General features: G+C 39.8%; 8 protein-coding genes, 1 long non-coding RNA gene and 1 pseudogene across 11 annotated transcripts; 1 reads left to right on the forward strand and 9 right to left on the reverse strand.

The window, feature by feature from the left end:
• Positions 1-3,780: 3,780 nt before the first annotated feature.
• SMARCE1 (SWI/SNF related BAF chromatin remodeling complex subunit E1) lies at positions 3,781-21,920 on the reverse strand. Its single transcript, XM_070395015.1, has 11 exons — positions 21,837-21,920; positions 19,608-19,659; positions 19,385-19,428; positions 16,330-16,434; positions 11,541-11,621; positions 10,526-10,657; positions 10,079-10,250; positions 8,245-8,417; positions 7,114-7,215; positions 6,250-6,460; positions 3,781-4,057 (listed from the first exon to the last, which is right to left on the reverse strand). Exons 2-11 carry the CDS (start codon positions 19,612-19,614, stop codon positions 3,849-3,851), a joined length of 1,236 nt encoding a protein of 411 aa, XP_070251116.1. The 5' UTR covers positions 19,615-19,659; positions 21,837-21,920; the 3' UTR covers positions 3,781-3,848.
• Positions 21,921-21,930: 10 nt separating this feature from the next.
• On the forward strand, positions 21,931-74,836 carry LOC138994825 (uncharacterized). The gene is made up of 8 exons (XR_011468481.1): positions 21,931-22,040; positions 32,958-33,052; positions 34,765-34,866; positions 68,547-68,640; positions 70,644-70,821; positions 70,944-71,131; positions 71,635-71,708; positions 74,252-74,836. It is a non-coding gene; the product is annotated as an uncharacterized lncRNA (long non-coding RNA).
• Positions 24,878-34,202, reverse strand: KRT222 (keratin 222). 2 transcript variants are annotated; one of them, XM_070395016.1, is made up of 6 exons: positions 34,068-34,202; positions 30,840-30,968; positions 29,812-30,032; positions 27,673-27,746; positions 27,357-27,492; positions 24,878-26,934 (listed from the first exon to the last, which is right to left on the reverse strand). In XM_070395016.1, exons 1-6 carry the CDS (start codon positions 34,161-34,163, stop codon positions 26,706-26,708), a joined length of 885 nt encoding a protein of 294 aa, XP_070251117.1. In that variant the 5' UTR covers positions 34,164-34,202; the 3' UTR covers positions 24,878-26,705. The 2 variants fall into 2 exon arrangements, with proteins under 2 accessions (XP_070251117.1, XP_070251118.1); XM_070395017.1 differs by having other exon boundaries at positions 33,986-34,160.
• LOC138993882 (high mobility group protein B1 pseudogene) lies at positions 40,544-41,309 on the reverse strand (annotated as a pseudogene).
• KRT24 (keratin 24) lies at positions 47,061-51,471 on the reverse strand. Its single transcript, XM_070395572.1, has 8 exons — positions 50,878-51,471; positions 50,059-50,141; positions 49,521-49,677; positions 49,104-49,265; positions 48,880-49,005; positions 48,341-48,558; positions 47,822-47,934; positions 47,061-47,164 (listed from the first exon to the last, which is right to left on the reverse strand). Exons 1-8 carry the CDS (start codon positions 51,469-51,471, stop codon positions 47,061-47,063), a joined length of 1,557 nt encoding a protein of 518 aa, XP_070251673.1.
• On the reverse strand, positions 60,324-67,179 carry KRT25 (keratin 25). Its single transcript, XM_070395525.1, has 8 exons — positions 66,751-67,179; positions 66,368-66,450; positions 65,844-66,000; positions 63,276-63,437; positions 63,068-63,193; positions 62,038-62,255; positions 61,631-61,698; positions 60,324-60,508 (listed from the first exon to the last, which is right to left on the reverse strand). The coding sequence occupies exons 1-8, from the start codon at positions 67,177-67,179 to the stop codon at positions 60,399-60,401; spliced, it is 1,353 nt and encodes a 450-aa protein (XP_070251626.1). The 3' UTR covers positions 60,324-60,398.
• On the reverse strand, positions 69,918-74,744 carry LOC138994822 (keratin, type I cytoskeletal 26-like). The gene is made up of 8 exons (XM_070395014.1): positions 74,304-74,744; positions 73,786-73,868; positions 72,959-73,115; positions 72,674-72,835; positions 72,453-72,578; positions 71,833-72,050; positions 70,626-70,693; positions 69,918-70,069 (listed from the first exon to the last, which is right to left on the reverse strand). The coding sequence occupies exons 1-8, from the start codon at positions 74,742-74,744 to the stop codon at positions 69,918-69,920; spliced, it is 1,407 nt and encodes a 468-aa protein (XP_070251115.1).
• Positions 74,837-79,684: 4,848 nt separating the features above from the next.
• LOC138995122 (keratin, type I cytoskeletal 27) lies at positions 79,685-84,197 on the reverse strand. Its single transcript, XM_070395523.1, has 8 exons — positions 83,754-84,197; positions 83,161-83,243; positions 82,637-82,793; positions 82,200-82,361; positions 81,998-82,123; positions 80,374-80,591; positions 80,106-80,155; positions 79,685-79,988 (listed from the first exon to the last, which is right to left on the reverse strand). Exons 1-8 carry the CDS (start codon positions 84,195-84,197, stop codon positions 79,846-79,848), a joined length of 1,383 nt encoding a protein of 460 aa, XP_070251624.1. The 3' UTR covers positions 79,685-79,845.
• A 2,819-nt stretch (positions 84,198-87,016) lies between these two features.
• Positions 87,017-96,800, reverse strand: KRT28 (keratin 28). The gene is made up of 8 exons (XM_070395547.1): positions 96,351-96,800; positions 95,797-95,879; positions 94,892-95,048; positions 91,628-91,789; positions 91,423-91,548; positions 88,335-88,552; positions 87,901-87,956; positions 87,017-87,159 (listed from the first exon to the last, which is right to left on the reverse strand). The coding sequence occupies exons 1-8, from the start codon at positions 96,798-96,800 to the stop codon at positions 87,017-87,019; spliced, it is 1,395 nt and encodes a 464-aa protein (XP_070251648.1).
• A 5,499-nt stretch (positions 96,801-102,299) lies between these two features.
• KRT10 (keratin 10) lies at positions 102,300-106,713 on the reverse strand. Of its 2 annotated transcripts, none has more exons than XM_070393767.1 (8): positions 106,027-106,703; positions 105,132-105,214; positions 104,605-104,761; positions 104,350-104,511; positions 104,135-104,260; positions 103,629-103,846; positions 102,969-103,255; positions 102,300-102,672 (listed from the first exon to the last, which is right to left on the reverse strand). In XM_070393767.1, the coding sequence occupies exons 1-8, from the start codon at positions 106,618-106,620 to the stop codon at positions 102,566-102,568; spliced, it is 1,734 nt and encodes a 577-aa protein (XP_070249868.1). In that variant the 5' UTR covers positions 106,621-106,703; the 3' UTR covers positions 102,300-102,565. The 2 variants fall into 2 exon arrangements, with proteins under 2 accessions (XP_070249868.1, XP_070249869.1); XM_070393768.1 differs by having other exon boundaries at positions 102,580-102,672; positions 102,989-103,255; positions 106,027-106,713.
• Between the last annotated feature and the right edge of the window lie 7,907 nt (positions 106,714-114,620).

The following is a 114,620-nucleotide window of genomic DNA, read 5'->3' on the forward strand; positions in this document are numbered from 1 at the left end:
TCCCTCTAAAAAAATCAATAAAACCTTTCTTAAAAAGCCATATCTTTAAAAAATTAATATAAATTTAAGCCCTCAAACGTTATGTGTTCATATTAAAAATAAATGCACTAAAAATCACGGCTATTTGAAGCAGTAAAGGGACTGAGACAGAAAGTAGTTCAATCCATTTTATAGTTGAAACAGGCTCAGAGTTTAAGTGACTTGCCCAATGGCTATGGGGGAAGGGAGAAACTAAAGATCTTGACTATATCCCACATTCTCAAAGAAACTAGGAAACAACTAAAACACAGGTAGTGTCTACATACATTGCTCTGACAAGAGGGAATTTTAATCACCACCCTCCAGCGCCTGTTACGAGCTGTCAAATCCCCATCTGATTTAAATTTGTCCTTCAGCCACTGCCACAGCATTATGAAAGGCAGATATGCTTGTTTTGAGTGCCAGCTCCAGCTTAGCAAAGGAGCCAGTTCCACCCACTTAGACTTCAATACCATAGATAACCTGACATCTTGCTCTGGCACTGTTTTCCATCCATATTATTTAAATACGAGGGGCCCAGTGCATGAATTCGTGCACTTTGAAAGGAACTGTGGGCCGTGAGGCTGCAGTGGGCACAGGGGCTGGTCTCAGCCCATCCTCCATGCCCCAGCCCGGCCCTTCCCACTGCAGCCCCAGTCCTGTCTGCTGGCAGCCCCGCTGCTGCCACTGCCACTCACACCCACTGACAGCGCAGAGCAATTGGGCCTGGCACCAGCTGCCCCAATCGCCCCTCAGGAGCAGGGGGAGGTGGAGAAGCCCTCAGGGGCGATCAGGGCCTGCAGCTGCCCCTCGCACCTGCTGATAGCACCAAGTGATCGGGACCGGTGCTGGACGCCGGCAGCGGGAGTGAGCGCCAGGCAGGACCATGGCGCGTGGGAGCAAAGAATTTTCAGTAACCACCAGAGGTTTGGCCCGATGACAGCAACTGGCGCCCCACCTTGGTCTGGCGCCCCCGCTCACCTGGTCCACCATCCCACCGCGGCCAACACCTGCCATGTTCCGCGCTCTGTCACCTGCTGCCTATGCCTGCCATTGTCTGCGTGTGCCCCCTGGTGGTCAGAGCACGTCATAGCGACTGGTTGTTTGGTTGTTCTGCTGTTCGGTCTATTTGCATATTAGGGTTTTATATATATATAGACTAGAGGTCCAGTGCACAAAATTCATGCACCTGGGGGGGGGGGCGGGTCCCTCAGCCCAGCCTGCGCCCTCTCGCAGTCTGGGAGCCCTTGGGGGATGTCTGACTGATGGCTTAGGCCCACTCCCCATGGAGAGTGGGCCTAAGCCGTCAGTCGGACATACTTAGCGTTGCTGCAGAAGCAGGAGAGGCTCCCACCACTGCTGCTGCGCTTGCCAGCCATGAGCCTGGCTTCTGGCTGAGCGGCACTCCTCCTGTGGGAGCGCACTGACTACCAGGGGGCAGTTCCTGCGTTGAGCATCTGTCTCCTGGTGGTCAGTGCGCATCATAGCGACCAGTCATTCCGCCATTCGGTCAATTTGCATATTAGCCTCTTATTATATAGGATATTTTTATTGATTTCAGAGAGGGAGAGGGAGAAATAGAAACATCAATGATGAATCATTGATTGGCTGCCTCCTGCATGTTTCCTACTGGGGATCAAGCTGGCAACCAGGGCATGTGCCCTGACTGGGAATTGAACCATGACCTCCTAGGTCAGTGGTCAGCAAACTGCAGCTCGCGAGCCACATGCGGCTCTTTGGCCTCTTGAGTGTGGCCACGAAGTTTCAATTGCACTGTACGTGCGCACCCCCATGTGGTATTTTGTGGTGGAAGAGCCACACTCAAGGGGCTGCAATTTGCCCACCACTGTCCTAGGTCAGTGGTTCTCAACCTTCTGGCCCTTTAAATACAGTTCCTCATGTTGTGACCCAACCATAAAATTATTTTCATTGCTACTTCATAACTGTAATGTTGCTACTGTTATGAATTGTAAATATCTGATACACAGGATGGTCTTAGGCAACCCCTGTGAAAGGATCATTCAACTGCCAAAGGGGTCGCGACCCACAGGTTGAGAACCGCTGTCCTAGGTCGACGCTCAACCACTGAGCCACGCCAGCTGGGCTCCATCCATATTTAACTTCTCTGCCTGGTCTATTAGGGAGTGAACCAAAGAGGACATCCAATCTGCAGGGAATGAGATGGCTTCAGTTCTTAGCCCCACAAAGCCCAATTTATCAGAGATTATCAAATACACCAGTTCTTGGATTCTAAAAGAAACAGGAGAAAGATTCCATGTACCATTTAGAAAGACAGGTTGTTCCCACCCAACAGCTAGTTTCCTCTCCTCCTCACTCAGGAGGCTGAACGTTGAATGGAATCCTACATGGTCAGTGAATTCACTATAAACGAAATCTTGCCTCTATAGAGAAGTTATCTCTATGTAAGCAGACGGCTTACATCTATTTATTGAGCCACATTTTCCACAGAGAGAACTAATTTGTCATAGATTTTTTCTTATTGCTCATATGTAAATGGAGAGACATTTACTTTTGGAGTAAAAGCCCATCCTCCCTATGTGACATGACTATAATGTAGGGAAACTAATTTTCAGTGTCTTGTACAAATGAACTGGCTAGTGCAGCAGCTGGGTGAGATAGGACTGTGAGTATGCACTTTTATAATGGCCGAGTGACCACTCCATACTGTCAGTGTGTTCCAGTAACAAAAATTATTTGCTTGCTTAGCATATAAACATTTAATGCATTAAAAACACTGAGACTGTTTTCTTTTTCCTTTTATTTATTACATTTGGACCTTTAAGAAACATATACCATCAGATATACCACTATTTAGTAAAAATCTATTCTAGTTTTTAGGAAGCATATGTGTCACAAACCATCTCGTTTCTACTCGCTAAAACTTAACTAAGTTTATCAAAAAGGTAGGCTCTGATCTATGGGATCCTGAGCCTTGAGGTTTTGAATGTTTTGATTATTGTAAAAACAATTTCAAGTGGTTGAACTTAATTCCTAGCTGTTTTCTTCTAGAACGGGCCATTTTGAAGTTATATACTCCCTTGCAAGAATATTCAATTCCTTAAGCTTTGTGATCTACTCTGTCTTTGGAAAACTTGATAAAAAAGTAATTTTTTTTTTTTGTACAATAAGGATGAATTGACCAGAACGTACCCAATATTAATTATAACAAAAAGCAGGACAGTATACATGTGCCATGTTTGCTTTAATGACTATTTCATAAGCTGGTGACTACTCTATGGAGACTATTTCTCGATCAATACGATCCAAGCATAGTTGCAGGTACACTCAACACTTTAACACAACTCTTGGTTATCTGACATTGATTACAAATGAAAAGGGCAAGTGAACAAACATATACTCATACATGATTACGTTTTCAAGAAGCTACCTTTGTGGAAGTACACAGGAAAGGGAACTTTCAGGAAGCTGTTGATGGGGACTGAGAAGATTTAAAGCTATGGCTTTGGTAAGCACCCCAGTGAGCTGTAGGAAGGCATTTGTAAGAGTAGATTCTGCAGCATCAAAGGAAAATTCTCCAAAAATGGGCATTTTCTCAATTAATTTAAATTCTGAGGCTTTCAGCAGTGAAGGGTAGAAACAAGATCTAAGGAAGAGAACCATCATCACAACCACTTAAGAAAGGTGACTATGCCATTTGGCTCATGATGTTATATGGTCCAAAAGCTTTGGGTGGCGTGATATGGACAAGAAATATATTAGTACACAAACCACATAACACCATTAAAACTCAAAAACATTTTTTTTTTTCATTTAAAAAAGGATTTAGAATACATAAAACAAGGCAACATTTATTCTTTTTTCTCATCTTCTGGTATGGGATCTGTTGGTGGCTCCTCCACTGTGGCGCTGTTGCTCTCTGAGCCAGTGTTACTGTCACTGGTCCCTTCCTCGGCCATACTGTCCACCCCCTCCTGTCCACTCTCCTTGTCCTCAGGAGTAGATGTGCCTTCTTCACCATTCTGCTGACTTTCTGTTGTTTCTTCAAGGCGTGTCTCCTCTGTAAGCACACATTTGTCATTGTTAGTTCTAAGACAAAAATTTACTCTTCTAATTAGGCTGACAGCCGAGAGCTCCACTGTCCAACATGTGGCTATTAAGCACCTAAAATGAGCTAGTGTGACTGAGAAAATTTCAGCATGTTTGAGATAATTTGGGGTTTAAGAATCTACTTTTTAACTGTAAATTTATGAAATCTAAATACAGGTCAAGAAGTACTAGTATTTAAAAATTTAGCTTCAAATTTAGATGTGCTATAAGTACAAAATACACATCAGATTCCAAAGACTTTATGAAAAAAGAATGTAAGAAATGAATACTTCAATACTTCAAAAAAAATGATTACATGTGCACAGGATGTAAAGTATAGCATGCAGAATACAGTCAATAGTAACTGTGTATGGTGTCAGGTGAGTACCAGACTTCTCAGGGGAAACATTTTATAAATTTTATGTCTATATACTGGAAGCTAATATAAAATAATATTGAATGCCAACTGTAATTGAAAAGAGAAGTTAATTACATGTTGAAATGATATTGTCTAGGATATACTGGGTTAATTAAATATACGTTTAAAATTAATGTCACTTGTTTTGCTTTACTTTGAAAAACTGTTAGTGAAAATGTAGTCACACAGTGACTTACATGTATTTCTACTGGACAATGCTGTCATGGAGTGCTTTGTATTTAAGGAGTAAGAAAGTGCGTGTGGAAATGATATAAGGTCAGTATTTTAGGTATCTCATTAATAGTCATGTTGGGCTGTTTTCTATAAGAAATCAAGAGCATGAGGTTTTTGCTCTAATAGGCTCGATTTTCTTCAGTTTTTTTCCGTTAGGCTAGAAGGATAAAAATCTGAGTGAAGACCTACAGGCATGTTCTATTCATAGATGACAAAACAGAGGCAAAGGACAGAGTGTTTCATTTAGTTGCAAAATGAGCAAAGAACCATATCACACTCTAGCTCTCAAACTCTTGCATTAACCACAAAAATATGCCCATGCTCAAATTTTGTTAAGATAAAAAACATGTTCACACAAAACAGAAGAAGGCTCAAATAATGAAACTTAAAAAAATATGACTATCTGAAATGTTAATCTGCTGAATTTTATTTTGTAGAAATATCTGGTAACAACGTTTACATTCCATTAAATGTTTTCCAGATGTCAAATCGGAAGTCGTCAGTTGAATACTAAGCATGATTACTACCCTTCCCACTTCTTATGATGGTCCCGGAGACTTTTGGCTGTGTTTCCCATAATACTTTTGCTTAGTCTTGTTTACACTGTACCAGAAGGTAAGGTAATCTCAAAATTTCAAATAATAACCAATTTAATCAGTATTATATAAGTTTTGCATGGCATTTTTTTTTTTTTGCCTTGAGGAATGCTTTCAGTCAGAAATTCTGAGTACACCTGGAAGTAGGAATTTTCCAGGGTGGGGTCAACAAACTTTTCTGTAAAGGCTACGTAGGAAATATTTTAGGTTATGTGGGCTACAGGTAGTCTTTGTTGCAACCATTCAACTATATGTTGTGGCCCAAAGTAGTTACAGACAGTATGTAAACAAATGGGTGTAACTGTGTTCCAACAAAACTTTGTTTAAAAGCAGGTGGCAGGCAGGATATGGCCCTGTCCTAGGGCACCAATAATGATTTATCTTAACAGCAATGACCACATCTTATTTAAATAATTTTAGCAACAAAGGTTCAAATACTGAGTGCCAATACCATGTCAAACCCAATACTGAATGATTTTATCCGTTAGAACTCACTGAGGCAGGTGCTAGAATACTTACAAATGAAGGAATGGCGATTAAGTAACTATCCAAAGGCATAGTGCTAGCACGTGGTGAAGCAGTGTTAGACCCTGATCTGACTCCAGGGCAGTCTCCTTAACCATCACACTTTATATTCTCAAGGTGGAAAACAACTTGACTCAGTCTGGGGAAATAACCAAGACCTCAAAGAGCAAGACTAAAGATAACATACCACTGCTGTTCTTCACTGATACAAACATGTTACATGAATTTACTTTTAGAAATTAAGATCTGGAAAGAAATGGGTAGGTCATATAAAGCATAACCAAAGAGGTAGCAGGGACACAGTGACCTCTGAAAAGTACTGAGAAAGAGAAATAAAGATTAAAGAGCTGTAAAACCCAACATTGACACTGGTGTCCCCTGGGGGCTTACCTGTCTCCATTGGAATGTTCTCTGCTTCTTTCTTTTCTTCGGTCTTATTAGAGGCTTGTTCTTCCTCAGGAACAATGCTGCTCTGACTGCGTTCAGCTTGCTCTGCTGCCTCCTTCTCCCTTTCCTCCTGCCTTTTGCGAGCCTGTTCCTCTGCCTGGGCAATTTCAGCTGCAATTTTTTCCATATCCACTTCTATTTTTAAACCACACAACTAGTCAGAAAAAAACCAACACAAAAAAATCTCTTAGTAATGTTCTTTTCTTACAATCTCTCAACCAGAAAAAATTACTTCAAAAATGGGTTTTATTGGCTATAAACTATATGTATATGGGAGGAATAATCATGGCTCTACGTCTTCTCTGAGACTCTTGTGTCTATAGGAAAAGAAAGTTGCAGCGCCATGTAACATCAAATATTACAAAATAGTTGGCGAGGCAATACTGAAAGTACTGGATTATATATAAAGTTTCCATTTTATATTTTAGGCTACCAAACACTAGATTTACCTGTTTTAATACAAAGTGCAAACTGTGAACTACATCTAATAAGGACATTTGATAAATAAATTTCAAAAAAAAAAGAAAATAATTCATGCTTGGGTGAGAGTTTAAATTAAAACATCAGAGGATTCTAGAGTCGATAGGCCTAGTATATGTATGCATACTATATATTTCAAACCTATTACAATTTTGCCAAAAAATGGGAATAATTTCATAAAGCAAAGATCTATTGGTTATAGTGAAGTTACCCTTGTTTCAAAGTAAACAATATTCAACAAAAACACTATTTTGGAAAAAAGAATGAGAAATGAAAGTGGTAAGAAGACACAGTGATAAAAGTATAGTTAACATATTAAATTGATACCCTTTTAAGTTCATTGTTAAATGAATCTGTGCTTTCCAGGAATTTCCTCTTCTTTTCCTGGTGTCGCTCCTCTATTTGAAGAAGTTCAGCTTCTAGTTTTCGCTGTAAGACATATGATCACGCTTTATAATTGTTTTATAATTACTGCATTACTTTCTTTAAAGCAAATGTCAAATAGAAAACATGTCTCATTTTTTCAATAATCCACATTTTCTTACAATGTAACAAATGTCCTGAATTGTTTTTTTAAAAATATATATATTTTTATTGATTTCAGAGAGGAAGGGAGAGGGAGAGAGAGATACGAGATAGAAACATCAATGATGAGAGAGAATCATTGACTGGCTGCCTCCTGTATGCCCCCCACAAGCCTGCAACCCGGGCATGTGCCCTTGACCAGAATTGAACCCGAGATCCTTCAGTCCACAGGCCGACGCTCTATATCCATTGAGCCAAACTATCTAGGGCCTGAATTCTTAAATCATTTATTACACAACTGTAATAAATGATTTTAAGCTAAATGTAGCAACTTATTTTAAGCTAAGGTTTTAAAATAAAAGTAAAATGTAGCATAGAGGAATCACTATGACTAGTAAGTATGTGATGTTAAATATTGTTTCAGGCCTGAGCAATTTCAGAATATTGAGTAAAGCAGTAAAAGGTTGGTAGGATGTCTCAAAATTCTCAATGGATAAACTTTCCATTACAGGACTCTATGTTACAGTTTTAAGGATGAATGTATTAAATCTGTGGGAAAGGTCCCCTCCCTCAAGCCTCTTTCCTGAGTCAGGAACAGGTTAGATCAGCGGTTCTCAACCTGTCGGTAGCGACCCCTTTGGCGGTCGAACGACCCTTTCACAGGGGTCGCCTAAGACCATCCTGCATATCAGATATTTACATTACGATTCATAACAGTAGCAACATTACAGTTATGAAGTAGCAACAAAAATAATTTTATGGTTGGGTCACAACATGAGGAACTGTATTTAAAGGGCCAGAAGGTTGAGAACCACTGGGTTAGATTGCACACAGACATATTTCACAGGCGCACTGATGCATTATATAGAACCAGGTCACCTGGGATCTGTGGCATAAGCCCATTTTATTATAACAAATGTTTTGTGACTCTACCTGATGAACCATTAAGGATTGGACCTGTCGTTTGAGGACCTGCATTCTAGCTGTTGTGACAACCGACCGAACGTCTGGCACCACACTTTCACTAAGGATTTCACTGATGAGGCGGTGGTTCCTCTGGAAACGGGCGGTGGCTGTATGCTTCATTGAAAAGCCATCATCATAATCTGGAATGAGATGTTCTGAAAATTAGGTCACCAGTAACCATAAACAGGGGAGTGTAACAATGTACACACTTAATTACCAAGGAGCATGGCTCTCACAAGTGGGTCTAAAGGCCACCATGGGAACCCTGGGGCAGTCACTTGATAAAAACCATACAGGACATGCTGTGCTCATTGGCGAAGGTATTGGTTTTTCTCACAAAATCTTTAAGAGATGATACATGTCAGAGAAAGATTTGGCTGAAACACAAGTGAGATATAAACACGTGTCTTTAGCCTGGAAATCAATGTGAAGTCTGCATGAGACAGCAAAACTAAAATTCTGCCAGTGTTTCACTTTCTTGGTAGTACCTGTCCTTTCTTACGAGCAGCTTTAAGACCCTATCTTAAACTTAAAAAACATAATGGGCAGAAGTTTGAGAAGCAGAGAAAAGGAACCTTTCTTAAAGACTGTTCCTGAGTAATCCCTTCAGTCTGTCTCAATATTCATGCTGTTACTTTCGCCCAGTGAAAACCATTTTCTATTTATGGCTTCTACATTGCTAGCCTTTATTTCCTCTTATACTGAGCCCCATCCTTCTGATTATTTGTAGACTGGATATTCTCCTACCTTTTTTAGGTCTGCATGCTTTTTTTGCATTAACCATTCACTCTGAGCAATTAAGGTCCATGTAAGCTAGTAGAGCTTTAGCACTCCTCATTCTGTTTAACACTTGATAGTTTCTATTCCATATGCTATTCATTATACTTATATCCTATTCTGTATTTATGAGAATATCTGCCAATATCCCAATCTATTCTTTTAAAATAGCATTTTTGCTTTTCTTTTAAGTGTATCAGTTTATTTGTCTTTAGGTGGTATTATTGCTTCCTCTCTCAATGGTGTATCTTCTTTAAAGTTCTTACAAGCATTGTTACCACTACTTTAAAATGGGGTCTTAAATTATTATTGTTTTCTATTGCTTGTAGTTAGAAATTCCAACCTTTTCCATATCACAGCAGCACACAGAGAAAATATTATTTGTACAAGATGCCTGCTATGTGGATGAATATGCCCACAGCTAGAGGTGGCTAGCTCTGGGGCTCCTTACAGCTGCAGACTCTGCCTGGCTGCACACGGCCAGGGGCGCAATCTGTAGACCTGCAAACTATTCATGAAATGGCAACGAGGAAGCTGGTGTGTGTGTGTGTGTGTTATCATGAGCTACATTTATAAATTCTAGTTGGATTTCTCACTTAACTGGGAAAGAAATTTCATAGTGCTTTTTTCCCACTCATTAACTTTCTCTCTTGGGAGTCCTTAACTCAGGACTTGGGGAACCAATAAGAAATCAGGATGTAACCAGAAGGCATTTTCTTTTTAAAAGCAGTTGAGGCAAAATTCTGATTATGGCTCAAAAACCTTTCGGGCATTCTGAGTACAAAGATTTGGATAAATGATAGTTTCTGCTATTTTCTGCACTAAAAAGGGCATTTCCTTTTCTTGTGGGAAATTCACATACAAATCTTACAAAAAACAGTTAATCAAAATAACGAAATGGTACTTAAATTATGCTTTGTTTTCCATTTAGGATGGGAAGTAAAAACTTAAAAGATTTGTCTTATTTTAATTCTCAGAGAAAGCATAAACAAAACCCCACTTTGTTTTTATTATTATTTTTTACCATCCGGATCTTCAGCAGGCTGGATGCTCATGTAAGGTTCTCCTTTCTCCATGCGAGACTGCCTCTGTCGACTTTCTTCCTCTAGAGCGGCTTCGGCGCGACTTTTTGCATTTATGTAAGCGAGGTATGCGGGGGAGTTATGGTAGGCCTTCATAGACTCATTGTACTCTATCTGAAATGCAAATGTTTTTCAGTTTTATAATGAACATTTTGCAGGTTATAATGAACACCTATATTATCTCACAGGAATATCCAAAGACACCATAATTATCTCCTTTTTACAGATACGAAATCTGAAGCCTAAGAAATTAAGGTGACTTGATCAAGGCAGACAAAGCCGCAGTGCAGCCTCAGCTGTCCAACTAGATCTTATGCTTCTTTTCTAAATAATAAGCAAGTGTTCATGCCCTTCCCACTGTATCCATCCCACTGCAGTCCCAACTCTACCTTTTCTGCTTCGTATTCGTTTAAATATTCTTGTTTTTCTTCATCAGTGAGATCTCGCCACATGCCACCAATAATCTTGCCAATCTCCCACAACTTTAGGTCAGGGTTGGAAGCCTTTACTTGGTCCCAGACCTTAAAAAGGAAACAGTTGAAATGTCAGTATTGATGCCTAGAAATGCAGACCTTTAAAAATACTTTTTAATATGAACATTTAAAAATATAAACAAGAGCAGATGGAATAGAATCAAGTCTACGTGTTCTCATTAACCTGCTGTAACAATTACCAACAGTAGGCCAATCTCATTTCCTCTACAGTCTGACGGATTGCTTTAATGCAGATCTCAGACATCAACAATCACTACAGATACTGAAGAGAAGCTAATGTAGTAACATAGTCTGTGTCTAAGAGTTCACAAAAATCCAGAAGTGGTTAATCTGCACAATGCAATGTATCATCAAATAAACATATAATTATGACCAAAAATAAAAAAAAATCTAAATAGTGATGGAAACAGCTAAATGCTTGTCTTTAATAAAGATATTATTGGCTGTATCTATTAAGAGTAATGTAGATTCATCACAAACAAAAAAAGAGGGAAAATTCAAGGTAGTATAAAGAAAATAAAAATGATCATAGCTTACTATTTAGAGATAACTATGTCTTTTGGCTTTTTTCTTCCTTCATATTAGCATGTAGTTGCTATTATTTTTATAAAAATAAGATACTAATACATACAGTAGTCTTATATCCCTTTTTTCATTCAAGATTTTTCTAATGTCATTATTCTCCAAAAGACTATATAACACTGGCTATATAACATGGTCTTAACGATTTCAACATGTTCTTCTTGTTGGATTTGAGCCCTGGAACTTTAAAATCAGAACTAATTTCTTTTAACAACTGCAATTTTTTATCCTTTCCTCTGACTGCACAGAAAAGCTGGCAAAGCCAATCCGAAATTTGATGGGAAGCCAAGACAGCAGTGCCCACTCCTTCTCACTCCTCAGCACCTACCTTTCTGCTGTACCTCATGTAGGGCATCAGCGGCTTATCTGGAGGCTTTGGGGGTTTTGGAATCGTAATACCAGAGGATGCCTACAAAAGAGTTAAAAACATTCATTATTCAATTGCAAGAAGTTCACCCGTAAAATGAAAAGAGAGTGCCTTAAAAAATTCTAATGCGCCTTTCTTCTACTCGTCCATGGATACAAGATTCTTATATTTTCTCCACTGAAAATAGCTATCACTGCAAATTCAGAAATGTTCACATCAAAAGAAAATGAAGAAAATGACTTTACGCACATAATTTTAAAATATTTTACATAGCAGTTCATTGCTACTGCTTTGACAACCTGGCTGTAAGAACAAATAAATTATTACATAACAATTCATACATCAAAAATATATGGTCAAATAGCAAATGTCCCACATTCAGGACTTTACCTGGCACCCTTTTATTTTGCTTAATTTACCATTACACATACAGTCAACACTTGATTATCTGCACCAGAATCTGAATGCTTCAGCACTTAGCCACACTCACACTGTCTACAGGGCACTTTGTATCTATCTGTATAATTTTAGAACGCATCCCTACATAAACAACACTGCCACCACAAAAACTTTCTAAATTCAAAAACAGGCAACAAAAAACTTCATCTCCTTTATTACAACTAGACATTTTAAGTTCTATATTTAGTGGTTTTCTATAAAGGGGATCAAGAAGTGTGAAATAAAGTCACGCCTTTTTTATCCTTAGTGTAGGGGCAAACAAGTTTACCGGGAACAGAAAAATGGCAGACATGGGCCATTATAGAATATCAAGAAACTCCACTTGATTAAAAAAGAAAGAGAAAGATAAAAGATTGGTTCTTTTTATGGGCTAATATCTATGCAGGAGATACCAGATAACTTCCAGTGGGCACCCCACATAACTCCAATCCAAGAATGCCCATTTCTGAACTAAGTCTCATCTTAATATATATGACTCTATTTGCTCAAGGACTCAGAATAAAACCATGGCTGAATTACTTTTATTTCCGCCCAATTTCTAGAAGACCCCCAATATTGATTCTTGCCAGGCAGGGGGGTAAGAAGTGCTGACTTATTCTAATTATCAAGACAGAGATTGGCACATCCTTCTAAGAAAACTAGTGACATTTGGTTCCTTTGCTTTTCTGTTGTTGCTGTGACAAAACCCTAGGGAAAACTCCATTCTGAGCTAGGACCTTAATCACAACCTTATTTTTCATCCATGGGCTCAGAGATTAGCATGTTTGCACCTTACTCCACTGTTTTCAATCAATGCTTCCTTTCACTATGGGGGTCTCCTTCACCCCTATACGCTTTTCAGTAATGGTTTCTTCATACACAAAATTATTAGAAGGCATTTCACCTTTGAAGCAGTATTTCTTCTCTTCTCACTCTTCATATACATTCTTACCACATCTCATGCTGGTGCCCATGCAGACAGACCTTGCTTTTAGCCACAGTGGGCAATGGAAGGAGGTGAGCCTTGGGGATGGAAACTGTCAACAGTGGTGGTATGAAAAGTAAGGGAAGATCTGTCTCAGGGTCTGTAGGAGTTCTTTCAAGGAGGGAAGGGAGTAGGGAGGAATTCCTACAAAGCTAATTTTATATCATAAAATCAGAGCAAGACATATAAAAGTCTGAGTATTCATGCATGAAGTTATTAAAAAGCATTTCCAACTCATAGCCAACACAAATCCTCAGAATTTCATGAAGTAGGTTACAAATAAAATTGAAATTGGGCCAATAATTGAATTTGGTAGGTCATTGTTAACAATTTTTTTTAAAAAAGAGGTAAAGAATTCTAAAATGTCTATGCTTAAATATGTTGAATTAAAACACTTAAAAGATAAGTTACAGTAATATTTGCTCGTGGATATTTTTCAAAGAACTGCATTTATAACATTAATGGGTTTGCCTATTTAGCTTCCTTTCTCCCAAAGGTACCCAAATCGCTCACATACTGAGTCCCTATTTTTATTACATTGACCAATTTACAAATGCAAACGAAACAAAATCGAAAACATTAACAAAGTTAAATTCTAGCTGATTTTGAAGATACTGAAGATTTGTATCATTAAACACCCTGTCATTCGCCAGCTCAGACAGACATTGTTCTACAATGTCCCAATGCCCAGTGGTTATGTTTTTTTTAAAGCTTTTCTTTCCTTGCTGTTACCATGAAATCCATCTCTAGCAGCAACTCTACCTCTTTCCAGTTTTCTGCTTCTAACTGGCAATGCATTGGGGGAAAACAAGTAACTATGCTTGTTAAAATGTGCTTACATAAGAGTAAGGTCCTGGGATCTCCTACACAAAAAGTCCATGATCCTGTGAAATTTATTTTGGCTACTCAAGAGTTTGTTGTTTCTTCCCAATTCTCGGCTGTTTCTCTGGTAGAATCTTATTTAAGGGTTTTCTCCTGGGATAGAATTTCCACTGAAGTACAGAAATAAGTTGTTTTTAACATTTTATCGCAACCTGTTTTCCACACTGTACTTAAGAGAAATTAATCATTACCCGAATGAAGACCTGACTAGGAGTGATTTCCATCTCATAGCTATTACAAGCACTCCAAAAGGTTTCAACATGCTATATAGTTAGTGTCTGAAAACTATTCAAGTGTACAGGAGCCTACAGGGAGCTGCTCAATAGGGATTCACAGAATCATTCCTTCAAATCACTGACTTAAGGCGATTTGCAGGCAATAAAGCCAAATAAGACACCCCCCAAATTCGGCCAAAGTAATACATAGTTGGGTCAACTTAAAATAAAACACTTTAATAATGGACAACATCAGATTTACTGAGCCCTAACATGGCTTAAATTAGATATGTAAAAAAGGTGGTGTAAAACTTTAGGCATAACTAATTTTCTTGAGGATGATTCAATGACCTAAGACAGAGGTCACTAAAAGTTGAAGGGGCTGGAACGAACACAGGCTAAAAGCCTTCATATTTTCTAGGCCGTTAGGTTGAGTCTGAACAGCAGTTTAATTATAATTTAATTTGATATTGAGAGAACAATACAAAGAAAACAAAGAATCTACAAAGAAACTACAAAGAATCCAAACACCAAATTTTCCATGCCCAACAACCCTTTTATCCAAATCTACCCTGAAGCTAATGCCCACTTTAATGTTGTGGTCCCAACACACCCAAGGAGGAATGGAGAGAAATAGGTAATTTATCCAGGTTCCAAGACAGAGAGCACCCTTGCCTTTTCCTAGTAAGTCTCCATTAAAGGATCTCATTTTATTAAGAGAATTCTCACAGATAGGTCCCAGTCAAGAACAAAATGTTTACACAAACCAAAATACAAATGATTCTAATATTACAGTTACCACCATTTCTATTTCTATTCCATTAACATAGATAATCAAGAGCTGACTGTATAGAGCAATTAAAATGTAATCATTCTTGTTTACTTGCTCATGAGTAATTTTCTGCATTAACATGAATGGTCCAAAATTGATTCTGTTCCTTGTTTAATTTAAAATGTTCTTTTATCATTTGATAACCTTGCCACCCATTACACTGATGAAACAACACATTTCGGCCAGAAAAAAACACGTATTGATGCACATAAAATTTGTATGCATTGTGAAATGCATACACACACACACACTTTGTCAGAATTCTTTTCAGATACCACGAAATATGCATGGCACATAAAACTTAATATGCTTATGAAGTACGAATTATGCAGAAACAATGAAAATTTTAGACAAACAAAACCTATCAAGCTAAGCAATATGCTTACCAAGATAGTCTGATAGTAACAAGCTTTTTTTGCTCTAGCTTGACTACAGGGTGAGAGGGCTTTTTGAATTCACAGAATTGAATTATTTATGAATACAGCAAACAAAAACCAGGTAGAGAAGTTTACAGCCATTCTCGGTGGTATAAATTCTCACCAATACCATAATCCAATGTTTGCAGATATTTGGCTTTTGGATTCAATTTATTTTTGATAAATCCTTTTTACAGCTATTTTTTTTCTTTGGTACCTAAACTTCCTTGAATGGAGTTTAAGATGATTCTAAAATAAAAAGTCACCTAATTTTGATTATTTTAGATTTATAATTTACTTGACTTTTACATTTATTTTTTCTTGGATTGATCAGTTAAATGAAACATCTTCAGTTTCAGAAATCATATCCCTTATCCTAAGGATTATAAGCACACTTCTAGTTGTAGATATCTAGTCTGTAGGTACTTCAACTTAATTTCATTCAACTTTTATTCTGCAATTCTTTGATGTGACACAAAAGTCTTTTTCTCTTTTTAACTGAAGACAAATGAATCTCCGAAGGTCAACTATTAAATCCAAAAGACAAATAATTATGTGTAGCAATTCAAACTAGTAGGCCAGCCAAAAAAAGCCAGGTCTGTAAGCCCAGCATTTACTAAGAAACTTGAGTTCTTGAGCCTAATGCCAGTTACCTTAAATGAAAAATAACGCTTCAGCTCAACTAGAGTATCTTAACCATAAGAACTTCTAGGTTTGTCTACACATAGTACAAGCAGTAAGTGCCCAAGGTTTTATCTCTACCAACCACAAAAAAGAATGAAGTTTTTTCTTCTTCATATCCAGATCTCACTACATATATATTTTTTCAGTGTAAGATCATACAACAAATGTTCAAAATAGTCGAAAAGCCAGGTTCAAAAAATTTAATGGCTGTGCTGATGATTCACAAGGACCTAACTCTGAAGGCATTTCTGGTCAATTCCAGTTGTTTGCCGGATGCTGTAATAGTTGATTCTCCTACCGTGACCCGGCTGTTGGTGCCCGGGTTCCCTCCCAGCCTGTAGTTGTTGTAGGCGAGATGACTGTATGGATTGTATCCCACAAACCCTGGTGTGCTGGGCATTTGCTGATGGAAACAAATGAGACAAAAACACGAATGAGAAATGAGCTCAAACGAGGAAAACACAGAAATGAAAAATGATCTGCATATGACATGCAAAAGCAACCTGGATTTAAACAAGCAATGATGTGTTGTAGTTGTTTTTTCTTTCATTGAGAAACCAGTCTGCAAGTGTGTGTTTTTTCCTCTTTCTCTCTCTTTGCAGGGGCCAGCAGTGTTTGTGTGAATTTGAATGTGTGCTTGCATTTTTGGGATAAGCAATACAGTGAAGTGTCTCAAACATTCAGGATTACTTTATGGTCAATAGTATGATATAACAACTTAGCAATATATGTCTGAGAGGAAAGCTTGAAATGTGGTAAACTACAAGTGTGAGAACACTTTACATGCAAAACAAAACATGATTTATTTGACAGTTATGTGGATGCTGCCAATGTATTTGTCTACTAAAAACAAAAACAAGAAATGGACTGCTTTCAAAGACAGTTTTAAATCATTTTATATATGTGAGAAATGAGAAGAGACTCAAATCAGGAAGTCAGAAGTTGTCAATAGAAAAGAACATATGTGAGATTCAATGGATGTCACATACATGATTTCAAAACAAAGACTTGTAAGAAATGCATGGATTTCATTCTGGGGTATTGTCTGATCTTTTTAACCCAGCCATTGTTTTATAGGCTTTCTTTTCCATCTCTTCTTTGATCCATCTTCCGTAAGTCAATCATGGATAATTTCTGCATTTAGTTAATGTGAACTATTTTTCTAGTTGACAGACTTGAACTCTCTCTTTTTAAAAATATAGTTTCCTGATAGCTCTAGTCCTTTCAAAAACACAATTACTCGCTGCAGCAACAGAATTCTTGGCTTTTGTGAATTATGTGTTGATGAGATTACAAATGGGCTCTTATATAGCAGTCCCCTTGTGGTTAATATAATGACATCCAATGTTAATGAGATCAAGATATAATACATAAAAAGAATATAGCAAAGAGACCAAAAGTAGAGTATTTTCCCTAATGAAATTCAATAAAAACAAGTGACAGTAATTTCATTTTAACATGCAATTAACAGTCTTGAATTGTATGATGTAAAATACACTTAACACATTCCAACTAAACTCTAACTGTTATAAAATAAACACAATTTTCTAAAACATGCCGCTGCACATATCCTTAGTCTCTGAAAGATATTCAAGCATTTGATACTCTTTAAAAGAGAACTGATCAATTTCTAATCTATGAAGTTATAGAAGACGCAAATTAAGCTTATTAAAGTAGGCAAAACAGATGAAGTATCAAAGGCACAAAAGAAGTGTATATTACTTAGAGTGGTACATCTGGGTGGTGGAGGTGGTGATGATGATTGTGATGGTGGTGGTTGAAATAATGGGAAAAAAAAGGAAGGAGGATAACTCATTTAATATCCTTTCTGTTGGATGTCCTAATCCCTAGTCTTCTGTATTTATGTGTCAATGTGAAGCTATAATGGTACAGAAATATGACTAAAGAAAGGCAAAAATAAAAAATCCCTTTCTATATTTGAGAAGTCATAAGTGAACACTTGGTTTTGGACTATTTTTATTATCTCAAAAAATCAAGTGTGTGTTCCATTTACTATACACTGCAGAGGCAGTATTTATATAAAAATGACACCTTCAAAAGTTGCATAAAAAATGAGACACTTCAAAATTGAGGCAATAATGTAAGAAAATTAAGTAGGGGAGATAAAAAAAATTGAACCTAAAACATGACAATTATACCAATTCCAAAAATGAAGTACATGGTTAGTTCTTTGAGGTCAGGAATCTCAATTGTTCAACTCCACCTGTATAGCCACGAGCAGAGTGCCAAGGAGATGGTCATAAGATATGTTCTTTGATTTAAGAAAGAAAATAAAGCAAACACAGGACTTTAAGATCTACTGGAAGTAACTTGAGACTATATGTTATAAAAACTGAACTGATTACATGTGGTATAGCATCTCTTTTTAAAAACATCTTACTGAAGAAAACCAAATTGCTGATAAACGTAACTAAAACATTTATCTAAGGGATTAGTAATTAAGAATAGTTATCTAGTGAAGAAAACAAAATTATACAAAGAGGACCTAATTAGTAAACTAGCTTGCAATTTAGGGGGTAGGGGGCTTGAAAGGAGGGCTAACAGCTGTTAAAGAATTGCTTTTGTAGGATATGGTCAAGGTTAATAGTGTTTTGTTTTGTTTTTAAATAAAAAACAACCAGGAATCTATTTCAGCAAGGTCTGAAGAGTTACTGTTAAATTTGTTATATGGATTGGACAATTATTTGACATGCTGACCAAGCTGGATCAGAACTTGCTGGGTGAAAAAATCAGTTCTCAACTATTATTTAGACGCTTTGAAACACATCAAATTCCAAACCAATGATATATGGAGTGGAATAAAATTCAATAGCAGGATCTGACCCACAGATAATAAAATCCTTACTTGAACAGCTTGAAAATAATGATTTACAATGAGTGTTATTATAGAACTGGAAGCTTTATTGTTTGATTTAATATGAAAATTATATATAGACGAGAGAAAAAAATGTAACCAATTTAAGGTTAGGTTTGAAAATAAGAAATGCCAGAATGAGCATTCACTCAATATCAACTTTAAAGACTTTTAATAAGAGATTAACAAGAAAGAAGTGTTAAACTGGTCAGTTATTTCTCATTAAAAAAAAAAAAAAAGGAAAAAAGAACCGAGCATAGGAGGTTGGCTTTTCAGCAGTATGTTTCTTTAAATGTTGGGGTTGGTTCAAAGTAAGATGCAAAGAGTTATTTTATTTAGTAGGAAGTGCTGGTTTTTTTTTTAGCTGAATTTTTCATCCTATTGCTGTGATGATTGAGTGACCCTTCCTGGAAGACATCTGGGTTTTTGTATCAAGGCCAGACTTGGCTATTACATTAACAAGAAAATTAAAACTTACTGTTGCAGGAGCTGGGGTGGGAGGTGGGGCATAAGATGGTCTTTCTGTTTGAAAGAAAATAAATAACTTCTTGTAAACAACTGAGATATAATACTATGCAACAAAACTACCAATGGTCCTGTTTGAAGAAAAAAAAAAATGAGAGTATTTTGGAATTCCCATTTGCTAGGGCATTAGTCTCTTATTTATATAGATTGATAAATATAAAAAAAATGAAACTTACTTGACATTTTGGAAGATTAAGTTCTCAGTTCCTTAAGAATGAATCTGAGACACTAAAATAAAAAAAGGAAAAAAAAGAAAAAAAAAGAGAATCAAAACTCAGCAAGCATGAGAGAATGTTTTCCTAAAGAATAGGGTAGTTTAATTGGTATTTCTTAGTAAAATGACATTATCTTCTAGTAACCAAGCCTTTTGCATATTTAGCTAGTTCTTTAGGTCACTGTGTTGATCAGAATTAAAACGACTAAAACAAAAAATTTTCTTATGCTACTGAGCCACCTCTTGGATGGAAAACGTTGTACTGATGCCACGTACACATTTAATCAGACCGATAAAAATATAATGACAATAGGATGTGATACATTATCAGGGCCCACGCTAAGGAGGCCTGCAGATACTGACAGCTCCCACATCAGCAGCAGCTCTCCCTCCCCGTTAGCCTAGCAACGTCTATTAAAATGGAGCAGCATTTTATTCCTGGAGGCAGTGCAAGAGGTAATTGGCATGCGAATGAGCTTTATATTCCCCCTTAGTGGTAAATAGCTTTATAACTGTTGGGAATAAATTTTTTGAAAGAATCTATCAGAAAAAACCCCACCTCTTATTAACCCTTCACAGCCTGTTGCAAAATTACCCTCTTAGTGGAGCTTTCTTGATAAAGGACCTGGTCAGAATTGCTTCCTCATCTGTATTCCTACCCAATTTACCTAGATCTCTGATACTGTATATCATATCATATACCTGTTAATGTGGCTAGATTGTGTGCTGCCTGGACACAGGGACCGTCTAATTCATTATTATAGTCCCAGGACCTAGCTCAATTCTTAATAGACTCTGCCCTAGTATTTACCAGCTCATGCCTTGGCCGTGCACACAAGCTTGTTCCTGACATCAATATACATCACACGCAGTGCAAACAAAGCCATGTTCACTGTTAGAAAAAAGGCAGATAACTTCTATGGCTACTGGAGTACTTTCCCTCCAACGCTCTGTGCAACAAACATGACTTATTTATTTATTGGCTCCTATTTTGCATTTTAGGGGAGATTCCCTGGAGCCCGAGGCATAAGAGACCTGGTGTGGAAGGAAACACTGTAGTTTATTTTCTCAATGGCCTCAACTGGGTCTCTCACTCTTTCCTTCAGGAACAGGCAGAAACCCCTGCCTCTGTGTATTATTTCCTTCCCGCTCAGGCTCAGGGAGCTGTCAACATTCGGTGGGGGAGCCCTGACAAAGGCTGCCACGAGCTCCCGGGTATGCAGCCCCCATGGCTGATTCTTTTAGTGGTTCTCAACCTTCTGGCCCTTTAAATACAGTTCCTCATGTGGTGACCCAACCATAAAATTATTTTCGTTGCTACTTCATAACTGTCATGTTGCTACTGTTATGAATCGTAATGTAAATATCTGATGTGCAGGATGGTCTCAGGCGACCCCTGTGAAAGGGTCGTGCGACCGCCAAAGGGGTCGCGACCCACAGGTTGAGAACCGCGGTATAATAAGCGATTGCTCTCCCGGGCTCCACCAGACATCCTCAGGGCGGGCTGTCCCCCTGCCCGCCGCCGCCGGACACAAGATACTAGACTAGAGAGGTGTTTGCTGAACACCGTCTGGGGGACAGGCTAATTCATTATCCACATTTCATTTTATTGTCACCAACTACCAACAAGACGGGGACTGCTAGTTCCATGTCACCCATGGAACAGTGGGTCTAGGGAACAGGCCTGAAAACACACCGCCAGGAAGTGCCGGGGATGGGTCCCCGACCCAGGCCAGTCTGCCCTTCACCCTGAGCCACAGCGCGAGCCCTCAGGCCGATGCCCGAACCCAAGGGAAACCACCTTCCCGGGGGCGGGGGGCGGGGAGCGATGCCCACGGGCCCGGCTCCCCCGAGGGCTTGCTCTGCGGTCGTTCCCGGGGGCTGGTTGTGGAGGATGCACGCCCCCCGCAGCCCCACGAACGCGGGGCCGGCACGGCTGCTTGGACCCATTTCGCGGGGTCGGCGGCAGGGGCGAGTCTGGCCGCCCAGGAGGGAAGCCGAATGGGAAACCCGAAAGGGACTCCCCGCCTCCCCCCTCGCTAGGCCGCAGGGAGGCCGCTACCAGCCCCCGGCTCCGCCCCGCGGCCAGGCCTGAACCCCAGCAACCCCCGGGCCCCCGCCGTCCAGCCGCGCCGGGCCCCCGCCGCCGGCCTCCCTCCCGACCCGCCGGGGCCCCGTCGGAAACACTCACCCGCGGGCAGGAAAGGCGCCCGCAGCTCCGGCCTCGCTTCCCTTTGTCCCGCGCACGCCCCGCCCCTCGCGCGCGCAGCGTCCGCGCTCGCACTTTCCACACGCGCCTCGATGCCTCTGCGGGCGCCGCCGACCGTCTTTGGAAAAAGGGAAACCTCCTCGCGAGGACGCCCGAGGCTTCGGGGAGTCACGGATTTTTTTTCAGGTCCGATGTGTGCCGCCGAACTCGCCGAGTTCGGGTGCCGTTCCGGGCGGGCGCCGATTCGTCACGGCGGGAGGCGGAGGGGCGGCCCGCCCGAGAGGCCTGCGTCCCGCGGCCGTGAAGGGGGCGGCGGCGGCGGCGGCGGAGGGGGCGGGACGTGCGAGGCTGCGCCGAGGGCGGTGGGAGCCGCGGCCTCGACTCCACGCGCGGGGCCGGAAGACGCCGGGGGTCGCCGGGCAGGAGGCCCCGGAACCACTGCGGCCGCGCGGGCCAGGCTCGGGTCGCGCCGGCTCGGCGACCCCCACCCCGCGTTACCCCCGCCGGGTGCTTCTCTCCTCTTGCCGAGGATGGAGGCGCGGCGTGTCCGTCCCCACGGGCGCCTCTCGGGCGAGCTTCCTGCCTTCGCGACATGGGCTTTTCCCGTTTTTCCGAGGTCGAATCTGGTGCGGTTGCCACCGGCTTCCGAGCCGAGGCCCAGCCATGTGGATGCCCTGGCCTCGGTGGGGCGCCCTTGCGGAGTGGAGGCGCCGCTGGTCTCGGCCTAACGGGGTCCGGGCTCGTTGGGCTCCCATCGACGGGAATGCCTGCCCCGCGCTTTCAGGTTAAACTCATCTGTCCTTTCGGATCCGGCTCACACATCTCTTTCGGATGCCCTCCTGGCCCCCCACCCCCCAATAATCCTTCCTCTCGCCGCCATGGCTCTTTGACATCTTGGTTGTCGTCTGTGCCTGACCCAAGGCACCCGAGCGCGTTTGTCACCTTGAATGCAGGGCGAGGGGCTTGCAAACAAAGCCCAGTCATCTCACCGGTCACCTGCACGTTGCCAGTGTCTGCCACGGCTCGGCCGGTGGTTAGCTGCTCAGGAAATGTGTGTGGAGGTGCGGCCCCAAGTTCGCTGACGGTGGTCTAGGGTCTAAGTGTGTGAGGGAAACTGGAAAAGGCTTGTAGTGATTTGCACATGTACCTTCTTTCAAAATGTTTATTTGTAACATGTCCATGAGTACTGGCAATCTGTGTGTACACGCTGGCCATACCTTGTAAACACAGAACGAAATTCTGCCTTTGGCACAAACTTTTTTTTTATGTTGATCATTTGAGTAACGTGTCTGCATATTATTTATTGATATTTGTTTTTTTTTAAATATTTTTTTTTGATTTTTAGGAAGGGAGAGGGAGAGAGAAAAATCCAATGTGAGAGCAGAGAGGTAGCCTCCTTCACCCCCCACAATGGGGATCAGCTCGCACCCCCAGGGTGTGCCCTGACCGGAAATGAACAGGCAACCTTTCCGTGTACTGGATGACACCCAACCCACTGAGCCACACCAGTGAGGGCTATGCATATTATTTAATTACAGTATAATTTTGGCTCATGTACCATAATGATTCCATTTGACACTTTTAAATAATTTATGCATTTTTGACTCTGGGGAACATTTTTGTACTTTAAAAACTATTATGGTAGAGCACTGGTTAATTTGGCTTAGTGGATAGAGTGTCTCTCTCTCTCTCTCCCCCTCCTTTCCACTCTCTAAAAACCAATGGAAAAATATCCATGGGTGAGCAGTCCAAATTGAGTAACTCATTGGGAAAAAATAACTCTCCTGGAAGCAAACAAAGAATTTAAAAAATGCTCATTACCTGTTGTGTTTTAAATTATTACTTAATTAGAGGCTCAGTGCAAGAAATTCATGCATGGGTAGGGTTCCTAGGCCTGGCTGGCGATCAGGGCCAGTCGGGGCTTTCCGGCTGCCGGCTGGGGCCTCCCTTCGTTCTGTGCCGCCCCCTGGTAGTCAGCGCACATCATAGCGAGCAGTCGTCTTCAGGTCAAACGCCCACAGGGATAATTTGCATATTAGGCTCATATATATATCATTGTCACCAATAATTGTTCTCAGAAATTCTCTCCCAATGACAAGTTCATCCAAATATTTGAGTAGGACTTTGTCAAATATTTTCACATATATGTTATTTCAAGCAACTGTGAGGTGGGCATTGTTCCCAAGTAACACCTTTCCCTTTGTTTTCAAGAGTGAAAATTGAGGCTGGGAAATGTAAGTAATTCCTTCCTGGTTACATGGATAATTAGTGACAGTGCCAGGGCAGGGACGCTACAATTGTTAGTAATTGGAATTACTCTGTATTTTTTGTATTTTGTTCTAGAAGCATACATTTTATTTATGCCAAAATAATGGAAGAATATTAAATTCTTTTATCTACAAAATGAGGATAACATTATACATCTTGTAGGATCATTGTAAGGATTAGTGATTATGTACAAGCACACTGAGTGCAGTGTGAGGAGCAGAGTAAGCATTTTGTAAATTCTGGCTAATTTATACTTGTGGGATTATGGGATTATTTCGTGTTTTTTTTTTTTAATTAGAATATACCATTCTTACTTTTCCTTTTGTTAAAAAACTATAGCCTGGCTGGCATAGCTCAGTGGTTGAGCGTTGACCTATGAACCAGGAGGTCACGGTTAGATTCCCAGTCAGGGTATATGCCCGGATTGCAGGCTCAATCCCCAGTGTGGGGCGTGCAGGGGGCAGCCGATCAATGATTCTCTCTTATCATTGATGTTGCTATCTCTCTCTCTCTCTCCCTCCCTCTCTCTCTCTCTCTCTCTCTCTCCCCCTTCCTCTCTGAAATCAATAAAAAATATAAATATATTTAAAAAAACTATATAAGAAATTCTCTCTCCGCCATGGTTACAGTTCGTCATTCCCCAAGTGAACTAACCATATTAGAACAATTAAACTCAACACACTGTCTCAAACTCAAACACAATGCAGATTTGGAGTTCATGTTTCAGTTTTATAATTTTTATTATAGTGGTATCATTTACTTTGGTAAATTCATATCCCAATTTAAAATGCCCCAGAGCAAATAAAACTTTGTTATAAATTCAAATGCTGTATTTTGAAATATACGTTACACACAATAGCTGCATAGTGGAATTACTATTACAGGCAGTTACATTTATGATGCCCACTATTAAGCTTTACACTGCATATCAATTACACTAGATAAATTCCATTACGATTACTGTTGCTTAGTACAGTAACTTTAGTACAATAGCTTATATGACTGAGTTTTCAAAGCTTTATGAAGTTAGTAGCTTTTAACATTAAATTAAACACTTTTACATATAGGATGTATTTTAGGTTAGATGCTTATGCAAGAATAAGCACTTAACATGCTGTTGTATCCTTGACAACAAAATTATTCCTTTCACTAAATAGAATAAGCAAGACTTAAAGAAATCTGAAGTAATTGAAAGAAAAATTTAGCTATATCCCTGTATTATGTTAAAGATTACTTAACATAGCTTTCTTCTGGTTAAAATATACCTTTTTGTTGTTGAAATAAAGGAGAGAGAGGAAGAGAGAGAGACATACACAGAGAGAGAGGGAGAGACAGAGAGAGAGAGAGGTTTCGGTTGAAAAAGCTGTACTAAAATGCTAACAGATATAGCCCTTGGATAATTCTTTAGTTGGGATAACAGTATGGTGAGTGATACTCAACATATTTTCTGTTTAGAAAAAAATTAATAGCCTATAAATTTCTAATGTTTAAAACAGGTTTTTTTTTAAATTTAAGGTCTTAAAAGAAATATACTTGTATTAAACAAATTAGGTTGTTTAAAAACCTCTGCAACACTACTTACTCATAAATATATTTTCTATCCATATTTATTACACTTGGAACAATTTAAAAACATAAATCCTGCAAATACTCATAGCTTTGATAACAATACTATTGTCTTAATTCACATAAATGATTGCAGGAAATACTTATAAGACTTTATATAATATTTTACCTAATGCTCACACCAAATACTCCAATTAATCACATTTAACTTTACAGATGGAAAAATTGGGATAGGGAGAGGTTGGATAACTGTTCTAGAAACTGTAGTAATCAGCTTTTCATATTTTGTGCAACTGGCCTCTTTTTTTGTTGTTGTTGATAAAGGACAATTTTTAAAGTTCTTTGAATAAAGTAACTCTTCTGGAAATCACATGACTACAAAACACTTTCAGATGAAGGTTAATTTTATTTAATCAAATTAGAATTGGGCTATGTTCTATACTTTGCTCAAAACTGCTCATGGAAAGTAACTGTTATTTTTCTAAGTGTGCAAATGATTGTCTCAAAAGGAACATTTTTGGTTAAGGGAATAGGGAGTCCTCTTTAAAAGTTGTATAATTGTTTTCTTTTTCAATTAGAAAAATCTTTGTAGATATAACCAGTCATAGAAGAGTGATGAATTACTCAGTGTGATTCTTAACATAGTACAACCATATTTAGATAAACCATTCCCTTTTCCTTAGAGTATTCAGGCATTAAGTCACAGATTTTACTAAGCTGCTAATGCTTACCATCTCTGATAAAATTTCAAGGGAACAAAAACGATTATTTGGAGGATAAATAAAATAGAAATCATACTGATTTTCTGATTTTATTTGCACTTCCCTTTCCAAAAAATATATCCATAGTTAAATGCAGAAAAATTTTGCCCCTTGCCATCCCCCCGCCCACGAACAGAATCACACATCAATCATAACATTCATACTTCAACTTACATTTGGGACAGAAGGTAGTCAGCATCGCCACCTTGGTCCATCCTAATGTCATTTTCAAGTCAAGTCAAATACTGTCTTTGGGTTAATGAGCTGCTGATGGAGGTTTGATAGAGGGAATACTGCATGATCTCCTCATGATGAGCCTGACTTCTATATCTGGTAGATTATCCTGTTTAGTCTGTAAACACCCTTCATCAGTGGCTGCTAAATGAAGGTCAAAGCGAAGAGAAACAGATTTCTTCCTTAACCGAGGGTTATCTTTAAAGAAGGAACCTTCCCATTCTTTAATAACTTCATCCACTTTCTCGGTCCTGAAATGATAAAATAAACCTTTCTATATGAAGAAGTACGGATGTATTAAGAAATATGTAATATATATTCCATATGAAAAAGAAATCAAGAAGTTTGAATAATTTATAATTTACATTTTAAGTTTTACAATGTACATCATGATATTTAAAATTTATATACTTTAAAAAATCATATAACTATAATTTCAAGGGATTCTATAGAACTCTCATGTGTTGCTATATTTTTTTAAAAAATGGTGAATTGAGTGAGCATTCCTTTATCTGAGTATTCGTTTATATATACTTACTCATGTCAGATTAAAAATCACAGCAAATTAAAATTATGTTTGGAAACATTCAAACAAAGATTACTGAGATTATTTGATTGAAGTTAATTTCTTTACACATTTATTTTATTTCTTAGTCAGAATTACTTTACTTACTGAATAGTGCCATGAGCTTCAGTGCTCTCCTTCACCATATTTCCATTTAATATTGCCTGTTTGGTCACTGTTTCCACCTTTTCATTCTCACACTTTTGTGGGACTTTTGTTGAAAAAGAGATTTCATTTATAATGGCTGTGAAAAATTTTATTTATGAAATATTAAATTACAATGTTGAAGTATTAATCACAGTCAATTCACATGTTAAAATTTATGTAAACATTGCTTATTTTTGCTACGTTAGAGTGCTCTATTTATAATCCCTACTAATGGCACTTTGCTTTCCCAGTTAAATTACTAATATCAGAAACTCACCTGAAGGTAAAACAAAACCAACTCTAGTTGTAGGTTTTTTTTCTTTTTTTCCTCCTTGGATACAACCATAATATCTGAAATTGGAAAGAATTATATTGTAGGAGCAACAAAATATTAGCAGGTAATGGAAACAAATGCTCACTAATCAGAGAATGGATAACTGTAGTATATTCATACAATGGAAATACTATTTAGCAGTGAAAATAAATGAACTCAGGGTACACTGGATCCTTATGGATGAATCTCCCAAGTATAACATTGAGTGAAAAAAAGAGTAAGTTTATAAAGGTTAAAATAATATGCAAAACAATTTCATATTTTGTTTAGGGATACATACATACATATTCGTATAATTAGCATCAAATTTGGGAGCCAGGTTAGATTGAGGGAGGAGGATGAGATTTGGGGGAAGTGCTTTAGGTGTGGGGATGGGGAGTGGAACAGACTTCAACAACATTGTATATGTCTCACTGAGCTGGGGGACGTGCGTACACGGGAGTTCGTTACATCTTTCTTGATACTTTCTTGTATATATTAAATACAGCATAATAAAAATTGTATTACAGGAATATTAAAGACCAAGTTGCCAATATTTTGAAGGATTAGGAATTAAATAAAATTCACAACCTTTAATTTTATTTAATAATAAATTGTATGTATATTTACATAATACTATTTTAAGCACTTTACAAACATTAATTTGTTTAATCTTCACAGCAATGCTATGAGGTAGGTAATAACGTTCCCATTTTAGAGATGAGAAAACTGATGCACAGAGAGGTTTAGTAACCTGCCTGGCTTCACTGTGCTAGTAAGTGGTATATTTGAATTTAATTTATGGTTTTCAAAGTTTTAGTAAGTGTCAAGACATTATAGGTCAAAGCAGTTTCATCTAGTTTTATAGAAGACTCAGAATTCTGAAGCAAGCAAGAATAAAGGTTTATTTTTAAAGAAGAAGTGGTACTTATACTCAACCATTAAAGTAAAAAAGAATGAAATCTTGCCATCTGCAACATGGATGGATCTAGAGGGTGTTGTGCTGAGTGAAGTAAGTCAGACAGAGAAAGACAAATGCCATATGATTTCTTATATATGGAATCTAAAAAGCAAAACAAATGATCACACAGACCGGAAACAGATAATAGATTCAGAGAACATTTTGATAGATGCCCATGGGAGGGGATTGGAGGCATGGGATGAAGAAGTACAAATTGGTAGTTCTAGAATAGTCTTGGGGATGTAAAGCACAGTATAGGAAATATAGTCAGTAGTATTGTAATTACTATGCATGATGTCAGATGGTTACTAGATTTATTAGATGATTTAAAAAATTATATACATGTCTAATCACTGGGTTGTATGTCTGAAACTAATATATTGTATGTTGACTGTACTTGAAAATTTTAAAAAGTATATTTAACCAGTTAACTGCCACACATCCAAAATGGAAACCATCCCCACATGCCATTGATATTTATGGCGTACAACGGGTTAAAAAAAGACTAGTTTTGTTCTTATGGGAACATGGAAAATTGGAGGTTGTGTTGTGTTCAAAGCCATATGACCCTATAAGTGATTGCAGATTCTGAAATTGTGTGAATCAATAAGAATTCCTCTTTGGTACCTTTTGTTATTGGGACATCTGGAAGTCTTCTAAATCATATACTCCAAACACCATTGCTTCCCATGGTTGTAATATTTTGGTGTTTGATGTGTGGTGGGAGTGGGCCTTAGTGTGTGTGGGGATGTGGTAGTAAGAGTTTTCCAAACTTTCTTTGTGGGTGGTCCGTATAAGGCAATGACTAATTCTAGAAGTTTTGTGTGGCAAGGAGAATGAGAAAGTTTAGAAAGGTCATTTTTGTATTGATTGGTAATTATTTACATTTACATGTTCTAGTCTTGCTTTGCTCCTTGTTGTAGCTTATGTCCTGGACATTGGTTATTTTGTCCATGATCTGTGGAGGCTGGAAATACTTCTCATATTCTTTGCAGTGCGTACTACTACTATTAATTGTAGAGACTCAGTGGTCCTGCCATGGGGGTGATTTCTTTAGATTCAATTTCTCTGATTACGTCAACAATGGCGTAAGTGGCTCTGCATTTCTGCCCACTTGTCATGAACCACATGGGATTAGGTACCTGATTTCTTCCTTTTCTAGGAGGCGGCGGTACGTGGCTATTTCTTGTTCTAGCCTCATCTTCGTGTTGAGAAGCATCTCATGCTCTTGGAGCTGCTTCTCGATGCCTTGCCTTACTTCCTGTAGCTCTTTTTCCAGTCCTTCAATCACAGCCTCCAGGTCTTGCAGCTGCATCTGGTAATGCTGCTCACTGGCCTGCAGGGAGTTTTCGAGGCCCCGTTCCTGTTTTAGATAGATCTTCATCAATGAGTCAGTGAAACACAGTGAGTTTCTGAATTCTTATTTGCAATGTCTTCATTCTATTGTGTTTTTTCTCTTTTTTCAAAAGGTTGTAACAATACAACATTACTTAGATGAGAGGTAATGGTTTGGCTTAGTAGATTAAGCGGACTGAAGGGTCCTGGGTTCAATTCTGGTCAAGGGCACATGCCTAAGTTGTGGGAACGATCCCCAGTAGAGGGTGTGCAGGAGGCAGCCCATCAATGATTCTCTCTCATCATTGATGTTTCTCTCTCTCTCCTTCTCCCTCCCTCTCTGAAATCAATAAAAAAGAAAAAATTAAAGAAAGAATAACAATTCCGCAGTGTGATTAACGTATCATTCTTTTTTAAGTATTAAAAATATAGGCTATTAAATAACAAAGCCAAAGCAGACAGCATATAAAAAGCATTTTAGGAAAGTGTTTAAATATTTTCTTATTAGACATCTCAAAAGTATGGACTCTCCACTGTGGTGACTTTGGATAATGACAAGAGCTCTATTCCCCCACTCCAACAAGTAGAGAACCACAGGGCAATAAGCAAGGATCACTTAATTTGTATCGGGGCGAACTACACCTTGAGTGAAGGAGGGAAAGGGGTAGTTAAACTAGGACCTGGGGTAGAATTCAGTGGCCTTGATTTCTTGCTCACAGTGAGTTTGTCACTGTAAGGTAATGGGTTTATATCCCCCCCGTCCCCCTTCCCCTTCCCCCCCAATCATGTAGCATCTGGGGACTCCATGGGCCAGTTGCTCTGGAGACAGGCTCACCACAGCGTGGAGAGATTCAATTTCCACTTGCAGGTGGTGCCACTGGCGCCGGGCTTCCTTGAGTTCTGCTTGAGCTGCCCTTAAAGCCTCTTCATCTTTGTCCATTTTTTTGCTCAGATCTTCTTCCAGCTAGAAGAGAGCCAACAACAACAATAACAAGGAAACAAAGAGCACTCTTGAAAGTGAGGCACTTAAGAGCAATGGTAGAAAAATAGCATGGGAATCGAATCATTATTTTCTTTAAGTTGTTAGATTACAAATGTATGTTTTAGTGCTTCGTTACTAATCATTTAAATGTCTGAGCAAGTCCATTGCACTCTCAGCGTCAGTTTTCTCAGATGTAAAATGAACCTCAAAAGTCTCTTCCTACTATGGCAGTCTGTGAAATGCAGGAAAAAAATACACCTATTTTAACAAAAAGTAACAGTTCACAGGACCTGAGTTGAAGACCTCTGATTCTTAACTTTCCAGTATTTATGGCATTAATAAGGAAGAAGGATTGAAATTAGCTACTATTCCCCCCCCCCCCCCCCCCGTATTTTCTTGCTGGTTGCTTTATAAAAGCAGATAAACTGTTATATACCCTATATTAATCCATTATTGGACTGGGTACATAGACAGGGAGTAAATATTGCTGGAAAGTGTATTATGAATAATTTAGAGAATTAAGTTATCACAGGCATTAGAAACTCTAAAATAGATTTCGGTATTAAGCTAACCCACTATTGATTTATCTTTTTCAGTATGATCTTTTTAGAAGGCATGCTAATTTTGTTTATCTGAGGTAGAAGCAAAAAATGACTTCCTTCAAAATTGTTTTCTTAATGTCCTCATATTAAATAACAAATGGATTATTGTATGGTTAGCTTTAAATGTTCTTATACTGATGTTGAAATTCAATGAAAGTATCTTTTGACAGAATTCTGAACATTTGGCCCCACGAGCAGTAGGAGCAGTGTATGAAGTTGGTTGTAATATTTTGAAACAAAAGTTACAACCTTTTTATGTTTTTATAAAAATGCATTTTAAAATTTAAAAAATGTAATATGATGATACAACAGATGTTTTAAAGGAGGAAACACTGCAGTACATGAAAGTCTATAATGAAGTTTAGGGCAAAGTATTAGATAACATTTATATGTTTCTTTTGATTTGTTGTTCTCAGCATTGTTGGCAAAAGCAAGCAGCATCACATATCAGAGCAACTACAAAAGGAAGTGTTGAGAATTTAGGAGATAGGAGTACATGAAAACGATGGTATTCACTGGTCTTTTGCATTTTGGAATGGGCAGCGAAGCTTGGATAGTAGCTAGATTCTGAAGATGGCCTGCAATGAACCACCCGTCCCAAAATGGATGTCTTTGTGTGGTGGCCTTCCACATTGAATCTGGGCTGACCTATGTCTTGCTTTAGCCCGTAGAATGCGGCAGAAGTGTCAGTTTTAGGCCTAAGCCTTTAAGAAATCCTGACAACTTGCACTTCTGTGCTTTTGGACCAGCATGTAAGAAGTCTGCATGCTCTGTTGGAGGGATCCTATAGAGAGGCCAGATGGAGAGAGATCCCGAGGCTACATGGAGAGAGAGAAACATTTGTCTCTGCTGAGCCAGCCTTTCAAAAATCCCAAGGTGCCAGGCCCATGAATGAGCCACCTTGGATGACCCAGCCCAGTTGTGCCCCAAGATGATTGCAGTCCCAGCCAATGTCACGTCCAGCTGAAGTCACCCCCAGTGAACCTAGTCAAGCCACCGAATCGTGAGAGGGAATACAATGACTTCTTTACTCTAAGTTTTGGGGTAGTTGTTATATAGTAATAACTAACTGAAATAGCTCCCTATTGTGTAATAATTGTGTAAAAACAGGCTTTCTTGAATTTATTTCAGCTGACTCTGAATTCTTTGAAAACAATCCTCTAAGGTAGATAAGTTAAAAGGACTAGACAAAATGTACTATATGTAGTCTTGCTTTTGGCTTTAGCTGATGCATTTTAGCATTGTGACTTGTAAACTAAATAACTTGTATTTTTACTAATGCAAAAAAGTGTTTATTAGGTTTATAATTTTCAGAAATTGTCATTAAAAATTAATGGTCATTCCCCCTCCCCCCCTTTCTTTGTAAAAGGTGAATGAACTATTCCAACAGTTAAATATTCCAGTGACTCTGCTTAATCCAGGATACTGGTCATTCTCTATGAAGACTGACAGTGTTATCCAGAGGTAAAATTTATAATGTTACTAAAAATGAATTGCTAATGGAGTAAAGTCCCATGATTTCCCAGCAATACTTTCCCCCCTTTTTGTGATGTTCTTAAGTAAACTCCTTGCAGTATTTGGGTGCTCAGAATAGGACTTGAACTCAGATATGGTAAGTAAACTAAAAAAACAAAAAAAATCCCTGAATTTCTATATCTTTGTTTCTAAAATATTTGTTTGTACCTTTGTTTAAAGATTTGAGATCCTAATTAATTGCTGAAGGTGATTGTCACTTTAAAACAAAGTAAGTCTATAAAACTAGGATTTAACCCTTATTTAACTTGGCTCTCTCTTGTCTTTAAAACTTAAATATAGCATGCCTAAATATTGGAAATAAACATTCTCATCTTATAGCACAAAAGCAAAAATCTATAATGTAAGTGGAGAGTCTATCAATCGGTGGTGGTGGTGGGGGGGGGGGGTTGATTGTCCTGATTTATATCAGAATTGTTCTGAATGCCCTGTTCTTATGCCCAGATGATTTCTATTTATAACGATCTGGAATACAACTGAACTCATTAAAAATATTTTAGTTAGTTTTCCTCTATAAAGTGTGCAAGCTAATAAATCTTACTATAAAGCTTGCCATTTTTAAGATGTCATTTAAATTATCTCTATAAGTAACTCTGTATTATCTTTGAAGGATATTTGAAATGCTTCCTCCTTGGAAGATGTAAAAAGAGGTTCAAGTGCACCATTTTATTGTATGTTGACCCCATGGTTTATTAATGACCGTTACCTCATAATTTACATAAAAATTAAATGCATCAATCAACACTTATTTCATGGTCGCTTAACAGTATAATCATAGCATTTCCCCCGGTAGTCCCCGTCACATTGCAGTAAAACCTAAATTCCTTCCCCAGTATACGCTGCATTGAAAAGGAAATACTGTACCTCAGAGAGGCCGGGACAGGAATTGGATAGACATGGATTGTCTCCTTATCCTGGAGGGTGTCTGTCTGTATGAAATCATTACCTGGATCCTTGTTGAGAGCACGGTCTCTATCTGATTTCTGGTGAGGAGCTTTTCATAGTTTGCCCTGATCTCATTGAGTAGCTGGGACAGCTCCATTCTTTTCCCATCCTCCACCTTGGCTAACTGAACCTTATCGATAGGATGAGTCGCTGCTGCAGCAGCGCTGGTCTGTCTGCCTCCCAGCCCAGAGCCCCGTGGAGCCTTAAAGACACAGAGCTCCTTTTTCACAAGCCATGGAAATTCCTGTGTTTCTATTTAATGATGCAAATATTTGGTAAACCCTCTTCTCCTGTTGTTGGTATAATAGAAGTGCCAGACCCTCCATAAAGGAACAACAACAAAAATGAAAACATCCTCAGTATTTCTGGATTGGTTCTCTGTAAAACAGTACTTTTTTGGGGAAGGAAAAAAGAAAAGGTAATTTATCTCATGGGAATGAAATCGGGCATCATATAAGGACAATTATATTTTGTTTTCCCAAGATATTGCATGGAAATAAGTCTGGGCCCAAAACATGAGAGCTGAATTTTCTTTTACAGCTTTGCTCACCATTTGAATTCTCTAAACAAATGCTGTGGTAGGGCATTAGGATAGGGTGTAAGTCTTGGATATTCTGACAGCTATTGGAGAAAGCCACCATCAGATTCAGTTGACAGTTGTCATTCGCCGCAGGTCTGATTGATTGTATTTCTCTCAGATGCATACGGTGTGGCTCATGTCGGGCTGCTGGCTTGACAGCGGGTTTGATGTACTGGCGTGAATTCCTGAAGGCACATTACAGATGAAACCACAGCGAGAGGTAAGTGCTAACAGAGAACAAGAGCCGAGAGCTAACACTTGCCACGTTTTAACAAGGCTGAGAAAAGTACCACCAGATGGTCCCCAGACAGGGTGTATTCACCGAGGTCAGATTTATTGTGCGGTTGCTCCTTCAATAGTCAACGTAGAGTTAATGACAGCTCACGCTTGAAATATAACATTTGTGCAGCTCTTCGAACTTTAAAAAGCACCTTTCCATCTATCATTGCATCCAATGCTCATCTCCCTGTCATTTTGTACCAGTGAAGACGGAGGCAGGAGGGGTTAAAGTGTCTTGCCCGAAGTCACATGGTGATGTGATGGCACGGTTGGGACTGGGACTTTGATTGGTTGGTTGTGTTCCCTATATTGCTTCCTCTGTCTCTGCATTCTCCCTCTCCCTGCCTAAAGTTCTTGTTTAAGCTGGCCAGCTAGTTGCTAGTTGTGACTGAAATGTTTTTGCGACTAGATCTGTTATTATTGTTATTTGTAGAATGGCTTGGCTGAAATTGTATCCGGAGCATCGTTCAGGAAATAGTCCTCGGCTCTCGCACTCACAGGACCTTTGAATGTGCATGCATCATGCTCTCTCAATTTTTGAATTAACTCCCTGCTGGCCAGCCCAGTCTGTGCCGCCGGGCATTCCCACAGTCCCCTCCAAACAAAGCTGGTCATTTATAGCCCCTGCTCAGAGGAGGTTCCAGATCATTTCTGTACTCTGTTTAACCTGACCCACGCCTCCTTCACCCCCTCTCCCCCCAGCCAATCACAAGGATTGGTCTAGGGATGAACACCTGACTCAAGGACAGCCAGTCCATAGGCCGGGGACCTGTGATGTACCCAATACAAAAGCTGACTTGAGAGGGCCACTTATGATTATCTAGGCCAAACTGATCCTCTTCCTAGGTAACTGCAAAGGAGACATATAGAGAATCAGGCACTTGGTAATGCGAGGAGAAGGAAGGAAGTAAAGAATTATACTCTGGTTACTCTATGTAGTTCCTGCTAATCTCTGTCTAAAATACAGAGTGGAACTGGACTCCTCAGAGGGCTGACAGTTCCAGTATTTCTTATGCACCCTAAAGCAGTGTTTTCCGATAGAAATATAACGCAAGCCACAAAGGCAATCCCACATGTGACTTTAAACTATCTAGTAGCTGTATCAAGAGATAAAAACAGAAATAAGTGACGTCAATTTTAATGGATTTTACTTAACCTGATATATCCAAGATATAATTATTCAACATATAGTCCATATAAAACATTCATGAGATATTTTATATTCTTCCCTTTTGATCCTGTCATTGAAATCCAGTGTGCATTTTTATAGCCCATCTCAATTTGGACAAGCCACATTTAAAGTGTTCAATAGCCACTTGGCTAGTGGCTGCTGTGTGAACAGTGCAGCTCTAATGCTTTATCTGTCCTATATCTAAAGTTGTGATCAATTTTTATCCTAAAAAGCATACCAGATAGAACTGATGGCAACACAAGTTTATATGAAATGGATTTCTCTTCCAGGCAGATGCAACTCTGAATCTTTTGTCTTTGCATAGATATATCAACCAGTCCAGCTGATCTTTTATTTTGGGGATAATCCCGTAGAGCTTGGGTATTCTTTTATTTATTAAGTAATTTCTTTATCAGCTTAAGATACTGTGAGTTTCTTTTTAAGTCAATCATGCATTTCAATAGGCTTATAGTTGCATAATTGTACTTTTAAATATTGTTTTAAGTGATAGGCCTTTACTGGTTTGTCCCCTTTTTGTTATATTGTTGATTTTTCTACTCACAGGAGCATGCCTCTACATGGTATAGTTTCATGTATCAGCTAGGAATATAATTAGACACAGAGATTTGTGTTGGAACGTGTTGTCAGCATTTCTCAGCATGTTCGAGGTGCATGAGCAATGCTTACATGCATTTCCATATGGCCCACACATAACGTTTCATACAGAGCGATTAAGCAGAGTTTAGTACATATGCAGGCATGTTCTTGACAGATACCAAATTCATTCTTTGTGGCTTCAATTCAATTAAAAAGTATGGCTATTTCCCTGATCAAGGACTTTGCCTAGGGTTCTATTTTCTCTGGCATCTTCCCTAGTGCTTCCCCTTCTTACCTTGTTCTCTGCAGCCCAACACACACAGAGACTGTTTCATGCTTAAAAATGAATGTTACTAGAGGGCGAGGCCAGTTTAGGATCAAATGTATACAGTTTCGGTGTGTTACAATTCAGATTATGCCCCGGCTGGTGTTCTTAAGTGGTTAGAATGTCAGCCGGAGTACCCAAGGGTTTCGGGTTTGATTATCAGTGTCTCTCTCACATTGATGTCTCTCTCTCTCTCTCTCTCTCTCTTTCTCTCTCTCTCTCTCTCTCTCCCCCCCCAACCCCCCACTCTCCCCTCCTTGGGTGAAGATTAACAACAACCAACCAAACAACCAAACAAAAAAACAAATACAGCCTGGCCGGTGTTGCTCAGTGGTTAAGATCGACCCATGAACTAAGAGGTCTCCGGTTCGATTCGCAGTTAGGGCACATTCTCCAGTTGTGGGATGCAGCTGATTGATGTTTCTATCTCATTAATGTTTCTATCTCTCTATTCCTTTCTTCCTCTCTCTATAAAATCAATAAAAACATTTCAAAAACAACAACAAATATAGTTCAGGTTACATTGTTAGTTTTGCAGACTATAAGCACTAAACAAAACTATTCAGGAATTCAGCCCCCTTTTCCTCCGGGCCTCTTTTCATCTCGAGGTGACTTAATGAAGTGCCAACCTTTCATGTCACAGTTCTTAGCCTAAAACTGTGCATCCATCACTGGTCCCCCTTGAGCTACATATTTGGCTTTTCTAATCAGATCCCTGGAAGAGAGGTCTTTTGGGGTCCTAAGTACATCTCCCTCACCAACCCCCACCAATTTGACAGGTATTCCCTTAGCTTACTCTATCTTTAAAATCCTGATTGTTTCTAAACCTCCTTTTTCTCCCTGATGACATTGGCCCGACTGTCTTCTGCTGAGTGTATCTGCGGGAACATTGTAGCACACGTAGGAAGACATTATATGTTAGATTTGAATCCTTATCAGAGGTGGTGTGGTCATCACGTGGAGCGTTTTCTGCTAAAGAGAAGCAGTAAAGTGGAAGAGGCGGTGAGTAGAAAAATCGGAGGCTGACCGGTGATGGAGGAAGCAAAGTTCAGAAATTCCTCTGCGTGGCTTTCAGCGTCCATCCTACCCAAGCCAGCGTGTGTCTTGGAATGGACCTTCTCTGACAATAGAGCTGCTCACTTCCTGGTCCTGGATGATGCCCTGCACAACCACTGTGGCAGCGATAGCCGAGGCAGCTCTCAGAACTGAGCGTTTATGTGTTTCGAATGCCTTGAGTGCAGGACCCAGCTTAGGTGTTCCTCTGTTGTCCTCTCCAGTAGCTTCCCCAGGGACAGATTGTGTAGAAAGCATGAGGAGACCTGTGTGGATCACATAGGACATAGTTCTCTGTAACAAACGTTCATATAGCTTTGGATATTATTTTTGCTTCTTGGTCTTCACATAATGGCTTGAATTACTGACTTGTATATTATTCAGGCTTAAAAGCCATCTGACTGTCCTAGCCAGTTTGGCTCAGTGGATAGAGCATTGGCCTGTGGACTGAAGGGTCCCGGGTTCGATTCTGGTCAAGGGCATGAGCCTGCAGCTCAATCCCTGGCCCTGATCAGGATGCGTGTGAAAGACAACCAATCCATGTGTCTCTCTCACATTGATGTTTCTCTCTCTCTGTCTTTCCCCCTTCCTTCTACTCTCTCTAAAAATCAATGGATATCCTCAGGTGAGGATTAACAACAACAACAAAAAGCCATCCAATTGACCACACTACAGGATGAACGAGCCTCTTCCAGAAGCGAACTCTCCATATCCCATGCCCGCTTCTGCCTTCTGACGTCTCCACAATGCTCGTTGCCTCCTTAGTTTCTGCCACCAGGGAGGAGCCCTCCGGCTTTCTCTGGGCTGGACTCCGCTCCCTGGCAGCTGCTATGGGCGCATCTGGGTCTGTCTCCCCATCCTCCTCTCCCTTTCCTGCTTTCAACTTCTCCGTCAGTCTCCAAGTGTCGGAGCACCTTCCAGCTGCTCAGCACTGCTGTATAGCTTTGAGGACACAGGCGCATAGCTCATAGCACACTTGCACTTGCATATCCACGTGGATCCCTTTCTAAGTAAGCCTGGTGGATAAACATTGGCGTCCCAGAAGTGGCACATTTAGGCTTTTTACAAAGACACATTCTACAGAACTTTTAGCTGTACATATTTTTTGTTTTTAATTCTATTTCCTCTCAGGCTTGGAAGAGGCGGTAATCCAACTTTGGCAGTTAAATGGATGGCATTTAAAATACATAGATTAACAAAAGTTTGATTTCTCCACAGCCTTTAAGTGAGGTTCAAAATGCTGGGTAATTGTTTTTCCTTAACTAGACTGTGAACGTCTCAAGGGCAAAGAGTGCATGTCTTATGTTTCTTTGGAACCTGCTCCAACTCCCACTAATTTACTGGGTTTTCCCAGTAATCCCTTAGACTTAACGCTTATTTAATGCCTTTGAACAAATAAATGAATATCAGAGTAGGTTATCTTTTCTTAACTTTATATCTTGTCTTGAAAATGGAATGATTACTGTTAAACTTCTCTTAAAATTATGTTTTGAGTTCTGGAATGTTCATTGCAAGGTTGGGTTTGTTTTGGCTTTCTCATGGTATAACCAGGAGAGGAGTTGCTCACTTAGGGATTACTGGTGTGTATTAGGTCAGCATGGTAATCTGTCCTCTCGGGCGTGGAGCTGTGTTCAGATTAGAGACACTAATACAGCATTCCGGCAATTATTCAGTTGTAATACAACGTAATTACGTAGCTCAGCGATTTTCAACCCTTTTCATCTCATGGCACACATAAAGTAATTACTAAAATTATGTGGCACACCAAAAAAGTATATTTTTTGCTGATTTGACAGAAAAATAGGTATAATTTTGATTCATTCACACTGGACAGCTATTGCGTTGGCTGTTGTCATTTTTTTATTTGACAATCTAAGGAAAAGAACTCAGTTCCCTTGACTAAATGGTCAGGTATTGCATGCTTTGAAAATTCTTGCAGCACACAGGTTAAAAATAATGGGCGTAGATCATAACATTTTTCATGAATATAATACTACTTCCATTAAAGTGAATAGTTTTGAGCATTTGGAGAAAGCTGGAGTCCAATCAATATGTTTTGAGCTATGTATGAAAAATAATCTGGTATTAAGATAAAAGCGTGCATGATTCATTTTCTGACTTAGTGCTGAACACAGTTGCTGATTTCTTTTTTTTAAATAAAAAATTGTATTTACTTAGAAGCATTCAGAATGTCAACAAAACAGCTGCAGCTTTTTTTTTTTTTTTGCAATTACAGAGTGGTATTCAGTTAACAGTACAACAATTATTTCGTATAAGCTGCATCAGAGACAACTGAAGGTGAAAAACTACCATCCCCATATATAACTAACTTGTGCTGTGCACCAACAAGAACCTGCTTTAAATTTCCATTCCAATTTACAACCCCCATACTGTACCAGGCAAGGTTAGTGGCTATTGAAAATATTGCCAGGACAGGGCTATCTAAAGACACATCTGGTAGTGTGTTAACTATACAAAGAAAGACACTGTACAGTTTAAAAACAAATCTTACACAGCCTTACATTTCAATTTTTTTCTTTAAAAGGAGTGAGTTGTGTACAGGGGGGTTAAATGCTTTATAGACAAGAAAAAAAACTGCGCTAGAACCAACTTATTCATCATCATCATCTTCTTCATCTTCTTCATCTTCCTCCTCCTCATCTTCCTCATCTTCTTCCTCTTCCTTCTTTTTCTTGCTTTTTTCAGCCTTGACAACTCCCTTTTTGGCAGCATCAGGCTTTCCTTTAGCTCGGTATGCAGCAATATCCTTTTCATATTTCTCCTTCAGCTTAGCAGACTTCTTTTCATAAGGCTGCTTGTCGTCTGCAGCAGTGTTATTCCACATCTCCCCCAGCTTCTTTGCAACGTCACCAATGGATAGGCCAGGATGCTCTCCTTTGATTTTTGGGTGATACTCAGAACAAAACAAGAAAAAAGCCGAAGGAGGCCTCTTGGGTGCATTGGGATCCTTGAATTTCTTTTTTGTTTCCCCTTTGGGAGGAATATAAGTTTTCATTTCTCTCTCGTAACGAGCCTTGTCCGCCTTTGCCATGTCTTCAAATTTTCCTTCCTCCTTAGCAGACATGGTCTTCCACCTCTCTGAGCACTTCTTAGAAAACTCTGAGAAGTTGACTGAAGCATCTGGGTGCTTCTTCTTGTGTTCCTCCCGGCAAGTTTTCACAAAGAAGGCATACGATGACATTTTGCCTCTCGGCTTCTTAGGATCTCCTTTGCCCATGTTTAATTACTTTCCTCAGCGAGCACACAGTCACCCAGTGCCTGGCTGGCTCGCACTTGCCCCGGTGCTGTCTATGGAGCTCAGTGTACTGCAATGGCTGTCCAGTTGCTGATTTCTTGAAGACTGTAGTCTGCAATGATATACTCAGTCTGTGGTACAAAGTGTTCTGAAATTTGCGAACATTTTTTATTTTCTTTTAATTTTTTTGGCACCCTCAATTTGACTTTTGCTTCTCTTTGGCTTCTTACACCACAGGTCCATTCAGTAAACATTTTTTAAAAGTTTAATACATTGAAAGTTGTCTTTTGGCTTAAATTATAAACAATTACATTTGGAAATTAATGCATTTTCTGAAATTTAGTTCAGTCTCTATAAAAAAAACAAAACTGTTGGTAGGGCAAGTATAGTTGTCCTTCCCTGATTCCACAGTCTGTCATACATTTTACAAGGTATTTTCACACTGTTGCCTTCAGAAAAATTCATTCTACTAATTCTTCAATTCCTTCTTACCCACTTTTTTCAAATGTCTCATCTCATCAGTGGCTTAGTCCATTGATCATTGCTCACTCCAGAAATAAAATTTGGTGATATGTTGATGTACAGGTACCACCAGTTCAGTTACTCTCAAAAATCGTTATCTTTGAAACTTCTCTAAGTAGCCACAAAACAGTGATTCATACCTTGAAAGAAATGGTCATTGAAATCAGCATTGTTTGAGAATTAGGGAAACATTTTCAGTTTTCTTTGAGAAATCTTAAGTGTTAATCTTTTAGGATTAACTTTGATCTTTTTTCAAGTGTATGATTCTATATCCTCCTTTGATAGTTTAGCTCTATTACCTTACCACTGTACTTGCATATTATAAGCAACCAATAACTCTTTTTTTTTTGAGTTGAGTTAAAACCTATTAGAGAGACTTCGCTTGGTTCCTTTCTGAATATGGCATGCGCGTTTTTGTCTGTGACTCACTCTGGAAAGGATTCCTTTCTCTGTTGTTAGTATCAGATAGTTCCTATTCACTTTGCAAGAAAGAATATCTACTTACAGGCATTTTCTCTCTTCTAACTTATCTTTCAAGTAAAACAGATCATCTATTCCACTTTTAAAAGGGGGTAAGGTTTTGAGATTTCATGGAAGGAGGAGGGTACCTTACCCCTCACCTTATGGGCCACGCTGAGCATTTTGTACTATGTTGACATTTGCAGTGTCTTAGCTAATTCGGGGGCTATAGTATTTGCAGAATAGGGGCTGATATCTGCAGTTAATCATTTTGCTTCCAGGTGTTTTTCATTACATGAAATGGAAACTTACTTGTCTGAGTCATTAATTGAAGTAGCCTAAGATTTTGGATTATTTTTCCTAAAGAGCTTTTAAAAATAAACTTCATCAGGGAATATGACATTTTGGAAACATATTGCTGAGGTGAAATCATGAAATTATCTCTGTGTACAAATTGGTTTTTGGTGGATTCACCCAGGGGGAGCTTTTTCATTCCAGGGCTCCTGGAAAGGATTCCTTTCTCTGTTGTTAGTATCAGATAGTTCCTATTCACTTTGCAAGAAAGAATATCTACTTACAGGCATTTTCTCTCTTCTAACTTCTCTTTCAAGTAAAACAGATCATCTATTCCACTTTTAAAAGGGGGTAAGTTCTCTCTCTAGGACCTGAAAAGTCCACTACGGTTCATTCATCTCAGTTGTAGCAGAATTGGATGCATCAGCAGCGGCGGCAGTCTGCTGGTGTAGCACTCCCCGCTGAAATACCATTTCAAACCAGTCAGTCACTGAGATAATTCCTCTCCCCAGGATGGCGATGGATATTTATTAGCTTTCCAAAGGGACCTTGTTCTCTTAACTTGTTAGACTATTCCTTATTATAACTCTGTATCATAACATATTATAACATTATCTTTGGCTGTTGCAAAGCACTTAGAACAAGTCTTGTGATGGGTAGGTTGAAAGATAGTACCTGCCTGGAAAGTCAGTTGTCCATCCCAGCTGACAGCCAACCAGGATTTCCAGACTGAACTTGATTGAGGTCTTCCCTGCTCTCCCACCTCTGGGTAGCTCCTGAATCCATTCTGAGAAAGACGATGAAATTGTCCTCAAAATTTTAAATCATTTCCTGGGAAGTTTATGCAGAAAATGTAATTTATAGATATGCATTTGCACAGCATTATAACAATTCCTTTTTTGGGTGATCTTTTCTTTGTCCTTTTAAAACATACCTATGACCCTAACTGGTTTGGCTCAGTGGATAGACCATCGGCCTGCAGACTGAAGGGTCCCGGGTTCGATTCTGGTCAAGGGCACATGCCCGGGTTGTGGGCTCAATCTCCAGCAGGGGGTGTGCAGGAGGCAGCCAATCAATGATTCTCTCTCACCATTGATGTTTCTATATCTCTCTCTCCTCCCTTCTATGAAATCAATAAAAGTATATTAAAAAAAATAAAACGTAGCTATGGCAATGCAGCTTTCACACCTGTAATTTGCCCTGCTATTCCGTAGATCTTTTAAACAATACCCAAGTCTATGGTGTCCTTAAGAAGCAAGTTGGGGCCAAGCAATGCACGTCTTATTGCAATTTTGTAATGAGCTCTCATATGCTTTCATATTTGTTGTGGTTCATCAACAAAATAAACACTGCATCTCTCTCTCTCTCTCTCTCTCTCTCTCTCTCTCTAGCAGTTTATGTATTTTACATACAATAGATCTGTGATACACTCTGGGCTTGTCCTTTAGGTGCCATTTAAATAGTAACAAAATAGTGTTTGCTTCTTTCCACCTTATCATTTCATATTGACATTGATATATTACACATGAATAAATTGTTTTTTTAACAGAACTTGATCAATATTTCCTGTTTGTCAAGTGTCATATTTAAACCGCTGATAAATTTTTGAGTGATTTATTACTCGCAGCATTTTATTATTTAAGGAGATTGTTCAGAAAACATGACTTGAGCTTCATCCTGGGTGATTTATATTCATCACTTTGTCTCCACTTGTTGAACAGTCTCTAATTCCATGACATCATTAAGCAAGTTTGGGCTACTTTCTATAGAGTCTCAAATCCTTTGGCTGTCTCCTCTTCTCTGCCTTCTATAAACTTTTTTTCATGTGTCTAATCTCTGTGAGAATGGATGCCACTTCCAGCATTCTCACCATTCTTGTCCGTTGTCCCTTGAGGTCAGAAAGACATGAACAACCATATGAATCTGGATCAAAAGTCAGCAGTTAAAATTCATATGCAAGTAGGCACTGGCTCTTCCTTCTTATGGAGAAGTCTAACTCTTAGAAGAAAGAAACACATTTCTCTCATTTAAAAGTTGACTGGAGAGCTGAACTTTAGTTTCAAAATAGAACATATGCCTGTTGTGTGGTTTTAAAATAATTTTAGGGCAGGTTAATAATGTGTGAACATCCTGTCCTTAATATTTTATTCAGCACTCTAAATATATTTCATGATCCAAAATGGTTCAATAGTATCCATTTTAAAAATTGAACGTGCTTTTAACATATTACAGTGCAACTCAATATGTTCTAGCCTTTTCTAAAACAATTAGAAATAGTCATTTAGTACAAATGCAGCATCTTAACTCACGCCAAGGAAACACTGCATGAGGATTTTCACCTCAACATGGTTTTCAGAGTAGCCGCATATTGTTGCGTTGACTTGAGGATAATACTGGCCAGGCCATCAATGTAGGTCCCGGGTGATACAGGACCAGAAGACTAGTTCTGGGCAGATTCACAGAGAGAGGCTTCTTGATGTGGTTGTGATGGCCCAAGACTCCGGAGGCTGCACTCATCTGGTTTCCATTTCTGTCCTTCTGCCCTTAATCCAGGCTGGATCAGCTGGTTCATATTTCTTAATTTTTTCGTACTGGAGAATCCAAGATTTAATTTTTAAATTATTATTTTATTTTTTGATTACAGTTTGCATTCCACACGATTTTGTATTAGTTTCAGGTGTACAGCACAGCAGATAGACATTCATATACTTCACAACGTGTTCCCTCCGATAATTCAAGTGTTCACCTGCAATATTTAATTTATTGTAATGGTTTGATGGGAAACATGTTGGATTTGAGACAACTTAACATTGCTCTTTTTCTCGGAGTAGTGGTTTCATGCTTGGCTATTTATCCTGTGGTTAGCTATTTAAGTAGAAGTCTTGTTGTGACTATAGATTAATTTTGATATTTTCTTCAATGTGCCTAGAATATGAAAAACTACATTTTTAGGTTGTCTTGATTATTAAGGCTTGATACTCCATACAGTTGTTGGTTTTATATTTGAAGGTACAATTTACATGAACTCTATTCAGGCTTATCTTTTTGTAATTTTAAATTTGGTTTTTTTTTTCTGCCAAATCCCATGTTCTTTTCTTGAGGATTGGTTTGTGGGGTTGATTTTCTAACTTGTGATCTGCTCATATTAAATTCCTCAAGTGGGGATGTTCTTACCCAGCCTGGCTTTGTCCTATATCTGTTTCTTCCTGGGACTGACCTTATACTGCCTCCTACCCTACTTTAACTCGCTTCGTTATTCCAAGCAAGACAAGAGAGCCCTGTGGACCACCCATGGCGTAAAAGACCTCAGCAGTGGAGAGTGGGGAAAGGAAATACCACCTTGGCTAAGAGACAGTTTTTGGCTAGAGGTGTGGCTAGATTTGGCACAGGAACAAGTAACTGAGCATCTCTTCTCTTTGGGGCTTTCCAGGTTTTCAGAAATCTGGCACCATAGCACCTATCCCACCTACTTCCCAAGACTTCTGTTTTGACCAGTCTCCTAAATGTCCCGCAGCCACACAATGTCAGATTCCTGTGGCACTTGTGATGAATACTGTGGAATGAAGCCCTTCACTGTGAACACCCTTTAGTGTTTGCTGTCTTCTTTGTGTTTTAGCTTTCCTCTCCATCTGAAGTGTATCCTTCTTGATGAAGGTAGAGGTCATATTTCTTTTTATCAGTGATGGACCTTAAGAAACTAGACATTAACTAATTATAGATTGATAATGCTAGTAATGACATCCTTCTTTGTGGGCTCAGCTATTGGCTATAGATTTAGGGATACTGAGGTTTAATTTCAGTTTTCACTGAGTTCTAAGGTGATGGTATTTAAAAGGCCCACATAGGAAATAGCTATAATCTTGATTTTTATGAAGAAGTGCTGGTAAATAATGAATTAAGCCTTAGCTGGTTTGGTTCAGTGGATAGAGCATCAGCCTGTGGACTGAGGGGTCCGGGTTCAATTCCGGTCAAGGGCACATGCCGGGGTTGTGGGCTTGGTCCCCAGTGTGGGGCTTGTAGGAGGCAGCCCATCAATGATTCTCTCTCATTGGTGTTTCTATCTTCCTCTCCCTCTCCATTCCTCTCTTAAATCAATAAATAATATAAAAATATTAAAATAATATCAGTAACATAATACTGCAGCTAGATCATAACCGGCAGCTTCATTTCTAGGTAAAATATTAAATTTCTTAAAAAATTCAGCAATAATTTAATTAACTTGCAAAAGTAAGTTTATTGAAGCACAGAAGCAATTAGAGCAAAGTTGTCATTTCAACTTTTTCAAGAGCATTCTAATTAGAAAAGAAGAGGCTGCAGGAAAATTGGTTAGTCATCTATTTCTGTACAGAAACTTCTCCCTGAAGTTATCCAGAAAGGTGGGTAGGTTGATGCGATGTCTTCCTTTGTGTCCTTTAGATTTTTTTCTCTGAAAGACACTCTTAAAGATCTGGAAATTTCTCATTTGACTTTCACCTCAGAAATATTGCTGACGTGAGATGAGACGACCTTGCCATCCACCACCTCCTCTATGATGGTCTTAGTCACTCTAGTCTTGTTTGGATCTGAAAATCACAGAATCACAGTGTCAGTCTGGAAATGATCTGGAGAAATACAAGTGCATTCATAAATTATGTTCCCTCTGGGTAAGGTTATGTAAACAACAGTATATACTTTATCCTTTTTAATTTTTTTTAAAGATATGTTTTTATTGATTTCAGAGAGAGGAAGGGAGAGGGAGAGAGAGATAGAAACATCAATGATGAGAGAGAATCATGGACTGGCTGACTCCTGCATGCCCCCTACTGGGAGTGAGCCTGAGACCCGGGCATGTGTCCCGGCTGGAAATCCAACCTTGACCTCCTGGTTCATGGGTCAATGCTCAACCACTGAGCCTTACCAGCCAGGCAACAGTATACATACTTTTAATATCACAAGCAAACATGTCTGCTTTTTTTAAAAAATATATTTTATTGATTTTTTACAGAGAGGAAGGGAGAGGGATAGAGAGTTAGAAACATCGATGAGAGAGAAACATCGATCAGCTGCCTCCTACACATTTCCTACTGGGTATGTGCCCGCAACCAAGGTACATGCCCTTGACCAGAATCTAACCTGAGACCCTTGAGTTCGCAGGCCAATGCTCTATCCACGGAGCCAAACCAGTTAGGGCTGTCTTTGCTTTTAAATTATAAAATTATGGACATTAAAAAAATACTTACCTCTTCCCTGGCTAGAATGGCTTCCAGACTTTGAGTCACCAGATGTGGAATCCCTGGACCCCATGTTTCTGGATCCTGAGTTTCTAAAGTCAGATCCTCCAAAACTGGAACCACTGGAGACAAAAAAGAATTGTTTTCCTTTGCATGTTGCAAAGGCAGGAAAACTCCTCCATACAGAGGGCTCTCTGTGATGAAGGTAGATGCCATTTGATTGGGCTGTCACTGTGACTTCATAAATCAGTGGTTCTCAACCTTCCTAACGCCGCGACCCTTTAATACAGTTCCTCATGTTGTGGTGACCCCCAATTTCATTGTTACAAATTGAACATAATGAAAGCATAGTGATTAATCACAAAAACAATATGTAATTATAGATGTGTTTTCCGATGGTCTTAGGCGACCCCCATGAAAGGGTCGTTTGACCCCCAAAGGGGTTGCAACTCCCAAGCCCCTTTTTGGTTTCATGACATAAATGCACTGAGGTGTATGCCTTTTAGTGCAATCATGACTTTCATTTACCCTCCCTCTCCATCGAGCAGGCGGCGGTAGGTCTCGATCTCCATCTCCAGGCGGGTCTTGATGTCCAGCAGTTGCTCATACTCGGCGTTCTGGCATTCGGTCTCGCCCCGGATCTGACAGATCTGCTCCTCCAGGCTGCTGATCCGCATCTGAATTTCCGACAGCTGAGCCATGTAATTAGCTTCCGTGTCGGCCAGGGTCCCTTCCAGGGAGTTTTTCTAAGAGAAAAATAAATAAATAAAATAAGAAATTCATGATGAAAAGAAAATCACAAAATTTTTTAATGTACCGGGAGACATTCACCCTCACCAAATTGCAAGCTATATTTCTTAATTTTTGTTGGTATTACTTTTTAAAAATGAAATCTATGGAAATAGCATATATTATCTTTACTTGGAATGTTTTATGCATTCTATGACCACGATACTGTCCTCCTTAAAGCTGCTTCTACTATGTGCCAAGTGGAATGTCTTGGCACAGAGGGCAAACCAAATCCCTTAGGTCCCTGTGGGAGAATTTGGAGAGCGCTTTGCACACACCATGGCCAGTTGGGACTGAAGCTCAATTTCCAGGGCCTGCAGGGTCCGTTTCAGCTCTGTGATCTCATTCTTGGCGGAACTGGCTGCCCCGGCATCGGTGGAGATCTGTGCTTGCAGGGATGCACTCTAAATAAAAATGAAATGCAGTCACTGTGGGCTGACGGAATGAGCGGACATGGCTTCTGTGTGGCCACAGGCTTAGCCGCTCAGCGGTGATAACCTACCTGCTTGTTGAACTGCTCCTCGGCCTCCCTGCGGTTTTGCTCAGCCAGCTCCTCATACTGCGCCCTCATGTCATTCAGTAACTTGGTCAGGTCGGTGCCTGGGGCGGCATTCATTTCTACCGTCACACCCCCTCCGGAGCTTCCCTGCATATTCTTCATTTCCTAACATAAAGGGAAAAAAAAGATCAGAGTGATAAAGACAGAGAAGCAATGGACTTCCTAAAATGCATAGGTGAAACTAAGACACTGAAGGGGAAAGATACCCCCCAAATTCAGCTATAATTTGCTCATAATTACTTTTTTTTCTTGGTCACGGGAGTTGGAAGTCCATTCAGCTGATACTATTTTATTTTACAGAATGGCTATGGGGGAAACAGGCAGGCCAGAGTGGTATAATAGTGTGGCCGGTGTTCCTACCTCCTCGTGGTTCTTCTTCAGGTAGGCCAGCTCCTCGGTGAGGCTCTCAATCTGCATCTCCAGGTCGGAACGAGTCATGGTCAGCTCGTCCAGGACCTTCCGAAGGCCGTTGATGTCGGCCTCCACGGCCTGCCGGAGGTGCAGCTCATTCTCATACCTGGAAGGGGCAGCCGTAAGACAGAGCAGTACACGTCAAGGAGTACACCCAATCTTACATACTCAACAAGGAGTGTTCTCCTCTGAGCTATTTAACCAACGAAGGCTACTAATCTTAGGGTTTTTTCCCTTGTAAAGAAAAATAAGAGCCTGATGTTAATTCTATTGCTGGCTAATAGTTTTTATGCCAGAAACGTCAGTCTTCATTTCTCTCTTTTCCTTGTTGGTGGGATGATGGTTTTTTTAAATTTACATTTGGGATGTTTGTGAATTTAGGTCTTGATCCCCTAAAAGGTTTTTTAAAAAATTAGAATGACTTAAGCAAACAGATTGAATTTCACTTTTCCCACAGCACTTGTTTTCAAGTCTTCAATTTCCTTACTTCAGTCTGAAGTCATCCGCAGCCAATCTGGCATTGTCAACCTGCAACACCATCCCGGCGTTTTCAACAGAGGCAGTAATGATCTAGAAAAGGCAAAAACGGAATGAATTGTGGATGCTTTTTACCTGCGTCCGCATGCCTGCCTGTGAGGGTAGAAGCTGCTGAGTTAGTTTTGAGAACTTGCTTAGTGATGGCACTTGTACTGATGATCAGGGTGTATTTGGACTACATCTTTCTGCGGAAAGGTAACAGTTTGTAGTTACTGGACTAGGCATAGAACACAGCCCTCTGCATACTTCCCCTGCTTTGGAAAATCAGTTATTCCATGAGCTCTTCCAGAAAATAGTGTGAAAAATGAGCTCCACTTCTCGAAAAAGTCTTGAAAAATATATATTTCCATGCAACGGTGGCAAGATACTTTAGAGTCTACCACATCTAGAAAGAAAAATGGTTGTAAAGACCATTTAGAGTCTAGCAAGACTCTAAAGTATGTCAACCTGTCAGAATCAATCATGAAATAGATTAAGCTAGTTTTGACTCATTGTCATCACTCATAATACATGGTAACCAGCTGCCTGTCATTGTATAAGTTTTACTCTTATGTAGAAATACTCACATTTGAGATGCAAACAGAAAATTAATGTGGTTAGATGCAATCTGCAGTACTGTCATAGTTAAAGCACACCAACTCCCATTTTAAATATCCAAGAAGCAACTATGTTTTCAAATAGTTCCTTGGCTTAAAATCTTTATTACTGTACATGTTCTGAATAAAAGCAAAAGAGACCAATAGAAGCTCAGTGGTGGATAGGGTCTTACCTGATTCCTGAGATCTTCAATGATTGGGTAGTACTTGCTGTAATCTCTTCCGGATCCACCATCTCCAGACCCGGGCCCATACTTCTCATACCACTCCTTGATTTTGTTCTCCAGATCAGCATTGGCCTCCTCCAGGGCTCTGACCTTGTCTAGGTAATTGGCCAGGCGGTCATTGAGGTTCTGCATGGTTTGCTTTTCACCTCCAGAGAAAAGCCCGCCATCACCAGTACCACCACCCAAACCACCGCCATAGTTGTAGAAGCCTCCACTAGCACCACCACCGAATCCAGACCCCCCGCCGAATCCAGAACCCCCGCCGAATCCAGAACCCCCGCCAAATCCAGAACCTCCACCAAAGCCAAGTCCAGAGCCTGAAGCTCCTCCAAAACCACCCCCGACTGAGCAGCTACCAAAACCCCCTCCAAAGCCACCGCTCAATCCCCCGCTCAGGCCACAGCTGCCGGCTCCTCCTCGGAAGCCCCGGGCAGAGCTGCCCCCCAGACCACATCTGCTGCTGCTGCTGCCACCAGCAGACACCCTGACCGAGCTGCTGCCTCCAGCCCGGGAGGAGGAGATCCGAGATGAGCAAGACATGATGCTCTTGCAAGGGTTGAGCGTGTCCAGGCGAATCGGAGAAGTGAAGAGCGTATTTGCAGGCTGCCTTCTTGGCCCTTATATGCACCCTTTTAGGGTGTTCCTTTTCTGTGTCACTTCTTAATCCCGATTACAGTTTCGCTAATCCGCAATTGGATAATGTCTTTTTCCTGGACCCACTCTGCTGGCTCTTTTTCTGAAGCTGGGTCAGAGCCTGGGGGCATTTACTATAATAAGGAAATACCAACAAGGTGGAGCACAGAGGAAAAAAATAAGTTATTCCCAGAGTGACAACTTGACTCTTTCAGAGGTTTTGACTGATAATTCTTTTCTGAAGGAGCAATTCTACTAAATTTGCTTCATGATTTCCCAATTGCAGTGCACAGATTCACAAATGTCATTAAAATGCGTAATATGGTGAGGGAAATTTCCCATCAGACTTGTCACTTTTTGTTTGTATTGTTCTCTTAAAGTTGAAATTAGCTGTGGCATCAGCATTGGTTTAGATTGACTTGCCTTTCTCTAGGATTATTTCAGTCAGCGTCTTTCTGAGGTTGTTGAAGTTTGTGATTTTCAGGTTATTGTCTTCTTTTTATTTTGAGATCAAATGAGATACTTTTACTGTCAGTAAGAAAAACGTAAATAAATAAGTCTTCCATGTACACATTATTATATCTCAGCAACACGTTTACTCAATCAGAGAATGTCTAAAAGCTTGTAGACAGATTGTTTTAGCATCAGATCAAAGAGTATGATTTTCTGATTGACTTTGAGTCTGATAGAATGATACCAGCTTCCCTCTTTAGAATCAAATCTTATGAAACTAGAAGATGATACTGATTTTATCTTTATTTTAAAGATATCTGGAGAAGGAGATCCGAATCCACTTCTAACCAATGTTATAGAGTCATTTGCAGATACTGAAATCTGGAGTTTCCCTAGTCTACCTCTGCTCATGGTTTTTTCTTTTCTTTTCTGTTTTGTTTAAAGACATTTAGAAAATAACCTGTACCCACTTCTGATAACTAATGTTATGAGTGGGGTCATTATATAGACACTGTAATAATTTGCTTCCTGTTTTTCTGTCCCTTTGTACTTTAGATTTTTCCATTCGCCTCTGCTAGTCATTAAAGGTGGTGTGTGTGTGTGTGTGTGTGTGTGTGTGTGTGTGTGTTTAAGGCAAATACTGTATGATTCTACTTATATGATGTAGCTGGTGTAGTCAAATTCAGAGACAGGAAACAGAGTGGTGGTGCAGGGGCTGGGGGAGAGGCAGTGGGGAGTTGTTTAATGGATACAGAGTTTTAGTTTTGCAAGAGAAAAAGAATTCTGGAGATCGGTTCCACAGCAACATGAATATATTTAACACCACTGCACTGTGCCCTTAAAAATGGTTACGATGGTCAATTTTGTGTTATATGTATTTTACCACAAATTTAAAAAGCATCTTTTAATAAAAGTATAGATGCTTTCAAATATATTTCTTGACCTTCTTAGCTTTATGCTCATGTAGCTCGCTGACATTCGTTTATTTAAAACTTTCTCCTTTATCTTGGCAGCGTCTGTTAAACCACGTGCATGCTTTAATCCTTACATTTGATCATTTTTTAAACAATGTTCTGCCTTCTTTTAATTTTTCCTTAGACTGCCTTTGATTGGAACAGACTATTAAGTCAGTGGTAATTCCCTTTGCTGTGGGGCTTTTTAGGGCAGTAGCTTTTATGTTCCACCTGTATTGTTTTCGTAGGAGTGGTGTGTTTTCAGCCTTATACTCAGGGTGCTGCCTCTCCAAGGAGTACAAGGTGTTTTATAAACTTTAAATCGTTAAGCTGGGCGTAATTCGCATTACACCCTTCTCAGGTAGGTAAAAAAATGCACCAACTAGCACCGTCTGTTGGTCATCTTGCCTCACCCCTCCCCAAAGCCATGAAACCAAAGAAGTCTAAACGCTAACGATTTAATGGAATGTGAATGCTGGAGACGGGAGGGACCATCATTGGGTTATTCCTTCCTCTAAAATTATGAATGGAATCTTTCTACCTGCACAAGGCTGGCATTTGGTTAAAAGAAGGTTTAAAGAAAGGAACGGCAGCTACGTGAAAGAATTCCGATAAAACAGAAGTTTCTGAGCACAGGGAGAAAGGGTTTCATGTGGAAAGATTGAGGAAAGACATTTAGCAGCACCGTTGGCCTCTGAATTTGGCCTGGGGTTTGTGGAGTTTTTAGTCAGTGATCATCTAAGGTGTAGCTTTCTCATTTCGGCAGCTTTATTTACCTTCTGATTTGGGATATCTGGACATCTGGGTCTCCATTGAGGAAGCTTATGATGACAGGTGTTCTATCTTGTTTCTCATTTTTTAGCTTTCTTGTTGATATGATTTTATTATGTACATAATAAAAACTTACATACTTTTTTTTGATCCTCACTCGAGGATATGTTTATTGATTTTTAGAGAAAGAGGAAGGTGGAGGGGAGAGAGAGAAATATCTTTTTTTTTGAGAGAGAGAAATATCAATGTGAGAGAGAAACAACAATGTGGGAAAGAAACATCACTCGGTTGCCTCCCGTACACATCCCGACCTGAGATTGAACCTGAAACCTGGGTATGTACCCTGACTGTGTGAATTGAACCTGCACCTTTTTGGTGTATGGGACAATGCTCCAACCAACTGAGCTACCCAGCCAGGGCAAAATTGATATAATTTTAATCCGACATATGTCTGTTCTTTGTTTTTTAAAATTCAGCTTCAAAATCAAGTTCATTTGAGATGCTTCTCTGATTCTCCATACTTCAGAGATGACTTCTGGGAAGGGCATTTACGTAATAAATAAAACAGCCATTATCACCTCAAATTGTTTGTCTAATGAGGCAGTGTATAAACAAATGTAGAGGTAAACCCACAGGATTTTCTTGTTTGTCACTATTTCCTTAAGTGCAGTTTCATGCTTTCTTTCTGTGTATCTGTGTGCCTTCTCTTTTCAGGGGTGAATCTATCAGACTAATCTCGATTCTGTGACTTAAAAACTGTCTACAACTTTGATGTCTAGTGGGTGAAAGGATTTTAATCACATATATAAATACAATTCTGTTCTTGCCTGAAGTATTAGAATTCTTAAATAAACTTTGGTCTCCATTGTTTTGAGACATCCCCAAATTTAATATTCACTCTCTTTTATTTGAAATAACGAGTTGCCCGAGTTCACAAGTTAGTTATTAGGATTTCTTTCATCTGTAAAATGAAAACTTCAAGAGTCTGGCTAGGTTCCAGTGGGCGTAAATGTTCAGCATCCATTAGTTATATGACAGTTTTAAAAAAATGGACTGAACCTCATGTATCTGGGCTCCCAGTTCAGTGCTGCCATCAGTTATACATTGTTTTGAAAAGTTTGTTATTAGCAGTTTATTTTTACCTGGAAAGAATCAAATATGACCTCTGTAGAATATGACCTCTGTAATAATTGCAGAATTATTTTCAAATAGTTAACCATTACCATTTTTGTGAGATAGATTACCAGTATTTTTAAAATTTCAGATTAATATATTGCATGCTTTTAGATTAGTAGGAAAGTCAATACTGAAAAGCGTGGCATTTTGTCCCTGATGAATCTTTAGCATTGATAATAGGATGAACTCGGGAAATTCTATCTTCTATTCACTCCAGAGAATATTCTGTTATGTTTTTCAAATAAAAGCATAAGACCAGAATAGTTAAGGGAAAGAACTGGGCATAGAGTATTTGTTGAGTGTTGGCAGATGGTATGGCAAAAGGAAAAGCTCCAATTTGATGTGTGCACAGCCTCTTTTAATACCTAACATGTTGTAGAGAGATAATAAAGAGCCCTGAATTAACAAAAAACAACACAGCTTGACTTGCTTCATGAACAGCTTGGGTCACTGATTGCTTCTGTCCTTTATTATGTGTTCTGTATTCTCCACCTCTGGGTTTGTGGTGTGTGTGTGTGTGTGTGTGTGTGTGTGTGTGTGTGTGTGTTGGAGGGGTTGTTAGTAAAAGGAGGTGTTGTTTGCAGAGGGGGCAGGGAAGGTCATGCCAGAATCATGCAGAGAATTATTATTTAGGTCAGTATCATGATGGTGGCCACTGTGAGCCTCACCAGGCTCAACTACCTGGAAGGGAAAAAAGATTTTGCAGAATATGTGTCCTGAGAAGCCAGTCCCAGTGGTTCTGGCACCATCCATAAATCGATGTCAGTCCTGTGCTATTGCCAGACACCAAAGGAGTTACAAAGTACCTACAAAAATAGAGCTGAGATGCACCAAATTCTGTGACTGTTTCTCTCCCTCCACTCTTTCCTATCTTCTTTCCCCATCATTCTTTTCCAGTCTTTCTCTTTTTAGTTTCAGTGAAGCCTATCTGTTTGAAGGCTTCCTTTTCTCCACCAACATCTGCTCGATCACGCCATTTTGCCAACTTTTATTCTGGGAGAAAATGACTTAGCTTTGTACTTGTCGAGTTTGAATGCTCAAGAACAGTGGTTCTCAACCTTCCTAATGCCGCGACCCTTTAATACAGTTCCTCATGTTGTGGTGACCCCCAACCAGAAAATTATTTTCGTTGCTACTTCACAACTGTAATTTTGCTACTGTTATGAATCGTAATGTAAATATCTGATATGCAGGATGTATTTTCATTGTTACAAATTGAACATAATTAAAGCATAGTGAATAATCACAAAAACAATATGTAATTATAGATGTGTTTTCCGATGGTCTTAGGCGACCCCTGTGAAAGGGTCGTTCGACCCCCAAAGGGTCGCGACCCACAGGTTGAGAACCGCTGCTCTGGAATCTCTTTAAACAGCTCTTTTTTATTTTTATTTTTTTTTACTTTTCCTGAAGATTGTTTAGTCGGTTTATGGAGAGTTAAGAGAATGGGCGTGTGTCTTTGTAGGGTAGAGGTACTTCTGTCCTTCAGAGTCCAGAGTCAGTGTAGATTGAAGTAAGCACAGAGTTTATTGATTATGTTTACTTGACAGGTCCTTGGGACCTTGCCTCATACCAAATAGACAATAGCTTCCTATTCACAGAACCCACAGACATATAAAACCCAGACATATAAAATGTGAGCTGTTAGCTCACAGTCTGTGTCCAGCCCCAGAGAAGGTGGGCTAAAGTGCATATCTTCTGGGGTGTCTAGGGGAGATATGGCAGGTGGACAGGCAGGGTTGGGAGGGGTGGTCTGGGAAGGGAAGTTTGGGAAATAGGAGGCTGAAGATGAGTCAGGCCAACTAAACAAGCTGCAGATTCCTGCAGCTGCGGCTTTCTTGGAAGTCGGCTCTTCCCAGAATCCTCTCTTGATTTTACACAGGGAAGACAGCGGCCAGCAGGTGGCGCCAAACTGCAGCTAGGACAGGTTGAAATTGTGCATCAGAAAACTGAAGTGACTTGGCTGGCTAGCTGCACAGATTTCCCCTCGGTGTTGGAATAGATTTTTAGCATATTTTATCAAGGTTTAAAAGGGTTTCTTTTAATTTTGTTTTGCTTTTTACTGTGTATTATTTTCTTCCTAGAGATACAGCTTTACCTTCATGCCTTCAGCTTTTGTTTGATTTTAAAAGGCTTCATCATTCCCTAAGTATATAAATTTTTTCTTCTTCTTTTTAAAAAAGTCTACAAAGGTTTGCTTTCTTATATTTCGGCAATCTCTGTGGAATATAAGAAACAATTATAGCAATAGTTGAAGCTCCGGATCCTCAGGCTTGTTAGATTGTTACACTTATTCAGACTCATCATTTCCTTATTGGGGCTAGAGCACAGGTGCCTACATCTTGCTTTCTTGTTTTTATTTGAATTTTAAGTCAGTAACATTGTTGACTTGAGATGAAATCACTTGGCCATTATCTGTCACTGTCCTTGTTCCTCTGCCTTTATTTCAAGGGAGAATTTTAGAGCCATAGTTTTCTAACCTGTAAAATTAAGGATAATAATTCCTGTCCTACTTAGTGCACAGGATTATAAGTGCTTTGTAAATTGTGATTTTATGTTCAAACACATGGCTTGATCATTTTTTTTTGCATTTTTACAGTGTTGTTTATTCCATAAGACCACCTGGTGCTGAATTGGAAGATCAGCCTAATTTCATCTGATTCAAGTGCTGTATAGTCTTCACCATTTAAAAAAATGTATATCTGATGTCCTTGGTATCTTTACTAAGGGATTTTATTTTTGAAAAATTTATATATAATTATTTATCAAAATATGTTGACCCTATCTATATCTATTTTTTAAATCCTCATCTGGGGATATGTTTTTCATTGATGAGAAAGAGAGAGAGAGAGAGAGAGAGAGAGAGAGAGAGAGAGAGAGAGAGAGAGATGAGAGATATGTTGCCTTCGGTACTTGCCCCGCTGGGGGTCAAACCTGCAACCTAGGTATATGCCCTGAACCCCCAACCTTTTTGGTGTATGGGACGAGTCTCCAACAAACTGAGCCACCTGGTAGGACACTATTTATATCTCTTGGATTTAAGTTTAAGACTATAATTAGTTGCTCTCACAAACCTTAGCAATTAAGGATTGTAGTTAAATGTCATGGTTGTGAAGACTGCATTTCAGTTTTGTGATCTCACCTCTGGCTTGGTCAACTGCTTCCGTGGAGAACTGAGCTGGCCATGACTCACTCTGGCCTGTAGCATCATGGTGGGACAGAGCTCTGAAATATGCTCCCATTTTATTTCCTAATGTATATTTCACTAGCCATGTTAATAATTGAACTGTTCTTTTGCGTCCTTATAGACTTACTTGACAATAATTTCATGTTATATTTATCAGCATTCAAATGCTAAGACAGGTCAGTAGGTGGGGCAGCATTCCTTCCAGTAATTATGCTAATACTAGAATCTTGTTCCATAGCTTTGCCTAATTTATAGGAACAGATAAAAATTAAACTAACTCTCACACATCAAGCCAATACTTCCCCTGCCTTGAATCATCCCAGGGCCAGGTACCAGACAACTAGAGACTGTCCTTCTAGCCCAAAGCCCAAGGAAATTATTCAAATTAGGTGAAGACTACTACACATCAGTTTCAACACTGTCTCCCTCCTTCCTCTTGGATTATTCCTATAACTGAATATGGATCCACCACTTGGGTAATCGTATTGCCTCTCCAGGTCTGTGTGAATATAACTTTAAGCCTAAGAAAGGACAGCTACATTCGATAAAATTTGGTTTCCTCCTAGAGTAAGACTGTATCTGGTAAGACAGCCACGTAAATACCTGAAAATTCTCATAGTTGCTGTGAGTAAACTCTTCAGTGAACCAAGAATGAGCACTGATGGCAGCAACAGTGGCAGAAGGAAGATGGCATTTCATTAGGGAGCAGTGTTGGCACACTGGTTACAGTGTATGAACTGGGAGCTCTGAAAATGTTCCCCCAGAGTTGTCTTCTTCTATAACACAATTATCATTCCATTTCAAAAATGCTTTCAAAATTAAGTAGTAAATAAAAGTAAGTAAATAGAGTCTTATTACTAGAAAATTCTTTTTTTTTTTTAAAAAAAATCTATCTTTATTGATTTCAGAGAGGAAGGGAGAGGGAAAGAGAGAGAGAAAAATCAATGACGAGAGAGAATCATTGATCGGCTGCCTCCTGCACACCCCCTACTGGGGATTGAGCTCACAACCGGGCACATGCCTTGACCTGGAATCGAACTCTGATCTCCTGGTTCATAGGTTGATGCTCAACCACTGAGCCACACTGGTTGGGCCTGAGAAAATTCTTGATTGTTATTAAATGAATGAGAACAGTGGCACAGAGCCCAAATGGCATGAAAGAAAAAAAGTATTTTCTATTTGTGAAGGAATGTCTATTATGCTCACATTTATCGAGAAAGCTGCATTTCTGAGAACTCATGAATTTTCTCTAAGATTGTAATGTTTTTGTTTCACATAATCTGATGGGGGACATATTAGATATTTTGACTCTAGTGGCCTCTGGCTAAGATTGCATTAGAAATAGACAATAAAAGTAATTCAAGAATAATTAGTGCCCTTAAAAAACTCCAGTTGTCTTTTCTGCTTAATATTTTCAGATGGAGCTTGAAATCAAATTTTCATGGATGGATTACAATATGGATAATCCATCCATAGAGGATTGAGAGGGCAACTAAGTCTCTAGCAGTAATATTTGATTTGAGGAAATTATGCGACTCCATTAATAGAGCTTGAATTCTAAACCAGAACTTTTGCTTTAATCTTTCTTATATTTGGAACATTATTTAAATATATATTAAAAAGGAAATGACATTTGAGAATTAACCCTTATAAATATCAAGTATTTAAAAGTAAATTAGCATTTACTGAGTGCTTATTCAATAAATACACTTTAGAATAATTTGTTTAATCTTTATAATAACCATTTGAGAGAAGTATTATTATCCCCGTTTTACATATGAACCTGAAATGTGTACATTTTAGCTATTATGAAAGGGAATAGACTTGTTATTATGTCAGAGTATGGCAAATTGGGGATTTAAGTGAAAGTATTTTTATTCATTCTGAATTTGTCTCATTTTGAATTGTTGGGAAAGCCTCATGAAAATATGTTAATTTTAAAAAAGTTTTTATATAAATGAAAAGCTGTTAAGTGTTCATAGATCTAGGCCACAGACACGGACATTTTAAATATAAGACAATACCATCAGTGATAACTTGCTGAAGGAAGGTTTATTGAACACAAAGAATTGGCAACATTTTCTACAAGGTATTCAAATGAGTCATCACATTTGTATGTGACGTTCTTGCAGAAGAATGGGAGATACAACTATTGATGGCTAGAGGTGATATTTCAGTAACAGAAAGACAAAGGGACAGACTTCTTTTAGACTTGCTGATTTTTCTTGGCAGATACATATAATGCCTCTTCTTCTCGGAAAGCATTTGGCATATGCTAGCTCTTGTGTCTCAAATTAATTGCTTTGAGATTTCTCTTCCAAGGAATGGAGCCTGGTGCTCAGTATTTTGCTGCGTTGGTCTACCTCCTCCAGAACTTTCTTAACCACTATGGCTTTGGCTGGATCTAGAAATTAAAATTTAAAAGGAGATTTTAGAGAGTGAGAAAAGATGAATAAGATCACAATAGCTAACATGTGGAAGCAACCCAAAAATTCATCAATGGGTGAATGGATAAAAAAGTATGGTAAAAACATACAAGGGAATATGACTCAGCACTAAAAAGGAAGGAAATTCGCCTGGTCAGCGTGGCACAGTCATTGAGCGTCGACCTATGAACCAGGAGGTCACGGTTCGATTCCCCAGTCAGGGAACATGCCTGGGTTGCAGGCTCGATCCCCAATTGGGGGTGTGCAGGAAGCAGCCAATCAGTGATTCTCTCTCATCATTGTAGTTTCTATTTCTCTCTCCCTATCTCTTCCTCTCTGAAATCAAGAAAAAATAAAAAATGAAAAAATAAAAATAAAAAGGAAGGAAATTCTGACATGTTACAACATGGACAAATCCTGAGGATATTTTGCTAAGTGAAATAACTCAGTCACAAAAAGGCAAGGGCTATATGATTCTGCTTATATGAGGTACCTAGAGTAGTGAAATTCATACAGAAAGTAGAATGGTGGTTGCCAGTGGCTGGGGAGGGGGACTGGAGAGTTATTGTTTAATGGGTATAGAGTTTCAGTGTTAGAAGATGAAAAGAGTTCTAGAGATAGATGGTGGTGATGGTTGCACAAGAATATGAATGTACATAATGCCACTGAACTGTACACACAAAAATGGTAAAGATACTAAATTTTATGTTTAGTATATTTTAATTCAATAAACTTAAAAAATGAGTAAGAAAGTATATCAATTAAGGAATAATAGGATTTTTATATAGGTGAACTATGCAAAAAGCACAAATACTTGGACTCATTTTTTGGTGAAATTTGATTAGCTAAATATATGGCGACATGTTACTTTGTTTAAAATTAATATAAAAAAGGAAAAAATTTAAAATATTAAAAAAATAAAATAAATAAAATTAGCATACATCTCTAAAGACAGACATCTAGCACTCACTGATGTCTACTACAAATCTTTATCTACTCTTACATATAATATATAATATATATTCTGGGAATATAAAAGCAATCAAGCTGTGCATTGAAAATGAAGTAGTATAGCATAAAAATAGAATTTACTCAATTACCTTTGACTTGACTTCCCATGTTTCCAGACCCATAATCTTTAGACTTGTAACCTCCAGATTTGCAAGCCCTGTAAACACATATTATTGAAAACATTACAAAAACATGATTTGGAGAGAGCCCCTTCAGTTCTAAATTCACTATTATGTTTTATTTAGCTGTCTGGTGAGCACATTTCAGTGGGTTACATCTGCTTTAGCATCAAGAGGTGAGTCTTACATTTTCGTACTGTAAGTACAGGGCTTATTGCATTTTGGTTTTGTAAGATGTGGCTAATTTGTACCTTGGCAGTAGAGTATCATGTTTAATATTTAGCGATGTGATAATAAATGTGGTCATATCAGTTCTCAGAGATCTAAGTTTCATGCAGATTTCAGTATATGACTTCTCTGTAAATTATTTTACCTACCCGTCATCTCCGCCTATGAGGAGGCAGTAGGTCTCAATCTCTTTTTCCAGGAGGACCTTGATGTCCAGCAGCTGCTCATACTCGAGCTTCTGGCCCTCGGTCTCGGTTCTGACTTGGTGCAGCTGCTCCTCCAGGGCCCCGATCTGAGCCTGGATCTGGGCCAGCTGCACACAGTAGTTGCTTTCGGTCTCCGTCAAAGAGCACTCCAGGGACTGTTTCTGTAAGGAAACAGTGAAGAAATTGAGACGGATACACACATAGACAAACTTGCTTTGACATATGACTTTCTCCTCTTGTTAGCCCTGCTCTTATTGTAGATTTCCTCTGGACACATGGTTAAGAAGACTCTGTGACACTCTTAAAATGAGCAAGTCTTTCTTTTTGGTAGAACAAGTCTAAAGACATTGATGTTGCTGTTTTAGCTGTTCTAGATACAATCCTATTATCTCCTATTCTCTCTTAATGTTTTAAGTTAATCACATAAAATAATATATGCATACTAGAGGCCCAGTGCATGAAATTTGTGCACGGGTAAGGTTCCTAGGGCTGGCTGGCGATTAGGACTGATCGGGACCTTCCGGCTGCCAGCCGGGGCTTCCCTTCTTTCTGCTCCAACCCCTGGTGGTCAGCACATATCATAGGGAATGATCGGTCTCCTGGTCAAACTCCCAAGGGGACAATTTGCATATTAGGCTTTTATATATATAGATATTCTCAACATGGTTAAGCGATTTTAAAAAATCTTATTTATTGATCTCAGAGAGGAAGGGAGAGGGAGAGAGAGATAGAAATATCAATGATGAGAGAAAAATCATTGATCGATTGCCTCCTGCATGCCCCACACTGGGTGTGGAGCGTGCAACCCAGGCATATGCCCTGACCGGGAATTGAACTGTGACCTCCTGGTTCATAGGTCAATGCTCAACCACTGATTCACACCGGTCAGGCAATATGGTTAAGAGCTTTAAAACCAACCGGCACATATTTAAAATGATAACCTAGGAGATGGTAAGACATTGTCCTTTCCTACCGTGGCTAAGAGAGACTGAAGTTCAATTTCCAGTGTTTGCAGATTGCGCTTCATCTCAGTCAGCTCATTCCGGGCGGAGGTTGTGGCGCCCACATCCTCAGAGATCTGCTGTTGCAGGGAAGCGCTCTGGAAGGTATAAGTGAGGGAGCAAATCTTAGGTGTGAGCATCACCAAAATGCAGCAGGCTTGTTTTCTCACAAAGACTCACCTTCTCATTGAACCAGGCCTCCGCATCCCGGCGGTTCTGCTCCGCAAGTGCTTCGTACTCAGACCGCATGTTGTTCAGCAGAACCGTGAGGTCCACCCCGGGCGCCGCATTCATCTCCACGTTCACATTGCCCCCAGCGACGCACTGCAGAACTTGCATTTCCTAGAGGCAGAAAAGTGTGCAGCTCAGCTAATCAGGGATCTCATAGAAAGTCTAGAAGCTCTAGAAGCTTAGCTTTGGAAGGGTTCTTAGCATTCACCTGGTTCCATCTCCCAGGCTGTGCAATGAGCTCCCTCTACATTTTACATATCCTGTCCAGCGGACATAACTTTCAACGACAGTGAACTCACTGCCTCATGAAACAGCCTGTTTCATTCTTGGAGTTTTTGTTGCTCCAGAGGTCTTTTCTATGATGAACCCAACTCCAGCTCATAAACTCCAATTCATCAATCAGGTATAGTTCTGCTGAACAGAAAAAAGTCTTAATTCCTTTTCCAAATGAAAGTCCTTAAAATGTCTGGAATGAACCCAGCTGGTATGGCTCAGTGGTTGAATGTGGACCTATGAACCAGGAGGTCACTGCTGGATTCCTGGTCAGGGCACATGGCTGGGTTTACAGCTTGATCCCCAGTAGGGGACGTGCAAGAGGCAGCCAATCAATGATGCTCTCTCAGCATTGATGTTTCCATCTCTCTCTCCCTCTCTGAAATCAATAAAAAAATATGTTTTTTTTTAAAATTAAATATATAGAATGAGTGATCCATCATCTCTTTTTCTATTCATTTGTAGCTTAAATGTCTCCACTCCGTGGACTTGGTCATTATTCCACTTTGAGACCAGCTTTGAAGTCTCCACCCAGCAATATCCTGAACTCAGCATGAACACGGTGGAGGGGCTGAGTCTGGATAATTTTAAACAGTTGAAATAACTATGAGTAAATACATATTTATGTTTATATATTTATACTTGCTTATAATTATAAACTTATTTATTATTAGTAAAGGAAGAACATCATCTTCTAAAGAATCCTAGTTGTCTTTTAAGCTATTAAGCTCACACAGGCCATTATAGTGTCTTGATGGACTTTGGTGTCAAACCGATCTCCATGTGAATTTTGGTTCTGCCCTGTAGTAGCTACCTGGGAACGTTGCTTCACTTCAAATCCCAATTTTCTTATCTGAAAATTGAGGCAACAAATAATATCCTTCTCTGTGTTGTTGAAAGATGTGAAATAGTAATAAGACCAACAGTACTACCTGGAGCGTAAATACTAAGTAAATGCTAGTCATTATGATCATTATCATCATCAGAGAGGTTGGAATCAGTTTTGCATATTATTTCATCCGAGGTGTGTGCTGTTGGGGTGCAGTGAGTCATTCTAAGATTGTGGATGGCAGACACCACTAAGACTGTACCACTGAAACAACATGGAGCGGCTTACGCCTCTGCTGCAGGAACCCTCCTCCCCACCCATGTCCCAGGCCCTGGACCGGTCCTCATGACACTAATGAGGCTTTCTTTCCTCCCTGTACCAAGTCCCTCAGGTGATTCTAGCATTCGTTCCTCCCTGGTGGTCCCATGCCTTGTCTGTCTCCAGGTGGGGTTTTTACTTCTGAGGATTTAGGGAAATCTTCCCCAGTCAGTTCAAACAGAAAAAGATTAAAAGATGCATGGGGGTTTGTCTGTGAGTCATTAAAAAAAATGAAATTAATTGCATTCAATTTATCAAAAATTTGTTGAGTAACTACCAGGGGGCTATAGCCATACTTGAACCCATATATTTATACAAATGTTATTCTTCAAATACTTAAATTACAAGACAGCCTCATGACTAAGCAAGCAGCATTTTTAGCTTTTCTCCTTTAAGCCCTTGGCTTGACTTTGAGAAGTTTTTTGGCTGTTTAAAAATATCAAATTCCTTTTCAAAGAATAAAGATATGATCAGGAAACAGTGGTTCTGAAAGCAACCCCAGAGGTGTGTCTGGAGCAGTGGCTGTATGGTCTAATTTAGAATCTAGCTTCCCACGATGACCACTTTGGACATATACTATTTATTTGGAAGTGTAAATTTTAATGTAACAATTTAATTCCAGTCTCATTATTTCTATAGCCATACTTATTAAGAATATGTATTAATATTAAGTATATATACCTAATGTGTGTATGGAGTAAATGTTTAAGTGTTTTAAATCTACCACTGTTATATAGAAATTTAGATCTAGTTTCCTTAGGCAGTCCTTACAGTATACATCTTTTATCTCATTAGATGTAATCTTTTAAGTGCACCATTTTAATTATCTATAGCTATAATTATCTAGCCAACTACTGCTCTTTAACCCTGATTGGTTTGGAAAACATGATTCTTTTTTCCCCCCATGGGAAACAATGAGAGAGCAAGGGTGAATCTGCACAAAGACTTGGCCACTTCTAAAGACAACTCAGGCCTCATGTCTGTCTGATAATGGTTTGTTAGGACCAATGTCTTGTTTAAGAAGCCAAGTTCGAGATCTCCTATCGGGTAGGTAGTGTCTGCAGAGGGGCGGCAAAGCGCAGACAGTCAGCTCTCACCTCTTTATGGTTCTTTTTGAGGTACGTCATCTCCTCACTCAGGGTTTCATACTGAATCTCCAGGTCTGTCCGGCACAGGGTTATTTCATCCAGGACTCTGCGCAACCCATTGACATCACTCTCCACGCTCTGGTGAAGAGCCAGCTCGTTTTCATACCTTAAAAGGTGTTAATGATTTTCCAATTGGTCACATGGTTGGGGAAATAGGCCAACAATCAATGAGCAAATAGAATTTGGAGGTGCCAGATTTGGCCACAAGAGACATTTTCAAAGTCTACTGTATGGTAATTATTCTTTTCTTTATTTTGACGCATTTCTTGGACAGAAAAAGAACTAGGGCATTGAACACTTCTTTTATGGCAGTTCATACTTTAGATCTTTTGGCAAAAGTATAAAAAAGTAATAGCATTCTGTTTGCTTTAAATCCCAGTATTTTAATATTTAATGGAGGGATCAAAAAATAAATTTAGTTTGATGCTTCACATTAACCTCCATGGATTCTTTCGCTCTGGGAGTCTACTTACTTGAGTCTGAAGTCATCCGCTGTCAGCCTGGCATTATCGATCTGTAGAACAGCATTCGAATTGCTGGTGGTGGAAGCGATGATCTAGAAATGGGGAGTTTGATTTTTTTAAAGGCAATTTATTACAATCAATAAAAATGTGGTTATGTTTTAAGATTAGAAAATGGAAATAATCAAAATTAATAGAGTGACCAGATAGTGACATTTTAAATCATGAGGTTAACCAAATGAACCTACTTCGTGCTTATTTCCAATGCTAAATTGAAATTCCTTTTAGGAAATGACAAGTAGGGATGATAAATGCGTTTAGAATTCAGTGAGGAAAGGAAAAGAGCCTTTAGAAATGAAAGTTCATAAAAATGATTGAGGAGTGTAGTTTCTTACCTGACTTTTGAGATCATCAATTATAGGGAAGTATCTACTGTAGTCGTGATCCAGACCACGGCAAGATCCAGGCCCAAATTTCTCATACCAGCCCTTGATCTTCTGCTCCAGGTCGGCATTGGCCTCCTCCAGAGCTCGCACGTTGTCCAGGTAGGAGGCCAGGCGGTCGTTGAGGTTCTGCATGGTCACCTTCTCATTCCCAGAGAGGAGGCCCCCCTCATTCACAGTAAAGCCAGCACAGGAATTGCTCCCGCCTGCATTTCCTCCCAATGCGCTGCCCCCAAAGGCACAGGAGAAGCCACTTCCAATTCCAGGCAGGCTGCAAGCATTTCCAGCCCCAAAGCTGGCTCCCCCACCCGAGAGCCTGAGCGACCCCGTGGTGGGACGGGCACAGGCCCTCCTGGAGCCACTGGGAAGTCGAAGAGACATGGTGTCCGGGCAAGTGTGTTGCAGAGCTGTTCTCGTGAGTCCCAGAGAGGAGTGCCTTCTCCTCTCCACTGCTTTGTGTGCCTTTTTATAGACAATTCTCAAGTGTGTTCTGGACAATATTCTGCCTACACAGAGTAAAAGGGAGCTTGCCAGCCTCAGCAAGCTGGCGTAATTGGATGATTTTTTCTAATTAGTAACTGACTTCGCTGGGCTCATTTCTGTAGGAGGGCAGCTGCCCTCAGGTTGGTGGTTATCTGAGAAATGGGTCTGGGTGGAGCAATTTCAGGTTCCTTATTACATTTTCCAGTTGTGAGTGAGTCATTCTTCACTTCCCTCCTTAGAAGATAAAACTCATCAGTCAGCCACACCATAGCAATCTGGCGTCATGGTTTTGGGCTATTTATGCCCAGGCAGATTTTGATGTCTTTGAGACTTTATAAAAAATGTTATTGTTACAATTCTTTACACTTAAGTAGGGAACAGAACTGGGATCATGATTTACCCAGCCTGGTCCTTTAAATACCAATCCCGCCCCCATACCCTCTCGCCACTGTTTCCCATGGGAAGTAACTTCCATTTTGGCTGACATGCATCATGTTTTGTTGACACTTACTTATAGTTAGGTATAGCTGCCTTCTCTTAGCCATTTTGGCAATTAGGAACACACCCCTAATTGCTGTTATGAGTTGTGGGAGTTTGGAAGGATATTAACTTATTTCCTGACCCAGCAAAATTTGAAGCAAACCTGGAAGCAAATATTTCATCTGTTTTTATTTCATTGTGGTTTAGCTTAGGTGAAAGTCATCAGTAAATTAACTATTTACTGGGTGTGGATCCCCATATAGTTATTGAAAACCCTAAATATTATGGAATTTTTTGAAAAATCTGGAAATTGGCTTATGGACAAAATTTCCATGAACATTTATGTGACACTGTTGTGAACATATGGATTCATTCATTCATTCATGTATTTAACAAATATTTATAAAACATCTACTATGTTCTGGGGACTCAAGATAAGTAGAATAATGCATTGTTTCACCTTTTGTGACTAGCTTCAAAGTTGTATCATGATGTCTTCAAAGTTGGATCATGTGCCAGAATTTCTTTGTTTTTTAAAGGTTTAATAATATTCCGTTGCATTTATATACCATATTTTTTTTATCCATTCAACAGTAGGTGAGCACTTGGGTTGCATCCACCTTTTGGCTATTGTGAATAATACTGATATGAACATGGAAACCATGATTTTACTCTGCATGAACACATTCTTGATGTAAACAAATCAAGCAGGATCAAAGAGTATAGAATAAAATGTTAAAATCCTTTCTCACCTTCCTCTTTCGCTCTCTTCTTTACTCTCTCAGGCAACCACACTTCACCATTCCAGATGTTTGTACCCTTCCAGATGGTTTTCCATGCATTTGCATACATACATAGCATGTAGACACACATGCCTAGGTGAGTCATCTGTGTTATATGTATTGCCCTGTAACTTTCTTTGTTTACCTTACATGCCTTAAAGCAGTGATGGCGAATCTATGACACGCATGTCAGAGGTGACACGCGAACTCATTTTTTTGGTTGATTTTTCTTTGTTAAATGGCATTTAAATATATAAAATAAATATGAAACATATAAATCTTTGTTTTACTATGGTTGCAAATATCAAAAAATTTCTATATGTGACACAGCACCAGAGTTAAGTTAGGGTTTTTCAAAATGCTGACACGCCGAGCTCAAAAGGTTCGCCATCACTGCCTTAGAGCATGCATTGGTAGGTGTCTAATGAGATGGAAACTGTTGGTTGGTCCCCAAAATTTTTAACTGGGCAGTAGCTACCCACAGTAAAGATTACTTTCTCCACATTCTTTGTAACTAATTGTGGTCATGTGATGAAGCTAGCCAATGAGATGTAGGCAGAAGTATATGTGGTGTGTTCTAGATACTTCGTCTAAGATGCAGCTGACACAAGTCTTTGTCCCATCTTCTCCCTTTCCTCCATCCTGCTGAAATGGGTGCGATGGCTGGGTTCCTGGGGATTCTCAGGTGCAAAGGTGCCATCCCAGCCCTGAAGACCTCACCTCTGGATTTGTGTGTGGGAAAGAAAGAAATTTCTATCTGTGTAAAGTCCTGTTATCTTGTTATGTTACCCTGGGCCAAACCTGATTTTAAGTAATTGTTTAACCATTATTAGGAGACTTTCAGCTTGTTTCCAATTTTTTTTTGCTATTATTAACAATGCTGAACATATTCATGTTTTTCTTTAGGATAGATTCCTTCAAATTTTTTTGGCCAGTTCTTTTTCATTGGATTTATTGAGGTTTAATATATGTAGAGTAAAATTCATCTTAAACATACAGTTCTGTGAGTTTTAACAAACACATAGTCATGTAACCCCCACCACAATCAAGATACAGAACAATTCATTAACCCTGCCCCCAAATCATCTCATATCCCTTTGTAGTCAACCTCTCTCCCACAGCCCTGGGACCATGAAAATGTTGATCAGTTTACTATGTCTGTAATCTTGTCTATCTATCCCAGAATATCATATAGATAGGATTACATAGTATGCGCTCCCAAGGAGGATTACATGCAAAGAACTTGAGAAAGGAAGAGAAGAAAAACAAGTCTAGCCTTTTTATTTGTTAAGAAGTGAGCGATTTCCTTGGGTTACTTAGCCAGTGGGATTTTGCAAAGCCAGGCTTTTGAAAACAGCAACCCTTTCCCCCTCATTATGGCGTTTTAGAAGGTACGCGTTGCTCCATTGTAATATTGCTTATTTTAGAGGATTTTTCTTCAACTGAGTGGACCCTCAGTGAAAGGACATTGCTGAGTTGATCTAGCTCCTCGACTGCTGTTTTAATAACCGTTTCTTCTTTTGAGTCTAAAATAAAACAAATGAAAATTTAGTGTTCATTCTTAACAGGTTGAAAGGAATTTAGTGACGGTGGGTAAGCTTTTTAAAAATGGTGTTTGCAAGTTTGTGAAAAATGAAATATTAATTCTGTGTTTGAAGTCTATGCTTAGCAGGGCCTGGGATCTCTTTCTTTCTTGTATTTACCACTGTTTTTAGAGAAATGGGTGTTTGAAAGCATAAATGAAACATGGATTAAAACATGTAAATGTTAGGCATGTACAGGCCTGGAGCAACTAATGTCTTCTTTTAAACATCAACTTGCCCAAGTTTTGTGGTTTAAAATAAAGTAGTTCTGCTATCAAAGCATTGAAACTGTGAAAATAATAGTTTCTAAGTAAAAAAGATATTGAGAGATGGGTTCCCCATTTCAGCAATCTCATACTTTGACCACGTCTGTTCTACTAGTATAAGAATATGAAATACGAATATTAAGAACTGTCATAAGCTTACAAATATAAGTGACTTATTTTAATGCAATTGCTGGAGTTTAAAAGAGCTACAACAAGTAAAAATCCTCCCATACCTTTGACTTGATTTTCAGAATTTACAGGCTCACACCCTTTTGATTTGTAACATGTGGACTTGCTTTTTCTGCAAAGAGAAGAGTAAATTATTGCATTTATTTCATTCGGGAGCTCATAAATAATGACGAATTGGGAATGAAAGTTTTGGAATTCTAGTTTCAATAAGATTCAAATTCTTACGTTTAATGGACATTGGTAAGTTTTTCATGACTTCAATACAGTAAAAGAAGCGATTAAATGGATGTTTAATCTAAGTGGATGTTTAAATTAATGGATAAAAAATTCCCTTGTGATCAGACATTATCTCTTTCATCTAGCAATACGGGGACTGCAAGTTCTCATTCTGACTTTTCAGTCAATCACCTGGCCAATGAGCATGGTTGGCGTGCCTACTGCACTGAAGGCACCAGACTATGTGCTGTAGAGCCGAGATACAAGCAGTTTACGTTGTTGAAAAGAAAAGGGAGCACATGCAAGTAAAGTTACCTCTAACATGGCATGAAAGGTAAGAGAAGTGAAAAATGAATAGTGTAATGAGCACGTTGTTCAAAGGAGGGAGCCATCACTGTTAGGGTTCTTAAGAGAATACGCCGTAGAGACTGACACTAGTCTTGGAAGATGCATGAGATGCTAAGTCATGGTGAGACCATGGGCAAGATTTAGTAATAGCCGCTGATTACCGAATCCCTTCGTGTGCAAGCCACTGTCATAAGCACTTTCCCTACACAGTGAGGCACTATTGTTAAAAGTATTTCAGAGTATGAATTTGGTGTTATCATAGTTCTACAATAAAGAAACTGGGGTTTAAAGAGCTTAAGCAATGTGCTCAGATTCTCCCAAGGGTGTCATTCTGGTAACTAAGCAAGTAAAAATAAAATAGGATGTGTTATGATGAGAAAGGTACTTCAACACTAAGTCACGGAAAGCCACTTGGATTAGAGTAGAAGAATTGTTCAACGTTCTATATTTAAATGTTCTATATATTAACAGACTGCAAATATCTTACAGACTTAAACATTGGATTTTGCTGCCTGTTTTCATTTCAACTGGATGCAGTAATAACTTTCTGAGGCCATACACAGGTATGCTCTTTAGCGTAGGACATTCTAGGGTACAATATTAGTATACACGTAGATTGAGAAAACCAGGTTGACGTGAGATGAATTTTTTAATAACTAGATTATTTTTCCATGCGTTAATATTTACCTTCCGTCTCCATCTATTAATATGCAATACGTTTCAATTTCTTTTTCTAAAAATATTTTGATATCGAGAAGCTGTTCATAGTCCAGCTTCTGGCCTTCGGTTTCCGTGCGGATCTGTTGGAGCTGTTCCTCCATCGCCCCGACCTGATCCTGGATTTGCTGGAGCTGAAGGCAGTAATAGCCTTCGGTCTCTGCCAGGGAGCATTCGTAGGAATGTTTCTGAAAGAAAAACAAAGCAAGGCTTGCCTGTAGAACCCGTAAAAAACACGTTCTTCTTTTCAACACTCTCAAGGCGGAATGAAATATTTGTATGGAGTCTAAATTCTTTCAATCAAAATCAGCATTAGCAAAGTTTTAAAAATGTTTTTCCTTTTCATTGAAAAAAGTTTCTTTAAAAAAATTTGGGGGGGTTGATGAGTCAGAAGTAATGTTTACGGACAAAATTCTTGATATTTAATATTTTTATATGTATTTAATATATTAATATGTATTTGATATATTTTATCTTTTCAGTTACATATACTTTGTTACCTATTTTGTTATATGATATATGTATTTACTTATTACACACACACACATACACACACACACATATTCAAATCAGTGGTGATTCCTACAAACCGTGGCCACGAGGGATTGAAGTTCTATTTCCAAGGTTTGCAGGTTGCGTTTCAGTTCCATCAGCTCATTCCTGGCCACTGAGGCTGCTCCCACATCGTCAGAAATCTGCTGTTGCAGCGAAGCGCTCTGAAGCATAATTGTCAGAAAGGTTAGTGACCAGCCTGGTGGTCTATTGAACAAACAGGCCCTTGACCTGGGTGTGTGATTTGCCACAGACGTACCTTCTCATTAAACCAGGCTTCCGCCTCTTTTCGGTTCTGCTCGGCCAAGTCCTCATACTCGGCCCTCATGTTGTTCAGCAGAACAGTTAGGTCCACGCCCGGGGCTGCATTCATCTCCACATTCACATTCCCCCCGGCTGAACACTGCAGGACCTCCATTTCCTGGAGAAGGGATCAGTGTGGATATTCAAGGTGGAATTTTGAGAATCACAGTGCTGTGAAATAAACAGTGAACTCGAGGAAGGAAATCTGATACGACACAGAGCCACCCCACCGTGTCCTTACCTCCTCATGATTTTTCTTCAGGTAAGCCAGTTCCTCAGTAAGGGCTTCACACTGGATCTCCAGGTCGGCTGTGCATACCGTCAGCTCATCCATCACCCTGTGCAGGCCATTGATGTCGGCCTCCACACTCTGGTGCAGCGCAAGCTCGTTTTCATACCTGGGAGGCCATTAAAGAGCATGAGAATTATAATCACAGGCAGGTGCAAAGGGTACCTTCTTCAGACATTTCACGTACTGAAAGATGATGCCTGTACACGCTGCCGAAGCTGATTGTGATGGCAACGTGATGGCTCACTTTGGAATCCCCACTCATCTATGGACATTCTTTTGGAGGAGTTGTTTTTCAGAGTTGATTTTTGTCACCCAAATATGCTGAACAGCTGAATAAAAATATGGTTTCAAGTTTACTGTGGCTTTTAAAAATAAGGATGCATTTAATTTCTTCAGTGATCCAGTCTGACTTTATAAAAACATGTTGGTTCAAGTAGGGGGGTGAGGGCATATGCTGGGGGTGGGAGCGGCCGGGGAGAGGTCAATGGGGGAAAAAGGAGACATATCTAATACTTTAAACAATAAAGAATTTAAATTAAAAAACATGTTGGATTTAAAGCAAAAGATATGTTCTTTACTCCAAATGTAGTCTTTTCCCCTTAATTATAATGAACTAGAAGCCCAATGCACGAATTCGTGCATGGGTGGGATCCAGCCAGAGGGAGGGGCTGCAGGCAGTTGGCCGGCCAGCCCCGCCCCACCCTCAAACTCCCTGTGGAGGGGACAATTTGCATATTAGGTTTTTATTATATAGGATGACTTTATTTTTTACCTACTTCAGCCTGAAGTCATCAGCAGTCAGTCTGGCATTGTCATTTTGTAGAACAATGCTGGCATTACAGGTGGTCACAGAAATGATCTAAATAGGGTAGATTGTGCAAAATGTTAAGTTCCAAAAGTCAAGGAAAACTCCAGATTTAAGTGTGATTCTTATCTTCTTAACCCATCAAGTATCTATTTTAGTACAATTTTTTTCTACATTAAAAGGAATCTGGATTTTCCTTGGATAATAAATGCCTAGAACTTAAGAGCCAAAGTGTAAGTTTTATAATCATGAATACTTTTATTACTCTTGATTAAAAACTATGAGCTAAATATAAGATCAACAAAATGATTCTATTTGTTTTAAAACTATTTCTTTTTCATTAATTAATTCTACAAATTTTTATTATCAGGCTCCAAACACTAGGAATACATCATTTATAGTTGCTAAGCACATTTGCTATTTTGTGTTGCCTTTAGGTTATGGACACCTCAAATCTATAATAAAAGTCTGCAAATCCACATTTCTTACCTGCCTTTTAAGATCTTCAATGACTGAGGAATAGCGACTATAGTCATGATCCAGTCCCCGGCAAGAACCAGGCCCATATCTCTCATACCAGCACTTGATCTTCTGCTCAAGGTCTGCATTTTCTTCCTCCAGAGCTCGCACATGGTCCAGGTAGGACGCCAGGCGGTCGTTGAGGTTCTGCATGGTCATCTTTTCATTGCCAGAGAGGAGGCCATGCTCATTTCCAAGAAAACCAGCACAGACACCACTCCCCAGCCCTCCACCACCGCTGTAGAAACCTCCTCCAGAAGCAACGCTCCCAAGAGTACAAGAAAAGCTGCTTCCTGCTCCAGGCCCACTGCACACATTCCCAGCCCCGAAGCCCGTCCCTCCACCAGACAGCCGGCCAGGGCCAGCTTGAGAGCAGGCCCGCCTGGATCCACTAGAAAGTCGAAAGGACATGGCGACAGCACAGCTGAGCAGCCCTTTCTCAGAGCAGAGCAAAGCCAAAGCGCACCACCCATAGAACTTACTCCCACTGGCCTTTTATAGGATTCGGTACGTCATTTCAGTCTTTACGATGCCGATTTATAATAAAATGTTACTCATACTCTAATTGCTGTTTTTCATAGCTGGGTGATTGTCAATACTGTCCAGTCTGTAGGTGGAAAAGTGCCCAAAGATATCTTTCCATATGAAGAGGTGTCAGGTGGAGTAATATTGAGTCATAGCATCAAAGGTCAAACTTAGACAGCTTTTTGACCTCTGGAATAGATTCATTTCCCCCTCTACATAACAAAAATTTAATAAGTCAAATGGGAAATGTCTACTGCTTTTGTCCTGTAAATGCTTATGAAGTATCTTTACTATTATTCATGCATTTATTGAGTATTTTCTTTCTTATTAAAATCAGATACTCTCAATATATAGTGATCCTTTGGTGGTGGGAGTTTTTTAATTGATTTTTTAAAAACTGAAATAACAGAAGCCCTGCAGTTATCATTTTAACTAAAAAGAATGAATATGTGGCCTTGACAGAAAGTTAATTGCAATTGAGATTTCTTGGTTAAGTCCAGGAGCAGAAATGTCTATTCAACTAACTTCTGTCTCCATATCGTTCATTTCTCTACCTCAAAAATATTGTTTACTGCCTTTTAGTTTAAATTTATGTATTTAAGGCATCATGGATTATTTTGAGAAGTGATTATCAATGTTCCTATTGATGAGTGGGGAGTTAAATAGATGAAGAGGAACGTTTTCATTATTACCTAGAAAGCCAGTGATTTGGTACTCTGAATAGAAGATTAATTGTCATAGATAAGAAGGCTTTTCATTCTCTTGCCTTGATGCCATGGGAAGTTAACCTGTCTGGTTGGGCTTCATTTCCCTATTGGGCAAATGAAAATAATAATGTTGAACAGTCTCAAATGAATGTTGAGCTATTCCAATAATTAATGACTATAAAACAGTCTGCAGGGCACAAACATTTTGTACATGTTAATTACTTAAATTATTATAATAAAGTGGCCATGTCAGAAGGGTCAGGTCTCTATCATTTATAATGGTACAAATTGATTGGTTGACTAATTATGGGTTTGGATAGTTTTGAAACAGTAATTTTTTCTGAATGAGATTTTTTTCAAGGTTGTGGATATTGTTGACTAGTTTGAAAAAACCTCCAACGTTGCTGTTCATAAAAGATATGGAATAGTGGGTGGCCCAGAATGCATGGATTTTTTTTTTGACCAAAATATTTTAAGATAATTAATAGAAAACTGAAATTCAGACCACTTGACCATGTTTAGAACAATGTGTGATGAATTAAGAGATGCAGCTCATATTCAGGGACTTAGTACTGATTTTGTTGTGACCTGCTCAAAATTTTAATCTTTTGCTCATATCACCCAGGAATAAAACAAGAAAAACAGAGTAGTTTGTCAGTGTAATAGTTTATAATTCTTGAGTTATGAGAGGTATTATGAGACTGCAAAGTATTATTAACATAAACTACTGGTCTCTAGATATTTTATAAATAATAATTAACTTGCAATCTTTTGTGAAATAAGTTAAGCATATATTATTAGGACCATTTTGAAGATGAGTTGACTCTGAAGCTAAGTGGCCACACAGATCACAAAACATTTTTATGTCAAAGCAAGACTGCAATGTCTGATGCTTAACTCCTCAAAATGTCATCTCTTATTCATATGAGCAACTCTCCTGAATTTTCTTAATCATAAATTTCTTCTAAAATAATAGTTTAGCTTAGTCCTTTCTGGAAGAGGGAGATAGATTTAACAAATTCTCTAGGCCATTTCTATCTATGTACTAGTATTTCTACCCTGAGAGTGGTTATTTTATTCAGGATACATATATTCAGCCACATATCATTATCATTTTTTCAGAATCCATTAGGTATTAGAATGTTCATTATATAATGTGCACACCGTATTTGATTTAAACTTTTAAGTTATGCAGTGTTAATGTTTGCTTATCTCAGGATGAAGTTCTTCATTACATAACCTTGTTCTAATGATCATACACTAATTTTGCCCCTGATAATTTAGTGTTTAGCTTCAAACATGCTTTGCTATCTTTTGCCATTGTCTGAAATTCACATTCTACATTTGTTAGCCGGGTTTAGAAATGTATTTTTCTTGGACATGAATGATGTTTGTTTTGTCACTAGATTTCTAGTTTTTTTTCCCCCCCGAGAATCAGATTCTAGTATCTTAACTCCTCCCAGAAAATGGCTTCCCTGGTTTGTTTGGGAAGGAGACGCTGATGACTTTGCTTAATCTCAGACTAATTGGGGTTAGAACGCAGTTAGTTGTTTTTATTCTCCCTTTCTAGAAGGAAGGTAGACTCATGAGGTTCTCCCTAGCATGGTGTTGTGATGTGGTTAAGCACACCGATTCTGAGCCACAGCTTTTGTATCCACTCATCTACTGAGGAAACTCATCTAGTTGGCTTTTTAAAAATATGTTTTTATTGATCTTTAGAGAGAGAGGAATGGAGAGGGATAGAGAGATAGAAACATTGATGAGAGAAGAAGATCTTCAATTGGCTGCCTCCTGCATGCACCCCACTGGGGATCGAGCCTACAACTGAGGTACATGCCCTCGACCGGAATTGAACCGGGACCATTCAGTCTGCAGACTGAAGCTTTATCCACTGAGCCAAACTGACTAGGGCAGGTATATATATTTTTTGATGCAATTGTAAATGGGATTATTTTCTTAGTTTCTCTTTCTGATAGTTCATTATTGGTGTATAAAAATGCAACTGATATGTAGATATTTATTTTGTATCCTGCTACTTTATTGAATTCATTTATCAGTTCTAGTAGTTTTTTGGTGAAATCTTTAGGGTTCTCTATATACAGTATCATGTCATTTGCACATAGTGACAGTTTTACTTCTTCCTTTCCAATTTGAGTGCCTTTTATTTCTTCTTCTTGCTGATAGCTGTGGCTTGGACTTACAGTACGATAATATGCAAATTGTCTCCTTGGGCAGTCGTTCGACTGGGAAACCAGGAGTTCAACCACTCACTATGACATGCACTGACCACCAGGGGGCGACACAGAACATGGTGGATGTCGATGACATGCTGCGACCTCTCCCTGGCTACATGGGGGTGGGGGTGACAGGGATGGAGATGTGGTGAGAATTCGGGTTATCTGCTGAGCTCGCTCTCACCCCCCTGTTACCCTCCCCCGGGATGCCAGGGCTTGTGGGCCGGGGAAGCCCCCCACGCTCAGGTGCCAGGCACCTGCGAGGAGCCCGGCTCACACCCATGTGGCCTCTTCTGGTTGAGCTGGGCCTCAGCTGCCGGGACTGCAGGGGCCAGTTGGGCTCCCCGTGAGTTCGCGCAGGAGCTGGTTTGCAAGGCCGGCCGGGAGAGAGCATGCTGCCCGCCCAGCTTCCATGCGGCGCTGCTGGGTGGCCCAGATGCCCTTGCTGTGCTCCGGCCCATGGTGTCTGGCCACGCTCAAAGCATCTCCGAGTGGGGACTCCGGCGCCGTGACTCAGGTGGAGGGGGGCACACGGGGGCCTGGGGGCCCAGAGGTCAGCTGAGACCTGCCCTTCCATGCCAGACGCTAGCTCTTCGATCGCTGGCCAGGCCCAGGGACCGCACCTGTGCACGAATTTTGTGCACCGGGCTTCTAGTATTGAATAAGCATGTTGAAAGCATACATCCCTGTCTTGCTTCTGATCTTAAGGGAAAAGCCCATTGAGTATGATGTTGGCTGTCATATGTGGGATTGTCATATGTGGACTTCATTATGTCCCTGGCAGACAGAACCCCTGATGATTTTCACAGTGAGATGTTATGTGGCGCTTCTTCCTGGCTCTGATGCTCTGGGCTGGGGAGCCTGGTGTGGGGCTGAAACCTCACTCTCTTAAGGGAAAACCTTTGCAGCTGAGATAGCCCTCTGGGATCTCAGCCGCCACCTGTGGGAATGAAGCCAGCCCTTTTGGGTCTCCACCCTTTCTACCTGTCTCGATGTGGCTTCCTCTGTAAATTCTTGGTTAAAAGACTTGTGTTCAGCTAGTTCTCAGTTGGCTATTCAGGTTGGTTGTTCTATATTTTAGTTGTCATTCCAGTCTGATTCCTGGGAGGAGGTGAGTGTAGCTTCCACCTACTCTACCACCAGCTTGGCTCTCCCAATCTTTCATCTTTCTGAAGGTAGGCAGTTATCACTATAAAGTTCCTACTTAATACCGGTTTGCCAAATCCCATAAGTTTTGGTAAATTGAATTTTCATTTTCATTTGTCTCAATGTATTTTTCTATTTCTCCTTTGATTTCTTTGACCCATTAATTGCTCAGGAGTGTGTTATTAAATTTCTATATATTTCTGAAATTTCCAATTTTCCTCCTATTATTGATTTCTAGTTTCATACTACTGTGATCAAAAAAGATACTTGTTATGATATCAGTCTTCTGAAATTTGTTTTGAGACCTAACATTGTGAAATTGACCACCTGCCTGATCTAGCCCTCACATTTCTCTCTTTTCCTTTCTACCTTCAAATATCACCATTTTTAGTTTTAGTGTTTGTTTTTTTTCATTTTTAGGATATTTCTGATTCTCCAGTTCCTTATTTCCACTTCTCTGTCATGTTGCACTTAGGGATTAGATTTTGTTAACTGTTTTATTCTCATTACCAGCACTTAGTGTGTGTTTAACATGTATTTTTACAAGGAAAGACAATGTAAAACTTTACAGAAATGCGAAAAAGACGCCACCTAGTTTGCCTGTTAAATTTACTCCTAATTTCTGAAGGTCATTGAATTGAATAGAAGAAATTAAAAACAAAATTCAGTTCCAACTGGGGGTTAAGTTTACAATGCAAAGACTGACCAGAACCAGTGAAGATGACTTGCAACAGGAAAAACTTTTATTGAAACCCCACCACAGAGAAAGGCAAAGGAATGTTACTACTCTAAAAAAGAATTTGTCTTCATTCACTGGAAGGAAAGCAGAGAATAAGAGGGCCCTTATTTAGGAATCTAGCTTCAGTTTGACTTTTTAATTTAAGGCCGTTCTTTTGGGGCTCAGGAAGGCACCCTCTGTTCACTCTTCATGCTGTTGACTTTGGTGGATTTCTCTTCCATGGTTTGAACTCTGGACGAGAGAACTTTGCCACGAGGATCTATTTCTTCAACAATTGTTTTAATCACGGTGCCTTTAGATGCCTCTAAAATGACATACATGAATTGGTAAGATTTCTCAAATTCATAAAGAGGAAATAACTTGTTATTTGGAACATATACAAATAAACACTGAATGCTCAACACTGCTTTTTTTTTTTTACCTTTTATCTGATTTCCTGGTCCTTTGTAGCCTTTTGATTTAACACAAGAGCTATAAAAATATAGAGAGCTTGTATTAATAATCTCACTCTGGGTTTTGCTGAGGAAATGGAAAAATATTGATTTAGCATGGGAGAGCATTGGATTCTTAAATAACAGTAGAAGAAGTTTAGGTACACATGATGTAGGTCAGAGATACTTTGTACTTGATTTTAAAAAATAGTTAACAACCTTAAAATCAATTGTTTTCTCAATGGAAGCAGTACTTACCCATCCTCTCCATCTATCAGGCGGCAGTAGGTCTCAATCTCTTTTTCCAGGTGGACCTTGATGTCCAGGAGCTGCTCGTACTCGAGTTTCTGGCCCTCGGTCTCTGTTCTGACCTGGTGCAGCTGCTCCTCCAGGGCCCCGATCTGAGCCTGGATCTGGGCCAGCTGTGCACAGTAGTTGCCTTCCGTCTCTGTCAGGGAGCACTCCAGGGACTGTTTCTATGGGTCAGTAAGACAATTTAGTAGAAAATGTCACAGTGTTGTTTTAGAGTAAGGCAAAGCACATAGATATTTAAGAGAGTTATCTTCATGTAATGCAAATAATATTTACTCAAAAGATTCCACTTGTTCAATATTAATGGTTGCCTTTATTATATGTCATACTATTTTTATCTGTGAGAATAACACAGTTGCTGTTGAATGTTACTCACATACCCAGGAGTGTTAGCAAAGATGAAGTTGTTTCCTCACAGGGCACAGTGTAAAGATCCCCCCCCCCCCCCCCCCCCCCGCCCCACTCACCCAATATAGCCTGTGCTTGGAGAGTCTGACACAATTTGCCACTTTCCCCCAGAATAAAAGTTCCCCTAAACTTTGCTACCTCATTTCTAATCATGTGACAGCCTTGTCTCATGAGGACTGCAGTTCTTCTATGAAAAAATAATCCTGTAGTGACCTGCATATACTTTCCAGAAGTAGAATGACTCAAAGAAAAGAATGACCTTTTCGTCTTTAAATCCTTTGATTCATTGGCTTGTGGATCCACATGGGTTTATATAGGGTTTCTATATAAACCCACAGAGGGATGGATGCTTGCTATAATTTTACACGGAATAAAGATGAGAATGTCTTACCCATTCATCTGCAATGATTTTTATACAAAGTCCTAATTTTATATACAATTATAGCCTCTTTTGTGGATAAATCTGGGGGCTTACTAGCCACTGTGGAAAAAAGTTTAGACTTGGGAATTAGAAAACTTGGAGAGAAGTTATGGTTCCTTCGTATCCCACTGTGGGACTCTGGGAAAACGGCTTAACTTCTTTGAATCTCAGATTCTCCTTTGGAAATAATGACAGGAATTACAAAGTCTTTCCTGCCTAAGCCCCAGAGCTATTGTGGACTCGTGTGGGTGAAAGTGCTGGGCAAACCCTTAATAAATAAGATTGTTATTATCATCATGCGTGTTCAGCTTTGTAGGCAACCTTCATGCCTCTACTTTGCTTCCTGTTTGTGCCACTTAAAAAGGAACTTGTAAGTGCTCTTAATTAAATGGGCAAAAGGAATGCTAGATGAAGAAGCTAGGTGGGGAGCAAACATATTTCTGCACTCCACGGACAGTGGTTTCTGATCTTTCGTCTTGGGAGAGAAGATTCATGGTAAAACTATTTCTTTTACGAGTGCCCCCCAAATAACTATACTTGCTAATTTCTAATGTTTTATAATAATTAGCATCTAAATATAGTTTTCAGGCAGAGAGGAATCTACTGTGCAAAGTGCAGATGTGCCTTATTTCAAGCATAATAATGAATGGGTAAGTATCGTGTAGAAGAAAACTCTCTCTGAAATATTTCTTAACTTCTAAAGCAAACACTTATTATTATTTTTAGTAATTTTTTACTTACCATTGCTAAGAGGGACTGAAGTTCAATCTCCAGGGTTTGAAGAGTACGTTTCATCTCAGTAAGTTCATTTCGGGCGGAGGTGGTGGCCCCAGCATCGTCAGAGATCTGCTGCTGCAGCGAGGCGCTCTGAAACGTCGGGAGTTATGTCAGGGTGATGCTTGCCCTCCCGGGGCCAGGCCAGCGCGCCCTAGCGTGGTCTCACCTTCTCGTTGAACCAGGCCTCCGCATCCCGGCGGTTCTGCTCCGCCAGGTCTTCGTACTCGGCCCGCATGTTGTTCAGCAGAACCGTGAGGTCCACCCCGGGCGCCGCGTTCATCTCCACGTTCACGTTGCCCCCAGCGGCGCACTGCAGAGCCTTCATTTCCTGGAACCAATTTGTTAAACCGTGTTAGTTAGGATCTGAATGTTTTTAAAGGAGCCAGACAGACATGATCCATACAGTTAGACACTTTTTTTTTTTTTTAGGGTTCGTTTCTTTAGAGGGGGATGAATAGAAACATTTTAAACCATCAAACCATATGGAGAAATTGACAAGTTCCTTCTTGAGATTAATTTAAGACATTACAGTTGTCATCTGAAAGGCATTTTTAGAGTTTGGGAGGAGGGCGGGTTGTGGCATCGGGGGAGAGAGGCCCCTACCTCCTCGTGATTCTTCTTGAGATACGCCAGCTCCTCGGTCAGCGTCTCCAGCTGGATCTCCAGGTCTGTCCTGCACAGAGTCAGCTCGTCCAGGACCCTGCGCAAACTGCTGACGTCCGCGTCCACGCTCTGGTGAAGGGCCTGCTCGTTCTCAAACCTCAGAAAATATTTGAAAGTTTGATCCCGTTAGTCACATCACCTTTTAGGCCACTGTAGAACTTGAAGCTTTGAGGTCAAACTGTTAAAATATACTCAGAACTTCACTTGGATTGGCCATCAGGCCATACATGAATTTCTCTGAAGCAAGAGAACGGAAATAGTCAAAATTTTCTTTCATGTGATGTTGACGTTCATCTGTCAGCCCTCATATTTCCCAAGTAAAATATATAATTCAGGCTAGTGATTATAATACACATTTAACAGACAAATAGAAACGAAGACTTGAGCCAACCTCAAATAGCCTAAATAAAAGAGTGACATGCTTAAATAATTTTTTTAAAAAAATTCTCTTACGCTCTACTTACTTTAGCCTGAAGTCATCAGCTGTTAGTCTTGCATTATCATTTTGCAGGACAACACTGGCATTACTTGTAGTTGCAGAAATTATCTGATAAATGGAGAATTAGTGAAGAGTGAGGAAATCCTTTTTAAATTTTCAAATTTCCTTGAAGAAAGTCACGAATGAAATAATAGTAATATTTCTGGCACCCTGTCTCCAATTATAAGATGATTCTATTGAAAATGGGAAATGTAAGTCTGACCTCTTTTACTCCCCCCCCCCCCGCCATACAAAACAACAACAAAAACCTCTTTCTATAGAAAACCCTGTAATATATAGCTGGAGACATTGGGCAGTTTTTTGATATTTTGATATTATTAAAAGCATCAATATGCACACTTTGTACGAGGTCCTAAGTGAGACATGTTCAAAGATTAGAATTTTAATATACATTATTTTTAATATACATTATTTTTAATATGAATAACGAAGTACCGAGAATTAGAATCTGAAAGCAAAGCCCTGCTTCCTGTGTGTGATTGCTTATATATTTGTGAGTGTGTGCATGTAGCTAGATACTCTTATGGGTCTTAACCCTCATGACATTGTGTTTCTTACCTGGCTCCTAAGGTCGTCAATTATTGGGAAGTATCTGCTGTAATCATGATCAAGACCGCGGCAAGAGCCAGGCCCATATTTCTCATACCACCCTTTGATCTTCTGCTCCAAGTCCGCGTTGGCCTCCTCTAGGGCTCGCACATTGTCCAGGTAGGAGGCCAGGCGGTCGTTGAGGTTCTGCATGGTCACCTTCTCGTTGCCGGACAGGAGGCCGTGTTCATTCCCAAGGAAGGCAGCACAGGAAGCACTTCCCCCGCCCAGCCCTGCGCCATAGCCTCCTACCGATGAGTTGCTCCCAAAGGTGCAAGAGAAGCCACTTCCAATGCCCGGCACACCGCACGTGTTTCCAGCCCCAAAGCCAGCTCCCCCACTAGACAGCCGCACAGAGCCCACGCCCGCGCACGAGCCCAGGCGTCTGGATGCAGAAGAAAAGCGCACAGACATGCTGCCCAGACTGGAGCGAAGCTTGTGCCTGGAATGAAGCTGCCTGGTGAATGTCCTGCTCAAACAGTTCAGTTTGTCTTTATATACACGTGTTCAGGGTGTTTCTGGATGAACCTTGCAACCCATAGCAAAATGGTGCTTGCCAGCTCATCATGAATTATTTATAATTGGGTGACTTTTTTTTTTTTTAATGAATGTCTTTACCCTACTGTGTCCATTTCTGTAGGTGGATAGTTACCTTGGGGTTATATGTTATCTCCAAAATAAGACAGGAAGGAGTATTATCAAGATTATTATAGTGACGCATTTCAAATTTAGTATGAGTAAGTCTTCCTGTCTCCCAGGCTTCAGGAATATAAAATCCCTAAAAGAATAAAAAAGTGTCATAGACAAGTTTCTCTTTCTCCTGATTAACTAACAACACTCCATTCCCCTCACCCCCAGCAAGTGAGGTATCATATTTATGGTTTTCTATAGATAATACGGTCTTTCTTTTTGATGTGTTGAAAAGAATCTCAAGACCAGAGGTTCTCAACCTGTGGGTCACGACCCCTTTGGCGGTTGAACGACCCTTTCACAGGGGTCGCCTAAGACCATCCTGCATATCAGATATTTACATTATGATTCATAACAGTAGCAACATTACAGTTATGAAGTAGGAACGAAAATAATTTTATGGTTGAGTCACAACATGAGAAACTATTTAAAAGGCCAGAAGGTTGAGAACCACTTCTCAAGACCTTGGGCTTATGGTAGCAGAGGAACATGACCAGGTCTTTAAATGAAAACTGAAGAATTACCATTTCATCTTTACTTGTTTTCTGTCTAAGTTCTCTTGCTAACCAGGTTAAGTGAAGGTATTGGTTACCTGTCTGGACCTCAGTCCCCTCATCTGTAAAATGAAGGGACTAGACTATGGCCTGTATGTTTTCTATTTCTGGATTTCTTTTAAAAATGTAAATAGGGTTGCCTCTGTGTGGTGGTATTATAGGTAGACTTTATTATTTTTTAAAAATGTTGTTGTTGTTGTTGATTTTTAGAGAGAGAGGAAAGGAACATCGATGTAGATCAAAACATCGATTGAATTGCCTCCTGCGTGCCCTCTACTGGGGATGGAGCCCACAAGCTGGGCATATGCCTTGACTGGGAATTGAATGCAACCTTCGGTGTACTAGACAACGCTTGATCAACTGAGCCACCTGGCCAGAGCTATTTCCATATTTCTTGTACTTTTACATTTCTTTCATTATTTCTAGAAAACTTTTCTGCATTCATTTTCTCCACTTTTCATTTCCTATTCACTCCTGAATTTGGTCCCAGCACTTTATGAAATTAATCTCTCAAAGATTGCTAATTATCCCACATCACTAATCCAGTCATCATTTCTCATATTCCTTCTCTTACACTCTCTTAGACACATTTGATACTAAATTCAGCTTTACTGAATTTTCAATAACTGCTTTCTGAGAATACTTCTATATCTCCGCTCCTCTTCATTCTTCATAGTTCATAGTTTCTTGCTCTAAAATTTGCCATTTTTTACATTTTGTGCTCAGTGTTCCTGATTTGTACACACTCTCTCTTGGTGATCTCATCCCTTTAGGTGCATATTCTAAATATACATTTTTAGCACCGTCCTTTCCCCCTCTCTGGACCCTCACCTTACGACACCCTCAAGACATTTCTACTTGGATATTCTGTCTTGACTTCCAACTCAACACATAATTATCTTGGCATCAAAATTTGATCTTTTACATCTTTTTTCATTAGTTGCTGGTGGAATTACTGTGCCATACTCAAGATTACTAAGAAATCTCCAACTGCTATTTTCTACCAGCCCACATATAATAGGTCAGTAAGTCCTCTTGAATCTACTTTTGCAGTGTCTCTTGAAGCATTTTTCTCTTTTCTCTTTTCCTTGTCACTATCATTTTCTTTCGCATCAGTTTTTTGAACCTTCATTGGATTTCTGGTTTCAAATCTTTTCTTTCTATCATGGTCATTAAGCAGTTGGGTGCCAAGGTTATTATTCCTGAAGTACAACACCATTCATGGAAGAACTTGGACTGTTTAAAATTTTTTTTATTGATTTTTTAATTTTTTTAGAGGGAGAGGAAGGGAGAGGGAGAGAGAGGTAGAAACACCGAGGATTGAGGCCAAAATCTGGATATGTGCTTTACCGGGCATCAAACCAGCGACTTCTTGTTTCTTGGTTTGACACTCAACTGCTGAGCAACGCTGGTGGGGAAAACTTGAACTCCTGAATCAGATATATCAGCATTCATATTCCAGTTCTTCCACTTTCTAGTTGTGAGCCATTGATGGGGAAATCAGAATGGCTCTGATATCTCAATAGCCCTGGAAGCCATGATTCCCGTGAAGAGTGACTTTGAAAAATTCTAACTGAAAGCACTGTCCAACCCAAAGTTCTCTACTTTAATAATTCATCATGAGGGAGGGTGAAATAAAAATATTTTCAGATAGGACAGATCTCACAAATTTACCTCTTTTACATACTTTGTCAGGAAACCACTAGAGGGCAAAATGAACAAGAACAGGGAAGGCTTAGAATCCAAGACAAAATAAATCACAAATCATCATTTTTTAGTCATGAGTGAATGGAAATGAGTGCACATTAACTTTTTTATTTATTTGAAAATTAACACCCCTTTTCCAGTAAAAGGTAACCAAGAAAACAGGTCTTCCCCCCAAGAAACTTATCTTTAAGGTAGAAAATATTTTTATTATCTCCTTGAGATTTAGAATAATGCAGTTGTGCAGGATCCTTCCCCAAATTATTCTTTTCTCAAAAATGACAGCTAGAAAGAAACCCTTTGTTCTGTCTTGCCATTGGTAATTTTAGATGTCTTTTCTTCGATGGACTGAATCCTCGATGAAAGGACTTTACCACGTTGATCTATCTCTTCAACCACCGTCTTTACCAGCGTGGTTTTAGATAAATCTAGAAGTAAAACATATATGAATACACATATTCAACCTAAAAGATTGCATGACAAAGAATTCAACTGTTGGTTGTAATATAATATATTATGTACATTTTTGGTGAGGGAATAAATATCTATATATATAAAAGCTTAAGTGACTAGCTGATGGCCAACCAGCTGACCGGCCAACTGGCCAGTAGCTATGATGCGCACTGACCACCAGGGGGCAGATGCTCAACGCAGGAGCTGCCAAGCTGCGGTCACTTGGCAGCTGCAGTTCTCCGGTGATGAACCCAGAACCAGAGAGGAGGGAGCCCGATTCTGGGGTGTGTCACCTAAGAACCACCCTCTCACAATCCGGGACCCCTCAGGGGGTGTCAGGTAGTTTCAGCCCGATCCCTGCAAGCCAGGCCAAGGGATCCCACTGGTGCATGAATCCATGCACCGGGCCTCTAGTAGATTTATAATAATATAGGGTCTCCCAAAAATGTATGCACACATGTTGAATAATTATAAAGGCAGTGTTTATTAAAATACATTTCATTTTCAAAATTGAGCTACCAGCTGTTAAAGTGTGTATACATTTTTGGGGGGATATCCCATAGTTTAGAAGAGTCTTATCCATTTAAAATAATATTTTAAGTTCCAAGCTAAGCACTTCGGTTTAAATTGTTTAAATATAGACTGTTGCCATAGTGTACGGTTGCCATTAATGCAGAAGTATTTGCTGCAATAGAAATACAATTAGATTTTATTACCTTTAGATGAATTCCCTGAGCTTCCTGATCCAAAGCCCTTTGATTTGGAGCATGAGCTGTAAAAAACAACAGTTTATTTTTTAATATTTCTGTTTATCACTTGAGAAATACTTATTGAATTGATAGGTGAACATAAACTAAGTGAACTTTGTATGCCAAAACCTGGTCTTAGTTTTTTATAAAGGAAAATAGATTTTGGGGGGGGGGGGGGTGGGGCAGGAGCTGAAGGTAATGAAATGTTATCTAAAGAGAGGATAGAAAACAACCTTCTTTCCATTTGATTTTTAAAACCCACAGGTTTACAGGCTGTGGTATACAAAATATGGAAGAGATGACTGCAGAGGCAGGAGATGAACAGGCTTTTCGGCTGTGGGAATAAAGAAGAAAGGCTTGGAGGCATGGAAGGTGAACAGACAACGTGTGGTGTCACTTACTTTCCATCTCCATCTAGCAGGCGGCAGTAGGTCTCAATCTCTTTTTCCAGGTGGACCTTGATGTCCAGGAGCTGCTCGTACTCGAGTTTCTGGCCCTCGGTCTCTGTTCTGACCTGGTGCAGCTGCTCCTCCAGGGCCCGGATCTGAGCCTGCATCTGGGCCAGCTGCGCACAGTAGTTGCTTTCTGTCTCAGACAGGGAGCACTCCAGGGACTGTTTCTGAAGACATAAAAGATGTCAGAGCAAGGGGTGAAGCCACTTTGAGGGCTATGTAGGCCAGTGTTTCCCAGCAAAAGGCAGTACTGCTCCTTAAGCAAGCTTTGGAAATTTGTGGGGTGTGTCACAATAAAATGGGAGGTGGAGAAGAAGGGGAAGTGACTGCCTAAGACTTTTCCAATGGACATTCATGATATTTAGTTAATATTTGCTATTATGACCTACCTAGATATTAAAACACTTTCTGGGGGTAGCACAATAAGAAATCAACATTGGCAATCATATATTTTGAAATTACTTATGTATTTTGGGGTTGCCTATTGTTTTCAATCTTATTCTGCTACTGTCCCCAGAGATCTACCCCACCACTGTTCCCAGTATTTTTTTTTTCTTTTTCTAATCTGTCCTCGATTTTCTAATGTCAATCAAAGGCCTTTCCTTAAGCTGAAATGGAGATTTCAGCTTGACAGAGGTGGAATTTCAAGACAAGAGGCATATTTAATAACACAGTCCAGGCCATTATTTCAACACTACTTTTATGAATACTATACCTACTCATTTCTACTTCCATAGTCTGTAATTTGTCTTGTTAGGTGATCCTTACTTTAATTAAAGTAATTTTCCTCTTTCCCTTATCATATATAAATATATCTGGGTGCTTATTATTTCTCCTGATATTAGTTATTATCCAAGTGTCCACCCCCATCCACTCTTTCATTTCCCTTTTCTTCTTGTGTGGAGCAATTCCTGATTGTTTAGAACAAAACTCATTTATCAAAGAAATGTGTAAGCCTCTGTCTCTTTCATTACATACTCTAGGTTGGTTGGACCCACATGTTTACATATTAAATACATTTTATATTAAAATACATTTAATTCTCCTTTTTATTGCAGTTATGACATTGCACTGGTTTAAAATTCTTTTTTGTGTAAATTGTTAAATATATTATCTATTGACTTCATTTTAAGATTATGAAGAGGAAATTATAAAACATTTGTCATGACAGACAGACAGTGGGTCCAAGAGGCTGATGGCTGCATTACATGGGTGGTACTGGGCTCTCCAGGGGCAGAGGAGTGGAAGGTGACCAGGATGGTTATGGGGAGGGTGAGGCAGGAAGTGGCAAGGGGTCAATGAGGTGTGTGGTCGGCTGTTTAGAACTTTAACTTCCTTGGTGATGGTATTCCTTCTTAAGGTTATCAATCCTGTCTTAAATCAGAGGGGACAGCATCTCTATTCCATAGCCTTCTGCTGTAAACGTTGGCTCATGGAGGTGGAAGGAGGGTAGGATGAACTTGGAAGCTGGTAAACTACTTGGAAGTTGGAAGCATATGAAACCTTTATCCATTTAGACAACTCCCAATTTACATATGATTTGCATGCGAAATTACAGGAGATTGTGCTTAGAATTCATCTACGACAAAAGAATCTCAGGTATGGAAGTTAGTTCTATGCCACCATATTCTAGAATTCATTTATGTTGTATGTTAAAAAGGTTTTGTTTGTTTGTTTTGTTGTTGTGGATTATTTCATGAGCCCAAACTATAGTACTATACTGGCTGCATAGAATCTAACTACTTTCTAACATCATTGTTTCTGTGTGAAAATGCTTAAATTCTGACCTGGGAACTGAGTGATTCATTTCCTTCAACATAGCACAAAAGTGAGAGGAGGGATTCCTATTCAGGGGACAGCAGCAGGAACAGGTCCTCAGGGTTCCAGTTACAGGAAAGAAGAGGATGGGGAAGAGAGGAGGGTTCCAGGAGCTCAAAGTCTGTAGTCTGGAGGGTTTTGGGTACCAGCCACAGTGGTGATGAAGGTGAAAAGAGGGGCATGGTGGTTAAGTTGGGATTCAGTCAGTGGTAAAATAAGTCTCCAATCTAAATGCTATCTGATAAGAAAGCACTGCCCCTTTTTAGGGTGGCTAAAACAAAATAACCTTCCTATTGTTTTGAGTCATCTTTTTTTTTTTTCTTGGCTTACTGCACTCATTTGTATAATAATGGCTCTTTCTTTGTGTTGTGACCTGGTGTCCTCAGGGCAACAGGGAACCCCTGGGCCCATGTGTGCCGTCATTCTCCAAATCCAGTCCTCTGGGTGCTGCCGGCTGACACTCCAGCAGTGGTTCTCAACCTTCTGGCCCTTTAAATACAGTTCCTCATGTTGTGACCCAACCATAAAATTATTTTCGTTGCTACTTCATAACTGTCATGTTGCTACTGTTATGAATCGTACTGTAAATATCTGATATGCAGGATGGTCTTAGGCGACCCCTGTGAAAGGGTCGTTCGACCGCCAAAGGGGTCGCGGCCCACAGGTTGAGAACCGCTGCTCCAGAGGAAGCTGGTTTTAGTGCTGGGTGGTCTCCAGGGACTGCTGTCCTGGACCCCCTGGTGATGAAGAGGCTGGCAGGGCTCACAGGGAATCAGAGATGCACCCTCTTTTCCTCCCCCACCCCCACCCCTCAGGAAAAGCACGAGGTGGCTTTCCATAGGCTTTCATCAATACTAGGAGATGTTGCCGGTGTCCACACCAGCTCTGCCCCCTGTGCTCGCCTGATGTCAGCCTGCCACTTAACTTTGTGGTGGAGCACAGTGCCTGCTGCTTGCCATCCAGGGCTGAGACGAGCCACCCGAGGAAGGAGCTATTTCATGAAATGGGCCCTGAGCACCTGCCAGGAAAGAAATCCTCAGTGGCCTCAGGGAGGAAGAGAGCTTTGTCTAGTAGTCTCTCTGACTGAGTGTTTCAGGTCTGTCTTCCCTGCTGTCCCCAGGAGGTATTTGTAGGTAAAAGCTCTAACAGGGAAAACGGGAGGGTTTCAGCTAGACTTGTTAGGATCACGCAATGCAGGCCGACCTGCGCTGTCACCTACCATGGCCAGGAGCGACTGCAGCTCGATCTCCACGGTCTGCAGGCTGCGCTTCATTTCGGTCAGCTCGGTCCGGGCCGAAGTGGCTGCGCCGGCGTCGTCGGAGATCTGCTGCTGCAGGGTGGCACTCTGGAAGGCAGGGCGCAAGGGGTTCACTGGGCCTGCACCCTCGGGGTGCTGAGGGCAGGGCTGACGGGGGGTCCCTCACCTTCTCATTGAACCAGGCCTCCGCATCCCTGCGATTCTGCTCGGCGAGGTCTTCGTACTCGGCCCGCATGTTGTTCAGCAGAACCGTGAGGTCCACCCCGGGCGCCGCGTTCATCTCCACGCTCACGTTGCCCCCGGCCGCGCACTGCAGAGCCTTCATTTCCTGGAGCAAAAGGTGAGCCTGACTTTAGGGGCCATTTACCCAAACCATTTGAGACGAGTTTCCTAAAGGGTTGCTTCATGTCTCAAAGGCTGTGGTTTAAATTCCAGTGTATAATGTGAGGCGTAAGATCGTTCAAATGGGCTCATTCGACCCAGAGTCATGCCAATCGTCTATTGAATTAGTGGTCTGTTAGTGAAAACAATCACAAACAACACCGCAGTGAAAAGGCAGCATCCCCAGAGAAGTGTTTCATTATTTTAAAATGAGACGGGGATACAAAGACCAGAGAGTGATTAGGCACATAACTATTGACTAAATGTCAGAGAGCGTTCTCCTGGACGGGAATGAAGCAGTAGGAAAGAAAGAAAGAAAGAAAGAAAGAAAGAAAGAAAGAAAGAAAGAAAGAAGGGAAAGAGAGGAAGAAGGGAAAGAGAGGAAGAAGGGAAAGAGAGGAAGAAGGGAAAGAGAGGAAGAAGGGAAAGAGAGGAAGAAGGGAAAGAGAGGAAGAAGGGAAAGAGAGGAAGAAGGGAAAGAGAGGAAGAAGGGAAAGAGAGGAAGAAGGGAAAGAGAGGAAGAAGGGAAAGAGAGGAAGAAGGGAAAGAGAGGAAGAAGGGAAAGAGAGGAAGAAGGGAAAGAGAGGAAGAAGGGAAAGAGAGGAAGAAGGGAAAGAGAGGAAGAAGGGAAAGAGAGGAAGAAGGGAAAGAGAGGAAGAAGGGAAAGAGAGGAAGAAGGGAAAGAGAGGAAGAAGGGAAAGAGAGGAAGAAGGGAAAGAGAGGAAGAAGGGAAAGAGAGGAAGAAGGGAAAGAGAGGAAGAAGGGAAAGAGAGGAAGAAGGGAAAGAGAGGAAGAAGGGAAAGAGAGGAAGAAGGGAAAGAGAGGAAGAAGGGAAAGAGAGGAAGAAGGGAAAGAGAGGAAGAAGGGAAAGAGAGGAAGAAGGGAAAGAGAGGAAGAAGGGAAAGAGAGGAAGAAGGGAAAGAGAGGAAGAAGGGAAAGAGAGGAAGAAGGGAAAGAGAGGAAGAAGGGAAAGAGAGGAAGAAGGGAAAGAGAGGAAGAAGGGAAAGAGAGGAAGAAGGGAAAGAGAGGAAGAAGGGAAAGAGAGGAAGAAGGGAAAGAGAGGAAGAAGGGAAAGAGAGGAAGAAGGGAAAGAGAGGAAGAAGGGAAAGAGAGGAAGAAGGGAAAGAGAGGAAGAAGGGAAGAAAGGAAGAAAGGAAGAAAGAAAGAAAGAAAGAAAGAAAGAAAGAAAGAAAGAAAGATAGATCCCTGCCCACAAGGAGCTCTCACAGGAGGGACAAGAGCTATCCTTTATTGAGGGCTTCCCAGGCATTGTTCGAAGTGGTTTACATGCATTACCGCATTCAAGTCTTTTGACCTCGTTATGTGTTATGTGCTATTAGACTTATTTGACAGACAGGAAACGGAAGCACAGAGAGATAAAGGAATCTCCCCAGGTTCTTAGTACTCGAAAGGCTGGGATTTGAACACCCCAGGGTCAGAATGTGGTACATACTTGCTCCAGAGTGTCTGCTGTTAGTAACTATACTCTGTGGCCGCTCTGTCCTAGGACATGTTCTAGTTTGAGTCATTAAATAGTCTAATCTGGTCAAAAAATGGATTTCTGGACAAATCAGCTTATCAGTGACCTGGACGTAGTGCCTTAGGTAGCTGACCTTTTTCATCAGTACTTGCTTTTGATGGGTTGCTATCTCTGCTTTCTTAAGTCATATTTTTATGACCTTAGGCCAGTGGCCTGCCAGTGCCCACCAAGAGCAAAAGATTTACATTGCCCAAGGAGACCACTGATAACTTGAAGTTATTTCCATATTTTGGGGGTTTTGTGTATAATTCATGTGAAGAAAAATTCTTCTTGTTAAAAGAGTTTAAACGTTGAATTGCTTGGGCCCTGGCCGGGTAGCTCAGTTGGTTAGAGCATCAGCCTGATGCGCCAAGACTGTGAGTTCGATCCTCAGTCAGGGGGCATACAAGACTCAGCCAATGAGTGCATAAATAAGTGAAACAGCAAATTGATGTCTCTCTAAAAATCAATAAATAAAAATTTAAAAAAAGAAAGAAAATGGAATTTCTTGGTGTTATCCTAGGGGTGCTGGTCACTGGTGAATGTGGTAAATTTGACACTCTCAGGGGGATGTTGAGATGCGAGTGGCTCCTTGTTCCCACAATCAGTGCATTCAGAGGTACCTTCTTTTTGTTTAGGTGTCTTTAAGGAGGACAGTGAATCCTCTCCTACCCTAAGGCCCACAGCTGGCTGGGCTGCTGTGGTTGCTATTTCTTCTCTTCTGGGATTGTTTCTTTTCCTGATGTCACACTCTCTGCAAAGCCTGGGTCTGTTTTTCACTCTCCTGCTGATACTCTGGTGGCCTGACTCTTCCATCCCCCTGCTCTGGGACACTCTCCCCTCTCCCTGTTTCTCTTTTATTTTAATTTTTTTTCTTTTGAAGTACTCCTTCTCTCTCTCCCTCTCCCATAATTTTACTCTTTGGGGACAGTAGATTTGGTTTTTTAGCCATTTCTACCCAATGATGGGGCACATTTGTCATAGGTTGTTTTCAGAAAATTTGGCATCTATGATTTTGGAGACTTTTGCAATTACATTTGGGGTAGTACTTTTTTTGGAGGGGGGTTGAAGTTTCCTGGTGTTATGCGTCAAATTATGGGATTATCATTGTGTAGGGTTCAATATTATAGTAATAGGCTCATTAAGTAGGGAGAACATTGACATCGTTTTCTAGTCTGATAGGTCTTTTGTGAGAAGATTGACCGCAAGATAAGCCTATGTGAATTAAAGGAATAATGTCATTGAAAGAAAGATGGTTGCATTAATGCAAAAGCAATGTCATATTTTCAGAAAAATAGAATATTATATCGGTCTCGATAATGGAAGGATCCAGATCAAATTACTAACATTTATTACCTTGAGGGATGAGAGTAGAAGGGCAGAGTGAGAGAAATGAAATTCTTCCTGTATAGCCTGGGCATTGTTTGAGTTATTATAATGAGCGTGAATTACTATTATACATTAATTGTCCCCCAGAAGTATTTCAAATGTGTGCAATTGTGATGTGACTAGAAGTGAAGCTGCTCCTACCTCTTCATGGTTCTTCTTGAGGTACGTCATCTCTTCACTCAGGGATTCGTACTGCAGCTCCTGGTCGGTCCTGCAGAGCGTCAGTTCATCCAGCACTCGCCTTAGCCCATTGATGTCGGCCTCGGTGTTCTGGTGAAGAGCGAGCTCATTTTCATACCTTGAGAGGCAGTAAGTGAACATCAGCACCAGTGAGACCACCTCAAGAGACAGGACAATAATGCCTCAATTGCTTTTAATTGAAAGTTAGACATTGAGTTCGGAATCCAAATATTATAAAAGTACACAGAGAAAGCCCGCTTCTCTCCTTTCACCCAATTCTGGGCAGGATAATCTGCAGATATTTAATCACACAAATTCCACTGGTATATCCCAATTAAATAAAACACACCACTTTGTAATTTTACCTTGGTTAATATTTTTTCCTTAGGCAACAAATATTTACAAACATCTTTGCTCTTGGCAGTACAATGAGTGGCCAGATTATTATGACCACCCCATCAGTACAATGAAGTGAATTACTTATGCAAATAATAATAATAATAAAACCTTGAGAGTATTTGCTTAGGAAGTTTTCAATTTTCAGTATTTTTGGAAGTGTCAATGAAGTACTGATGGGGTGGTCATAATAATCTGGCCGGTTATAATAATCTGGCCACTCATTGTATATTCTAGGCAGGCATAGAAATACAGTGATATTTTGTCACAGCAATGTAATAAGTATGTATAAATTCTAAGTATAGCTAATTGAAAGATTATAACATGCTTTATATCATATTATAACATGCATTACTTCCTTTAATCTCTTAGGTTGCACTTCGTTCTACGTGGGATGAAATGGAAATGCTTATTTAACACAGTACATAGACAGGGAACTTTTTCTAGAGTGTGATTATTTTGTCACCTACTTTAGCCGGAAATCATCCGCAGCCAGCCTGGCATTATCAATCTGCAGAATGACATTGGCGTTAGCCGTTGTGGAAGAGATAATCTAGAAGAAATCAAAAGGGAGAACATAACAAGTAAGTTGCTTTTGTAATTTATTATTTCAGGAGATAAGGAATGTTACACAATGAAACTCTTGCATAAAAATCTGACTCCCTTAGGTAACAACCAAAATGTTTAAACTTTAATTTTTAAAAGTTACAGGTATGGTTATACTCATATATATGTTTTTTTCTCATATACTCATATAACTTTAGAGCACAATACTTTCTTATCAATGAACATACTTCAAAATAAAAAAAATAGTGGAATTATTAACATTTAAGCTACATGGACATTCTTGAATCAAAGTGCCTATTTCTGACTAAAAGGAAGAATTATTTACCTAAATAAATAAATAAATGCGATGTAAATTACAGGTAACAGTTATAAAGCATTTCTTGTTGAAGCTCTGTCTTTTGCAAGGTAATTCTTCATTTTAAATACTTGGAATAGTTCCAAATTTGCGATTTCTCACCTTACTCTTAAGATTGTCGATTGTTAGGTGGTATCTACTGTAGTCATGATCAAGTCCACGGCAGGATCCAGGACCATATTTTTCATACCAACTCTTGATTTTTCTCTCTAATTCAGCATTTGCCTCCTCCAGAGCGCGCACATTATCCAGGTAGGATGCCAAACGGTCGTTAAGATTCTGCATGGTCACCTTCTCATTCCCAGAGAGGAGGCCCCCTTCGCTTCCAGCAAAGCCGGCACAAGCTGCATTGCCAAAGGCACCACCAGCCTGGTTCCCACCAGAAACACTGCCCAGGCTCCCTCCCAAGGCACAGGGAAGTCCACTTCCAGCAGCAGAGCTGCCACATGCATTGCTGCCTGCAAAGCGCATGCCTCCACCGGCTGGTCTGATGGATCCAGGTCCAGACCGCAAGCAAATACGCCTGGACCCACTAGAAAATCGGAGAGACATGGTGGTATGAGAAACGTTCCTTGTCTGTGGATAGCTGTAGCTTCAAAGGAGAACAGAATATTGTGCACTGATGGTTTCTTTGAGCTTTTATAGATACCATTTGGGATGTTTCTATTTGAGTTATGCATGCCAAAAGAAAAATGGCATCATTCAGATTAACATGAAATTATGTGTAATTGGATGATCTAAAAAAATTAATGTCTACCATCTCTGGCTGTTGCTTCAGGGTGTTTGTTATCTTACATATAATAGGGTTCATTCTATATTAAGTTCATTATTTTAACTGCTAATTTTGAATGAGTAATCCTTTACTTTCATCTTGATCCTAAGAATATACCATCATTATCTGGCACAGGATATTATAAAATTTTAAAAGTTAAGTAAGACTGTAATAGGGTACCATCAGCTACAGCAGAGTCTTAATTACCAGAGAGGTATATAAAGAACCATTAACAACAGAAACACATATTTTATCCCATCAGAACAACAAAAAAAGTGTTATTTAAAAAAATATAATCCTGGTAACTTTTCTGGTCTTACCAGGATTTTAACATCTACTAATTACCTTGAACAACAACATAAATATTGACTGATTCCTTTATTTAACACCCTCCCCCGGCTAAAAGTATCTTTTCAATTGAACCCAGGGAGGCTTGCAGAAAGGGTTCAGATAATTGTTAAAATGTGGATAAAACAGTTTCCACCTCAGTTTGTTGAGATGCTAAAGGAGATTACACTTAGCACAGTGTCTGGCAAATGAAAAACTGTCAATGAAGAGCAGACGTTATTGTTATTATTATTGTGTTACAAACTGTGTGTGTGTGTAGGGGGGGGGGGTCTGGGGAGGTCAAGCTGGGAAGAAAGGTGAGGTGAGTAAGGAGAAGTGACCTGAGAAGCCTCCTCTTGAAGCAGTAGTGAGGAGGGTGGGGGTGAAGCAGGTGGAAGGGTAGGAAGGACCTGGTTGGATTTGACTGGTTTCAGGTTCAGGTATAAAGTTGGTTTGTTACCAGGACAGTCAGGGTGTCTTCTGGAACTGGGTTGGCACAAGCAGTCCAAAGCCTGCTCAGCCAGTACTTGTCACCAGCATCAGCATGGCCTTTAAATGAAATTTGGCCAAGTTGTAAGATCTTTTTATTACTGCGAAGAACCTCAGATTTCACGTAATTCAGTCCCTGTTTTTGGAAGATGAATCAACTGAGACCCAGAAATGTTAAGCAGTTTGCTCAGTCACCAGGCGCATGCCAGGGGGAGACTTGGTATATGTTCAAGATGGCCTTGAGATTCTGGCATCATGAGCATATCTTATATATACTCTAAATGAACCATGCTAATACATATACCTGTGGCACTATTGTCATCAATAGTATTAACATGTAGTATAAATTGTAAAAATTATTCTTTTAATTGTTATTGGATTATTGAATCAAAATATTAAAGAATTAGAATATTAAAGTATATAAGGAATTAAAAATCTCTTCAGTGCCTGATTATTAACTGTACATAATAATACTTAGACAACTTATAGATGTAATGTGTCTACATCCTGCATATGTAAAGAAACTACTTCTAAAAGAGCATTTGTGACAAAAAAGGCAAGAAGTATAAATTTAGGTAAGTGGTTTCTCTGCAGTCACTATCACCCTTGGCAATCCCACATTGTTAACCACACTTGCCCCTGCCCTTCTATTTCCACCAGGGGGCAGTGTTCACCTTCAAATGGATATTGCTTAGATTCTGAACCTCTGCTTTGGCCTTAACTAGAAATTATTAACCCCTGATCAGAAGCAACCTTAATATTGAGCTTTTCAAAATGCCAGAGCACAATGAATATAAAGACAAGATTTCCTTACATTTATATGGTGCTTTACAGCTTCCAAAGTGATTTCTTGTGTATTATCTCATTTGGACCTTACAAGGAATCAGGAAGAGAGGTTTCTTTCTTCTGATTTTAAGATGAGAAAACACGTTTCTCATAACAACTTATGTTTTTTAAAATAAAACTCATAACAACATGAAAGGAAATTTTAATGAGCACTTACTATGCACCATGACTGTACTAGTAGCAGGGAACATGAAGCGGAAGAAAATAGTTGCTCAATCTCTTATTGTGAATAATGCTGCTGGAAACATGACCCTGATTTCAATTCTTTTGGACGTTATTGTTGAATTATATGGTAATTCTAATTTTGATATACATATATTTAAATATATTTTTATTGATTTCAGAGAGGAAGGGAGAGGGGGAGAGTTAGAAACATCAATGATAAGAGAATCACTGATCAGCTGCCTCCTGCATGTCTCCTACTGGGGATCGAGCTCACAACCTAGGCATGTGCCCTGAGTGGGAATCGAACCATGACCTCCTGGTTAATAAGTCGACGCTCAACCACCGAGCCACACAGGCCGGGCTAGTTTTAATATTTTTGAGGAACCATAATACTGTTTTCCATAGCAGCTGTACCATTTTACATTCCCACCAACGGGGCATAAGAGTTTTGATTTTTCCACATCCTTGCCAACACTTGCTATTTCCTATTTTTTGTTATTTTTAAATTGAATTTATTGGGGTGACATTGGTTAATAAAATTATATAGGTTTCAGGGTACAAATCTATAATACATCTGTATATCATATTGTGTTCACCATCCCAAGCCAAGTCTTATTTTTTAAATAGCAGTTACCCTAATGTTTGACTTGCATTTCTCTAAAGATTGTGAATATTTTATAAATACTTTTTATTGATTTTATAGAGAGAAGAAGGGAAAGAGAGACAAAAAATAGAGAGTTGAAGAAACATCGATTCATTGCTCCACCCATTCATCTGTTGATTCTTGTATGTGCCCTGACCAGAGATCGAACCCATAACCTTGGCATATCAGGATAATGCTCTAATCAGCTGAGCTACCTGCCCAGGGCTTGTCAGAGAGAATTTAATATAAATAATTGTTTAAGGAGATATTGGAAGATTGAAAAGGTCAGACAACAGGACCACCATGATTCAGACCTTTCAGAAATGAAGATTTTTCTCACCACACAGATCTTTATCTGACCTCTGATGCACTGAGATCCTGGCTTATGAATGGATAGAAGAAGAGACAAAGCTTAATAACAAACAACTATCTACACTAATAAAAGAGAAACATGCAAATTGGTGTCACTCTGCCATGCCCACCAGCCAATCAGGATGGGTATGCAAATTAACCCAACAAAGATGGAGGTTAATTTGCATATGGAGGTGCGGAGCGAAGACTGAAAATGACTGAAGACTGAAGACGACTGAAGACTGAAGAGGCTTGCCTTCTCCGCTGCGGCCGGAGTGAAGGCCTGGGTCCTGGGTGCCGGAGAAAAACCGGTGCCAGCAGCCAGAGGAAGGAAGATCTACTGCACGAATCTCTTCGTGCAATGGGCTTATAGTCTCTATATAAAAGCCTAATATGCAAAGTGTCCCCTCTGGAGTTTGACCAATGGGAGTTTGATTGCTTGCTATGACATGCGCTGACCACCAGGGAGCGATGCAGAACGAAGGAAGGGAGGCCCCGGCTGGCAGCTGGCAGCTGCTAGGGACCCCATCTGTGCATGAATTTCGTGCACTGGGCCTCTAGTCCTATATAATAAAAGAGTAATATGCAAATTGACCGGACAGTGAATGACCAGAATGCCTGTGGCCCCTCGCCCTGGCCAGCCCCCCCACTCTCACTGGGGGCAGGGCCAGTCAGCAAACCGCCTGTGGCCCTTCACTCTGGCTGGCCCCACCCACAGCCCCTCACCCCAACCAGCCCACTCCTGATGGCCCTCAAAAGGGCAGGCCGGCTGGACTCCACCAGTGCATGAATTCATGCACCGGGCCTCTAGTCTTATAATAACGTATTTGTATTTGTCTCAAGTCAGTATTATTGAATATGAACACACTTATCTTTTTAGTATGAAGAGAATGGCTATCTCAGCTTATGAAAAACTAGAGGCCTGGTGCATGACATTAGTGCACTGGGGGCAGGTCCCTCAGCCCAGCCTGTGCCCTTTCGCAGTCTGAGAGCCCTCGGGGGATGTCTGACTGATGGCGTAGGCCCAAGCGAGCCTAAGCTGTCAGTCGGACATCCTTAGTACTACCATGGAGGTGGGCCGCTGTGCTCATGAGCCATCAGCCTGGCTTGTGGCTGAGGAGTGCTCCCCCTGTGGGAGTGCACTGACCACCAGGGGGCAGCTCTTGTGTTGAGCATCTGCCCCCTGGTGACCAGTGTGTGTCATAGTGACCAGTTGTTCTACCATTCGGTCGATTTGCATATTACCCTTTTATTATATAGGATACTCCAGGGACTTTGTTAGATAATACATATTTTAAAAAGATAGTGTTTTTGAACACCAGTCAATATTTACACAGTATGTGCTCTAAGAGTCCTTACCCAGCAACATGTGTTTCAGGGCTTTATAATGTGGCATGCTGGGACTTCAACAGTGAACCTCAGAAGACTGGCCCCCCAAAAGAGTGGCTGGTACATATATAATAGGACATATGAATTAAGTGGAGAATCTTTGAACTATGGTATTATTTGGTGCCAAGCTGGTCATGGAAACTTCACTATAGGGAAATTTATTCACATTGAAATAGGATTTCAGTCATCAATTTAGGGTACAGAGGGTAGGGTTTACCGAACAGGAGTTCCAAGCAAATGGCTTGGGGACCAGGGCTCATGTCCTGGGGAAAACTGGAGCTCAAATCAGGACGAATATTGAGGCATGCTATTTGGTAGACATGGGTAATACAGGAATCCACCAGAGAACATAAGGTAGTCTCAGGGGCAGAATAACTCCAGCCCCTACCCACCCCATATACTAGCAGAGTATGAAGTAATGTAATTTGGGTTCTTATTGGCTGAAAGACGTGGTGATGGGGTTGACCCTACAAGTACCAGATTTTTAGTACTGATCACTGGGCAGGGTTGGCCAAGGCAAAAAGAGAGGTGTCCTTTCGGTCACATTGGCATCACCTGGCTTGACAGTGCTTCTCCTGTTCATCTGACGGGCACCACATAATTTTGTGTGATATGATTTCACAGTGTTAGAAAGCACTGGAAAATATCTCTTAAGCTGCATGGCAATTGGGCAGAAGTAATATAGTAATGGGAAGAAAATACGGGAAGGTAAATGTGAGAAGTCAAGTAATCATGAAATGTGAAATTTCCAATTAACTTTATTTTTGGGTCTGAGTTGAGAGATTTCAGAATTTCCAGGCTTATAATTCAAAGACAGAGAACTGGGATCTATCCACATATTATGTATCGTTAAGAAAAAATAAGATTGGAGACTCATGAACTTCTTACTCAGTGAGGTTACTGACATTGGTCCAACATACCCATAGGTTAAAAATGTACTCAAAGAAATCCTAATGACAATAAGCTCTTAAAAACTTTATGTATAAATCAACCTTCAAAGGCTGTAGTTGACTGTTTAATGTTAAAAATATAACCTAATTTAAATAAAGACAATTCTGACCAAGTAAAATGGTTTGCATCAGTAAGAAAGTTTATTGAATTCATTAGTAGATGAGGATAGAATTTTTTTTTTTCCCTTTAAAGAACACTTTCTGGTAAAGTGAAAAGAAGAAATACAGAAACCACAAAAACACCTTTTAGACACCTTATTTTCAAAGAGGGAACCTATTTCCATAGACCATTAAGACTGAAGGTTCTGTTCTTCTTGGAGGTTCTGTTTTCCATGCATCTGTGCACAGTGGCCTGTGTGAAGGGAGACTCTCCGCCTGATGTAGTTTATTTGTAGTGTTTCTTGGTTTCTGATTCAACCTTAGATGAAAGGACTCTACCATCAGGTGTCACTTCTTCAATAATTGTCTTGATCACTCTGGTTTTACTGTTGTCTGCATGTGAATCACGAAAAAGAAAATAGAATTTAGACTAAGCAAATTGGGGGGGAGGGTCCCCCACTAATTAACAAGCAGCATTTGTAAAAGAAAAAGACACCAAATTTAAAAAAGAAAATTTAACTTTCTAAAGTTGCTTAAAAAATCTGAGCAATGTTTAAGCGATAGCATCTTAGACTACGCAAGTTTTCCTTCAAGATGGGTGTCCAGAGTATAATTTATTTAAAAATAAAATGCAAAGTGGGAGCCCTAAGATTTTAATTTTTTAGAAAGTTAAGACGAATTCTTATTACCCCAGCCAGGTTCTCCTGACCTTGGTCCCTTAGATGAGGACTCCCCAGAGGACCCGGAAGAGGTCTTGCGGCCTCCGCCAGAGCTTCCGCCGCCGTAGCTACCGCCGCCGCCGCCGCCGGAACTGCCGCCGCCGTAGCCGCCGCCGGAACTTCCGCCGCCGTAGCTACCGCCGCCGCCGGAACTGCCGCCGCCGTAGCCGCCGCCCGAACTTCCGCCGCCGTAGCCGCCGCCGGAACTTCCGCCGCCGTAGCCGCCGCCGCGTCCGCCGCCGCCGTAGCCTTTGGAGCTGCAGGGAGTGAACGTCACATTCAGTTCACTCAAACTTTGGGAGACGGTGGGTCGCTTTCCGGCTTTTTGTTACTTTAGAAAATAAACCCGTTTTAAGGGGGAAAAAATCACCCTGCCAAGTATGAACTTTAAATTCTAAAACACAGTCTTTAAACACCATTTTATATACACACAACCCTCAGAATCAAATACGTGAGAAACGGGCTGGTTCCACACGCATTTTTTTTTTTTTTTCTTTTTTGGTATTCTGCCTCCTCCCTGCTTTCCCATTTCCCATTCTCTGGCACTTCCTTGGGTTTTAGGAAAGCCTGGCGATTTGGAATAGCGAATCAGAGCTACTGGGATAATTAAAAAAAAATGATATGATTTACCCTCCCTCTCCTTCTAGCAGGCTGCGGTAGGTCTGAATCTCGCTCTCCAGTCGAATCTTAATATCCAGGAGTTGCTGGTACTCAGAATTCTGGCACTCGGTTTCAGCTCGAATCTGCTGCAGTTGCTCCTCCAGAGAGGAGATCTGCGCCTGAATCTGGGAGAGCTGCACACAGTAGCGACCTTCCGTTTCTGCCAGGGAGGCTTCCAGAGATTGTTTCTGAAAAGGGGAGAGAATAGATTGTGGCTTAGCGACCCCCTCGTTCAGTTGAGTACAGTGACATTTATTTAACAACTTCAGACATCATATAGAAGCATAAATAAGATGAATAGAATTTGCGTTTTACATTTGATGCCAATGATGCTTTTCTCCCATTAACAAGAGCTCCAATTTTTATTTCTACTTTCGTACCCCAGCTCCGCAGTGTGTGTGTGTGTGTGTGTGTGTGTGTGTGTGAGACATATTCTTGCATGAGCATGAAACTGTGTGAGAGAGTTATTAACATACCAGGGCTAGTTGAGACTGTAGTTCGATTTCCAGACCTTGAACAGTGCGTCTCAATTCAGTAATCTCAGTTTTTTGGCTGGACATTTGTTCAATGTTACTGTCGATTTCTGTAGTCAGTTCTTTGCTCTAGAGTATGAGAAAAAGGAAAAGATGAGCAAAATCTGAAATGGTAACCGACCTCCATTGGCTTCACCATGAAGGGGAAGGCCGGTTACCTTTTCATTGAACCAGGCCTCAGCGTCTTTGCGGTTCTGTTCAGCAAGTTGTTCATACTGGCTTCTCATGTTATTCAGAAGTTGAGTCAGATCAACACCCGGGGCAGCGTTCATTTCCACATTCACATCACCAGTGGACACATTTTGAAGGTCTTTCATTTCCTGTTTGAGGAACAGAAAAAATTTAATGTCTGCACTGTGACCAAAATGAGCAATCTTTTGGCTGGGGGAAGTACGGATAACTTTTTGCATCACCTCTTCATGGTTCTTCCTCAGGTAGGCCAGCTCTTCAGTCAGGCTCTCGATCTGCATCTCCAGGTCAGCCTTGGTCAGGGTGAGCTCGTCCAGCACCCTGCGCAGGCCGTTGATGTCCGCGTCCACGCTCTGGCGGAGGGCTACCTCGTTCTCATACCTGAAACAGACAGGGTACGGTACCTGGTTATAACATAAGTAAGGGAGGTGTACTTGGGCAGAAACTATTTAAAAAGCAAATATAGAGTTGACTTCATATCATGGGGACATTTATCATGTACTAACTCACATAGGGATATTAGTGGTTTAATGCAAAGAAGCTTAGCAGTTACTTTAAAACGCATTTTCTTCTTTTAATATTGCTCAAAAAGGTAATATTGAAACGGAAAATATCTCTGACGGCTCCAGTACTTTTAACTTTAAATGAATTCAGGAAAAATGTAAATGCTACTGTGGATTTCCAATGTCATTGTGAAAAACAAACTCATATATTTGTTGTGACAGTACTGTACTCCATCCATTTAGCTTACTTCAGTCTGAAGTCATCCGCTGCCAGCCTGGCATTGTCGATCTGAAGCAGGACATTGGCGTTATCAGTTGTTAGATTAAGGATCTGTGGGAAGAGGTAAAGAAATAAGACATAGATATGGCTTTTAAAGTGGCATAGATGAACTACATTTTTTATGTTGCTCTCTTAAAAATTTGGGGGGAATTTTTTATTTTAAATATGAAATATTGTAGGCTTACCCTGGCACTTAAACTTGAGTCATTTGTTCTCTTGAAGGCTCTATACTCTTCTATTTCTCTATCATCTCTTTTTGAAAACTAACTGGAATTATATAGCTGAGTTCCTACATATATGTCCTCCTCTTACACTGTGTGATTTCCATGTATTTCAGCTAATACTGGCTCATACCTGTATTTGGTTTAATAAAAATATATTCTAAATGAATACACTCTAAGCTGGTACACTGTAGGTACAGTTCACAAATCTCTAGACGCAAACAATATATCATTTCCTTACTGGAGAGTTCATGTTTCTTGCAGTGTAGGTAATAAGTATTTTTTTTTTTTGTTATCAACCCGAATGATATTTTGTTCAGAATTTAATAATTCTTTCTGTTTTCCTATTTATAAATGATCTAATGTATTTTAACTGTAGACTCATTCTACACTCATTAAAACAAAAACATTTTCATTAATCCACCATCCTATAAGACACACAACACACATTTTTGGATGAATATTGAAATGACCATGCCCTCACAAATATTTACCTTTGATGAGAAAGGACTGATTTTGGAAGCAAGAAAGTAACATAGGCATACAAAATGGACAGCTACATCATGGCTCATTTAAAATTGATCTATCTGAATCACATGGATGAAAAATAGGCTTACAGTTGGATTTTTAAATGCCCCTTACCTGATTTTTAAGATCTTCAATGGTTCTGTAGTATTTGCTGTAGTCACGAGGCTCTCTCTGGCCTCTGTTGCCATACTTTTCATACCACTCTTTGATTTTGCCTTCTAGCTCATAGTTTGATTCTTCAAGAGCCCGAACTTTGTCCAGGTAGGAAGCCAGGCGGTCGTTCAGATTTTGCATGGTGATTTTTTCATTTCCAGAGAGAAGGCCACCATCTCCCAACCCACCACCATAGCCTCCTCCATAGCCGCCTCCGCCGAAGCCCCCACCAAAGTTGCCCCCTCCAAAGCTGCCTCCTCCAAAACTGCCCCCTCCATAGCCCCCACCAAAGCTGCCACCTCCGTAGCCTCCACCAAAGCTACCTCCACCATACCCACCTCCTAGTCCACCTCCATAGCCACCCGATGAGCTTCCAAAGCAGCCTCCACCAGAGCTCCCACGGCTAAAAGAGCCACCACTGAAACCGCCCCCTGAGCTATATCCTCCACCATGGGAGCTTTTGCTGCTCGAAATTTTGATGGATCCTCCTCCTCCACCTCCTCCTCCACTTTTGGAGGAAGAGTATTGCTTGCTTGAGCTGTATCGAACAGACATGGTGATGCTGTTTAGCCCAGGGAGTGCCTGCTGCAACCAAGGACAGTGGCAAACCTTTATATATGCACAGGAGGTGTGTCCCACATGTGGTAGAGTTTGCTTACTTGCATGGTTTTCTTCTAGCCAACTTAGCATCTTTGGCTCATGATTGCATAAATTATCTTCAGTAATAACCAATCCCAATATGTATGGCTTAAAAGTTGCCTTAAGAACAAATGAGAGGTTTGCTGTGTTGAAATTGAAAATGGGTGTAGTTCAGATAAACAAATGCTTTTTCACCTTTAGAAGAACATTGAGCAACTGTTGAGATCCAGTTTGATCTGAGCACTAATTTAGGCTGTACAGAATGTTTGCAAAGTTTGGAAAAAGAATTTTAGCTGCAAAGTTATGGTTAAAATAAAAATTTTCAATTTCATGTTTTAAGCAGTATTAGTCAATAGGAACAACAAACAGCATGCTATAATAGAGATCTTGTAGAAAACTGTAAGCAACTAAAAAGAAAACACATATGCTAAACAATTAGTGTTCAAAAGTTGCCACATATAAAAAGTTAAAACTATAAAAGCACAATTTAGGAAGTGTGTGTGTGTGTGTGTGTGTGTGTGTGTGTTTGGAGAATGAAGGTATATTGGTATTTTGCATAGGAAATTGGAAGTGAGTAATGATTTAAGAATCTTCTCATTTAATGGTGCTACTGTTTTTTAACATTAAAAACAAATAAATAAATTTTAATTAAGGCTTATGTGAAGACCATTATATAGACATTCTTAGCACAAGATATGAAAAACTAACCTCCGGTACTTATGTTAAGTTTGATTGGTTGAGAGGGAAAATTTAGATATGTTATGATTCTGAGTAAAAATTTGCTTGCAAGAATATAAATCTAGATTAGAGAGTGATAATGGCTCCAAAAATTATTTACTGGACTGTGAACATATGTTTCCAAGCTAGATTCTGTTTCTCAAAAAGAAAAAATTTCCATAGGTATATTGTGTATAGAATTTGGTATATTAGTTTGTCTAGTGAAGTATTTAATTGGAACTTTAATACATTATATAAAATTATTTTATATTTATCCATAGACAATGACATTGCTGTGTGTGTTTGTACAAGTGTGTGTGTGTGTGTGTGTGTATACATATATATATTAATTTTCACACATTTTGCAATTATACAGTGCTTTTGTGATCCAGTGTGTTTATAATCTCTGAAATAAGGTTCTGAGATAGGATGGTGGTTATCATCTCTAGTTTATAGAAGGGGAAGTTGAAGCTGAGAGAGGTTATGATTTTGCCTAAAGATATATAACAGGTGGTTGAACTGAGATTAGAAACTTGGTCCTTTGATGCCTGGCTTTTGGCTCTTTCCTATTATATCTGTGTGTGTGTGTGTGTGTGTGTGTGTATGTGTGTGCTGTGCTCCGGTGGATTGGCCTGATAGAACAGAATTCCGCTATTTCTTACCGTGAACTTCTCCACATGGGAAAACAAAACAAAACAAACTTGGAAGCATGAAAATTTTGAAAGGAGAGTATTTGGCACACACTCTTCTATTCTTAATTGCTTTTTCAAATTAAATTTATAGCTGCACATTCCAGTCTATGAAAACTATTGAAAGTTTCTCTAGGGAAAGGGAATGTGGTTGACAGAATACGAAGAGTTGATTGTTAGCGTGGAGGTTACTAAGCAGCAAAAGTTGCAGCTCCTCCGACCTGTTAGCACATGCAAGTGGGGCAGTAGTTAAAAGAAAAATGAAACCCAACCATGGGAATTGATCCCTGATGAAGATAATATGTGGTGAAGGAAAGTCATGATAAATCAGGATAGAGAAAAAATATTCCAATAAGTTTAGAGGAGATCTTAAAGGCTTGATATTAATGAAAGCAATTTGGAAAGAAGACATTTTAATTAAAACATTTGGAAGATTTTACCTGTATCTATCACAAGTTTTGAATCTTGATCGTACCAGTTTTGTTTTAGTCTTTAATTTTGACCCCTGGTGCAAAAATAGAAAAATCTCAATCTAGGTTCAGTTCATTAACAAGTGGTATGAAAAGATCTGCTACAATTGTATTAAATCAAAGAATATGTGAAAGAATACCATTGCATAAAAGCACATGGGAAAAAACATGTATAGTCTTCTAATACTGACTGTAACATTTAAGCCACCTTTAATGTCATTATCAAAGATTACTTATTAATATATACACTCTACAAATAGGTTTGTCTTTATTTGTACTGTCATTTACTGAAATCAGCCTTAGGCATAAGTGAAATTACCGAGGTGCCATGTAACAATTTTGCAGCTAAATTGGATGAATACTTATGATTGTCAGTTCTAATCTTGGCACAGTTTACACGTGATTGCCATAATCCACTGTAAATGTCATTTCATTTTCCTCAATTTTTATTGTGTTTCTATGTAAGATACATTGATAGATGCTTGGAAGATAGAAAGATGAATGAGATTCAGCTCCTGCCCATAAGGATCTTACAAATCGTTGGGATCTAATTAAGGAGACATGACATACATTATCAACTTAAGGGCTACAGCAATGGTAAATGAAGTGGAGGGAGTTGAGGTGGGGAGGAGGTAACATTTCCCCGAACATCCACTGGGTTTACTCTCCTTTACCCCTCCCCCCAATCCTGTATGATAGGTATTATTTACCTAACTTTATAGCTTTAACCAGTTAACTGCCACGCTTCCAAAACGGAAACCATCCCCACACGCCATGATATTTTGAATTTAATTAAAAAAATACATTTTCAATGAATATTATAAAAATAAATATATTACAATTTGGGTGTTCTTGAATATTTTGAGTTGAAAATTCTCACGAAAAATGATTTTTTAAAGCATCTATAGACGCTTATGGTGTACAGAGGGTTAAAAAGCTTTAGGAATTTGCCCAGCGTTTCAGCTAGTTTATGTTAGAGCTTGGTTTTAAATGAGGCCTATGTAGTTTCAAAGGTGATACTGTTTTATGACACTGAACTGCCTCGGTAAGACTGATGAGTGAGGAGTCTTGGAAAGGGTCACCTGATCAAGTTTCATGGTGCAGATGGAATTTTAGCTAAGTCTTGTGAAGGATGAGTAGGGCTTTTCCATATGTGCAGCAGCAGAGAGAGGACTGCTCTTGGAAGTGGGATCTGTGAAAATGCCAATCATGTGGACACTCTAGATCAGCGGTTCTCAACCTGTGGGTCACGACCCCTTTGGGGGTCGAACGACCCTTTCACAGGGGTCGCCTAAGACCATCGGAAAACACATGTATAATTACATATTGTTTTTGTGATTCATCACTAGGCTTTAATTATGTTCAATTTGTAACAATGAAAATACATCCTGCATAGCAGATATTTACATTGATTCATAACAGTAGCAAAATTACAGTTATGAAGTAGCAACGAAAATAATTTTCTGGTTGGGGGTCACCACAACATGAGGAACTGTATTAAAGGGTCGCGGCATCAGGAAGGTTGAGAACCACTGTTCTAGATGGACCAGTTTGGCTGGAACAGATGGTCCATGTTGATTAATTTCTCTTAGCAGATTATATTGAGCTCCTGCAAAAGTCCCTGGGGATACATAGGCAATCAAGATACAATTCCTGCCCCTTCAGGGAGTTTATAATCTACTTGGAGAGGCAAGCAAACATACCCATGAACCAGAAATTATAACAGGGTCATCTGGGTTTTTTGAGGTATAGACATGGTGTTGAGGGAGTGCAGAGAGGAGCTCCAACATGTGTGTGTGTGTGTGATGTGTGATGTGTGAGGCCACATCTGAAAGATTAGTGAAGTCAAGTTTCGAGGAAAAGATGAATTTGGTTTAAGATGTGAATTCGCATTACTAATATCAGGATACTCATGTAAAAATGTCTTTGAGCAGTTAGAGCCATAGGATTATAGTTCAGGAGAGAGATTAGAGGAGCAGACTTTAGGATACTTAGGATCCCTAAGGGAAGGAAACCAGAAAGAAACGAACAGAAGATCCAAGCCTGAACTTTTGGGGACAGCCATGTTAGGAGCTGGGAAGAAGCACTAGGGAATAGTAGGGCACCTAGGATTGGGGGAAGGGGAAACAAGGATCACAGAAACCAGGAGAGGAGAGAACCCAGGGATACTGGTCAAGGTCAAAGGAGACTGCTGGTTTGGCAAGTGGGAACCATTGCCGTCCTTTCAGAGGGCAGGTTTGGAAGAGCTGTGGTGGGGCAGTCCACAATGTGGTCAGTATTAGAATTGACGACTTTGCTTATGGTATTTTATTTTCATGTACTCCAGTTTATCAGTTTATTCTTTAATTGCTTCTGGATTTTAGGAAAAGCATAGGTGCTATTCCCATGTGGTTAATTAGGCCGGGGCTCTTGGAGCGCGTCATTGTTTCAATTTCGTTATCAGTTTTGCTTGCCTGACTGTTGGGATTGGGATCATTCCAATTTCTTCCTTATTTTGCTTCAAGTAAAATTCTCTCTTGAAGTTTCTAGTTGAAAATTCTATTTGCATGGTTCTTTCCCTGATTGAGTAACTGAGATTTAATGAATAATTTAGTTCGCTGCAGAAAGGTGAATCTGGCAATGCAGGTTAGTCTCAAGATGGCAAGGCAGATAAGCTAAATGTTTAGCATTTTCTATTGCTTATCGCATAAAGTTTGAGAATTAGACATGGATTACTTTAATGTTGTCTGACTAGATATAAATTGCTGGATGTGCCTTTGTGATTACCACCCACGGAGTCAAAGCCAGGAGGAAAGTTGTAGAACTGTTTGATGGGTTTAGTATCTTTCTCCCAGATCGCCGAGTAATGAGAACAACTAAGGTAAAGCCCATATCGCCTCATTGGCAACCTTATAAAATTCAAGGCTCTATAATATGAAGACACGCCCATATTATACAATTTTTTTAAAAAACTAATGGGATACACTGTAATGGAAGCCACAATATATGGAAATTCCATGAAGGCTTTCCGTGTAGTACAGCAGAGTCCCTAAGTGGGTGGGCTCTAGAGTCAGACATCTTGGGTTACAATCCAGGCCCCACCAGTTACTGTGCTGCTTTGCTTCATCTCTAAAGTAGGAATAATAATTTTGCCTATCCTATCGGTAGATGAGTTAGTAAATACCCAGCCTTTAGAATAGTGCCGGGCACATATAGAATACATGTTTAATAAATGTTTTTTGTTACTACTATTACTATCACTGTGATCTCAGTTTCTCAAAGCCTAAACCACTGTCTAGCCTGCAGTAGGCCAGCAAAATATGAATGAATGAAAGGATAAGATTGGTCGCTGGAATACGGCTAGTGAGGAAGAGAATGACTGGGGAGGAGGTAGGGCAGGGAATGGTGTTTTATTGATAACTATGTGACAAGCCATGCCATCTGCTTTTCTCTGGCTAATAACTTGCTTTCATTTTTAACTTCATTCTTTTCTTTATCTCCTGCATCCACCAGGTCACTAAATTTGTCACTGTTTGTCTTGTCTCTCTGCAACTGTCCTAATCCGGGTTTTCACCACTTCTGTCCTAATCCAGGTTACATCACCAGCTCCTGAAGTGGTTTTCTTGACTCACTGCTGTGCCACTTAAGACCTATTCTGTTCACTGATGCAAGATTAATGTTCTTGAAAAAGTACTGTCATCACTTTATCAATATACTCAAGCACCTATAATGGATTTCTCTTGTGGATGTATTAAACCTTTTCAATAACCTTGCACTACTCCATCTGTCCAACCTCATGCTCCCTGTGGTGGAGTGGAAGGAGTATTGGAGTCTCTTCATAAAGTAATTATGTGGCCTTGGGCAAGACACTCAGCCTTTCTGTGCCTCATTTTACTACCCGGTAAAATATGGATAATAATAATAGTAAATGTTAAAAGATCTATAATAATAATAATAAATCTTCAATCCAATGAAAAAATGTTAGCATTTCCTTAAAAAAAAATCCCTTAATTATAAGCAAGGCTTTCTTTTAAATCTTGGCTGAGATACTAGGCTTTATCCTATTTTCAGGCCTTTGTTGCTACTGGTTTGGAACATCCTTTTTCCATTTTGTTGCTTATTCAAATCATTCTGCCTCACTCCAATCTCTGGCTTGAATGCCATCTCCTTCATGAGGTTAATCTAGTCATGTTCTTTTCATTTCCTGTGTATAACATAGTATTTTACAATATGCTGTATTATTATTGTTCCCAGTGAGATAAGACATGTAAGTTCCTTTCGCAAAGGGAGGATGCCTTATACTCTTGCTGTACCCAGTAGGTACTTACTGTTTTCTGAATATTTTCGTACACCTCAGTGACTTTTTCCACTTTATTTTCTTTGTCTTTATTTTGTTCTCTAAACTCTTCTTCCATATGTTTTGGTAATGATACTAGTTCAAAATTTAAATAAAGCCTAGTTGAAGACAACTAATTTAATTTTTCTTTAAGTAAATTATAACGTGTGCTTTTTAGATATGAGAATATTGTATAAAAATGATAAGCAATCTAAGATTCTGCATAGGATAATTAAGATATCTTAAAATAGGTAAAGATTTATACCTTAGACAGCGGTTCTCAACCTGTGGGTCATGACCGCTTTGGCGGTCGAACGACCCCTTCACAGGGGTCGCCTAAGACCATCCTGCATATCATATGTTTACATTACGATTCATAACAGTAGCAACATTACAGTTATGAAGTAGCAACAAAAATAATTTTATGGTTGGGTCACAACATGAGGAACTGTATTTAAAGGGCCAGAAGGTTGAGAACCACTGCCTTAGAATATATATTTTTTAACATTTTGGTTCTCACCTTTTCCTCTTCATTAAAGGTCCCTTTTTTGGTCTTGGATGTGTTGAAAATGATCTTGATACTTATAAATTGCTAAAATGTACCTGTACTTCCAAAATTTCAGCTTTTTAATTAGGAGAATTGACTATTTTGTTTGGTTTTCTGTTTAGCTAGCCCATTAGCATAGTGTAATGTAAGGATTAAATGTAATAATGACTTAGCAAGTTTCATTAGCATGTTATATATATATTTTCCTATTGATTGAGTTAACTTCATTTTTTGAAAGACAATTGCTTACTATGAATTACCTGCAATAGGAAGGTAATTTCTGATATGGAACTGAAAATAGAAACATAATATCTCTTAATTTTTATAAAAATTAGTAAAGTTGAAAGTACCAAACCAACTAACCAACCAACCTCTACAGAATCCAATAAAAAGTTCTGTGGCTGTCCCCTAGTCCCCATTCATAAATCCAAGAAAATTCCTTTAGGTCCAGTTGTGGTGGTCTATCAAAATTGATCAACTTAAAGATGGCTGGTAATGAGAGAAAATGACTTTGTTACCAGGTCTTGTTAATTTTTACTTAGGGAGTCTGGGCAGATAAGAGAAGAATAGAAGCGCTGGTCAGTGTGGCTCAGTTGGTTGGAGTGTCATCCCTTACGTTGAAACGTGGCAGATTCAATTCCTGGTCAGGGCCCATACCCAGGTTTTGGGTTCAATATCCGGCCGGTCAGGGCACGTACAGAAGGCAACTGATCAATGTTTCTCTCTCATAACAATCTCTCTCTCTGTCCCTCCCTCCCTCCATCTCTCTAAAATCAGTTAAAAACATATCCTTGGGTGAGGATTAAAAAAAAAAAAATAGAGAAAATATTGGATTACAAATGGTTCACATAGACTGGTTAAAGAATATAAGGAAAGCAATTAAACTCATTAAATCAACATGCAAATAACATTTGCAATGTCGGTTCTCAGGTAATTAGAGCTTATAGAACTTGTTGAGACTTCTCTATGTTCCAAGGCCTGTGCTAAGCACTTGACCTGAGTTTTTGTCTCATCAGCTTTTATTTTAACTAAAAAAATTAAGTAGTTTGCCCAAAATTATCCAATAAAGGGGCTCAACTGGGATTTGAGCACAGATCTATTTATCTTCAGAGCTTTTGCTTTAACATAATAAGAAACTCTGACCCGGCATTGTATGTGCCAACCTTGTGACTTAGAAA

The sequence above is a fragment of the Myotis yumanensis genome, unplaced genomic scaffold (assembly GCF_028538775.1).
Source record: "Myotis yumanensis isolate MYYU_CA2020_CCGP unplaced genomic scaffold, mMyoYum1.0.hap1 SCAF_16, whole genome shotgun sequence".
Lineage (NCBI taxonomy): Eukaryota > Metazoa > Chordata > Mammalia > Chiroptera > Vespertilionidae > Myotis > Myotis yumanensis.

Coding starts and splice junctions, on each gene's coding strand:
- KRT24 (XM_070395572.1), bottom strand. CDS start 51,471: ATGTCTTGCTCATCTCGGATCTCCTCCTCCCGGGCTGGAGGCAGCAGC. Junction 50,142..50,877: donor TTGAAGATCTCAGGAATCAG/GTAAGACCCTAT, acceptor TGCCTTTTCTAG/ATCATTACTGCCTCTGTTGA. Junction 48,559..48,879: donor TTCAGTCCCAACTGGCCATG/GTGTGTGCAAAG, acceptor TTTTTCTCTTAG/AAAAACTCCCTGGAAGGGAC.
- LOC138995122 (XM_070395523.1), bottom strand. CDS start 84,197: ATGTCTGTGCGCTTTTCTTCTGCATCCAGACGCCTGGGCTCGTGCGCG. Junction 80,592..81,997: donor TTCAGTCCCTCTTAGCAATG/GTAAGTAAAAAA, acceptor ACTGACCCATAG/AAACAGTCCCTGGAGTGCTC. Junction 79,989..80,105: donor ACCAGGAAATCAGATAAAAG/GTAAAAAAAAAA, acceptor ATGTCATTTTAG/AGGCATCTAAAGGCACCGTG.
- KRT28 (XM_070395547.1), bottom strand. CDS start 96,800: ATGTCTCTCCGATTTTCTAGTGGGTCCAGGCGTATTTGCTTGCGGTCT. Junction 91,790..94,891: donor TCAAGAAGAACCATGAAGAG/GTAGGAGCAGCT, acceptor CTTTTGCTCCAG/GAAATGAAGGCTCTGCAGTG. Junction 87,160..87,900: donor CTCAGGGAATTCATCTAAAG/GTAATAAAATCT, acceptor TTTTACTTCTAG/ATTTATCTAAAACCACGCTG.
- KRT222 (XM_070395016.1), bottom strand. CDS start 34,163: ATGGAGCTGTCCCAGCTACTCAATGAGATCAGGGCAAACTATGAAAAG. Junction 30,969..34,067: donor TGCTCTCAACAAGGATCCAG/GTAATGATTTCA, acceptor GCTCTCTTCTAG/CTGGAAGAAGATCTGAGCAA. Junction 27,493..27,672: donor TGGTTTTGTTTTACCTTCAG/GTGAGTTTCTGA, acceptor AATTTTTCACAG/CCATTATAAATGAAATCTCT.
- LOC138994822 (XM_070395014.1), bottom strand. CDS start 74,744: ATGTCCTTTCGACTTTCTAGTGGATCCAGGCGGGCCTGCTCTCAAGCT. Junction 72,579..72,673: donor AAGCCTGGTTTAATGAGAAG/GTACGTCTGTGG, acceptor ATTATGCTTCAG/AGCGCTTCGCTGCAACAGCA. Junction 70,070..70,625: donor TTCTGAAAATCAAGTCAAAG/GTATGGGAGGAT, acceptor GTTTTATTTTAG/ACTCAAAAGAAGAAACGGTT.
- KRT25 (XM_070395525.1), bottom strand. CDS start 67,179: ATGTCTCTTCGACTTCCCAGTGGCTCCAGGAGGGCCTGTGCCCGTCCC. Junction 63,194..63,275: donor AGGCCTGGTTCAATGAGAAG/GTGAGTCTTTGT, acceptor TATACCTTCCAG/AGCGCTTCCCTGCAACAGCA. Junction 62,256..63,067: donor TTCAGTCTCTCTTAGCCACG/GTAGGAAAGGAC, acceptor GTTTCCTTACAG/AAACAGTCCCTGGAGTGCTC.
- KRT10 (XM_070393767.1), bottom strand. CDS start 106,620: ATGTCTGTTCGATACAGCTCAAGCAAGCAATACTCTTCCTCCAAAAGT. Junction 104,261..104,349: donor AGGCCTGGTTCAATGAAAAG/GTAACCGGCCTT, acceptor CTCATACTCTAG/AGCAAAGAACTGACTACAGA. Junction 103,847..104,134: donor TACAGTCTCAACTAGCCCTG/GTATGTTAATAA, acceptor TCCCCTTTTCAG/AAACAATCTCTGGAAGCCTC.
- SMARCE1 (XM_070395015.1), bottom strand. Junction 11,622..16,329: donor GCACCAACAGCCGGGTCACG/GTAGGAGAATCA, acceptor ACTCTTTTGTAG/GCATCCTCTGGTATTACGAT. Junction 10,251..10,525: donor ACGAATACGAAGCAGAAAAG/GTAGAGTTGGGA, acceptor TTTGCATTTCAG/ATAGAGTACAATGAGTCTAT.